At 35.5% G+C, this 140,821-nt stretch overlaps 19 protein-coding genes and 2 long non-coding RNA genes across 25 annotated transcripts; 11 read left to right on the top strand and 10 right to left on the bottom strand.

The window, feature by feature from the left end:
* Nucleotides 1-12,543: 12,543 nt before the first annotated feature.
* LOC105215146 (rRNA 2'-O-methyltransferase fibrillarin-like) lies at nt 12,544-13,135 on the bottom strand. The gene is made up of 2 exons (XM_011188921.3): nt 12,975-13,135; nt 12,544-12,918 (listed from the first exon to the last, which is right to left on the bottom strand). Exons 1-2 carry the CDS (start codon nt 13,027-13,029, stop codon nt 12,725-12,727), a joined length of 249 nt encoding a protein of 82 aa, XP_011187223.1. The 5' UTR covers nt 13,030-13,135; the 3' UTR covers nt 12,544-12,724.
* A 2,533-nt stretch (nt 13,136-15,668) lies between these two features.
* On the bottom strand, nt 15,669-16,210 carry LOC114803510 (serine/arginine-rich splicing factor 1-like). The gene is made up of 2 exons (XM_029042236.2): nt 16,052-16,210; nt 15,669-15,938 (listed from the first exon to the last, which is right to left on the bottom strand). The coding sequence occupies exons 1-2, from the start codon at nt 16,104-16,106 to the stop codon at nt 15,781-15,783; spliced, it is 213 nt and encodes a 70-aa protein (XP_028898069.1). The 5' UTR covers nt 16,107-16,210; the 3' UTR covers nt 15,669-15,780.
* A 1,546-nt stretch (nt 16,211-17,756) lies between these two features.
* Nucleotides 17,757-19,170, top strand: LOC128921974 (uncharacterized). Its single transcript, XM_054231066.1, has 3 exons — nt 17,757-18,122; nt 18,170-18,803; nt 19,148-19,170. The coding sequence occupies exons 1-3, from the start codon at nt 17,757-17,759 to the stop codon at nt 19,168-19,170; spliced, it is 1,023 nt and encodes a 340-aa protein (XP_054087041.1).
* A 5,978-nt stretch (nt 19,171-25,148) lies between these two features.
* On the bottom strand, nt 25,149-25,827 carry LOC114803519 (uncharacterized). Its single transcript, XM_054231650.1, has 2 exons — nt 25,522-25,827; nt 25,149-25,404 (listed from the first exon to the last, which is right to left on the bottom strand). Exons 1-2 carry the CDS (start codon nt 25,655-25,657, stop codon nt 25,247-25,249), a joined length of 294 nt encoding a protein of 97 aa, XP_054087625.1. The 5' UTR covers nt 25,658-25,827; the 3' UTR covers nt 25,149-25,246.
* A 2,277-nt stretch (nt 25,828-28,104) lies between these two features.
* LOC105215144 (uncharacterized) lies at nt 28,105-28,749 on the bottom strand. Its single transcript, XM_011188919.3, has 2 exons — nt 28,590-28,749; nt 28,105-28,499 (listed from the first exon to the last, which is right to left on the bottom strand). Exons 1-2 carry the CDS (start codon nt 28,645-28,647, stop codon nt 28,144-28,146), a joined length of 414 nt encoding a protein of 137 aa, XP_011187221.2. The 5' UTR covers nt 28,648-28,749; the 3' UTR covers nt 28,105-28,143.
* Nucleotides 28,750-35,166: 6,417 nt separating this feature from the next.
* LOC105215143 (glycine-rich selenoprotein-like) lies at nt 35,167-35,625 on the bottom strand. Its single transcript, XM_011188918.3, has 2 exons — nt 35,465-35,625; nt 35,167-35,403 (listed from the first exon to the last, which is right to left on the bottom strand). The coding sequence occupies exons 1-2, from the start codon at nt 35,517-35,519 to the stop codon at nt 35,288-35,290; spliced, it is 171 nt and encodes a 56-aa protein (XP_011187220.1). The 5' UTR covers nt 35,520-35,625; the 3' UTR covers nt 35,167-35,287.
* Nucleotides 35,626-35,948: 323 nt separating this feature from the next.
* On the top strand, nt 35,949-37,556 carry LOC128922250 (uncharacterized). The gene is made up of 3 exons (XR_008471472.1): nt 35,949-36,128; nt 37,091-37,154; nt 37,231-37,556. It is a non-coding gene; the product is annotated as an uncharacterized LOC128922250 (long non-coding RNA).
* A 9,407-nt stretch (nt 37,557-46,963) lies between these two features.
* LOC114804336 (uncharacterized) lies at nt 46,964-47,950 on the bottom strand. The gene is made up of 2 exons (XM_029042224.2): nt 47,613-47,950; nt 46,964-47,554 (listed from the first exon to the last, which is right to left on the bottom strand). The coding sequence occupies exons 1-2, from the start codon at nt 47,665-47,667 to the stop codon at nt 47,427-47,429; spliced, it is 183 nt and encodes a 60-aa protein (XP_028898057.1). The 5' UTR covers nt 47,668-47,950; the 3' UTR covers nt 46,964-47,426.
* A 2,950-nt stretch (nt 47,951-50,900) lies between these two features.
* Pbprp2_3 (general odorant-binding protein 19d) lies at nt 50,901-51,971 on the top strand. The gene is made up of 4 exons (XM_011188917.3): nt 50,901-51,058; nt 51,205-51,483; nt 51,552-51,605; nt 51,668-51,971. The coding sequence occupies exons 1-4, from the start codon at nt 50,996-50,998 to the stop codon at nt 51,824-51,826; spliced, it is 555 nt and encodes a 184-aa protein (XP_011187219.2). The 5' UTR covers nt 50,901-50,995; the 3' UTR covers nt 51,827-51,971.
* Nucleotides 51,972-52,532: 561 nt separating this feature from the next.
* On the top strand, nt 52,533-55,148 carry LOC105215141 (uncharacterized). 3 transcript variants are annotated; one of them, XM_054231904.1, is made up of 6 exons: nt 52,533-53,856; nt 53,928-54,015; nt 54,104-54,192; nt 54,251-54,390; nt 54,462-54,581; nt 54,661-55,148. In XM_054231904.1, exons 1-5 carry the CDS (start codon nt 53,797-53,799, stop codon nt 54,544-54,546), a joined length of 462 nt encoding a protein of 153 aa, XP_054087879.1. In that variant the 5' UTR covers nt 52,533-53,796; the 3' UTR covers nt 54,547-54,581; nt 54,661-55,148. The 3 variants fall into 3 exon arrangements, with proteins under 3 accessions (XP_054087879.1, XP_054087878.1, XP_011187218.1); XM_054231903.1 differs by lacking the exon at nt 54,661-55,148 and having other exon boundaries at nt 52,533-53,012; nt 53,088-53,856; nt 54,462-54,641; XM_011188916.3 differs by lacking the exon at nt 54,661-55,148 and having other exon boundaries at nt 52,533-53,438; nt 53,521-53,856; nt 54,462-54,641.
* Nucleotides 55,149-60,096: 4,948 nt separating this feature from the next.
* Nucleotides 60,097-63,765, bottom strand: Obp19a_1 (general odorant-binding protein 19a). The gene is made up of 4 exons (XM_011188910.3): nt 63,516-63,765; nt 60,926-61,004; nt 60,445-60,536; nt 60,097-60,369 (listed from the first exon to the last, which is right to left on the bottom strand). Exons 1-4 carry the CDS (start codon nt 63,585-63,587, stop codon nt 60,169-60,171), a joined length of 444 nt encoding a protein of 147 aa, XP_011187212.1. The 5' UTR covers nt 63,588-63,765; the 3' UTR covers nt 60,097-60,168.
* Nucleotides 63,766-66,968: 3,203 nt separating this feature from the next.
* On the top strand, nt 66,969-69,041 carry Obp19a_0 (general odorant-binding protein 19a). Its single transcript, XM_011188911.3, has 4 exons — nt 66,969-67,205; nt 68,203-68,281; nt 68,611-68,699; nt 68,774-69,041. Exons 1-4 carry the CDS (start codon nt 67,125-67,127, stop codon nt 68,969-68,971), a joined length of 447 nt encoding a protein of 148 aa, XP_011187213.1. The 5' UTR covers nt 66,969-67,124; the 3' UTR covers nt 68,972-69,041.
* Nucleotides 69,042-69,487: 446 nt separating this feature from the next.
* On the top strand, nt 69,488-71,314 carry LOC105215138 (breast cancer metastasis-suppressor 1-like protein). Its single transcript, XM_011188913.3, has 3 exons — nt 69,488-69,851; nt 69,914-70,158; nt 70,716-71,314. The coding sequence occupies exons 1-3, from the start codon at nt 69,662-69,664 to the stop codon at nt 70,995-70,997; spliced, it is 717 nt and encodes a 238-aa protein (XP_011187215.1). The 5' UTR covers nt 69,488-69,661; the 3' UTR covers nt 70,998-71,314.
* On the bottom strand, nt 71,278-72,073 carry LOC105215139 (probable 39S ribosomal protein L49, mitochondrial). Its single transcript, XM_011188914.3, has 2 exons — nt 71,912-72,073; nt 71,278-71,858 (listed from the first exon to the last, which is right to left on the bottom strand). Exons 1-2 carry the CDS (start codon nt 71,987-71,989, stop codon nt 71,379-71,381), a joined length of 558 nt encoding a protein of 185 aa, XP_011187216.1. The 5' UTR covers nt 71,990-72,073; the 3' UTR covers nt 71,278-71,378.
* A 612-nt stretch (nt 72,074-72,685) lies between these two features.
* LOC105215140 (serine protease persephone) lies at nt 72,686-73,987 on the bottom strand. Its single transcript, XM_011188915.3, has 3 exons — nt 73,734-73,987; nt 73,161-73,607; nt 72,686-73,089 (listed from the first exon to the last, which is right to left on the bottom strand). Exons 1-3 carry the CDS (start codon nt 73,843-73,845, stop codon nt 72,758-72,760), a joined length of 891 nt encoding a protein of 296 aa, XP_011187217.1. The 5' UTR covers nt 73,846-73,987; the 3' UTR covers nt 72,686-72,757.
* A 1,921-nt stretch (nt 73,988-75,908) lies between these two features.
* Nucleotides 75,909-77,195, bottom strand: LOC128919704 (serine protease Hayan-like). The gene is made up of 3 exons (XM_011189005.3): nt 76,937-77,195; nt 76,369-76,815; nt 75,909-76,297 (listed from the first exon to the last, which is right to left on the bottom strand). Exons 1-3 carry the CDS (start codon nt 77,046-77,048, stop codon nt 75,969-75,971), a joined length of 888 nt encoding a protein of 295 aa, XP_011187307.2. The 5' UTR covers nt 77,049-77,195; the 3' UTR covers nt 75,909-75,968.
* A 7,743-nt stretch (nt 77,196-84,938) lies between these two features.
* LOC105215135 (serine protease Hayan) lies at nt 84,939-86,463 on the top strand. Its single transcript, XM_029042232.2, has 4 exons — nt 84,939-85,171; nt 85,302-85,579; nt 85,643-85,808; nt 85,876-86,463. Exons 1-4 carry the CDS (start codon nt 85,069-85,071, stop codon nt 86,208-86,210), a joined length of 882 nt encoding a protein of 293 aa, XP_028898065.2. The 5' UTR covers nt 84,939-85,068; the 3' UTR covers nt 86,211-86,463.
* A 7,265-nt stretch (nt 86,464-93,728) lies between these two features.
* Nucleotides 93,729-94,898, top strand: LOC128921972 (serine protease Hayan-like). Its single transcript, XM_054231056.1, has 4 exons — nt 93,729-94,017; nt 94,142-94,425; nt 94,493-94,652; nt 94,708-94,898. Exons 1-4 carry the CDS (start codon nt 93,915-93,917, stop codon nt 94,896-94,898), a joined length of 738 nt encoding a protein of 245 aa, XP_054087031.1. The 5' UTR covers nt 93,729-93,914.
* Nucleotides 94,899-102,042: 7,144 nt separating this feature from the next.
* LOC128922037 (uncharacterized) lies at nt 102,043-104,190 on the top strand. The gene is made up of 3 exons (XR_008471309.1): nt 102,043-102,342; nt 102,510-102,643; nt 102,709-104,190. It is a non-coding gene; the product is annotated as an uncharacterized LOC128922037 (long non-coding RNA).
* A 19,610-nt stretch (nt 104,191-123,800) lies between these two features.
* Nucleotides 123,801-125,803, top strand: LOC128922046 (uncharacterized). Of its 2 annotated transcripts, XR_008471315.1 has the most exons (3): nt 123,801-123,948; nt 124,026-124,258; nt 125,193-125,803. XR_008471315.1 is itself a non-coding variant. In XM_054231391.1 (2 exons), exons 1-2 carry the CDS (start codon nt 124,229-124,231, stop codon nt 125,685-125,687), a joined length of 525 nt encoding a protein of 174 aa, XP_054087366.1. In that variant the 5' UTR covers nt 124,126-124,228; the 3' UTR covers nt 125,688-125,803. The 2 variants fall into 2 exon arrangements, 1 of the variants encoding a protein (XP_054087366.1); XM_054231391.1 differs by lacking the exon at nt 123,801-123,948 and having other exon boundaries at nt 124,126-124,258.
* A 3,477-nt stretch (nt 125,804-129,280) lies between these two features.
* Adf1_32 (uncharacterized) lies at nt 129,281-134,773 on the top strand. 2 transcript variants are annotated; one of them, XM_054231390.1, is made up of 3 exons: nt 129,281-129,953; nt 133,502-134,164; nt 134,235-134,773. In XM_054231390.1, exons 1-3 carry the CDS (start codon nt 129,800-129,802, stop codon nt 134,249-134,251), a joined length of 834 nt encoding a protein of 277 aa, XP_054087365.1. In that variant the 5' UTR covers nt 129,281-129,799; the 3' UTR covers nt 134,252-134,773. The 2 variants fall into 2 exon arrangements, with proteins under 2 accessions (XP_054087365.1, XP_011187209.1); XM_011188907.3 differs by having other exon boundaries at nt 129,285-129,953; nt 133,502-134,773.
* Nucleotides 134,774-140,821: the final 6,048 nt, after the last annotated feature.

The following is a 140,821-nucleotide window of genomic DNA, read 5'->3' as shown; positions in this document are numbered from 1 at the left end:
CCATCTGCGTCGCGATTTTCTGAACATTTGCTAAACATTGGTAATGGTGAAATTCAATTGTATAGAGATACGCAATATATTCAACTACCAGAAAACTTTTGCAATATGGTGGCTACTAAAGATGAGTTGATGCAAAGTATTTTCCCACAGATAGAATATAATTATACAGACCATACATGGCTACGTGAGCGAGCTATTTTAGCTGCAAAAAATTAAGATGTCGACACGATCAATTTCAAAATACAGCAGCACGATCAATTTCAATTGACACTGTTGTTGATCCAGATGAAGTTGTCAACTATCCTGTAGAATTTTTGAATTCACTGGATTTACCTGGAACTAGATTTAGAAAATCCGTGCTTTTCTCACGGTCAATTATACGTTGTGTACTCGAGCGTAGGAAACCATCGAATTTATTTATTTATACCTCTCAAGGATTAACCAAAAATATTGTACATCCGATGGCATTACGATAATTTCAGTATTTGTAGATAATTAACTCTTAGAATAAATACCCGTTATAAAATAGTTTAAGATCCATCTTTTTCACCAAACGACTTTATTGATTCATCATAACGGTCTAATAATAGTTACAGTTAATTTCCAAAAGTTTACATTGAGACGTGGGACAGGACAACGTCTGTCGGGTCCGCTAGTTATTATATATATTTTTAATTACATTTCTTCCATCATAATATTTATCTTGATTTTGTTGTTATAATACGGAATTATTTGACAACAAGTCCAAAAAACTGGCTTAAAAAAGTAGTAAATGTATTTATTTATTTATTTTAACTAATATCCAACGAGAAACACAACAAAAATTCTATAGTATGAAATGAAAATAGTATAATGAATGTGAAATACAGTTTTTTTTTTTTCAGATAATGCTGTCCTCGGATATAAAAATTTTTGGATTTCGTTATCTGCTATACTATCCTTTTGATAACTGCTCCCACTCCATCGACGTCTTCCTATATTCCAATGAAGAGTATCTTAATTATTTTATAAAATCAACCAGGCTTGATAACATAAATTTGATTTTAAACTGAGAGCAGTTACGTTAAAAAACAATTTTTAAAAGAGGTTTATCAAGAAAATAATATTTCATGCGTTAACTTGTCACTTTTAAAAGCAAACGATTTTCTCCTGACAACCTTGTTAAAATGAGCACTCTTATTTTGATTTGTAAGCCTATAATTTTCGCCAAAATCTATTTGAATAGCTATTTCAGTGGAATTTAAAGTGCGGTTTTTTCTAATTTGTAAATAATTAATGTAAATACGATGTCGCACGTGACCAATTTTAAGTAGTTACCAATACCACAAATCTTCTGATTTTTGAACAAGGTTTTTTTTTTTATTTTAATGGTATAAAAATTTACTGTTTATACCCAAAATTTGGCGAGCTTGCTGCTTATATTTGCGATGCAGTGGGATTAAGTGTGGTTTTTTGATGTCGCACAGGACATTAAAATATAGGATAATAAGAGAGCAAAAATATACAGTTATTTGCAATCACGTGCTTTCTTATTGCATTTTATTTTGCTCTTTGGACATTAAAATATAGGATAATAAGAAAGCAAAAATATACAGTTATTTGCAATCACATGCTTTCTTATTGCATTTTATTTTGCTCTTTGTACCTCTCTATGTTTCTTTAACAATTTTGACGAAAAAACAAATGCAGTAGAAAAATCGAAATGAGAAAAATGGCTCCTATGCGACTTGGCTTTCGTATATGTCGTAATTGGTTATGAATTAATTTAAAATTATATATAAATAATTTAAATATTTTCCTGTGTGTGTGCACATACATATACAGAGAAATCTCTCCAAACGGCTACCTCCCTTGAGTGCTCAATTTTTCATGCACCAAGTTTTAAGTTAAATTTTTAGAACAAATGACCCTCTCTTAGACGGACTCGGTAATTATTTACTATAGCATCGGTAAAAAACTTCCTCTGAGCAGACGCGAACATCTTCTCAACAGACAAAGAGAATTTTTTTTTCATAAGTAATCCAACTACCTCTGGCGAGAACTCCCCACCCTCACGAGATAAGTTTAAAAAGTGTGAGTATAACTTAATTTAACAGTACATAGTAATACGACTTTTGTTTGTTAGCTTTTGGATCAAGAAATTATTGAAAAATTCAGTAAAGTGAAATTTTGCTTCGTAAGGCAGTGAATAATAAAGTTCAATATGTTATTATTCCACAATGATCGAACGATTTGTGGTAATCTAAACAATACTCTTTATATCTATTATTCTTCAGAACATGCTGACATCTTGGACTTCGTAACTCCCACTGCGTAATGTTTCTACTCAAGAGATAGGTTGTGGATTTATCAGATCAGAAGATAGCTTGGAAGCGCCTTAAAATTGTTGCATAAATATATCGCTATCTTTATACCATACTCATATTAGATCATGCAGGTACTTAAAAGCTTACATTTTTTCCGACTACCGAATGGTCATTTCCGAATAATGATTGTATCGTATAATTGGCAAAGCTATTTACTCTAACTATTCTGATAGCATTCGTGTGGCCATGACCATGATAAGAGTTGTGCAAAAAAAAATTCTGTTTACGTAAATATTTGCTTACAAGTATTAAGCGATCTCTTTAAAACAATATGTAACAAATTTTGCATAGTATCGTACGTTTAAAATATAGAGAATATTGTGTTTTCACGAGGACTAAAGTATGATTCTGGGATGAGAAAATACAATTTCAGCGATATTTTCGGCATAGTGTCGACTAGAATTAGTTTTGAATAACAAATGGATATTATCCCAGAAGTTTACTCTATTTATTAGTGTGGAAGAATAGGTTTATGATCTCCCTACTCTCTAAAATATTATAATTGGCTCCAAAAGTGTTAGTTCAGAATATGCGTAAGATTTACAGAATACAGATTATCAAATTATGTTTTTATACTACTGCAACAAAGTTGCTAAGCCTTTCCCCACACCGGCTTTCCTCACAATTTTGAAGTCCATCTGATTAGTTTTCTTTACAATCTCAAAATTAAGCACTAGTGAAGGTATCTGGTCAATACTTCCTCCAGCCCAATATACCTCACATGCTAATTTTCAAATTCATATTCACTACATTTATGAAAACTAGCAGCCATAAGCATATTCTCTTAATTCTCGCGCTTCAGCATATTCTCTTAACATTAATTTTAATGACATACTTTTTTATTTAGTCCGATGAGACGCGGAAATTCTGATAATGATTGTCTAGTTGTGCTTATTTAAATTTCCTCATTACATGCAAAATGAAAATAACTGAATGAATAATTACAAAGCGTTTAAGAAGTAAAACCGCATTTATGTGGTAAACTGAGCTATAAAACATACGTATGTATAATAATTTCATATGTTCCACGAAGCAATTCGTATCTGTAACTGTTAAATCAATTAAATTAAATATAATTAAAAGTTTACTTATTTATGGTTGCGAAATTGCATGCTGCTTAATAGCCAGGAGGTGAAACCCCGACTTCCGAGCAATAAACTCGATATAGTATTGTAAAGAAATAATAAGTTGTCGTCTAAGATTTCAAGTCATGCGTTTAACTGTTCTAGGAAAACAATACTTGTTTGCAATAAAAATTCTAATAGTTGCACACCTGACACTCATAAATATAGTTGGTATATATGTACATATACATATGTATGTATTTATGTCTGCATAATTGCAAGCCTATGATAACTGTATTTATATTGACTAATAAACAATCGTTTAATATTTATGGTAAATATTTATTATTGGTTGCGATCATAAGTAGCATTAAAAGTGATAAGTTTGTTTGTACGAGTAAACAAAAGGCACGAGTCGTACACCAACATGTAAACAAATAGTAACTGTAAATTAGGTATATGGGAGCTAGAAGCAGTTATGAGCCCAATTTAAAAATTTTTGGAATTCAAAATTGTATTATATGAGAAGAAGGCGTGGTTGAGAAGCGATTACGCCCATTTGTAATATCAGGATGTTGAAAGAATATTATGTATGAATTTCATGGAAATCGGGCGAGTAGTTTCTGAAATATGGTTTTTTACCATAGGCAACGTCACTCTCATTTTCCATTTTTTTAATTCTGAGTGCAGTTTCTTTCTACATACATATATATATATACATATATAAGCTTGAGCGAAAAAATTTATACACCATTAAATTAAGAGGAAAATGTAGGTTATATCCATATTTTGAAGTTTTTAGTAGCTATATCCTTTGATTAATTTGATTTGACTATTATATTAAAGAAGCCTTTTTTCGAAATTCGAAACCAAATATTTCGATTTTGCAAAACCCAGTCGAGTGTTGTACAGTTACTTTGCTCTCGTTCCGGTTTAAAAGAATTACTACAGAAGGCGCATTAAAATCAAGGAAAATAATCACAGCACATCGGTTTATAATCCACTTACTTTTCAATTATGTAGATTAATCAAAAAGCATTTATTCAAAAATTTTCGTGAAACAGTCTACGTTTCATAAAAGCTTTTTCATTATTAACTAATAAGTTAATTTATTTCACGAGTTTTTGAAAATTTTAGAATTTTGTATACAATTTGACAGAGTTTAACATTGCCTCTTCTTTGCCTCTTTAATATTTGATCACCCTTGGTTCCATGCGCCAATACTGTCTCTCCTGCTACCAGGAAACGATTTCCGCTGAATTTCAAGAAGATATCTCAGAGATATACCAATATTTGCGAGTTATAGCCACTGCAGACCGCACATTCGGTATCTAGGATCTTGAATAGTGAATATTCGATTTCGACTATTTTTGGATTAGGTGTGTTTTCTGGCCCAACGTTATTTATAATGATAACCGTAACCAACGGGATACCGATCCAAATCGAAATTCGACACGTTATTTGTGAGTGTATAGACAACACAGCGCAAACTTCAGGACAACATTAGTAGAACCGCGCTTGATTGGAATCCTGGAGGAAGCCGAAAACGCGGGAGACCAGCCAACACCTGGAGACGGAAAGTCGAAGCTGAAGCACAAAGAAGCGATTATTCGTGGAAAGAAATTAATTTCCCAGCTTTAAGTAAAACGAATTATAAATAGTTTATTGAGGCTCTTTGTTACGTTTAGAAACTACAGGAATATATATATATATATGGATATATATATAATGGAAGAATCAGATATTTAAAATTTCGTTACATCGCAAGTAGATTTGGTTGTGATTTCGACAATTTTCTAACTCTAACAGCAAGATGGAGTCATATGTAGAAGTTCGCGTAAGTGAGGAAAGTTTCTGACTGTCATTCACTTGGGAGTGGCCAGGAACGATTCTTTTACATGTGGCTCAAGCAGCTCACGACTTCCGGTCTTAGACCAAGTATCCTCTGGGTAGCCAACAGACATCCGTTTGGAGGCGAGCTAAAGTGAGAAGGCGAAACCCGCCTATGCGGTTGTGCGTAGGGTTTGGGACCCACCACATAAAAACAGCCCCCAATGAAAAGAACAAAACAGCCTCGGATGAGAGACCCCAATTTTGATGACGACCACTGCAAACGTTTAAAGGACTACGATTTAAGGGCATGCACCTGGAATGTCCGGACCCTTAATTGGGAAGGTGCCTCTGCCCAGCTGGTTGATGTCCTCGTAAGAGTAAAGGCTGACATAACCGCAATCCAAGATATGTGATGGACGGGACAAGGACGGAAGAAGGTGGGTCCTTGTGACATCTACTACAGCGGCCATATAAAGGAGCGCAAATTCGGTGTGGGATTCGTGGTGGGAGAGAGACTCCGTCGTCGAGTCCTGGCATTCACTCCGGTGGATGAACGTCTAGCCACAATCCGCATCAAAGCGAGGTTCTTCAACATATCGCTGATTTGCGCCCACGCCCCGACGGAAGAGAAGGACGAAGTGATCAAAGATACTTTCTATGAGCGCCTAGAACGTACCTATGAGCGCTGCCCCCGCCACGATGTCAAAATCGTGCTTGGCGATTTCAACGCTAGGGTGGGTAAAGAAGGTGTCTTTGGCACAACAGTCGGAAAATTCAGCCTCCATGACGAAACATCACCAAACGGTCTGAGGCTGATCGACTTCGCCGGGGCCCGAAATATGGTCGTCTGTAGTACTAGATTCCAGCATAAGAAAATCCATCAAGCTACTTGGCTGTCCCCGGATCGAATCACTCGCAACCAGATCGATCATGTTGTGATAGATGGACGACATGTCTCCAGTGTTTCTGATGTGCGTACGCTTCGTGGTCCCAACATCGACTCGGACCACTATCTTGTAGCAGCTAAAATACGCACCCGCCTCTGTGTAGAAAAGCGCACACGTCAACAAACACAAGGAAGGTTCGACATTGAGAAGCTGCAATCACAACCGACAGCCGAACGATTTTCTACTCGACTTGCACTCCTGCTCTCTGAAAGCACTCATCAGCATCTGGGTATAAGGGAGCTGTGGGACGGCATATCAAACTCCTTACGTACAGCTGCAACCGAAACCATTGGTTTTCGGAAAAGCCAAAAAAACAGCTGGTATGATGAGGATTGTCGTCTCGCAGTGGAGAGAAAACAGACTGCCTACCTCGCAATGTTGCGATCGACCGCAACACGAGCGGGATGGGAAAGAGGTGATCTAGTTATTGATGACCAGAGTATACTGAGTTTGTGGAGGGAACACTTCTCCAGTCTGCTGAATGGCAGTGAAAGTACAACAACAGGAGATGGCGAACCCGATTCCCCAATCGACGACGATGGAGCAGATGTTCCATTGCCCGACCGTGAAGAAATTCGAATAGCAATCACCCGCTTGAAGAACAATAAGGCGGTGGGGGCCGATGGATTACCGGCCGAGCTATTCAAATACGGCGGCGAAGAGCTGATAAGGTGCATGCATCAGCTTCTTTGCAGAATATGGTCGGAAGAAAGCATGCCTGACGATTGGAATCTCAGTGTACTCTGCCCAACACACAAAAAGGGAGACCCCACAATTTGCGCCAATTACCGTGGGATAAGCCTCCTCAACATCGCGTATAAGGTTCTATCGAGCGTATTGTGTGAAAGACTAAAGCCCACCGTCAACAAACTGATTGGACCTTATCAGTGTAGCTTTAGACCTGGAAAATCAACAACAGACCAGATATTCACCATGCGCCAAATTTTGATGAAGACCCGTGAAAATAGGATCGACACACACCATCTCTTTGTCGACTTTAAAGCTGCTTTCGACAGCACGAAAAGGAGTTGCCTTTATGCCGCGATGTCTGAATTTGGTATCCCCACAAAACTAATACGGCTGTGTAAGCTGACGTTGAGCAACACCAAAAGCTCCGTCAGGATCGGGAAGGACCTCTCCGAGCCGTTCGATACCAGGCGAGGTTTCAGAGGTTTCACTCACTATCGTGCGACTTCTTTAACCTGATGCTGGAAAAAATTATAAGAGCTGCAGAGCTAAACAGAGAAGGTACAATCTTCTACAAGAGTGTACAGCTCCTGGCGTACGCCGATGATATTGATATCATTGGAAACATCACCCGCGCCATTAGTTCTGCTTTTTCTAGACTGGATAAGGAAGCGAAGCGTATGGGTCTGGTGGTGAACGAGGACAAGACGAAATATCTCCTGTCATCAAACAAACAGTCAGCGCATTCGCGTCTTGGCTCCCGCGTCACTGTTGACAGTCATAACTTTGCAGTTGTAGATAATTTCGTCTACCTGGGAACCAGCATTAACAGCAACAACAATGTCAGCCTGGAAATCCAACGCAGAATCACTCTTGCCAACAGGTGCTACTATGGACTAAGTAGGCAATTGAAAAGTAAAGTCCTCTCTCGACGAACAAAAACCAAACTCTACAAGTCCCTCATCATTCCCGTCCTACTTTATGGTGCAGAAGCGTGGACGATGTCAACATCCGATGAGACGGCACTAGGAGTTTTCGAGAGAAAGGTTTTGCGGAAGATTTTTGGGCCCTTAAGAATTGGCAACGGCGAATACCGCAGACGATGGAACGATGAGCTGTATGTGTTATTCGACGACATAGACATAGTCCAGCGAATAAAAAAACAGCGGCTACGCTGGCTAGGTCATGTTGTTCGAATGGATGAAAGTGCTCCAGCTCTGAAAGTATTCGATGCAGTACCCGCTGGTGGAAGCCGAGGAAGACCCAAAAATGGACAGTGCAACACCCGTTGGCAAGTAAATAAATTTAAAACAAGTAAGGAAAGGCTAAGTTCGGGTGTAACCGAACAATTTATACTCTCGCAATTTGTTTATTTAACTTTATTAATATTAAATAATACACAATTTGACCCACATATTCGTCATATATATTGTATAAAGTCCATTGAAAGTTGGAAACCATAATATTGGATTAGAAGCACCGAGGTCCTCGTGTTCGATATATGGGACCTTAAAAACCTATGGTCCGATTTCGGCGATTTTTAAAATGGGACTGCCACACTATTAACATAGTATTTGTGCAAAGTTCTGCACCGATATCTTCACTAGTGCTTACTTTATATATTGTAAAGTACACGATTCAGATCGACTTCAGAGTTCTGGTATATGGGAAGTAGGCGTGGTTGTGATCCGATTTGGACTATTTTCACAACATATCATTGGGATGTAAGGAAAGTATTACAAACCAAGTTTCATTGAAATCGGTCGAGTAGTTCCTGAGATATGGTTTTTGACCCATAAGTGGGCGACGCCACGCCCATTTTCCATTTTGTAAAAAAATCTGAGTGCAGCTTCGATCTGCCATTTCTTGTGTGAAATTTAGTGCTTCTGACGTTTTTCGTTAATGAGTTAACCAACTTTTAGTAATTTTCAACCTAACTTTTGTATGGGAGGTGGGCGTGGTTATGATCCGATTTCTTTCATTTTTGTATTAGGAAGTGGCTAAAAAAAAACGACTGCAGAAAGTTTGGTTTATATAGCTCTATTGGTTTGCGAGATATGTACAAAAAACCTAGTAGGGGGCGGGGTCACGCCCACTTCCCCAAAAAAATTACATCCAAATATGCCCCTTCATAGTGCGATCCTTCATACCAAATTTTATTTCCATAGCTATATTTATGGCCTAGTTATGGCACTTTATGTGTTTTCGGTTTTCGCCAGTTTGTGGGCGTGGCAGTGGTCCGATTTTGCTCATTTTCGAACCTTCCGCAACCTTCCTATGGTGCCAAGAAATAAGTGTGTCAAGTTTCATCAAGATATCTTAATTTTTACTCAAGTTACAGCTTGCACAGACGGACGAACGGACGGAGGGACAGACAGACATTCGGATTTGAATTCCACTCTTCACCCTGATCACTTTGGTATATATAACCCTATATCTAACTCGTTTAGTTTTGGGTGTTACAAACAACCGTTATGTGAACAAAACTATAATACTCTCTTTAGCAACATTTGTTGCGAGAGTATAAAAATATATGTACGTATATAGCAGCGATTTTTAATAAATACCAGAAACATATTTTAACAGCTGAGATGTTACATTTATTATTACAGCCTTTGAATGAAAATATGTATGTACATATATATGCATATAGTTTTATTAAGCGCTAACAAAGAACACTATTTACATTACGTAATTATCGCATAATTAAATTGTTTTATACAAACTTGCCTCAAAAGAACAGTTGATTAAACGCGATTCCATCGAATGCAAGTAACAACAATGCTCACAAAGATAATATGCGGTTCCAGTATATTGCTGGGGATTCTCTTATTGCAAAACAACGTATTTATGAGTGAAATTGTTTGTATGATTAATTGAACGCTTTGTTAAGACATTTAAATGCTTATAAGATTACAGTTACAAGTTTTACATTTTACTGTTTGTTTACATAAATGACATTCGCACGAAATACAATAACACTCGTGTATTTACCGGTTTAAGGAGAAACTTGAACCGTTGCATCAACATGTTTTCCAGTTCAACACAGTTGCTACTCGTACAAGTAATAAGCGTGGGTTGGTTCATTCACACCTCCCAAGAGAGTTGGTGTTATTATTGTTGTTTAAGTCAAATCAGGAAGGCACTAGTATTGGCAATGGTCGTAATGAAATATTCTTTACAAAGCTCAGTATATTGTGTATTGAGACGCAATTGTTTTTAATGCAAACACATTTTTTTATGTGGAAACATATACGAGAGTGTTTATACAATTTGACGCATATGTACGCATTAAGCGTTTTATTTTTATACAAATGCTAATTGTTGTTTACAAGTGTCTTGCGCGTGGTTTTTGTAGTTCCCCAGTCAGAGGTGTGTTCAGATAAACAAATTAAGACAAAGTTTGATTAACCCACTGGCCGTTTAGCCAATATGCGATGAGTTGGAGCGGAAAACCAGTAACCACTTATGTGTTTAACAGTTCGGAGAATATGATTTCATGACCCACTTACAAAAGATAAATTTACACTTCAGTGGCAATAAAACATATATATTATATTGAACTCAAACAAAAGTTCTCACATATTTCAGTCCAATGATACTTGTTATTACCAAGAACTGAGAGAGTCTTCATCATAGAAATTCCCTAATTTTTTAAATACAAAAACAGAAAAAATCAAATTTAAGGGTAATGTTTATTATTCTTTGGCGTTTATTTTTTGAAGTTTATCTATTTCAAATGTTAGCCGCCGCTACGTCTAAGATAGTCTATCCGTTGAGTACAATTTTCGATGAATTGTTCGAGCATACGACTGATAAAAGGCGAATGACACGCGTGATGTTTAGCTCCAAGGGCTGCATCGAAGCGCGATTATCCGCATAGACTTTAGATTTTACCTATCCCCACAAGTCACCGATGAACAATCGACCGACCCAAAGCGTGAAATAACCTGCTCACTGAAGTGTTCTCTCAATAAATCCATTTAATGCGATGTGTGGGAAGTGGCGCCGTGTTGTTGAAACCAAATGTCGCCGAGATCATGAGCTTAAATTTCAAACATCAAATAATCGGTTATTATGACACCATAACGGTCCTCATTGACGGTTACGTTCTCACCGGCATCATTTTTGAGGAAATATAGACCGGCCCATAACTAGTCCATAAAAAATACAACGTCTGTCCAGCAAGTTCTGTACAAGTTTGCAGAGTCTACCCATGCTAGACAGCAGACCAAATAACACGTTTAATAGCAAAAATAAACTTGTTTTCAGGCATAATCATATAAAGATCATTCCAATTATAATGACACCACAAATTATACAATTCCTCTAGGTCGCAATGGAATCGAAAATGTGAGAAAGTGAAACTTTTAAGTGCTTTGTGCATTTCTATGTAAAATATAATGTAATAATAATGTTATAGAATAAATATGTTATAGTTTGAGTTCTGAAACTATCTTCCCTAGTTCTTTTAGATCTATAGTATTCTATGCACATAAATTATGTGGTTTCACTAGTACTCGTCTTCAAATATATGTATGTACATATACATAGACGCTTTGGCAAAATACTTCCATTAGACTTAACATTCCTCTAGTATCCAGCTTATTTTGGATCATATAATGATTAGGGGTAGTCAAGGGGTATTTTCAAAAACTAATTTTTTCCATTTTTTGCATTTTCGTTTGTCTAATATCTTTAAAATATTCTCTGTAAATTTGAAGTTGATCCGATAATTACTTTTTGAGTGAATCGATCGGGCACTGCAACACGCTACTGTGAAACTTTAAACTTTAAATGCGTTTTTCTCAAAACTATATTTTTTGAATTGGTGACAACTGTAACTCGAAAACCACTCCGTAGATTTTAATGAAATTTATATAGCTTTTAGAATACATAATAATCCGGGACCTGACCCAAGCTTTTCTTTTTTTCAAAAATTTCGATTTTTTAAGACAAAGTTGAGTTTTCCCCAAAAATAAAAAAATCCTGAGGCCATTTTGTTAATCTTCGAACAAAAAACGACTTATGATTGTCACCGTAACAACATTTTTTATTGAAATTTCGTGACTTCAAGTCAGAACATTGAGTAATAATGCTATATTATTACTTTTGTAAAATAACATGATTTAATAGGAAAAAATAATACTGAAAATTCTAGCCCTAACCCCTTAAGTTAAACACATATCTAACATTTTATTAAGATACGGATGTTATCTTACACGAATTTAAATTCAAATCAATCCAGATTATTTCATATTGTAATTTACTCTTTTGGAGAGAACTGCCAACAACTAGGTCTGTCGCTCCGACATATTCTCCACATGAAATATATAAGGTCTCCGGTGGGTTAACTCCATGACGTGGTTCTCGATGTATAATCATCATCCTAAAAAATCCTTATATTTATCAGTTCGTTAGATACATATATTGTCTGGATAAAAAGATATTTCAATTTAGTAAATTTGAATGAAGGATTTAAGAAATCGGGAAAAAAAGCGATATGATGATTAATTTTCAGCAAAATCGTCTTGCTGCCGAAAGAGTTTCAGATTAAAGCTAAGCTAAGTGGAATTCTGGAAGAACAATATCTCCAAAAGTGACGACATTCCGGTGATAAATATTATCAAAAAATAAACACATGTATTCAATATACATTCTTATTTCATTTTAATATTATTAAAGCTTTTGGTTTGGTTAACATTTTTATATACATATGTACAGAGGTTTAAGGATCTTATATTAAAAGTGTCTCTAATTAAGTGTGAATCGGAGGTACAGCAGCACTATATTAGTGTCTTTGGTTTGAGATTTATGAGCGATGAAATTATGGAGGACATGGTGGCATCCAAGATGGACGCACGCAATCTGGACCGCCAGCACCACCTGGGCCGCCAGGACCATTACCCCATCCACCACCGCCACCGCCGCCTCCGCCACCACCGCCGCCACGTTCACAATTGCAGCCACGACCACCACCGCCGCCGCCGCCACCTCCACCGCCTCCCGGCACTGGCACGCCTATAAAATATAAATATTTATAAAGTGTGTTTTAGTCAATTACACGATAATTATACCGTTCACCAACGCCAACACAGCGAATACCACAACTAACAGTAATTGGATCTTCATCTTGCACTTGTTAATATTGGCGTTACACTGGCTGAAGTGATACGTTGTTTTATATAGCACCGACCCTTATATACAATCACTGATGAGCATCGCTTTTCACTATTGAAAACACAAACAATTCGGTCGGGTGGGGAATTTTCGTGGGGTTATTCAATTGCGGTAAACGCTCCGAAGCGATGTAACGCACTACAACAACAAAACACGAACACATGTGTGCCGCTGCTCCAATGACGCTGTTGCACAAGTAGTTGGGGCGGGGCATGCGAAGGAATTGTTGTGATAAGACATATGTATGTGTACAATTATCACCTCACTGCTCTTCGGTTTCCGTGGAAAATCCAAACCGAACAAATCAGTAAACAACTGAAATTCAAAGTACGAAAATTAATATACAGTACGTTGCAATAGTAGGTGTATATTTACGTATGTTTACGCTATAAGTTATACGTCTAAGTCAACTATTTGCGCCGCACAGATCATTGCTGATAAGAAAATTGCATTAAGTGAAACATTTGTTAATTAAATTAATCTCATTTGTGTAAAGCCTATTGACGCGTATTCCTAGAACGCAATTATGCAATAGCTATGCGCATTTATATTTCCAATCATGTATTAATAAAATACGCTAAAATTAGGTCAACGATCTTGTCGTATTTACTTTGAATTTGGAATGAAAACAAAAAGTGAATTTTCAAAGGAAAAATATTTTTATATATAGTATGTATGTACGTGCATATGTGTAAACAAAGCGATTTGATTGTTTACACCGTTTTACAACTGATTCCAGACCCACTGTGTTCCTTTTAAAACAAATTTAAAAGTTGTTGCAGAAACTGTCAACATCGTTTATTGTATTTCTTAAACTGTCAAAATTGTATTTTCTCTTACTTCTACCAGATGGTGTAACTATTACTTTTTACGAACATTTTGGTTCCTTCTTTGACATAATCTCGATCTAATGTAATGATTTCGCTGTAAGTGTCCAACATGTCGATCTGCTTCGATAGTGCAAAATTTTAAAGACCCTTCCTTATTTAGCCTCTTCATTTGAGTAATTCCTATCATATTGCCACTTTTTGAGTATGAGATAAAGAAAATAGTTATTGAGGGCCAAATCTGGCATAATTCCTACAATTTATCAGTCGTATCACAATCTGAATGAACAGAGCATTGTCTCGATGTAAAAAAAAACGTTGGAACCAATGCTTTTTCTCCTGTAAAAATTTGCGAATGATGTAAGTAACTTACCCATTTTCAATTTGAGGTTATCCAACAAAATTTGTGTTATTTCGCATTGTTTTCTTGCAATATTTATATGTATGTATATAAAACTGGTGATTCTTTTTGTTGAGTTCTTTCAAAAACCCTTTGGTACCGTATAATTGGATAGTGCTTGCTTTGAATATTTTGTTATATAATAGGCGTGCTTTATTTGACCACCACAAGCTAATAGCTAAATCATGAACAAATAAAACGCATTTCATATCTTCGCTTAAAAATGAATTGTATTGCAATGCGGGCCCGAACTCTCAGCTGAAATGTAATTTATTTAAAAATAAAAGTTGAATTTATAAATAAAATTTCCTTTTGTTTACCGCTTTTTTATAATATTCTGGTCTTTTAAGGAATCTGCAATCATTATTAGACCCGGGATGGTCAAAATAAATATGAATAAAGTTCGATAGAATTTAAAGTTTTGGTTTGTTTACATTTTTATCTGTCTCGCTATTGGCAACTACTTTTTTTTAGAAAAAAAAAACCAAACTATTGTGAATGAAAAAAAGCGATGAACTGACGATGACTCTAGTTTAATATACAAGCTATGATAGCTTATGACAAGCGAACATAATTATGTTGGCTAAGTCTTCCATACAAAATAAGCTAATAGCTTAATTTGCTGGTCAAATAAAACACGCTCAATAGTATCGAAGTTGTAAAGTTGTTTCAAAAATTATAAATATGATTTTTAATAAATATAATATGATCTAGTTATTTCTTCTCGAACTTTTCTCGTCGTCTGAAAACCACTTTATTTCAAACGATTCAAACGTTTTTATTTGTCTACCTTAAGGAGAAGAAGACAAATTTTTTAATCAAGGTTTTTCAAATATCTTGTGATTTTAGTGAAACGGCTTCCCTTATTATTATATTAGGAGCTGTATTCTGATAGCTAAAGACAATAATAAAGACTTATTGACTTAAAAAATCGCAACAAGTTGTCCTAAATTGCTGTCATGTCCCAACATGGACTCGTTTATGTAGACCGGGACTATTCCTTTTAAATAGGGATTGATCCTAATTGACTTTAGAATTCTGTTTTCTAACTATTTTGGAACAATTTCTTGAAAATTCGTGTAAGGGGTGCTTCTAGCACCAATACATTAATCACAAGTACTGACTTCAGGTAAAGCAGGTTCTTATTCCGAATGTGAAGAATTAATTGATCCTAAAGAATGTTCCCGGGGAAATAAATTTCATTTCATCAAGGAACTTGTTTCCCATAGCGTTTGCCAAACGTAATGGCAATCCTATTTTGTATTCTACTATAAACCATCAGGATGTTACATACCATGTTTAAGATTTTACTTCCTGAATAGATGCTATACCAAAATGTGAAAAATATATAAAAAATTCAAATATTTGTGTTTTTTTGTCAAATTATATTTATTAATGTAATAATTTGTTCCAAATCCTTCCGCCAAACAGTCAATTCAATTAACAATGTGTTAAACTGGTTAATGGTTGGGCAATTTACTTGCCACCACCGCCGCCACCACCACCGCCTCCGCCGAGTTCGAGGTTGAGACCACCACCACCGCCGCCGCCACCGCCTCCACCGAGTTCTTCAAGGGTGAGACCACCACCGCCACCGCCGCCGCCGCCACCACCGGGCAGAGGTTCAGGCATGGCTGTAAAAAGAAGACGTTGTATTAGTAGTTAATTGAAAAGTCGATTATTTGAGTAAATGTGTGTATGTATAAAGTGTTACTTTCTTAAGTATTGACTGAATCCTTTAACTCACCCATAGCCATCGCCACTAAGGCCAGGACAAAAGCAAATAGAGCGAAGAACTTCATGATGCAAATACTGAAGATGCAATGTCTGAAACAAGAGTTAGGGCCGATATTTATACTCAGTATCGTGCAGCAACATCAGTTTCGTATCAAAAGCAGCTGACGCAATAAACTTGAACCGGTGTGTTGCTGCGATAGGAAACGCACAGCGATAACACCAGTCTAGACATACACATGTGAATATGTATGTATGAGTATATGTGTGTATGTAATTTGGCTTTTCACAGAAAGAATTGAAAACAAATGTCATATGTGTGTGTATATACGCATTGATGATTGGAGATGCTTAATCTACTAATTGTTATGATTTTCTCAAGCGAAATGAGTTGACTTTACAAAAACTACAACTACCCGAATAATACATAATTGAAACAATAGTTATGATATCAGACTAAAATTTGTCCAAATAATGCCTTTAAAATGTGGCTTAAAAAGCTAGAAACCGTATTATAACTTGCCTAGGCTTCAGAGAAACTCAGTATCAATTACTTTATTTATACTAGAGTCCGACCGATTAATCGGCCTTACCATCGGCATCGGCCAGTGTAGGTCATAAAATGCAACATCGGCATCGGCATATTGACCGATCTTTAGTGATTCCTTGTACTTCTTTCACATGCCATTTAAATCAACGTTTTTTCCTTTTACTTTTAGATTTCTTCACATATTAAATTATAAATTCTTCTGTTCACCTTCTAAAACACAGTTCATTTTAGTGAAGTCTATACCAAAGATGGTGATGGGGTCATAAGTAGAAGTTCACGCAAGTGAGGAAAGTTCCTGACTGCCATTCAATTGAGAATGGCCAGGAACGATTCTTTTATGTGACTAAAGCAGCTCACGACTTTCGATTTTAGGCCTAGTATCCTCTAGTTAGCCAACAGACATCCGTTTGGAGACGAGCTAAAGCGAATGAAGCCAAGCCCGAACTACATATAAGGGGGTTTCTAAAGCATATCAACAGCAATCATCCACTTAATATTTTGATATCGATTCGATTTAGCAGGCATTGACAGATGGAAATTTGGTCCATGACGTAAATTCCTCATCAAAAATACCGATCGAACTTATACAACGCAATATACAAATTGCTAAAGTCATCTATTGCGAATATAATGAATTTCTTTTTACTAGATCTACTTTTTTCGAATATTGTCCCAAAGTTCCTACTTGCCCTTAAAGGACAGCTATCGCCTTCGGCCAAAAATTAGGAATCAGTCGGGCACTAGTTTATTCCGAAAATATCGGTAATTCTGTATTATATCTGAAAAAAATTATGTACATCTTTATTGACTGTCAATATGTAAGACGAGGGTGCCGCAACTATGGAGGGGTCTGTCCGGTAACGGTCTGTCCCCACCATAGCCGCGAGGTATCTAGCTAAGGTGCGACTCCGTTGTTGAGTGTTTGTTGCTCTTCAATAGCACAGCATTCGGTGACGCAGTCGTATCATGGTAGGGGGTACAACAAAGGGCTGGATCAAGGTGTCAAGCGACCCGTGCCGAGGATCAACCTGGCTGGGGGCCCTTAAATAGCCCAGTCTCGAACGGAGCTTACGGATACCTGGCGCCCTCCGTAATAAGATAGGCTTGCTTGCGTATCGGGGGCTATGCGCAAGTGGACATTTATTCCCCCACACTCGTGGGTCCAATTATGAACACTTTAAATAATAAAAATGAAAAATCAGGGGAGTCCGGTCCTCCCTTAATAAAGCCGGAAGGAGCGGATTGTTCCGAAAAAAGAGCAGCGTTTGCAACGAGCTCTAAGACAGTCAGCACGAAGACAGTGGCTTTGCCTGGTCTGAATGTTAAGGCTGGCACCAGTGCTGGAACTACAGCTAAGCCAGGTTCCAGCAAGGCAACAACAACAGCGGCACCCGGAGCCAAGCCTACCAACCAGAGGCAGAAGGCAAAGGGAGACGCCAAAAGTTTAGTTGCTGGTGCAGTGCCGAAAGAATGGCCTACCCTCAGGGTGGAAGAGCCATCGAAGGCGAAGTATGCAGAGAGGAAACGCGCTGATGTGCGGATGTGGCCCGGAACCGCATTATCATTGGTGTTCTGGATGAGGGAGATCCCGAAGGCAGAATTCCCAGAACCCAATGGAAATGGGTGCAAGCTGCGCTGGCTAACGTGGCCCTGGAAGTGCTACTAAGCAATCCGGGTCCACCGCCGTCATGCACAGATGCCGGTTGGTACCAGGGCCAAATTAAAATAGTAGCATGTGACGACGAACGATCGGTCCAGCTCTATAAAGCCGCCTTAGCGAAAGTGGGAGAGGTATATCCTGGGGCCAAACTAATAGCGGTCGACAGAAAAGATATACCGTCTAGACCAAGGGCACGAGTGTGGATACCGGCTACACCATCTCAGCCGGATCAAATTATGCAGCTGATCAGGGCTTGCAACCCTAACCTACCAACGGGGGGTTGGAAGTTCGTTAAGGCATTCGACGAAGCGACAACCGAATCGGGCGTGGAGACCAAAAGGGCCACAATGCAGATTTTGTTGTTGCTAACGAATGACGCAATCGAACCGCTTAACAGAAGTGGCGGTGAAATCAACTATGGCTTCACTAAGGTCAAGGTGAAGACATATAAAGCAGATGCCGGAGCTATCGACCATCTTACCTCGGATAACGAGATGGGTGAAGTGGAGGAAGATCCTATGGAGTCCTCGAGCGATGTGCCTTGCCTCGAACAAGGTGAGTGTTCCTCAGGGTCTGAACTGGCGGTCAGGCTCTCTAACTTATATACTGAGCAACAGCTTTTAAGCGATTCTCAAGACGATGTAGATGTAACTTTAACTAATGCATCTCCTACAAATTAATCTTCACCACAGCAAAGTAGCGTCAGTAGCCCTAATTAACCGCATGGCAATAGATCAGCCTGACTTTGTCCTCATTAAGGAGCAATGGGTTAATGGAGGGCGGATTTGCGGCCTGAGGATGCCAAACTATAAAATTTACATGTCACTTTGCGAAGGTAAGAACAGGACATGTATATTGGCTAAAAAGAATCTTAATGTTTTTATATTGTACAAATATAGTGACTTGGACACAACGGCAGTAAGCTGGGAGACGAGCAGAGGTAACTAAAGGCTTGTCTCTTGCTACATGCTGTATGATGAGGAGCAGGTACCATCACTGCTGATAAAAAGGCTGGTGCAAGAAAGCGAGGCGTCCAGGAGTGTATTAATACTTGGATGCGACTCCAATGCACACCACTCACTATGGGGCAGCTCAGATATAAACACAAGAGGTGAGCTACTTTTTAGTTATTTATTAAGCACTAAGCTATTGCTGTGTAATAGAGGAAACACGCCAACTTTTATTACCAGAAACCGACAAGAAGTATTAGATATAACACTTGTGTCGGAAGAACTGGTAGACAGAGTAATACGATGGAGGGTTCTAGAAGAACACTCCTTTTCCGATCATCGGTATATTGAATGTGTACTGAGTGACAAAGCAGGTCAAGATAATAAATATAGGAACCATAGGAAAACAAACTGGCTAGTGCATATGCAAGAGCTAAAGAGGTATATCCGTATGACTCCTCCATTCCAACCTAAGAGCAGGGAAGACATAGATTCCTTAGTTGAAAGGTTCACAGAATCTTATCAACAAGCATTAGAAGTGGCATGTCCACTTACTCGCAGTAAGGGAAGAATTAGACCCCAATGGTGGTCCCCCGAGCTCAAGAAATCGCAGAAAGAGTGCAGGAGGCAATTTAACGTAGCGAAACAATCCCAAGTAGAGCAAGACTGGGAACGATACTATAGCCTTCTCAAGTTATACAAAAAGGAAATTAGGAAATCAAAACGTAAATCGTGGAAATCCTTCTGTGAAGAAATCGAGACGACGACAGAAGCGTCTCGGTTAAGAAAAGTAATAGCAAAGGCTACACATAACGTTAGGTACCTACAGAAGCCAGATCAGAGCTGGACGGAATCCAGTGAAGAAACCTTAAAATTGCTGATGGATACTCACTTCCCGAGCTCAGAGAGCTCCACCGCTGAGTATACTCTAGACAGAGTAGTGGACACAGATCCTAATATTGGAGACTTAATATCAATAGACAAAATAAGGTGGGCAATTAACAGCTTCAAGCCTTTTAAATCTCCGGGGCCTGACGGTATATTCCCGGCTCAATTGCAGAAATCGCTCAGTTATGTAACGGGCTGGTTAATAAGCATTCTTGAAGGAACCCTTCGGTTAAATTACATTCCTTCATTGTGGAGAAAAGTGAAGGTAATATACATACCAAAAGCGGGCAAAAGCTCTCACACAAGTCCAAAAGATTTTAGACCAATTAGTCTTTCCTCATTTCTACTAAAAACACTGGAAAGATTAATAGAAATTAACATAAGAAGTAAGCTAGCTCCGGAAAAGTTAGCAGTTTCGCAGCACGCGTACTCCAAAGGAAAATGCACGGAAACCGTCTTAAACTCGGTGGTAACAGAGATTGAAAGGGCTCTAGTGGTAAAGGAATACGCTCTCATAGCCTTCTTAGACATAGAAGGCGCGTTTAACAACATCCAGCCGAAGGCCATTATTAACGCGCTTTAAGATCTGAACGTCTCGGAATCACTCATGAAACTTATTGAACAGATGCTTCTAGGCAGGTTCATAACTTCAACGCTGGGAGTTTCGACGATGTGCAGATCTGTCCAAAGGGGTACACCTCAAGGAGGCGTGTTATCCCCACTTCTATGGATCCTAACAATGAATAGTATGTTGTTAGATCTAGAGAAAGGGGGAGTACATGTGGTGGCCTACGCTGACGATGTGGCGGTATCAATTAGGGGAAAATTCCCACATATACTCTCGGACCTTATGCAAACAAGGCTAAATGAGATAAATCGTTGGGCAAAATCATGTGGATTAAGCCTAAATGCAACCAAAACTGAACTAGTGATGTTTACAAGAAAACACAAGATTTCAGAGTTCACACCACCTTCAATAAACGGCACCTCGCTACCAATAAATGAAAAGGCAAGCTACCTGGGACTTATTTTAGACAGGAAGCTGTTATGGAAACCAAACTTGGAGGCCAGGGTAAAGAAGGCAGCTTTGGCACTATACACTTGCAAAAGAATGGTTGGACCAAAATGGGGATTAACTCCCCGCGTATCACATTGGCTCTACACAGCTGTAGTTAGACCGATAATGACATATGGGATACTGGTCTGGTGGCCAATTTACAAGAAAACACAAGATTCCAGAGTTCACACCACCTTCAATAAACGGCACCTCGCTACCAATAAATGAAAAGGCAAGCTACCTGGGACTTATTTTAGACAGGAAGCTGTTATGGAAACCAAACTTGGAGGCCAGGGTAAAGAAGGCAGCTTCGGCACTATACACTTGCAAAAGAATGGTTGGACCAAAATGGGGATTAACTCCCCGCGTATCACATTGGCTCTACACAGCTGTAGTTAGACCGATAATGACATATGGGATACTGGTCTGGTGGCCAATAATTGACAAGAAGTACGCAGTAAAGCGTATGGTAAGTTTACAAAAAGCTGCATGTATATGTATCAGTGGAGCTCTCAGAACAACGCCGAGCCAGGCATTAGATGCGATTCTGTATTTACTGCCTGTAGATCTATTTTGCAAACAACAGGCAGCGAAATCGGCACTAAGGCTGAGAGAATCGTCGCTACTGCAAAACTGTAATAGGGGGCAAGTTCCCATTTATACCGAATAGTACGGACTTTCGAAATCCTATAGAAATGAATCTAAACTCAGACCTACACATATCCTTCCCCTCTAGAGAGGAGTGGGAAATGGGAAAAGTGGACAAAGATTATGGGATAAGTATCTATACAGACGGTTCAAAACTGGACAAACGAGTAGGAGGCGGGGTATTTTCAGAGAAACTGGATACCAGAATCGCTTTCCGATTACCGGATCACTGCAGTGTTTTCCAAGCAGAGATCTCTGCAATTAAAGAAAGCCTTCTCGTTTTGTCAAAAAGAGTGCTAACAACTAAGCACATATTCATATTTTCGGATAGTCAAGCGGCTTTAAAATCACTAAAGTCGCATAGAATATCATCGAAGATAGTGAAAGAGTATTTGGATTTACTAATAGCAATGACATCATATTTCACGATACACCTGCAATGGGTCCCGGGACATAGTGACATTCCTGGAAACTGTGTAGCAGATGAATTAGCCAGATTGGGCACAACATTGCAGTTAGATGCTAATAAAGAGGGAATTTATATGCCTCTGGCAACGTGCAGTTACATAATAGATAAACATGCTCTTGATATGGCTGAATCACAATGGAAACAATTAACGACTTGTTCCGTAAGTAGACAAACATGGCCTGAATGGAGTAAGAGCCGCACTTGTCGTTTACTGAAATTTAGTAGGAATGACACAAGAACCCTTGTAGGGGTGTTAACGGGACACTGTCTGATTGGTAGACATGCCAGCAGGCTTGGGTTACTTAGTAACGATTATTGCAGAAGCTGCCAGGAAGAAGAAGAAGAAGAAACGATTACACACCTTCTATGTGGATGTAAGGCTCTGTATAGGAAAAGAATTGCGACTATTGGACGCGGTTTTCTCGAGGATGTGGGTGAAGTTGCTCATATCAAATTATGTGAACTTTTTCACTTTATTAAGACCACAGGGTGGTTCAAAGATGACCCTAGAGTGTGAGGGATCTTAGTCCCAGTGGTGTCACAATGGGCCTCCAAAAGGCCTAGGTGCGTCGTTTCGACAACCACATAACCTAACCTAACCTAAGTTCTCAAGATCCTTCAGAACATGTTCATTGTGTAAATACTGAGAGTGTTTTATTATCGAAAAACGTGTACTACTGTATGCATATATGTATGTGCACTGCTATACTGCAAGGTTTTTGTGAGTTCACATTTCGATAAAATGAAACATATTTGGGTCTCAAAATAATCACATTAAATTAAATAACTCAATCATATTTAAAATGTGTCCAAATATCTTAATTAAATAAATAATTGTAAGCAATAGGCTTTAAATTTAATAAATTTATTATATTTATAGATTATATTTATTTAGGAATTCCAAATCATAAATAGCTATGGAAAATATATGTAAATTGTTCATTGGTACCGATAGAACTGCCATTAATTTTGACGAAGTGAAACCTTCTAATAAGGAAGTAACCATGTCAAAAATTGCCATCATTCTTAAAAGTAATATTTGACTATTTGCCAGCTAAAAGTATTATCATAAATTTCATTCAGCATGAAATGATATTTGTTCATTGGCTACAATAGAATTGTCATTAATTTTGACGAAGGTAAAACCTCTTACAATTTTAAGGAGCATAGGAGCTTCAGACCTTGAAGTTAAAATATAGCGGGATTTGAATTAGATAGAATTGAAAGAGATTGTATGATTGTAATTGTTCAAATTCATAAATTATCCGCATCGTGTACTTAAGCTCATTAAAGATCATCATATATATAAAGACACCTTTCTTCCTATATAACACTAATTTAGTTGTTCAGCTATAAATCCACTTTCAATTAATATTATTAAACAAATAAATAAAAAACAAAAAAAGTTTTTTTTTGTTTAGATTTATTAATGTAATAATTTGTTCTAAATCCTTGGGCCAAACAGTCAATTCAATTAACAATGTGTTAAACTATGTGGTTAAAGGCTGGGCAATTTACTGGTCTTGACATATCCTACAAAACGACGCTATACATTATTAGTTTAGATATTGTGTAAACATGGAGTTCACTAACGCCGAAATTCGCGCTATTTTAAAGTTTTTCTTCGTTAAAGGGATTTGCCTTAGAGAAACGTTCCGTGAGATTAATGATGTTTTGGGGGATGGTACTCTATCACTTCGAACTTGGATACACAAAAAAGCTTGATATTTGGGTGCCGCATGATTTGACGCAAAAAAACCTTCTGGACTGAACCAACGCCTGCGATATGCTGCTGAAACGGAACGAACTCGACACATTTTTAAAGTGGATGGTGATTGGCGACGAAAAATACGACACATACGGCAATATCAAGCGAAAACGGTCGTGGTCGAAGGCCGGTGAATCGTCTCAAACAGTGGCCAAGCCGGGAAGGTTTTGCTGTGTGTTTGGTGGGATTGGAAGGGAAGCATCCACCATGAGCTCCTCCCATATGGCGAGAGGCTTAATTCTACCACCAAAGATATTTGCCAACCGAATATTTAATAATAGAATCTTAAATTAATCACATAAAATAAAATAATTGTTTCATATTTACTATGTGTTCGAACATATTAGAAATAATATTGGGAGCTAAAATACTATCCGAATAATGCATTGTTGAAAGGGGTTCTCCTAAATCGTATGGAACCTTTCATTAGTTCGACTGTCGTTAATTTTGAAGAGGAGAAATCTTTTTATAACGAAGTAACCATGTTGATATTCTTTAAGGGTCATACGTATTTAAGGTAGTATCTCTTGATGTTAAAATTTGGCTGTATTCAAATAAGATTGATTTTTCTATAATAAGGACCATATTCCTTAGTACTAATTTCTGACTATTTACTCATTAAAAGTATTATCATAAATTTGTATGGAAATGAAATGAAACGGATAGAACAGTCATTAATTTTGACGAAGTGAACCCCTCATATAACTTGAAGGAGCATATGTATTATAGATTTGAATTTAAAGTATGACGGTATTTGAAGAAGATAGAATCCTTCTAGTATTCTAAAATAGACACCAGTAGCAATTTCCTTTTTGGTTGTTTCGTAAAACTGCTTCTTGGTGAGATTTTTTAAGATGACCAAAGTTGTTGACTGTAATTGTTTAAATTAGTTAAATGTTCGCTGGGTGTATTGAAGTTCAACGAAGATCATCTAGTCTAGTATAAACAGATACAAATATCTATACAATAATAATGTTCCTTCAAAAGTAAAGGTACTATGGAGGATCCTGCTATTACCGAACATGATTAACATAGCTGCTCAGCAATGAATCCACTTTCACTCATTATTGTAAAATAAAAAAATAAACCATAAAAAAGCAAAATCTTTTTTGTTTATCATTTTAGATTTATTAATGTAATAATTTGTTCTAAATCCTTAGGCCAAACAGACAATTCAATTAACAATGTGTTAAATTATGTGGTTAAAGGCTGGGCAATTTACTTGCCACCGCCGCCGCCACCACCACCGCCTCCGCCGAGTTCAAGGTTGAGACCGCCACCACCGCCGCCGCCACCGCCTCCACCGAGTTCTTCAAGGGTAAGACCACCACCGCCACCGCCGCCGCCGCCACCACCGGGCAGAGGTTCTGGCATGGCTGTAAAGAGAAAACATTGTATTTGTTATTAATCGAAAATTCGATTACTTGAGTAAATGTATGTGTGTATATATAAAGTGTTGTTTTGCTAAGGTTTTGCTGAATCCTTTAACTCACCCATAGCCATCGCCACTAAGACCAGGACAAAAGCAAAGAGAGCAAAGAACTTCATGATGCAAATACTGAAACTGCAATGTCTGAAGCAACAGTTAGGGCCGATATTTATACTCGGCAACATGCTGAGCAGTTTCATATCAAAAGCAGCTGACGCAATAAACTTGACCTGGTGTTTTGATGCGCCCGCAAACGCATAGCTGATAGCAGCGCTTAAGCCTTACTCGTATGTATGTACATATGTATATTCTTATGTATGAAGCTTGGTTTTTACACAGTCCAAAGTTGTATAGCAATACTTACACATGCATTGTATTGATTTGATTAAAACTGGCGCTTAAGTAAATATATGTATTTGTATATGTGAGTATTTATATAGAAAGTCTATTTGTTCGTATTTTTATTTGTAAATACCTCTGTATGGGTGTGCACTGCAGACGGTGTTAATTGTCAACACAGACAATATGACTTAAAACGTACAAAATCAAAAAAAAAATACCGGTAATGAAGAATACCGTTCTACGAATAGAAATTAATGCGCAATAAGCGCTTAACTTATTTAGATCGTCGATACAAATATACATACATACCAATATACACACAAATACAACCGATTGCCTACGAAGTGGGCTTATATATAAGCACATACACGTACAAATTTAAATTGAAGAAAAATCTATAATTAATTTAGTTTGGAAATCACCATTTTCCTGCGATTAATTATCAATAGAAACAATGTTTCCGTGAATTCACTAATCTGTACAAGGTCGTCAATGCCAAACGTGTAAAACAACAACTTGTCAACGAGTTGAAAACAAACTCATCAAACTCTTGTCATGCCTTCAGTTGTAAATGACATTTGATTAGTTGCATTTTATTGAGGAAATCTTGACTAGAAATTATCACATTAATAACTAAAAATTGTTTACTGCCTATTAAATGTAAAGAGTTATTTATTCGAACATTAATATGCAAATTATATATAATAACCATAACCATAACCAATACAGGGTGTTCTCAAAATTACTTTGCTTTAATTGATGGAACGATAAAAAATTGTCCATTTTCAATAAGGAGGGAACGGAGTAACTTGTTATGATCCTAAGTTCTCACTTTCAGAAACTAGATGATATAGATCGGCAGCAGACAGAGCCGATATCTAGATTACTGCTGACTGAGACAGAGTAACTTCCACGACAAGTTGAAATTTACAGATGGCTTAAGCACGACCACTGGCGATCAGGTGTCATTCAAACCTTTCTTTCTCAAATAACCAAGGAACCAATTAAAGTTTTCCGCATATGCGATACTAAGTTCTAAATGAAAAGTTCTATCAGCTTTTTGATTTATAATTTGTAACCCAAAACTTTTTCAGTTTTGCTTAACTAAAAGAAATAAGCCAATACCTTCACATAGTCAGTCTATAGACAAAATTAAGAGATTTCTACCATATCTTCTTGAAACTATATATCGATATCGAACCGAATAAGAAATGTCTTAATAATAATTTATTATTAAAAGACAGTAGTATTTATACTATACCCTCAAAATTATTATCTTTGTCCTCAAGTTCTTTCGTAGCCGTTAGGCACCCGATTATCATCAGAAAAATGTAGGATATTGAAGTTTTTGATAATAAAAGAAATTTCACACTGAAATCTCACCAATTTTAAAAAATATATTATATCTCGAAGAAAATAGTTAACTCGGCAAAACAAAGAGCTTACAAATGATGGTGAAAACTGAGAAACAACGATCTCCCTTAAAAGTGCTAGAAAGTAATGAAAAGATCATGGAAATCTTTATAGATATTTTTGACCAGATTTTGTAATGGTAATGCTCGATATATTCGAAAAATACAATTAAACAATTTAAGACCATTTATTTCAGTAGATCTATTAATAAACTCGCTACATATAATTTATTTACATTTTACCCGGGATGAATCCTAAGTATTCTCTTATGCTACAAAACAATACATATCTCTCCAGATTCAAGTGTTCCTGACTGTTCATTGTACGTTTCCTGCTTATTTCACCTGATCCTTCATCGCAATCTGATCGAAATCTCCTGAAAGATTACAAGGTGAAATCATGAAGCGGTAAACTTCCATATTGACTACACGCTTTACTCGATTTAAGATCTAAACAGCTTTGGAAAAAATATCTCGCCTCGAAAACAATCTCCTTAGTTCGAACTCAATTACTTCATTGAAAAATGTAAGGCCCTTCATATGATTATGTTGCATTCCTTTTTGCATTCCCAATGATAAGAGTATGTCATCTTGGTCGAGTGCTATGAAAAAGCCGAGTAATTATAATAATCTTGGTGTCATATTCTTTCTCTTAATCGATATAAATTTTCTTGTTCTTCATAGAATAAAATTAATACAACGGAGAATGGGTATAAAGATATAAATAATTTTAATTTTTTTTATAACTGTCCGATAGTTTTGCGAAACACTAACCATTATATACAGAATCAGAGAGAGTGAGAAGTTAAAGTTATTTTAATGAGACTAATCACCCGATCTGAAATATCATCAATCTACTAATGACTATCGATAATAAATAAATACTAATGCAGTCTTAGAAACAGAACAACTCTTTATTTTCGCAAACAGAATTAATGACCTGGAGCACCAGGAGCACCGGGAGCACCATCGTTACCACCTTTACCACCGTCACCTCCATTGTCATCGCCTCCATGACCACCGTCACCACCATGACCACCGCCTCCATTGCCACCACCGCCATTTCCACCACCGCCGCCATTGCCACCGCCACCATTTCCACCACCGCCACCATTTCCACCACCGCCTCCATTGCCACCACCACCATTACCGCCATTACCTCCGTTATCTCCGCCGCCGCCTCCCCCTCCTCCGCCGCCGCCATTTTTACCAGGCTCACCAGGAGCTCCATCACTATTACGTGAGCCGGCTGAACGCTTCTGCCTAATCGGTCCCTCAGGCTCTCCAGCTACAAATACAAATAAATTTAATTTTGTAAAAATTGTCATAAATAATGAATATTTGAAAAGTCATAAATTTATATATTATAGGGACGCACCGTAACTCTGGACCACCATAATGGTGACCACCAAACAGAAAACGAGTAAAAGCTTCATTGCAACAATTCTCGCTGAATACTGAATTGCGATTGATGAGCTAATGCAATGCTACCGTGTTTTATACACTGGACATCACAAATAAACGCATAAAGAGTAGCAACAACGGATAAGGTATATACGCGTATATACAAGTGACATACATATGTATGTGTGCATAATATATTTAAGTAAATTGGAGTAAAGTCAAACGGAATAATGGTGTGCCTTTAAAGCAAATTATATTTGTACTGTGAAATGTGACAAAAGCAACCAGCGGTTGGGAAATTACTAAACTTTCACTATTATACATATGTATGTGTGTAGGTGGGTTGAGTAATTTTTATTCCTACAGTAGAGTCTGCTCTTATTAGGCCCGCAAGTCAATGCAAGCTTAACTTATTATCCTTTTCGTTACATATTACAGGTTTGTTAGATATATCCTCAATTTTAGCGTTCATACTAAAGAATCGGTATGTCTATAAGAGCTAAATTTCCAAAACAAAAATTTAACTCAGTTACAATTCTAACGAGTTCATTCTGTGATATAGGAGTTACATTATATATATATATCAGTAATTAACGAAAAAAGTATCATATTTCATAAATGTATCACGACCTTCTAAATTTACCCTATTACACCCTTCTAAATTTACTCGCTTATCACAGAAACTAATCATCCCATTTATAATGCTTAAGAAGTAAATCATTCAGGGTTCACCATACCTTGACGTAATGAAAGTCCGAAAACCTTTACTCACGCAGTCAATTTTTTGAATCCACAAACAATTTATCATTCATACATAATTGCTGTGTTGGTAATCTAAGTTCATTTTATGCCTCCATGATTCACTATTTTTTTATCGAAAACATTCCAACATAAACTTTATCCAGTCTCGAAAGCTTTTTTGAAATGGTCACGATTTCATCATTTCAAAATTTTAAACTTTCCTCATAGCCTAACCTTACTCTAAACAAACTTTCTATTTTCTGGTTTATTTAGAGAAAGTTTCTGAAGGTTAGGAAAGGTGTCATGTTTCATACATATAAGAGTTCAGATGTAAGAAATCCATCAGCTATCCAAAGAGCATAGGTTGCTGGGTTTAGAGAACTCTATGTCAGCCTATCATTGAATCATTTTAAAGAAAAACATATTTATTATTCAACAAAGCTGCCACTGAGGTCTATAAATATTTTAGCGATCTTCCAACATTTCGATAATATTTTAATATGATTTTTTTTACAAAATATGTTGCAACCTGCTTTTTAACTCTTATTTTCACAAAATCTCATTAAAACGCGCAATTTGAGTTCTGAGAGTAGGAAAAAGTCGTTGTACTCAGATCTGGAGAATTCGGCACCAAATTTATGTAATTTCAACATTGTCATTAATTTTAACATTTAATTTATGGCACGTTACATTATCTTGCTGAAAGAACAATGTTTTCTTCCTGTCTATATGAGAACAACATCAGTTGTCTGATGAAATCTGTTGTGTTTCCATAGTTAGTCGATCGTTGTATTGAAAGTGAATTTGAAGTAAACCAAATCTGTCTGTCTTATCAGTACTGAAGCAGTATAATATAATTTTAGCAAGTATTGGTAGCGCAAAATATTGGAGTAACATATATGTAAATTTGCCAAAAGAGAAAAGTTAATAACTAAAGAACTTATCTTAATAAGCACAAATTATCAGATAAGACTCAGTTTCTTCGTTTTTTCGAATCCACGCATTGTTAAAATTTATATCCCTTTATAACGAGTTATCGAAAATTTACTGTATATGCATTTTTATTGCTTTTATATATAGATATGTTAGTGTAAATATGTAAGTAAGTAAACATATATTTAAATTCTTACATATCAGTCTTCTATAATATATTTAGATGTTACATGTGCAAATTCATGAGGCATCTGTTGAAATACATATTTACTAGGGTTGCCATTTTGTGTTTTAATAAAATTCTTTTGATTTGAAGTAACAATGTCGCTAATTAAAAAATATCCTTGAAGGATAGATTAAAATGGAAATAGAACAGGGAACTCATAATCGATGCCTCCAGCTATCGTGAAATCAAACCAAAGGGAGGTCAGTCTTGAAATTCAACGTAGAATAACCTCTTTCAAGATGTGCTGCTTTAATTAAAGAACTAAGAGACAAACTCTTCAAATTTACGCTTCATAGGTCTTAAATCCTCTTATTTGCAATGCTTTATAATTTATGATAGAGACAATAGGAAGAGCAAGAAAAGTACAACTAAACATTAGAATACGTTCTCATTTGTTCCAAATTCCTAATAATGCTAATGGAGTTATTTAAAAATTAGATGGCGTATTCTCCACAATCCAAAATATATGGCAACCTTATTCAACCTATAGAACTTAGCAAATGTGCACTAATTAAATAAATAATTTATAAATGACAAATTTTGCAACAACTGGATGAATCACTAATGAGACTTCATCCATATTAATGTCTAATGAATGGCATCTGTTGTCAACAGTTTATAGTCATATAGACAAATGTGGAATATGTACATATTTATTTTTCTTTTTTAGGCTGTGTGCCAATCGGAAATATTTTACTCTATTTTAAATTGAGATGAAATGTTTGCTATGGTATAAAAGTAATTTGTATTTAATGGGCTGTAAAATTAGGGTTATCTACTCCAATTTTGACTTAAAAAAAAAACTCCAAACAAATGTTTATTCTAATATCCAAAGTGTTCTATAAAATCATTTGTATTTCACTTTATGCATAAATTCTGCACATTTTATGAGGATCTTTGATAACTCTCCCACCTCATAAACTGGTTTTTTATGCTTTCTAGGACAATTTTCTTCAACTTGAAAGTAATCGTTCGGAAGTAATGGTAAATATTGAAGGAAATGATATTTTGAAGAATAAACGGCACTGCTATTACATTTAAGGAATCCATAAAATACATATACTTTGCTGCTTAAATTGAGCGCAGAATTGCAATGAAATCTCGGGTTAATAACTTACACGTGCAGCAGTCAGTTTTTTATGATTTGATAAAACATCATCATTTATCATACTCAAGTTTGGGTTTCCGTACTTATTTGTTCATTAACACAGAACATTCTGAAAAATTTCAAATTTAATTTGGTATTATTGCCTCTTGAACAGGGACAACACATTTGCAAACTCATTTCGAGTTGCATACAACGTAAACAAAACAGTTTTAGCTTAATTTTAAATGTAAATAATTTTCATGTAAAAAATTACAAAAGTAAATATTTGCAAGTAAATGTCGATATATATGCACCTAGTACTTAAAAGTTTATGACTGCTTTGGGCAAGTAATGATTACTTGCTTACCACCAATATAATAAATAAATAGCATCTTTATTCAGTAAATATACAGGGTTTTCGCAAAGGACGCAAATAACTTTAAGAAATTAATTTTTAAATAATTTTAATTGAATTTAAGTTTAACCGAAGGAGGCATAGTTGCTATCGATTGACATACTCTAACTAAAGCGTTCTTCTTCTTTATATCACGATTTCTATTTTTCTTCAAAATAGTCCACAGTTTCGACGAGTACTTTTTCATTGTCGGTAAATTTATTTCCAGCGAAAATTTTCTTGATTTTACAGCGGATGTGCCTTAGGTATGTCTGCCGAGAAAGTTCAGGAATAAGTCCCAAACTTTTGGTGAAAACAAGAGGCTTAACCATGCAATAAAATGACTTACGAAAAATAACCTATCGATTACAAAAATTAAATATCGATTTATATTTTTGAAAATAAAAAAAAATTTAGATTCTATAAACCCCGAAGTTGTAAACTAAAAGACCGAACTTCCTTATTGCACCAGCTCCTTTCTACCAAAGGATCATAATAGTATCTTATCAAGGCATTTCAGTAACCAATCTCGCCAATCAAAATGTTAACCCTTAAGATACTCCGCTGAAGCTTTTTTGCAAAGTGAAAGTGCAGTAATGTTACTAAAATTATCACTAATTTGTAATATTTTAACTTATATTTCACTCTAGGTATAAGCAAGCATATGCCAATTAGCAATATTTTCATAACTTCCAAACAAAAATAGCAAGTTCGTCCAACCTTCTTTTAACCTTCTCAAAATGTAAACATAAACAAAAAACAGCTGAAAATGCCGGCTAAAACCGAATTTCATTTTGTTGTGGTTTTATTTATTTTTTTTTATTGTATTGTACCGCTTGATATGAAAACCTGTTCTCCAGCAACTCTCAGAGAATGCAAATAAACTATACATGTGTATAAAACTTTTTATTGCTTCCAGTCACAGCGATAAGACGAATGAACTGGATTTCCTAAATGGTGACAATTGTGTTCTCGTTATTAGCTATATGTATTTGTCGCTAATATTTTATGTCACTGCTGACGAACAACTGTCAATGAAATGAGCTTATGCGATAAGAAAACAACATTAAACACATAAGGAAGGCTTGAGAATGGGCGAAACGAAACATTAGCTGTTGTCACTTTATGAGGATAGCGAATTGAACAAATAACTGATATACCGAACATTAAAGCTTAACTAACTTCATGAGAGTAGTGAATCGGACATACTAAACATCGGAAATATTATTTTAACTTTATGAGAATAGCGAATTGAACAAACAGCTGACAGAATGATACCCAATAAGCTTGTCAATATATCCACATACTATATTTTGTATGTTATTGAATTCACCTCAAGAATCTTGTTATCGCTTTCACGTGAATACATTATTATACGAGTATGTATGAAGCTAGCTCACCAACATAGCGAACTGAGTTGTGGCGAATCGAAGAAACGTCTATTTTAATATTGTAACATTATGCGCAGGTAATAAAACTGCACAGCTTTAATAGGAAATTTAAATTCGTAGAAACGTCGCAGTTTCGTTGTGTTTGTTTACAAATATATGAAATTATTATTATTTATATTAATTAATTATCGGAAATGTAGGTAATGTACTTCTTAATGTAAATAATATATATGCATTGTATTGTTAATAACAAAATATGGAGCTCTATAAACAACTCGAAAATTGATTGAATAAACTTATTGCAGGAAATTTTGGGTTAGATTGTGGATGCATGCCTCAGGAGAGATGTCTTAGACTAATAGAGCTAAGTAATAAGTCCAAAGACAATTTAATCTCAATTTCGGAAGCGATATGCTTTGATTCAACAAACATCTAAATAATATTACAGTTAAGTCTCTTACTTGTACCAGACGAACTACATAAGGTTACAAGACAGGCTATGAGTAGAGTTCTGGTGTAAGGGGTTAGATTTGTTTCAAAATTTGGAAAAAATGTGTGTTATTAAATAGTCCGATATGTTAAAAACAAATATATCAAATCAATCCGGGTAAAGTTCTAAGGAATAAACTCGTACACTTTGGAAGTTCCGCTCATCAGTCCAAGTCGTCGTAAACGTTTATCTGAAAAATCAATTTTTCAAGTCGATGGACACGATAACTCGAGAAGCTATGAAGCGATTTTGTTCAATTTGAACGAACGATTTTTTTATTTATGTATATTACAACTATTTTTTTCGAGCCAAAATATGCAAAAAAGTGAGTTTGTTTTGTTAAAAATCTGCCAAAAATAGAAATTGAAGGTTTTATTTTCTTTCGTTCATTAACTAGGCTCATGTAGTATCGAAATATTTTTGGGTTATCGATTTTAGATCAACCAGTAATGAGTTATGATGTCCACGGCAAGAGCATTTTTTTTGAATACCTCTGAGATATGAGCTACCAACGGCTGAGTTTTTGGAATTTGTAAATAAAAATTTCAAAAAACACTGTTTAAATATACATATGTATATATTTTATCTGCTGAATTGATTAATTGATTAAATTAAAAATACACTTTTTTCTAGTATCTGAATCCCACATAACACCTTAAGCTAGATTAAATTTGGTGTTTCCAGACAACTAGATATACATTGAGATCTGAATACCAACTACTTTTGTTACGTTTTTAACAGAGGCAACTCGTGGACATGGCGTTAGTCTACTCTTATTCTAAATATTAAAATTAAGGAAAAATCAGAGTTATAGAACCTAACTGCCCACTTTCAAATAAGAGCTGGTACCCTTGTGTAATACGGCGTCCACTATTGTATGTAAAAGATACCAATTAAGACTAAAACAAAACATAACACTAACAACTCTAAGTTGAATTCTAAAGTATAGTAATATCTCCGGATATATTAACAATAAATAAATGCCAAAAGTATTCAAGATCGGTGAAAAAAATGGAGTTTGTATTTTGTATAGACAGCGACAATGTTTTGAAAATGATGTACAGCAACAGTATCACATAACGATTTTAAATTACCCTAATCGACTTAATTAGAATTTCATCCTTTGCTTTCTTTAAAACGCGAGAAAAACAAAGAATCGATTAATGATTACCAAAGAGGCCTTCTGCTGTGTAGAATCTGAAACTGTATTGCTAAGCTGCCTTCGAAGTACAATTGTACATTTTAATATGCTCTCTTCTAACAAAGAAATAGTTAAACTGAAAGATCGCTTCTTTTTTTGTGTATACATATATGTATGTAGTATGTATTTATTATGCGTTTTGTTTTATATTATTACAGTAATACAATCGATTTCCCAAAATAATTATAGACAGCTCATCTCAAACCGGCTTATTTACCACCACCACCTCCACCGCCACCGCCGCCGCCTCCTCCACCTCCTCCGCCTCCGCCACCACCACCAGGATATGGCTCAGGAATTGGGCGAGGCTCCGGATTAGGAATGGCTGTAAATAAATTCATTAGTAAATTACTAAGTATGCGAAATGAAATCGACTAAGCACTTACCAAATGCCATAGCCAGCATGGCTAGTGCGAAAACGAAGAGCGCATAGAACTTCATGTTGCAAGCTCAAAATCAGAAATGATCGAAGTGCGATGTAGCTGTCATATTTATACGCGAGTCTCTGCGTCTCGGATGCGACAGCTTATTTGTTATCAATTCGCGAACAAAGGGTTTAGTGTGAACGTATTCATGTCGCCGTATAAGAAATCCCCATGTGGACGAGTGCCATAAAACTGGATTAGGTAATACTTAAATTCATGTGAAATTGTAAGTACAATATATTCAAGTGTGTTATTTATTGTTGGTTTTACCTAAACATATTATAATAATAGGCCGATGTGAATTTCACTTTGTTTTGTACATATGTACTTTAAAATTTCCTTATTTTATATTGCCTTTTACGACTTAATAATTGTCCAATTGAAAATCGATGTTAAACTGATTTCAAAGTAGTCGAATAATGACTTTTACTTTCTATCCAATCACGCTTTAGTGACAATATTAACGCTTATTGCGAAGATTCAACAAAGCTTTTTAAAACTGTGACACAATCGTGACTTCCAAGTTATACATTTAAAACCGTTAAACGTTTGTGGTTTTCTCCGGTAAAGGGGATTTTTCTAGTATCCAGCACTAAACGGTCTATAATTCTCGCAAAAAAGGAAGGTGAGTTAGAATAACAGAAGCTGTCTATCGTGGAAATCCTGTAGTCATCTGTTTGAAACCGAACCGTCTCTCAGGTGCATCAAGATATCATTTCTACAGTACTTCGACGGCAATACGTCGACCAGACTGGGACAACTGCAGAAATGCCTTGAACGACCTTTCCTGACTCCCTCTCAATGAATGGCGTCCTTGCAATCAAATCACGACCCATTGTAGATGAGGAGGATGCTTTGACAGTTCGTTATTCCATAAAGTAGCATATCGAATTTTTGTACTCATTCTTAATATATGAGGAACTACTAAGAATTTCATGAAATATCCGTCGAGCCGTCAATAAAAATTCTCGACATATAATACTCTTTATAGATAGGTGAGATATAATTTTTGGAACGAATATCTTAAATTTTATACTTTCATGGTAAGTGAAGGATTTATAAACCTTACAGATCTCACTAGTTTAAAACATGACGATTAAGCAATCCATGATCATTACAGAAACCTACAATCTTTATAGTGGATAACATGGGGTAAAAAAATACAAAACCTGCTAGGAATATACTCTTAAACGTTCAGTTTTTAGAATGTATGGATAATGAATGACGGCTTTTATATTAAACAGGGAAATACAATTTAGATTAATTTGTATCTTCATTGCTTACTGTCTTCTGTAAATACGGGGATACCTCAAGCTATTATTGGCAGTCAAAGAAATTAAACAATATAAACCATATTACAGATAACTGAAAGATTATTCATTATTCCATTATTTTACAACAGTTCTATAAACAATTTTTTGACAAAAGAGTCTGGAATATGGATGTATGAATATGATATTGAATATTTAACAATATTGATTTTATTAAAATTCATCTCTTTTCATGGATATCATTTAGTTTCCCATTATTAGTTTTTAATATAAATAAAGATAATTAATTCGTTAAGCAATCACTGATCATTTGCAGTTGTTGAACAACATGAAGTTCGTTGTTTCTTTGTCGGTTGTGGTCTTACTCGCATTGGTTTTGGGTAAGTGAACCCCTCCTTGAGTTATTTACGAAAACAGTAAAGAAAACATTTCATTCTTTCTCCTTTGAATTTTTAGGTGGTGGTTGGGGAGGTAACGGAGGACGAGGTGGTCGTGGAAGTGGTAGAGGCGGTGGAGGTGGCGGAGGCAGTGGTGTTGGTGATGGCGGCGATGGTCACTGAAACAAAATAATGTTTGAACGAACAATCATATTACCTCAGAATATGTTGATCATAAAAGTAAAATATTTATTGATTGAAAATTAAATTTTAAATGTTTAATGTAAGGTTAGAAAGAAGATAAATATACATACATACTTAATATTTTTCAGAACTAAAAAATTAGGACTTTTATATTTTATAATAAAGCTTCCAATTTATAATTGTTATTGTGACAGCATAAAATCATACAGTTTTTTCTTTTTTTTTTGCTCTGCTTCCGCCGTTTTCCAATAGATGTCTCTAGGGTCAAGCACTGGTAGATTAAATTGTCTTATATCGATCTTGAACATTTGTGTCAACATTAACCCAACAAAATATTTGTAGAGATCTGTTTGCATCCCAAACTTATTCTCAACTGAAAATGTCACTTTTTGAGCCGAATTCTCGATATTTGCGGGAATTTTTGCTTTTCTTTTTTAATTCCAAGAAAAGTGCTTCTGAATGGTGATTAAGAAATAGAAGACCGACATGATGATGGAAGGGAGAAGATTTTCGAAGATGCTGAATTGGTTGCTAAAGCCAAGTGAAACCATCACAGTAGATCGATACCGAACGCAATTGATGCGTTTCAGCCGAGCACTAAAAGGAAAACGGCCACAGTACTATCTTACCCCACCTGCCGTATTCTCCAGACGTTGCTCCATCTGACTACCACTTGTTCGGATCGATGACACACGGTCCAGCTAACGAGCACTTCAGTTCTTATGAAGAAGTCAAAAATTGGATTGATATAAGGATCGACTCGAAAGATGACGAGTTCTTTCGTCTCGGAATACGCATGTTGCCAGAAAGATGGTCAAAAGTAGTAGCAAGGTATATCCTTGCCTATGGTTGACTCTATGAAGAGTACAGTGAGTGCATTTCGTTTAGCGATCGAAAAACTCTTGATATTTTTCAACGTTACTGTGCAAAAAATTCCTGTCATTCGGCCTACTATGCACATATATTTTGATGCATAAGTGATCATTTCAGTGCGCACCTCGTTCAGCCAAATTTTGTATACAAATTATTTAAAATAAAAAGGTAAGATCTAATTTATTAGGATAAACCTTAAAATTGCTGTTTTTTGTAATGATTGCAATTAATTTACTTATAATTTTCCTGATTTTATGCCGGTTAAAGCCATGCAGAAGTGATCCTATTTAACAAATGATGAGAAGGTCGCATTAAATAATGTGCATATGTTCCAAAACTGAATTGTCAAATTGGCCAAATTAATTTCACATATTGTAACAAAACTTGATGTCCCCATTAAAAGGCGTCAGTGCAGAAAATTTAAACACAATACTAAAACATAATACAAGGCAAAACTCGGAAAGTCACATATGACGTGGACTTCAGAATAGAGGAATGTAATTTTTCGGGATAGTGATTTTTACAAAAAAGGACGCCAGTATAGTAACGTTTTGAGATCAAGAAGGCAATTAAAAAGAGTTGAAAAAATGCCACCACAGCAACTATGTCAAATCACATTTTTGATTAAAATATTAATTTTATTCCTTTGTTTTAGTTTTATAACTTTTTCATCATTCGGCTAAACAAAATGTACCCCTATTTTTGATAATATCACTATTTTATTAAAAAAAAAAACAATTAAATTCTTATATTTTGTATTTGTTTAATAATAAAATAAATATTGTGAAGTTTTTATGTTGCTAGTCATTTTAGTAACAAAAACTAAAAAAACGAGTTCGGCTAAATGCGATGCATGCACTGTATGTCAGTCACTTAGTGAGTTATCGGACAAGACTATCCATTAGCCCCATGTACATATCTAGTAAAATGTTTCCACCTCTTGATTTGAATCTTCCATGCATGTATATTATTCAATGCTGCTAGGTAATGAATTATTCGGAAATTTAAAACAATTCAGCTTTAGCAGCTTGATAACAACACCTCCCAGCAAGAGATAATGATTAAAAGCAATAAGTGTCTATGTTATTGCTGCAAGAGTTCACGCACCTCAAAATGGGGAAATGCCCATCGTAACTTGTATTTATGTACATATGTATATGTGGAACAGTTCAAACACACACTTGCTTATATACAAAAATCTACTAATGAGATAATGTCTTAAAGTATGTACATATTTTTCCACCAATTTAAAATAGTAGTTGTGTGCTATCAATCCGAAATTTATTTTGTGCACCTTGCAGCACAAGACTTTCCGTGGGGTTTACCCATTTTTTCTTGAAGATTATGCCCGCTCCACAAAATTTAAGAGCATTTGCTTGACCTTTTTGAATTGCTGAATTGAATTGAAAGCAGCCGGCTTTTAAACTGGTAAATGCTTGATTAGTGATTTGTATTCTCTCACTCTAGCTCAAACAAAAACATGAACAAAGAATATCAAACACAAAAGAAAAAAGAAACATGTAAGGAAGGACCATGTTCGGGTGTAACCGAACATACATATTATACTCTCGCAATTTATATATTTAATTTTATTAATAAGATTAGAAACACTTAGGTCCTCATGTTCGATATATGGCACCTTGAAAACCTATGGTCCTATTTCGACGATTTTTAGCAACAACAGTTGCTAAGAGAGTATTATAGTTTTGTTTACATAACGGTTGGTTGTAAGTCCTAAAACTAAACGAGTTAGATATAGGGTTTCAGGGTGACGAGTAAAGTTCAAATCCGGATGTCTGTCTGTCCGTCCGTCTGTGCAAGCTGTAATTTGAGTAAAAATTGAGATATCTAAATGAATCTTGGAAGACGTATTTCATAACTTGTAAACTAATAAAGCTATATCAACCAAATATTGGAGAGTCGTTTCTTTTAGGTACTACCTTATACAGTCCAAAAATGGAGGAAGTCGATTTATAACCACGCCCACCACCCATACAAACATTATGTTGAAAAGTTCTAAAAATTCTTTAATTCAGTAGGGAAAACCACCAGAAACCTTACATTTCATTGTAAAGATGGTACAGAAGAACTACACTCAAAATAGTATACACAATTTTAAATGGGCGTGGTTCCGCTCACTTATGTGTCAAAAACCATATATCCGAAATTACTCTACCAATTTCAATGAAATTTGGTTCATAATATCTGTTTGGCTACCCTATGATATGTTGTGAAAATAGTTCAAATCGGTTCACAACCACGTATACTTCCCTTATACCAGAATTTTGAAGTCGATATGATTCGTTTACTTTACAATATATAAAGTAAGCAATAGTGAAGATATTGAAACAGAACTTTCCAAAAATACTGCATTTAAAGAGTGGCATCTCCCTTCTAAAAATCGTCGAAATCCGTCCATAAGTTTTCAAGACCATATATATCGAATATGAGGGTCTCAGTGCTTCTAACAGGTTTCTTACCGAAAATATAGATCAGATCATTTGAAGAAATTTTGAAGAAATTCAGAGGGAATATGTTTCTTCTGTCAATATGTAACCGTGCCAAAAATTAGTGAAATCGGGTCATAACTTCCCCTAGCTCCCATATACCTAATATTAGGTTTTTAAATTTTCAAGGACTTTACACCATAAAAATGTTAGTCAAATTGTTTGTTATACTAATAAAATTAAATAAATAAATTGCGAGAGTATAAAATGTTCGGTGCCCCCGAACTTAGTCCCTCCTTACTTGTTATTTAAAGTTCTGTTCCGATATCTTCACTAGTGCTTACTTTATATATTGCAAAGTAAACGATACAGATCGACTTCAAAGTTATATAGGAAGTTGAAGTGGTTGTGGACCGATTTGCCCTATTTTCACAACAAATTATTGGGATGCAAGAAAACTATTACAAACCGAATTTCATTGAAATTGGTCAAATAGATTCGGAGATATGGTTTTTCAACCATAAGTGGTCGGAACCACGCCCATTTAAAATTGTGTATATCAATTTGAGTGCAGCCCTTCCGTACTTTCTTTAAATGAAATTTAAATTCGCCATTTTGTAGCGAAAATTCACAACAACGATTACTTCCCATATAACTCAATTTTGAATTCTATCTCATTCCTTCACTTTATAATATATGCATGGAAAAATTTTCGAAATCGGACAATAACTTTTCAATGCCCCGAATATGGAATATGAAGAACTCAGTGCCTTAGAGTAATTCTTCACCGAAAATATTGGTAAATGGAAAATGCGATGGGCTAAATACCTTATAAATCGGTTAATATGTGAAATATCTTAGCCAAATTAAGTGAGCATATAATGTTGGATATAATGTATGTTGGTGGTAAAAATAAGTGAAATAGGTTCAGGAATTACCTCAGCCCTAATATACTATATATGATGATTTTAGTTATTCTAATGGACTTTATGCCGAATATATGGGTCAAATTATGTGCTATCTTAATAAAACTATATCAATAAATTGCGAGAGTATAAATGTTAGGTTGCACCCGAGCTTAGCCTTTCCTTACTTGTTGAAAACTAATATCTTACATTTTTTACTTTCTTGGTATTATATAATAAAGCTTAATAATCGTACTAGATTAAAACCTGAATGTACAGGACAATTAAGCAATCCATGATCATTACAGAAAGCAACAATCTTAATAATGGATAAGACGGAGTATAAATATACAAAATCTTCCAATAATAAAAATCTTTATCGAGCAGTTTTTGAAATATACATATGTATGTATGTAGAATTCTCGGTTTTCTGATTTAACAGGAAAATGCAATTTATAGCAGTTTTATATCTCCGGTGCTTACAGTCTTCGGTAAATACGGTGATACCTCAGGCTATTACAAAAGTTCCTGCTTTATTGGCATTCAAAGGAATTATACAATATATACCATACTTTCATTCAGATAACTGAGAGATATTACACATTATTTCATTATATTACAACAGTTATATACATAGATATTTTTTCCACAATAGAGGCTGAAATATAGATACATGAATTCCACATAAGTGTAAGTAACTCATTTCGGACCCGAAATTCTTAAATATTTAAACAATATCGATTTTATTAAAAATCATCTATACAACAACATATTTTTATTGTAGCTTTTGTATGGCATTTATTTTTTTCAGGGATATCATTTAGTTTTGCATTATTAGTCTGTCATATAATTCAAATAATTAATTCGTTAAGCAATCACTGATCATTTGCGACTGTTGAACAACATGAAGGTCGTTGTAATCTCTTTTTCGGTTCTGGTCTTACTCGTTCTGGCTTTCATTAAGTGAACTCCTCGTTGGATTTTTTATAAAAAAAGTAAAGAAAACATTTAATTTCAACTTTTAGGTGGTGGTTGGGGCCGAGGTGGTCATGGTTGTGGTAGGGGTAGAGACGGTGGAGATGACCGAGGCAGTGGTGGTGTTGATGGTGGCGATGGTAACTGAAACCGAATAATGTTTAAACAATCAATCAATATGTTTATAATAACAGTAAAATATTTATTGATTAAAAATATAATTTTATATGTAGACACCTAAAATGGCTGAAACAAAGTATGGTTGGGAAGATATTACATATGCATAATATTCTGAGAACAGAAATTGGAATCTTTTTATATCTAAATACTACATAGTGAAGCTTCTAATTAATTATTGTTGTTGTGGCAACATAAAAATAATACTGAATTTTTGGCGGAATATAAAAGGAGCGTTTCTCACATTCAGTGACATTATTTTGGCATCGTTAAAATACAATTTGAAGTCGCACTACAACCACGTATAGTTCTTATAAGATACCATATTAAGATTTTATAGCTTTTAAATAAATCGCGCTAAAGATATCAGAGTAGAATATGTAGGAAATCTCACGCGAAAATGTTCGAAATCGGACTATAACTTTACAAGCCTCGGATATCAAATAAAAGTACCTCAATGTCTATGGTTGACTTAATGTAGATTATATCGGTTAATGTGTGAGTTATCTTAAAAAAATTGTGTGGAAATTTTTCCTCAAACATTAAATTCGTCCACACCTTCATCTAGCTTCCATATATCTAATAAAATTTTCTACCTCTTGGATCCCCAACAAATTAGAGTCCTCCTTTCTGAAATGTTTTAATATTTCATAATTTCGAAATAGAAGTTATACTTTTGTACGCAAAATCAGCGCCTTATTCGATATATTGTATTATTAAATACTGGACAGTGAATTATTCGGAAATTTAAAACAATTCAGCTTTAACAGCTTGATAACAACACCTTCAAGAGACAATGATTAAAAGCAACAAGTGTCTATGTTATTGCTGCAAGAGTTCACGCACCTCAGAATGGGGAAATGTCCATCGTAACTTGTATATATGTACATGCGTATGTATATGTGTAACATTTATTATACAAACAACTAAGGAAGGGCTAGGTTCGTGTGTAACCGAACATTTTATACTCTCGCAATTTATTTATTTAACATTATTTATATTACATACTACACAATTTGACCCACATATTCTTCATATATATTGTATAAAGTCCATTGAAAGCTGGAAACCATAATATTAGGTTAGAAGCACCGAAGTCCTCGTGTTCGATATATGGGGCCTTAAAAACCTATGGTCCGATTTCGGCGATTTTTATAATGGGGCTGCCACAGTATAAACATAGTATTTGTGCAGAGTTCTGTACCGATATCTTCACTAGTGCTTACTTTATATATTGTAAAGTAAACGATTCGTCTTCCAAGTTCTGGTATATAGGAAGTAGGCGTGGTTGTGAAGCGATTTGGCCTATTTTCACAACATATCATTGGGATGTAAGTAAACTATTACAAACCAAGTTTCATTGAAATCGGTCGAGTAGTTCCAGAGATATGGTTTTTTACCTATAAGTGGGCGACGCCACGCCCATTTTCCATTTTGTAAAAAAATCTGAGTGCAATCTGGCTAAAAAAACCACTGCAGAAAATTTGGTTTATATAGCTCTATTGGTTTCCGAGATATGTACAAAAAACCTGTTTGGGGGCGGGGCCACGCCCACCTCCCCAAAAAAATTACATCCAAATATGCCCCTTCATAGTGCGATCCTTCGTACCAAATTTTATTTCCATAGCTTTATTTATGGCTTAGTTATGGCACTTTATGTGTTTTCGGTTTTCGCCATTTTGTGGGCGTGGCAGTGGTCCGATTTTGCTCATTTTCGAAAGCAACCTTCCTATGGTGCCAAGTTTCATTAAGATATCTTAATTTTTACTCAAGTTACAGCTTGCACAGACGGACGGACGGATAGACAGACATCCGGATTTGAACTTTACTCGTCACCCTGATCACTTTGGTATATATAACCCTATATCTAATTTGTTTAGTTTTAGGACTTACAAACAACCGTTATGTGGATAAAACTATAATACTCTCTTTAGCAACTTTTGTTGCGAGAGTATAAAAATATTCACCGCATATTTCCGCCCCACAGCTTAAGTACATATGTCAACTAAAGAGACAATGTCTTATGGTATGTTCATTCGTATAGGCGATTGGAATTTTTTCTACCCACTTAAAATAGTATTTGTGTGTTATACCCACATTATCAATTCAGGGGTTTTCCGAAATTAATTTGTGCCACTTGCAACACAAGACTTTCCGTGGGGTTTACCAATTTTTTCTTGAAGATTTCCAAATGTGCCCGCTTCACAAATTTTATGAGCATTTGCTTGACCTTTTTGAATTGGTTTCCACCGACTGATAAGCCGGCTGCTTGTTTAAACTGATTGATGATTTGTATTCTCTCACCCTATCTCAAAGAAAAACATAAACAAAGAATAACAAACACAAAAAGAAAGCGGAAAAAACTTGATTTCTTAATATAATGCATTTCATATTCAACACATAATAGACCAATTGACTTTTCTTTCCTTTATGGCCAACGCGACAGACAGAGACAGAAGAAATTTTATACCGGTTTTTTAGTGTTGAGATGATACCGGTGTATAGATTCTTATATTGTACTAAAGTAATGAAATTAAAATGGTTTCAAATCGTAGATAGGTAAATTATCTACTAATGATCACTACTACTGATTTTAAAGCGTACTTTTATAATAATTAGATAAAAAAATAATTTTTAAGACCATACTTTTACATATATCATATATCGTTTTTGTAAAAATATTTATTCATTTTTTAAAATAGACCCAATTCTATATTATTCACTTATGGCAGCGCTTCCAATCGTCGAAACACGTCTCAAACTCGATTTTTGGAATAGCCTTTGACTATTTCAGCGATTTCTCGTATGTTTATAAAACGACGGGCTTTAAGGGTGCTCCATATTTTAGAAAATAAAAAAATGTTACACGTAGTCATGTCTGCCGAATATGGCGGCTGGAGCATCGTTAAAGTAAAAACAAGTAAGGAAGGGTGTAACCGAACCTAATATTAGGTATATGGGAGCTAGTTGAAGTTATGACACGATTTCTCTCGTTTTTGTCACGGAGACATGTAATTAGAAGAAAATTAAAATGTTTTTAGAAAGGCCATGCCGCGGTATAGATGCATTATTTGTGCAAAGTTTGTTTTTTTCCGATATCTTCACTAGCGCTTAACTTATATATTGTAAACTAAACGGTTCAGATTGACTTCACGTTTCTGGTATATAAGAAGTAGGCGTGGTTGTGAACCGATTTGACCTTTTTCACAACATATTGAGAAATCAGGAAGATATTATGAACAGAATTTCATTGAAATTGGTCGAGTAGTTTCGAGTATGGTTTTTGATCCATAAGTAGGCGGAACCACGCCCATTTCAAATTGTGTATACTATTTTGAGTACAGATCTTCTGTACCATCTTTATAATTAAATTTAAGGTTTTAGGAGGTTTTCCTTACTGTATTAAAGCATTTTCAGTAGATTTCCGATTTCTTCCAATTTTGGACTGTATAAGGTAGAATATAAAAGAAAGTTTCCTTGATATAGCTTTAGCAATTTACGAGATATGTGCAAAAACCTTAATAGAATAAAAAAAATACATTCTCATATGCCTCTTAATAGTACGATCCTTTATACCAAATTTCACTTTCATAGTTTAATTTATGGCTGAGATACGGCTGTTTATATGTTTTTTGGATGTGGCAGTGGTCCGATTTCGCCCATCTTATGGTACCAAGAAATACGTGTACCAAGTTTCATCAAGATATCTCAATTTTCACTCAAGTTACAGCTTGCACGGACGGAGGGACAGACAGACATCCGGATTTGAACTTGGTCACCCTGATCAATTTGGTATATATAACCCTATATCTAACTCGTTTAGTTTTAGGACTTACAACCAACCGTTATGTGAACAAAAGTAGAATACTCTCTTTAGCAACTTTGTTGCGAGAGTATAAAATTTCATGGACACGTAGCGACAATCTTTCAATACTTAGTAAAGAAATCTCAGCAACTAGTCCCAATTTATTGTTTCCGAACAGCTAACCGATTTTATAATAATTTATCCTAATCTATCAATTCAGAAATAAACTTTTCATCTTTCAAAAGCAAATAAAAATACTATAATTCATCTGTTTTATCCACAGCGCTTTGAAACGAAACCATTAAAAATCTAGTCCACCAATTAAAGGCTAATAATTTTAAAGGAGGGTTCAGCGATACATATGTCATGAAGAAAATTAATATGTTTACTAATATTTTGCATTGTTCGACGTAAGGTCGAGTTTAAGATTGAAAGGCAGCGTATTAAGAAAGCTTAGCTTTGAAAAGGGATAGCGTTGGGAATGGTTGGTAATTGCATAATATTACAATTGCATAATATTTCTAAAATAAGCGAATCAATATGATATATGCAATTAACAAAAGGGGTTTGAGAAAACTTATAGCTTAAAATATTTTTGATATTTGGAGTTGCCACCAGTCCAAAATATTTAAAAAATGCAATCGGTAAAACAGTTTTAAAGGTTTAGCTAGAAATAATTGCGAAAAGAGTTGCCACCAGCTTGTAAATTTTAAAACAAATGTATGAAATAAATACTTCTAAATTCTATTCTTTTTTAGAATATATGGAAATACTTCTATTGAATTATTGGAATAACTACTGTATTTGTATTTAACTCATTTGCTAATCGCTGTGATTATGTGAAATTTATTAATTGCTTCGAAAAAATTGCACAAGCTATATATGTAATTTACTTTCCGCTACCACCACCTCCGCCACCGCCTTGCCAACCGCCACCACCTCCACCGCCTCCTCCGCCACCTCCGCCTATCCAAGGACCGCAACAACCACCTCTATGGGATTCAGGGCTAGGATGAGCTAAAGACAAGTAATTCAATGATTTTATTGATTCTATAATATTCACATGTATACTCACCAAAAACTAGCGCCACTGTAGCCAACACATAAGTCAGGAATGCTTGGATCTTCATAGTGTTAGTCGCAATGCTGTCCTAACTAATTTGCTGCCGTATTTATACCAAAATATTTTGATTTCAGAACTACTACTTTCGTACACTCGAAAAAAAAGATATTTATGGAAAAAGAAATAAAATTATATTTTTGTATTATAGTTGAACCAGTATTTTCCTATTGATAACGTCTTCCGGCCGGGGAATCCCAGGACTAAATTGTTTTATCCATTGTTAATCTAAAACTAAACGATAAGTTCGTCTCTTATATTATATTTTTTACACTTAATAATTTATTTGGGTTTCAGAAGAGATTTCGCTTAGTGTACTCTAGTAAAAATATTAAGTTACTGAAGTTATTCTGAATTATATTACAATACATACATATGTATATGTAGATTCCCCTGTAGGTTCCTTTCTGCTCCATTGCACTTTCGAAATTCTAATCAATTTAACACCATATGAATTTCTTAATATGCCCTACAGTTAGCAAATTGAAATTCCTCGAGATATATTTATGAATTAAAAATAATTGTTATCGGAGATCATCGGAAAATCAAAATATTAAAACAATTAAAATAAAAAAAAAAACTAAATTGTTGAATTTTTTTGGGTGTCAGTATTATTATTTATTTGCCTGGTATATACTGCGGTTTTCTACTCTAGACAGTGCAGAATACTCTCATATTTTGAATTCAAGAGGTAATAATCTAACTGCTTTGGGGAATTTAAGATTTTTGACCATGTACATATATTCTGCCTTTATTGAGTCAAATTTAATGAAAGTTATAATCAAATCAGAGATTGAGAGTTAGAGTCTTAGAATTAGATCTAATAAAACTAAAACTTGTCACTTTTGTGAAAATTGCAGTCCTATTATTGATTCATCTTATAATACAAATTCTTTGTGGTTGCCTTACGATGTATATCCTTTACACTATCCCAAATATCTTGAGTACCCATTATTTTAATATTTTATTTATTTTATTTTCTTTAGATATTTTCATAAGATTTTCCAGAGTTTAGCTCTTCTATTGGATATGCCAATGCAAAAAGCTATAAAACTTTGTATTCAGAAATGTTCTATTAAAAAGCGAATCGAATCAACGGAACGCTAGTACAACCTTTCGGCTTATAGAATTGATATATTTTTGAAGTTAGTAACAGTATGATGAGGAAAGAAGACAACGGTTTATTCAATTCGGATCAGTCAAAGTTTGGTCATCGAAAAGGCAATTAGGTATGTCATTTGTGGAAAGAAGACGAACTGTAGCCCTTTTCTCGAATACATAATCTGTAGACTTAACAGCTTTTATTTTTTATATACAGATATATTCATATAATCCGTTAAGCAAATAATCGGGAACATATAAACACGTTATATACGTATGTGCATACACCCAAGCGATCTGAATTCATTCTCATCACGATTCATATGTTTCATTATATATTTTATACGTTATCATACGTACTTACATACATATGTATATACAGTGGTATATAGAGATTGCACTCACGGTAAAGCACTGTAAAGCTATGCCTCTGAAGCGACAAACTATAAAAGGCATGGTTTCACGCTCAGCTTGCTATTCAATACTCTGGTATTCACTTGAGCGCCATAACAAAGAAGCTCCCGTTGAGAAAACAAAATGCAGTCGATATTCTACTTTGTAATGCTTTTATTGGCCACGGTTGCTTTGTTGAGTGGTAAGCATATTATTCTACCTTCATATTAGCTTTGAAATTATGAAATTATAATTCTATTTCATCTAGGCTACACGTTAGCGCAAGGAGGTGGCAACCCAGGTGCTCCCGGCGCACCCCCCGGTGGACCAGGCGCACCAGGCAATCCAGGAGGTCGGAGATTTTAACGAAAATGCATATAATTAAATTTTAAATATTATAATATTTTAATAAATAATTTTTAATATATGTTTATACTTTATATAAGACCTTATTTATTTGCGTCGAAAACTGTCGAAAAGGTTGGACCAATGTCAGTATCATTTCCGGATTATTCGGTTTATGGTTTATAATTAAAAGTCAGAAAGTTGCCACATGTTTGCAATATTAAAAAGTCTAAAAATTGAACAGATCTAAGAAGGCTGACTGTAGATATTGAATTGATTAGGTTAAAAAACTATAAATATACATACATAGGTATATACATAGTTTTTTATTTCGTTAAAAAAAATAATTATATGTTTTGATCCAATAAAGCAATTATTGCAAATTGATAACTGTAAAAGCTTAGCTTTGGTCACAACCACATTCTTGGCGATCGATACCAATAGTAATGGTTATAATCATTGCTACGTCTATCAAAGTTGTGAACCATATAAAGTTCTTTTAAAGCTGCGACTCTAACATGTTTCAATATAGTGAGCGCTTTAAGCTCTATTAATTGTGGGATTTAGCGTACTATTTTTCCGATCTCATGGAAGTTTACACTACAAGAAGATATAGATACGTATACATAGCGCCGTGTAGAAAATCGAAAAGTATATAAATCACTCCAACATATGTAGTCTTATGTTTTCTTTCAGTGAAAACCACAAATAACATTATGAACGTGAGGTCTAGATTTTGAACGAAGAATCTACAAAAACAAAAGAAAATATTCAACAGAATAACTTTAATATAACTTTAAAATAAGGGCGACCCGAATAACGAAAACAGCGAGTGACTTTTTAATATATGAGAATAAACCTTGAGAATATAGTGGATGGGACAATAATTCGTAACATAAATCGAGCAATTTGGCCGTGGTGGTTGATGTAGATAATAACTTGTAAATCACAGTAAACGAGAAATTACAACATGAAAGTTGTACTTTTAAATCTCTACTTGATTATGTCAGATTACCTGACTTATACCGTGTGCTTGATCGATTAGCCATTTTTAAAAGTTTATAGATAATGTGGATTGAGTTCAGCTTTCGAAAGTGTACTGGATTTGGAGGACTCAAAGATGCAGAGCCCAAATGGAAGTAGAAGCTCGATGACCCCATTAGGCAGTGTAAGTATGTTGTAGTTGATATATGTAGGTATATAAGTATGTACTCCGGTAATACAGCAAGTTAATAATGGTTCAACTGCAAATATGTACCATATCTATATATAACGTGAACTTGAAGTTCTTAGAGAACCTTCAACCACGAAAACTGCCTACGCTTGCAAAAATCTAAAGTAAATTTAAAGTAAACTTTTATTTACCTAAATGACATACATATGAATGTAGGTATATCTGAATCGGTATAAAAGCAAAGTTTAACTGGCGAGTACCACAGTCGTTATAGATATTTCTACAATTCTACAAGCGTTCTTTGACTAAATAATAAGAAAACAAAATGGCTAACTCAAGTAGTGCACTGTTAATTGCTGGTTTCATTTGCATGATGGTCGTACAAAGTGTAAGCAAATTTCAATTTGGAGGTTTTTATGCGAAAATTTTGAAAACCTACTTTCAACGCATTGGGAGAATACCCTTCCAGCTTCATTAAAACTAGGCAATCTCATAAGAAAGAACTTAATTATTGAAAAATGTTTTCTTTTTCAGCTCGACGCACTTAACGCAGACGTCTACAAGTTATCTGGTAAACGCAAGCCATTGGTAACACGTGAGGATCCTGCAGCATTGGAAGATTACAAGCGCACCAAGCGTCAATTGCCGCAACCACTGCAAGAATTTCAAGATTTCATAACCACTTCGAAGACGGAATGCGCCAAAGAAATGAATATCAATCCAAATGAATTGCAAAAGGCGCTGCTTTACGAAGATCAACCGACACCCAAGGAGAAGTGCATGATGGAGTGCATTTTGAAGCGCATGGAAGTGGTGAGTTTATTTAAGTTGTGCCAATTTCACTTTACTGATTTTTTTGAATTTTGAAATAACGCTTGCAGATGAACCAAGACGACACGCTGTCGACCTCAGCGGTTGGACGTATCGCTGACATCGTGAGTGATAATTATGGTTTCAAGCCGACACACACCTTATATAACTGTTAATTTCCTTACAGATTGGCGACAATAATGCCTTGATCACATCAATTGCTATGGCATCAGCTGAGAATTGCAAAAAGTTCATCACCGCGGAGAATTCCTGTGAGCGTGCCTATCAAATTAACAAATGCATCGCTAATGAAATGAAGATGCGCAAGATTAAGCTTATATATTAAGTTACACTCTGAATGCCTTAAACATAAGGCTAAAAGTAAACCATAATTATAGAATAATTATAGTATATATAAATCGAATTAAATGCAGCCTCAGCAAACATATTATTTGTAGCTAAACTAAATAAAAGTTTCGAAACATCCACAATTTGCTTGCAGCTTTCTTTCATGGTTTTCTCACCTTGAAAAAATCGATTTTCTTTGTCTTATTAAATTCTACAACATTTCTATAATATTTGATTCCTAAAATTCCTAGTCGATCCGAGTTATAGTTTTGGAGATACAGTCTGAAAAAGTTGGGCGCCCATGTTAGCTGGCTGAAAACTTTTAAATTTTAAACGCTCTCAAGTTTGTGTTTTCAAAGTCGGATCTCAAGATTTATCGAGAACTAGTCAACTAATATTTATGTATCTTCGATCTTCCCTTGAACTTGTCTTCTTCTTTACTCCAGAGCCAGTTTTTCTTTTAAGAGATCTGGTGCTATCGATATTTTCTTAAAATGAAGGATGGGGTTGATTACTAATTAACCGAATTTCAATTTCATTTGAAGTAAATTAAATATATCCGGGTTATCCGGATTTCACTGTCCGCTACGGTATATACATATATATTATAATAATACTGTAAAAGAAAAATCATAAAAAACTAAACCTTTGTTATAGAAATTTAATGTCAAAGATGATTTTTTGTATAAATTTTCATTTTATAAAGAATTAGTTGACAAAATATAGCTTTTTGTAGAGATATGACTTAAACGTTATAAAACTGGCCGTCATACAACCGCATTTTGTTACGACCAAAGAATATCTTTCGAAATTCGATTATATTTTTTACCTTTTCTCGAAAAGTACAACGACAGTTTAATAAGTAGTCCGATGACTTCACTATCGCAAGATAACTTTGTAACGTTTGTTATAGTATTCTCGACGAATCAAACTTGTAGTTTTGTTTTGCACGTGGAAACGTGTGGGTCCGCAGATTTTAGAAAAATGAAAGGAGAATAATATTGGTCAGTGACTCGAGGCATGTTATAAGAAAGAAAATTGTGAAGATTTGCATATGTTGACCGTTCGATTAGAGTTTTCGCGTTGGTTTGTAATAAGTTGCGACTATAGCTAAGTTGGACTATAGCGAACCAAATGAACACAATGTTGTATTTGTGGACCGCCGATTGAAGATGAAAAAGATGGTAAGGATCTCAAAAATACATTGGTCATGTACTGCTTAAAATAATGGGCGTGACGAAACTGTGTACACAATGCAGTGCCGCGTTTTCTCAATCTGAACACGAAGAACCATGAATCCACTGATACAGACCAGAGACCAAGGAACAGTCGAAACAGTTAGCATCTGAAGAGTCGAAAAATGTGAAGGTTTACAGAGCATAATCGAAAGGTTATGGCCACTGTTTTCTGAGATTCACAAGGTATAATCTACATCGACTGCCTATAAAAGACGAAATGCTCATGGGGGTCTACTATGAAGAATTATTGAGTCGATTCGATGCGGAATTACAGAACGCCCCTTCAGCAAATTTTCTCAGGTGAAATCGTCGATCAACTCTCTACAAACAATATCACACATAACAATTCGGTTATCTCGGCGAACCCGAATGGTAAAAATTCGACATAACACGAACCAAACTGTTGATTTGCAAGAATTCACCTTCTTTAATTTCGTTTACAAATCATTCCAAGCTGTCACGCTAGTGATGAATGTGTAGCTTACGACTGCAAAAACAAAGTATTTTAATTAATTGGATTTTCAATGAGATCGTTGTCCGATGGATTTTATCAATTAAGCATGTTCAGCATATGTAGAGCGCTAATATCCGGCGCAAACACATTTAATTTGCCTGTTACATGCATATTTCAATCACAAATTTAAATAAATTACATTGCAATGTGCAGTAAAGGCTTCAGTCCAGTCTTATTGAACACGTAGCGGTGCCAAAACTGAAAATAATAATAAAAATGAAAGGGTTTATAGTTTTTGCGGCGATCATTTTAGTAATGGCCACAAAGGAAGTTCTGGTTAGTGAAAAAATATCGAGATTTGGAATTAATTTTTGTTATTGTTATATTTGAAATCTGAAATAAAACAGGCTGAAGAAATGATGACGCTACCAATGGGTCTATTACTCGAGACCATCGAACCGTATGCCAGGGAATGTGAGCCCAAACCTGAAAGAGGTAAGTCTCGCATTAAAAAATAATAATAAAAAATGGAAGTAAACTTTTCAAATTTGTTATTCTTCATTTCATTTTCAATTTTTAAAAGTGCACGCGGAAGAACTCTTCTTGAATAAAGAGGACGCGCATCCCATAACGAAATGTTTGCGACGTTGTCTCATGGACCAATTTGACTTAGTAAGTAGACACTAGAATATATTTCCCGAACATTTAACATTTTGCTGCTAAATTTTAGTTCGTAGAGGATAGCACGGATGTGAAAACGGAGAAGCTTGTAAGCTGGCTGGTGCTGCTGTATACCGACAAAATGGACGAACTCAACGAAATCTCCAATGGTTGTAATGAGAAAAATGTTGAAATGGGCATAACTGATAAGTAAGTTATTTATTTTTTTATATGGGAGATAATTTCTAAAGACTGACGGTTTCATATGTCTCACTAAACAGATGCGAAGTTGCGCACTCATATGCCATGTGCATGCTGAAGGAAATGCAAGAGCGCGAATATGAAATACCCGAAGTGGAGCAATGATGGGCCATAAAAAATTGTGGAATTTTGAAATTTATGTAATGTAGTAAAATTGAATGTAGTTTTCCATAGTTAGAATAAAAGTTTCATTAAAATTTTTTGCTGGTTATCTATCAGGTACATGTATTAAATTACTAATCCTATGCAAGCAATGCTCAAAATATGAATTTGAACTTCATTAGTGGAAGTGTCGAAAGCCGGTAAATCGCTGGCACATGTATACATCGTTTTCCAGATCTCGGAGTTCAACAACGCTCTTATTTTTCATGACTTGGCCTATCCGGAATGTGATACTCGCTGTTGGTTAATGGAGTCGCTGAGTTTAGAGATAAGAAGCTTCTTCTGAAAACACTACCTACTTTCGACGGTACCCGAAAGAATCCAGAATTACACATCGTTAACAAGTACAGTTAACAGCTAGACCAGCTCCTCACATGTATCTTCAGTTTTTGAAAAATCGAAATGAAGGGAGAATATTTGCAGTCACAAGTAGCTTATGAACTCAACCACATCTAACACCGTTATAATAAAATGTTTATCTACAAACTCTAATGGTATTTTAAAGCATAGCATGTCATGTCCATCTAAATACTTTGACTGATTACTCAAAACAGCATACCTATTTTTGAAAATCATTAATAATTTAAAACAATAAATGGTACTTTGATTTCAGCAAAAGTTGCAATTCAAATCTATCAGTATTTACAATTATGTATCAATTTGGACACGGAAAATTCTCAAATGAACTTAAATACATGAGTATGTAAATGATGTGGGCCGAACCTGTATTCAGCAGCTCGTGACGAGTTTCAGCCAAGCAAAATGTATATTTATATAAAATTTTCGCCGGCAAAGCTAGACGCCGAGTAGATATACAGTATACTCTCGAAAAGTAAATCGATTGGTATTTTGGGTAATTTACCTTTTCGAATAATTTACTTTTCCAAATATATACATAAATTATCTGTTTTTATAATATTAAATGCATTTTTAAACTTAAAAAATTCATTTATTTATTTGCTTCAATAAAACATATGGATTTACATGAAAAACATATTTACATTTACATACATACATATGTATTTACTATGAAGAGAAAAAATCTTGAATATTCTTTTGTTTTTTTTTTTTTCTTTTGCAATATATTTTCTGACCATTTTTGTACGACAATTCAGAAAGTCTGACACCTGATTTGCACCGTTTTCATTTTTAAACCAGTGGATCAAGTAGGAGAGTTTATTTACTAAAAAGACGCGATAAACAAGAGAGTAAGTGTTTCTGCAACATCGTAAAAAACGGTGCTTTCTTCGTTTCGAATTTTTTATCACACTCTCGGAAAAGTAAATTAAAAAATTTACTTTTTCGAGGTGCATGTGTAATCTTAAAGATGATTAACTTTTCCGCGATTTTTTACTTTCTGAGAATTTACTTTTCGAGAGTATATAATATGTAGTCTGCAAACAAAGAATTAAAATTTTGAATTATTTTTATTTTTTCATCTTTTAGCTTGACATAATTGAAAATGTGTTGGTTCTTCAATCGTCTGCAAAGTAAGCAGAAACTCGGTCGGTCTGCGCTTAAACGGCATCAAGTTCTGTTTTAGAATGGACCCTCGGTTTGCTCTTATTATCTGGAATAAGCAAATGCGATCTTTTGAAAACCCTACTCCCTCAGCTAACTCAGGAATCTCTAATCGACGGTCTATGTCTGAAAATATATTAGAAAGAAGGGGATGACTTTACCTGTAAGGACTGATCGCCACTGGTTTACTATTCGGCGACTTAATACGTAGTATATGTACCTATAGGGGTATTCAGACCGATCCGGTTAATCTGGTAAACTTGTTTCTGTCGATTTTTATACTCTCGCAACAAAAGTTGCTAAGAGAGTATTATAGTTTTGTTCACATAACGGTTGCTTGTAAGTCATAAAACTAAACGAGTTAGATATAAGGTTATATATATATATATATATATATTTGGCGTAGGAACCGCTTTAAGCGATTATAGCCGAATCCACCAGAGTGCGCCACTCATTCCTCCTTTTTGCTTTTTGGAGCCAACTGGAAACACCAAGTGAAGCCAGGTCACTTTGCACTTGGTCTTTTTACCGGAGTGGAGGTCGTCCTCTTCCGCGGCTTCCACCAGCGGGTACTGCATCGAATACTTTCAGAGCTGGAGCACCTTCATCCATTCGAACAACATGTCCTAGCCAGCGTAGCCGCTGTCTTTTTATTCGCTGAACTATGTCAATGTCGTCGTTTAAATCGTACAGCTCATCGTTCCATCGTCTGCGGTATTCGCCGTTGCCAATGTTTAGAGGACCATAAATCTTGCGCAAAACCTTTCTCTCGAAAACCCCAAGAGTCGTCTCATCGGATATTGTCATCGTCCACGCTTCAGCGCCATACATCAGGACGGGAATAATGAGCGACTTATAGAGTTTGATTTTGGTTCGTCGAGAGAGGACTTTACTTTTCAATTCCCTACTCAGTCCAAAGTAGCACCTGTAGGCAAGAGTGATTCTGCGTTGGATTTCAAGGCTGACATTGTTGGTGTTGTTAATGCTGGTTCCCAGATAAACGAAATTATCTACAACTTCAAAGTTATGACTGTCAACAGTGACGTGGGAGCCAAGACGCGAGTGCGCTGACTGTTTGTTTGATGACAGGAGATATTTCGTCTTATCCTCATTCACCACCAGACCCATACGCTTCGCTTCTTTATCTAATCTGGAAAACGCAGAACAAACGGCGCGGTTGTTGCTTCCGATGATATCAATATCATCGGCATACGCCAGGAGCTGTACACTCTTGTAGAAGATTGTACCCTCTCTACTTAGTTCTGCAGCTCGTATTATTTTTTCCAGCAATAGATTGAAGAAGTCGCACGATAGTGAGTCACCCTGTCTGAAGCCTGGTTTGGTATCGAACGGCTCGGAGAGGTCCTTCCCGATCCTGACGGAGCTTTTGGTGTTGCTCAACGTCAGCTTACATAGCCGTATTAGTTTTGCAGGGATACCAAATTCAGACATCGCGGCATAAAGGCAGCTCCTTTTCGTGCTATCGAAGGCAGCTTTAAAATCGATAAAAAGATGGTGAGTATCGATTATATACATATATCAAAATGATCAGGGTGACGAGACGTGTCATAATCCGAATGTCTGTCTGTCCGTCCGTCCGTCCGTGCAACGGATAACTTGAGTAAAAATTGAGATATCTTGATGAAACTTGGAACACATGTTCCTTGGGACCGTGAGGGGGTTGCTTTCGAATGGCCAAATCGGACCACTGCCACGCCCACAAAATGGCGAAAACCGAAAACATATAAAGTGTCATAACTAAGCTATAAATAAAGTTATAAAATTTGGAATAAAGGATCGAACTAGGAAGGGGCATATTTGGATGTAATTTTTCTGGAGAAGTGGGCGTGGCCCCGCCCCCAAATCGGTTATTTGTATATATCTCGCAAAGCTATATAAACCAAACTTTCTGCAGTTGGTTCTCTTACGTACCCCACCACACACCATGAAATCAGTTGAAATCTGATAATAACGACGCCCACCTCCCATACAAAGGTTAGGTTGAAAATTACTAAAATTGGGTTATCTCACTAACAAAAAACGTCAGAAGAAATTGCAGGAGGATGCTGCACTCAGATATTTTTACAAAATGGGAAATGGACGTGGCATCGCCCACTTATGGGTCACAAACCATATCTCAGGAACTACTCGACCGATTCCAATGAAATTCGGTATATAATATTTCCTTGACACCCTGATGACACGTGTGGAAAATGGATGAAATCGGTTCATAACCACGACAACTTCCCATGTAACTCAATTTTGAACTCCATCTTATTCCTTCACTTTATAATATATACATAAGGAACCAATGAAGATAGCGAATTAAAACTTTACACAAATACTGTATATGATCTGTGGCATTACTTGTGAAAAAATTGTCGAAATCGGACAATAACTTTTTAAGGCCCCGGATAACGAATTTGAAGAACTCAGTGCCTTATGGTAATTTTTCACCGAAAATATCGGTAAATCTCTCAGATATCTTAATTTAATTCAGAGGAAATCTTGTTCTTCTAATAGTGTGTCTCTGTATCAGAAATGGTTAAAATCATAACGTCCAATAGCTCTTATATAGCTAATTATAGGATTTTCAAAAATACGATAGGCTTAATAGCTTATAAATCGGCTAATATATGAATTTTCTTGGCCAAATTAAATGAGCATAGAATCTTAGATATAATGTATGTTGGTAATGAAAATGAGTTTAATCGTCTCAGGAATTACCTCAGCCTATATACCATATACATATCATTATTTTCGTTTTTCTATTGGACTTTATACCGAATATATGGGTCAAATTATGTGTTATCTTGATATAAAAATATAGCAATAAATTGCGAGAGTATAAAATGTTCGGTTGCACCCGAACTTAGCCTTTCCTTACTTGTTTTAATAATATAATTTTTAGGTAACAAAGAACTTCATTCCTTATTCGTATTTCCTGTTGGAAAAACAGCTCTGGTATATATTTATCGATACATTATATTGCATGTACATACATACATGTACTATATTATCAAAACAACTTCATTGACAGTAAAATTATATCGAAATCTTATATGCTTTTCACATACAAACATATGTATATAATTTAGTCATCCAGCGAATTAAAAAAAATCCAACCCAGCCATTTGTTTAAAATCAGAAATGTATTGACTGCAAACGCCTGACAGCACGCCAATATCAAATTAAATATTATATTATTACTAATAATTTGTGCCACCCACTAATTACTATTAAATAGCAATTTGTGGTGTTTTTCATTGATACTCTGTCAATAATTACTGAGACACACGCTATTTGTGAGGCTGTAGCGAAAAATAAATACAAACAGTTACCGATTTTGGTTTTTCAACTAGTTGTCATCGCTTGCCAATAATGGTGTCGCTTGATGCCTCAATAGGCACAAACTCATGACAGACTCTTTAGGAAAATTCACCACAACAAAGTGAAAATTGGCAGAGTTAATTAAGTAATTATAAGAATGCATACTTTTTCATTTCCAACAGTTTTATAAATTTCAATTAAATGTTGTAGATATAGAGCTGAAGTTCTGATTACTTGCTTGAAAATAGTTTTAAAATTTGATACTTTTTAACTCAGAGAAATACAGTTAAACTGAGTATTTTGTTGGTCTTTCAAATTCAAAAAAATAATCTCACCTTATTATATTCTTTATTAATCAAATAAACCAGTTTATTACATTGCCTATTTGATTGTCATGGATTTGACTAAGACTGTCATTAAATTTGACATAATATAAACCGCATTTAAGAAAGTCCAAATGACTGGAAATTTGACATTTGGAAATGACTGAAATTTTCCTACTAGTTCGAAACTGTAGAAAATGGGCGAGTTCTTCAATTATCACTGCCAAAGAAACACTATTTTAATTGCGTATGTAGTTGTTCTAAGCTTTAGTTTCATTCCCAGCGTACTTTGTATCGGAAACTCATCAAGACATGAATCTTTATTGTACCACAATCTTTATTGTACTTGTTAGAGATTTATAATAAATAAGGCATACAATTTCGACACATTTTAAGGAAAGATGAACTTTTTAATTTCACCACGCAAACATTTCAGTATTGTATAAGCCGCTTCACAATTGTCTTTTTTTATGCCAACAGCAGCGTCCTTGCATTTCAGCAGACCTCCGCGATAATCGTCCTTGTAGCTGTCGGGTAAAACTAAATCCACTTGCTTTAGCGACGCATCATACAGGAACTTACCCTTTTTCATCTATGTATGTAGGTGGAAAAAAAAATTAAAAATTATGTGATTAAATTAATTTTAATTAAAGTTTCATAAATTCACCGTTTGCATCATTTCCAAAACACAATTAATATAGCATTTCACGTCTTTGTTATCGTCTGGTATGTTGCCGTCGCGCAATTGATTGGCAAGTTCTGAAAATATAGACAATATGTTATAAATAGAAAATGTAGTATATATCATATATTTGCTATAGTAAAGGAAGACTAGCGGTATCGAAGATAGATATATAGTATAGGTTAGGTTAGTATGCAGATCTCTGCATATGCAAGAGGGTCTCACTTAGACCTGTTACAAGGTTTTCCAACCTCAGTCCGGCAAAAACTGGTTGATGATTCCACCTCGCCTTCCTCCAAACAGCTTTGACAACTAGCATCAGCCAGGATCCATAATCATATATATCATTAAACTTATGAACATGAAGCTCTTAGAAAAGATGTAGCTTTTGCAGAAATGTTCCTTTTCCGCTTCCCATTTATCGATGAACAAGGTATGTATACTAAATTCAAAGAATAATATTTACCAATGCTAATTTTGGGGAATCTCGGCAAGCACACATCTCGCATTAATTTTGCTGTGGCCCACATCTGCTCCTCGGTGACCTGCAAATATAAATGAATATTATATATTATAGATAATAATAATCATAAAACAATAATATTGCGTAACTCGTTTAATATTATGCGCAGCTTTATTTGTTTTTGAATGAGAACAATGTATTAAATTTTTGAAAAAAAAATTGAAACCAAAAATAAGATATCATATTATTCAATCATCCTATTATTCAAACCTCGAAACAACCTCGCTAGGACTACGCTCATTAGACGGGGTTTTATGTAGAGTGATCTCCCAACAAGGCAACATTGTAGAGATAATTTTTAGAACTGTCAAAGTTGCACAATCTTAATATGATAGATCAGAAAGGAGTTATACGCTAAAAAACTTCGGACACCCCGGTTTTAGCTTGACCAGGGTAATTTTTTTGAAGCGCGGCCAAAGGCCGCCAGTACAGAAAAGAGTTCTACACGAAAAAAAAAACTTTGGACACCCCCGGTATTCGCTCGACCAGGGTTATTTTTTTAAAGAGGAAAGGAGTTCTACGCGAAAAAATTCGGATATCCCTGGAAAGACTTTTTATATACATATTTGGTGCAGAAGAAAGCTCTACGACAAAAATAGAGGGAATCGTTTCCATACAGATTTCCAATTGAATTGAATTGAAAAGCTTGAAATCATTCAAACAGTTTAGAAGACCACTTTATCTAGACCGTGAGTATTGATGCAGAAGAAAGTTCTACGACAAAAATAGGGGGAATCGTTTCCATACAGATTTCCAATTGAATTGAATTGAAAAGCTTGAAATCATTCAAACAGTTTAGAAGACCACTTTATCTAGACCGTGAGTATTGATGCAGAAGAAAGTTCTACGACAAAAATAGGGGGAATCGTTTCCATACAGATTTCCAATTGAATTGAATTGAAAAGCTTGAAATCATTCAAACAGATTAGAAGACCACTTTATTTAGACCGTGAGTATTGAAGACCACAAAGCTTTCAAAAAAGGAGAAAATTTATTTATAGCCAGCTAATATAATTTGAATGCAGCTTTTAAAATAGATTCACTCTCAATGCAAACGTTTGGTCTTTTGTTTGGCATAAGGAATATGAGGAGGTTTGGATTTAATATCTTAAAAAATATATGTCGGAATTCGCCGGTAAATTTGTATGTATTGAAGATAGTAACTGTATAAATTCAGTAATTTAAAGTATCTCATTTATATTCCCCATGATACTTTATTTTTTAAATATGCAAACATAATTCCATCCAAATTGGGATGACTTAAATTTTGAACTGCTACAAAATGTTACTGCATGTGTATATGAGGCATGATTCAATTATAAAAGGTTTGGTAAGTAGTGACGGCTATGATTTGACACTGCGTTACAAAAGGTTGTATTTGCGAAGGAAAGAAAAGCGGGAATAATTTATTCGCTTTTTGTGAAAACGTAGTTGGATTATTTTTTAGCAGAAAGACAGGCTGTGGGATTTTCAGCATTTTTCTCATTAATATAATCATGTATTATAATATTCAATCGATTCTGTAATTTTAACATCATTTAACCACATTACCATTTGTACTACCATTGTATCTAATAAAGTATCAGTGGGAGTTACTTTTCAAATTCTCAATTTCGTTTGAAATTAAATAAGGAAATTTTAAATATGCTTTAACAACATAAATAAACCTTAAATTTTTCATTTAGATATATATTTTTATTTTATAAATCTATGTTTTATTATTGTATGGTAACAAAATCAAGTTAGTATTTAAATGTAATAACTATATGACAAACGATAGATGCATTGTGTGACTGCTTTGAAGAAATCTAAGAAAAATCTCAAAATTTATTATCAAGTTATTAAATGTTTATCTAATATTATTATCTTTCAATCAAATATTTAGTATTTTTCTACTAGACTTGGCAGTGTTAATTTAGGGAATGTGTATAGAACCTATGAAATAAATCCCCAGTCTCCTGAAAATTACTTGGTAGAGACATGCATAAATGTATGTCTAAATATTATGGTTCCGCTTCAAGAAGAAAGAATATTGAGATCAGTAAAATGGCATAATTGTGATTGATTACTTTACCGTTTACTGGGAGAATTACAAAAAACACAATGGAAGAACTATTGTTTCAGATATATTCCTAATTTCCTTATAGGATAAGCAATAAAAACAGAATAAATAGTGAAGTACGATGAAAACTTTGTATTTTAAACAGTAGATATGTACGTAAAATTTATGATAACTGGACTTTATTTAACACTTGCAAAGCAAATTTTCGCAATAAAAGTGTCTACACATTCGTTCAACCGTGGCAGACAATTAATCTTCTTATAACTGCATTTCTCAAATTGCTACTTTTTGTTATGAACTCCCTTGACACGAAATCTTGCTCTTCAATCCCTTAATTAATCTCCAATCTTTAGAACTGCGTCATTTTGGCAATCGACTGTTTGGTTTTTCTTCAATCGCTCAATATCCAGATTTAATAAAAAACCCAAAAAACCGATTTAAAAAAATAATATATTTGTTGCTTTAACTTACGCCTGCAGATATCGGTGTAGCGAATAAAAAAGCCAAAACTGAAGTGGTGAGAAAAACTTTGCAAAAATGCATTATGAAATTTGACTAAATTTCTTGAAACGGATTTCTTCTAATTTTGTAGACAAACTTGCGACACGAAACACAAATACGCGAAAAGTGTGACTGAAACTGAAGAAGCTTTGTAACGACTATTTCAATATATACAGCAGAATTTTGGGCAATTTCTCGCACGAATGACAGCCAAAAATAAGAAAATGTAAAAAAATAATATACAGTAGAAAAAATGTGTGTAGTTGAGCAAACATATCTACATAAACATTCGCACGAATTTACATAGAATTGCAAATTAAAATAAGAAAATAATGAGCTAATCAATCAGCTCATTATTAGGTCAGAGATCCCAGCAATAAGCTTACATACATACATATGTATTTGCGATATTGAAAACGAATTGACAATTTCTAAGTTTTGCAAAAAATTAATAACAAATTGTACATATAGATATATAAATACATATTATGCTTTTGCCTTGAGGCAAGAATTCAATCTACATATTATCATTTCAAACAAGCAAAAAAGTTCCTTACAAGTCATAGAATTCTCTATTTTTCATATTCGACCTACATTTAACCATGTAGCTCTAATGCCTGCTTGCAGATTAAAAATATATCTTGTCACAAAAAATTTTGTACCAACAACATGAATTGATTTATTTGATCTGAGAGGTTGATAGCATAATTAACTTTCACTTTTCTAATAAATGTAGCCAATCTTATCATAAACTTTATTTTTCAATTTTCGAAGTTTAAGTTAGTTTACAACGACTACACTACTTGATAGGGCCACCACCTCAGAGGCGACAGACTGTGAAAGATAGCAGAGACAGTGGATATCTAAAACGATCGCGTGAGTTATATGCTGCACAAAAAATTGGACATGAGATAACTTTCAGTACGATAGGAGCCGTGTGACAGCTATTTTGGACGCTGTTTAAGCACAATCCGACGGAATTTTTCCGATTTTTCATAAACTTCGCCGATACATGGATCCACTGCTATACACCAGAAATCCAGAACCAGCTGAAACAGTAGATTTCATCCGGCGAATCTGCCCAGAAGTTGACGAGATCGGTATTGCAGCAAAGAGGTATTGACCCACATGCTTTCACTACTTGGAGTGAGTATACACACTGCCAATACAATAGTCCCACAATAGTAAGGAGATCGCTTAATTCTGCCGCTTGTCCACAGTAATGTTTGACCACACGAATGCTATCAGCGTTGTTATAGGAATCCTAATGTAAGTGACCTAAAACAGAAAATTAAAAATGTTTTTCTACAGACTCTAACTTATCCGAATGGTTTTGATAACAAGGATTCCATACCATATAAGCCCTACCAAAGTTGTAAAATTTTGGTAATAGGCGGATTACTAAATTCTTTAGACCAAGGTTTAACAAAGATAACAACGCCTTTAGCTTTTAAAGCTATTGAATTAATAACATGAACATTAAAATTAAGTATATGCGGGCCAGAGGAAGGGTTGACCTGATTTTTCTCTTTTTATAAGAAATTAATTTCTTTTGAACATCTGAGAGATTTGCCGATATTTTCGTTAAAAAATTAGCTACAAGTACTAATATCTTCATGTTCGAAGCCTTGAAAAGTTATAGTCCAATTACGGAGATTATTAGACGAGGTTACACAAGAAATTCAGTATTTGTGACTTTAAAATTATGGTATATGATATGGAAGTAGTCGTGGTTGTGAACCAACTTCGCCAATTTTCAAACTATAAACCGCAAAAATTATTCAAACATTTCTCTTCAGTTCTATATGTTCCATATGTGTTACCGTTATGTGATTTCCCTTCAGTCGATGTTACTCAAGTAGTGTTGTGCAAAGTTGTATGCATTTTTTGTCGTTGTTTACTAATAAGTAAGGAGGAGGAAATTGTTTGCACTTTTGCATGCACAGCCACACCACAGCTATAATTTAATGTTTGGGACACTTTTCAACACATTTGTACCTCACATTTTTACAAAAATATATATATATATCAATGTATATATATTAAATAAAGATATGCAGTCTGAAAGCCGTCTGAAATGTGGCAGAAATTAGGCCGAATTAGTTCAACTCTTTGGTGAAATCAGAGCTTTACCACGTCCATAAATATCATAGGTGGACGAATCGAAAGCATTTTGTAGATACCTTTTTATATAACTCCCCACTAACATAAATTCCGAGATCCATGCACAATCACGTCTTCTTCAATCAAATTATTTGCTTTAATATCTACTAATGAGTCAAATTCCTGATATACGAGTATGTATGAACTCTCTTCCAAAACTTATTTGAATGATCTACAGAACATATTGATCTCTAATGCCGAAGTGTGTTCAATGCGATCCATTGTAATACTTTGCACAACACCACAAAATTTTAATGGTTTCTAGAACTGTATTGTAGTATGGAAAACCATTTGCTTTCAAACAAAATTAGGAACACTTACAGGTGATACATATATGATTTCTGAAGCATACTACATTATGTACTACATGCCTGTCTCAGGTGGGTCAAAATTTCTCAGAAATATCAATGTTGGTCGGGGGTCAGCCGATTTTTTTGAAACTTAGCATAACTTTAGTGTTAGGTGAGAGGTGTTTGTGGGCCAAAGGGTTTTTAAAAATTTTCAAAAATTTAGAACTTACAGGGTTTTTAATTTTTAAGTCAGAGTTTTTTTAAATTACGATAAACTTAACAGATTTTAATAGATTTGCTTCATATTTACAGGATTTACAGAGGATTCGTAATAGTTTTAAACAAAATTTACAAGCTTTCAATTTTTCAAAAATTTGACCAAAAAAAAATAAAAAAAAAAATTTTAAACTAGATTTACACTGATTTGGCCACGTGCCATATTCATGGCATAATTTTTTTTTAATTCCTTATAATTTTCTGCGTATTTAAAAAAAAAAATTGATGGAGGGTCTTAAACTAACGGAGATATTCAATATTTCGTCCGACGGTGCAATGTGGCGCGCGACAGCAGGCGCATCACGATCGACTTATATACCACACTTGGCTTAAGTATATAGATTATTTTCATTCAAAATCATCTATTAGAATAAATATCTCTTATCTTACCTACGTTCGGAGCTGTTCCAATTGAATGGTAACATTTTCGTAACTTTTCTGGAAAAAATTTTCTACTTTGGGAATTTGGGAGTAATTAAATGCAACGTGTTTCCCCAGTCTTTCATATGGATTATGATGTAACTCTGCACGATTATGCACTTTCCAGCCATAGGGCCCGTTCTCGCAACCATTCGATTGATAGTCACGCAATTAACGCACCCCATTGCTGTCTAAAATGAACTATACATTTATCTGCGTACATAACTGTAAATATATAATATAAATTATATATCTGTAGATATTCGTGTTGTCACCACTATGTACATATATCATGTCTAGTTATAAAAGAAAGTTTTTGATGTAAATATCAAGTATTTGATATACATGTTCTCGATCAGTCGGTCAAAGAAAGTCGCTTTTATTATTTGATAAAAGGATTATCCGTGAAGTTAGTAAAAGTACAATAATTATGTCGAACAAAATAAATCTTTTCGTCCTTGTTGCGGTATTCATTGCGTTGGTTTTACGTTCGGATCAAGTTTTTGGCGGTGTGAGTCTGAATTTATGATTATTCTTGAATAAGTGCATTATATTGCAAATATAAACAAATAAAAACACAAAAGTATTAAAATCCTTTTTAATAAAAATAATAAAAAAAGACTATTGTTGTGTTATAGGTTGCAAAGTAGTTAGAATTGTGATTAAAGCTGAAATCGATATTTTAATTCTCTACAGCATCCACAATTTCGAATTTCAATACAAAGCAGTTCAATATATCCCTTACAACTCCTTCCGAGTCACGAAAGTAACACAAATTATATTCTACCCTCACATATAATAGATTTCCAGACTAGCGGGTTCTAAAAAAATATATTGTAGCTGTAAAGTTCTACTGGAATCATAAGTATTTGCATTTGTTGCAGAACCTGGATATTTTAAAAATATTTCTAGATAGTAATATTTAATCTTTCGCCTCAAGTCGTAGACAGTGACGAATCAAACAATCAACGTATTAACTGAATTAAATTGTTATAATTAGAAAGCATAGTGAGTTGTTATAGGATTAGATTATTCACATACTCTAATAGAAGTTTAAATCTAAGTCTATTAGGTTAGATCAGGTTAATTAAAGGAGTAGAGATCCGCATCTACAAAGAACATATCTAGACAGCACCGATTGTCGTTTGTGACACCAAAATACTCCGGATGGATCGCCAAGACCCTTATGATTCGACAAAGCGTTTGGATTCAGTTATAAAGTTCTTGAGTCAGCTAATGTCGATGCCAGTTACTTCGTTGGGTTCGCCGAAGGTGTGCCTACCGTATTTTATCCTTACCTTGGCGAAGGCTGCACATTGAAGAATGAAATGCTTGGATGATTCCTCTTCGCCTTCCTCCAAGCAGATTTGGCAACTAGCGAAGTCTATTAGTGCTTACATACTTTACTATGTGATGGTTTTTTATCTAATTAAAGCAAATAAATTTTGATTTTTACTGTGTTTCTTCTTTCAAATTTTAATAAATATATATGTGTTATTATGTTCCAGGCTACGGAAGAGCAAATGATAGCTGCTGGAAAGCTGATGCGTGATGTCTGTTTACCAAAATTCAATAAAATAACACCAGGTAATAATATTTCCACCAGAGTGGTGTAATAATTGTATTTCTGTCAAGAATTTGGACAAGTCTGAACTGTTGGTTCAACATTAGTTTTAAATTTCATTTGTAAAATGAGATATTTTATATATACAAGGTTATTGAATATATTATACATATAAAAGGCATTCCTGCGAGCTTAAAAGCACCAGGGTATAGTTATGGATCTCCCTGCAAGGTAACCAACATTTACAATTAGTGTGGTCGTATCACATAGAAATGCTCTTATTTTGTTAATCAAGTCTTATTTATAACTATGTATCTCCCTTTCACATGCGTACACTTTTTATACTTTTCAGAAGTAGCAGATGGCATCAAAGAAGGTAAAGTTCCAGACACGAAGGACGTGAAATGTTATATTAATTGTGTAATGGAAATGATGCAGACGGTAAGAGGAATATTTTCCATTATTATTTTTTGCTTAATAATTTAATACTTACATACTATGTATATCTCCTATAGATGAAGAAAGGGAAGTTTCTTTATGAAAGCTCACTGAAACAAGTTGATTTGCTGATGCCAGACAGTTACAAGGATGAGTATCGCAACGGTCTAGGGAAATGCAAAGATGCAGCAGTTGGAATAAAGAACAATTGTGACGCCTCATATGCCCTACTAATTTGTATGCGCGACAATATAACAAAGTTTGTTTTTCCATAAAGTAATATTGCGAAGCTTTTTACTGTAAGACACCGCAATTCTACACAATTACAAACACATATAAATAAAAGTTATTGTCTGCTTTTGAAATACGAAACGGAATTGAATTTGGATACGGAAGAGGCTGAAGGATCCTTGCATATAAAAATATTTTATGATAGGGATGCCACTTGCATGAAATTTTAATACACTCATATTATTATGAAAAATAATTACTACTAACAGCTACTAAATTTAATTGAAAATATAAACAATTAAATTTGAAAGAAAACTGTAAATTTCTCCTTTTTTTGAACAATTTGCAACAACTTTAAAATTAATATTTTACTGATATTTTTTTTATTGAGTTAGAACTTTATATTGAAATAAAACTAGAAAAATTGTTTTTCTTATATTAAAAAATAAACGCATTTGCAAAATAAAGAATACAAAATTGTAAATGATTGTGGCGACATCTACATGTAACAATGAAGATACATTTCACATTCCACACGCTTTGACATTTGACATAATGCTTTTGACGTTTGGACTGTAGTGCACAACAACATAGCAATCACTGGTATTGCATTTGTAAAAGTGATTGGGGAATATTAAACAAAACTTTACAATAAACGGAGTTGTTTACATAAATAACTGTTAAAGTTTATTGTTATCCCATTAATTATTCGTTAAGTTTTGAGTGCTAACAATATGCCTGCTAAAAACGAGGGGGAGGCGACAGATGCCGAGGATGTTTCTGGGGCCGAGTCCGATCATTCCAACTCCAGCCAAAATCGAGAATCGACGGACGAGGAAGCTAATGAAATGGACTCTGACGATTCATCTGATATGGATTACAATGAAATGGATAAAATCCGAAGTGAATATTGTCAGGATTTAGGTACTTGTATTCTCAGATTGCAATTTCTTTATGCATTATAACGTGTTCTCACAAACTTACAGCCAGCCTCGAAATGCAATTTGAACAATTGCGGGAGCAATACTATCATGAACGCTATAAACAAAATGAACAACAAATTGCCGATGTACGCGAAGGCCGTTCGGAGGAATATTTAATACCCTTGAGAGAATTGGATAAAGCTTACGAAAACCGCGTCGAAGTTGCGGAAAAGCTGCGTCAATTTCGCTTAGAAAACATTGAACATAAATACCAGTCAGAGATACAAGCTGCGCAACAAAACTTTGAGGTAAGCTTTATTAGAACAGTTTGTATTTTAATGATTTAATTATTTGGTCAAGTGAGATCATTGCACACCCGTTTACACAACGAAAACGAATTCGGGGGTTTATATGGACAAAAATTGTTCACCCGACTGTATTCCTCGAAATTATTTCTGCCGCTATTACAACAACAATATTTCGTAAAGGAGTAGTTATTAGACGGATGTAAGAACTTTCAACAGTCTCAAAAGATAGCTACCACTAATTTTAATACAAATAAAGTTAAAATTTCACTAGCAAAAATATAGTATTGGGAAATCAATGAACTCCTCAACAATATGTACGTTTAAAATATGCTACTAAAATTGTATTTTTACAAGTAGTTAATTCGTCTTGCTTGTTGTACGTATAAAATATTATGCCAATTATAACCCATTGGTCTAAAGCCAGTCGTTTAGGAATATTATTAGATACGTATTTGTCGCTTGTTAAATCAGAATGTTTTATCTTTTAAAAATTAAATTTCAAAATTTCTTTAATTAGTTTTATTATTTAAATCTAATGCTTTACTTCTTTATTTCAGAGCGAAAAGCAGTTAACTGTCGATCAGATAGAAGAGCAATTAATAGAGCGAATACGACGATTGGAAGAAGATCGAAACAACGTCGATATATCCTGGTCAGATTGGGCGGTTGATAGGCGCGCCAGTAAAGTGAGAGGGCCTGGGAGAAAAAAAGCTGTTACGGTTACTGGTCCCTACATTGTATACATGTTACGTGATGAAGATATTATGGAAGATTGGACGGCAATACGAAAAGCGCTCAAACGGTCTACGGCGACCTCAGTCTCTACTGTGGCTATATGATAAAAGCCGAATTGCAATTCTGTAGTCCTTAGTTTTCCTTTAGTTTTTAAAACTTATCAAATGGAATGAAATTTACCAATTTATGTATAGTGCAGCCAGTTCTGTTTATTTTAAATTCTCTCAGGACGTATAGATATAATCTTTACATAATCGGTTTTTGTTTAAGTTATATTTCGCCATTTCAGTTAACTCGATTTAACGTTTCGTTAATAAGCTAAACTAACTATATCTTAACTATGTACTAGCGCAATTCCCCCCAAAAAAAGAAAAAACAAAGACATAAAAAATAAAAATCGTATAGTTGTACTTTTATAGAATATGATTGAAATTTAGTTATTTTTTCACAAACTCGTGGTACAATTAAGTAACAAAATGCACATCTTAAAAACCTTTCTCCTTAAGGTGTTCCCGTATAACATCAACATAATCGCCATGGAAGTGAATTTGTCCACTCATCTCATTTACGCGACTGGCGCATAACTTGCCATTTCTAGCTTTTTCTACTACAATGCGTAAATCCCGCTCCAGCTCCCAAATATCACCCTGAATGCGTCGAATCACCGTAATACGACGCTGCCCACGGAACGTTGTATGTAAATACACGGGGACCATGTGATTTTTCGTGCGTGCTACAAAATATTTCAGATTTGGTAATGCAGCTGCGGTCTGTGGCTTCCAACCCGATGGATACTCTGCCTTTTTTACGGGTTTTGGTATCGTTTTTTGCGGCAGCAAACGTTCAACATATTTCCATTCAGGTGCATCGCGCACAATCTCTACTTCGGGATATTTCTCGAGGGATTCCACTTGTGGGGAAGATAGATAGCTAGAATGTCGCACAATAGCAGCAGTCGGCAAGCGCTTGAATGAAATATATCAGTATGCATGTCTTTAATATTTATAAAGCAAATTACCTGCAGTCTGCTGGAATTGTTTAGAAGATTGGGCGCACTTCGGCACAATTGTAACAGAAATCTTCGAGTTGATGCCATAATTACTTTTCTACCAACGTTTCCCCAAATTCACTTTCAATCAGCTGGTTTTGTAGGTAATATAGTGCTCATAATACATAATTGGGAATACAGCTGTTTAAGTCGGTAACGTAGGCTGTTAAATGTGAAATATACTAGTACTCGGTAGATGGCGCGCACCACACAGCAAAAACGTCCAATTTAATTTGGACTTACATTCAGATGTCACTATACTACACATTCCAAAAAATGTCTCCTGAAAGATGTCGCTATAGCGGATTAAAAAAGAAAAAGTGTTAATAAAGCTTCACATATGGAAAATATAGATGTCACTGACACTTGCATCGATTTTAGTACTATTCAGTTTATCTCCATCATCTATCCGGCCGGAATAAAGCAAAATTACAGATCAAAAGAACTCTTTTGGATTGAAAATCAAATTAAGCTTCTTTACTAGTGCATCTCTTCAAGAAAAAGTATGCCTACGAAGATCAAAACTTGCTTGCAAAATTATTTGTATCTCCTTCTCTTAAGAAATGTTGCTGTGTTGACAAGCGGAGTGAGGACAGCTTGGCGTGATATAAAAGGTGTATGTCCGGAGTATGATAAATTGGAACCTCACATAATTCATTAATATAAATGTTTAATGAAAACTCTAGCAAATTGAAACAAATAACTTTATAAATAACAATAGCATATATCTCCAAACAAATAGTGTTAGAGTGAAGTAGAAGAAAATAATTTTCTTTATCAATCATCAAAGCACACATTGTATAGGTTCATTTATATTTATTTGGACGGCCAGACTATATTCTCGATGAAATCTAAATACTCAGATATTCTAGTGAGCACGTCGGGCACATGGGAACGACAGCGTATACCAAAGGAATCTATACCGACGAGTCGATATTTATTTAAGCCCACATCTTCAACCAAAACCATAGGTCCAGTGGCAACAGCACACTCATCTCTCAATTGATTAACTTTGTGTGCACACAATTGTGTTGTCCGAATACCATCTGCAAAAAGTCTGTTTGCAAATTTACTGTAAGCATCTCGACACAATGGGATCGGAAGTATACGCATATGTATTGCACCAACAATATTTTGACCATTGACACCTAGAAAGACGAAATATTAATAAAAATCACGGACTTCTCAGTAATATTAACATTTGAATCAACTTTCATACCCCAACGCGTCGAATACAACTCAGTATTGTTTAAAGGAATTGCAGCAGCGGTAAATAAGCAAACGGGATACACTAACGAGGAATAATTAACGTCATTCTCCAATTCCACCAAACCGATATCGTTGTACGCAGATGTTAATGTATAGTTAGGATGCACATGAAGGGCTTTGATTTTCAGCTCCACCATGCCGTTACTTTGAGCCGGATCATCAAGGTTTGTAACACCTAGACGCACTACTGACGGTTTACCGTTTTTTATACAGTGAGCCGCAGTTATCACAAAACGTTTATCTATTAAAGCTCCACTACATAGGAATACGACAGTGTCATTTTCCTTTTGATGACCAATAAGTGCCATGTAGGGAAATTCTCCGGGCGCAGCAGCACTACCTTCGGGTGTGTACGGTATCATATTATGCTGTAGTTCATTGTCCAATACTGCACAGGCTGGAAAATTGCAATAATTTCTACATATAAGTATCGTAAGTATGTGTATGCAACTGTACATGGTAATAAGTATAATAGAAAAATGTAAGTTCTTGCAGAGTAGCAATATCTTTGGGTATAACTTACCTCTAACCGCTGGCCGTTGAGTAGCTTGTGCAATCGTCCTTTGATTACAAATCGCAAGAATGAAAAGTGGAATAAAAAGTATTTCCAACGGTTTAAAGGCCATTGTTTTCATTAAGACAACCGTTATAGTGGAAGAAAATATATTTTTGTTTAAAAAATTAAAATTTAATTTTTTCAAAATAGTTAAACTGCAAATATTAAAAATGTCTAACTTCTTTAAATTTATACTCGTAAGTTGACTCTCTTAAGATACTGCATCGATTGAACTGATTTTGAACCGCAGCCTCCTATTTATAGGAACAGTTATATATTGTATTTATACACGTGAAGGTATATTTCGATTTTATTATATTTCTGCTGATGATAAGCATATAACAATAAATATGCCAACAAATTAATTATAACTATAAGCATGTCAAGTATGAAGAAAGTAATTCAACTTCAAATATATGTACACATGTATGTATTTGTATTGCTATATTACGCATATTACTTACAAATATGTACATGCATATGTATATAGCATTAAAATATTAATAAGCGCACGTATATATGTATATAGAATAAGATGTTCAGATACAGCCAAACCAAAGAATGTATAATAATTTAATTAAATTAAATATTTTTGATATTGTTAAAATTAATAAAAATGTATATGTAAAAAATTAAAAAAAAAATTGGAGTACAAATTCTCATAAATTCGTTTTTTTTTATTGTGATCGCAATAGCAATAAAAAATCACAGTGATTTAAAAGTAGCAATCACTGAAATTACAGTGATTCAAAAATAGCAATATCGCTCATCACTAAAGTAAACAGTGTTCATTGTAATTATAAAATTATTGATTTGACTGAAACATGGCTTAAACCACACAGTGTATTGTATAAAAACAAGATTTCATATTACGATAGGCTATTTGCCACAGTATCCTAGAATACGCTTATAACCACCCTGAGTTTACATTTTTGACAGAGGTTCGACGACGAAAAGCTGCAATCCCCACAGACAGCCAAGAAATTTTCCACCCGGCTTGCACTCCTGCTCTCTAACAGCACTCGTCGACATGGGTTTAGCTAGAAAATTTTATGAAAGATTTACAGAAGGTTTCAAAACCGGTGCATTATTATGTAGGGACCGAGGAGGAAATCTGGTAACGGATGTCATGTGTGGAGGGAACACTTCTCCCACCTGCTTAATGGCAGTGGACAAACCCGATTTCTCAAACGATGATGATGGAACAGATGTTCCATTGCCCCACCATGAAGATATTCGAATAGCAATTAGGCCGAACTTTTCAAATACGGCGGCGAAGAACTGAAAAGGTGAATGTATCAGCTTCTTTGCAGGAAATGGTCGTATGAAAGCATGCACGGCAATTGGAATCTCAATGTGATCTGCTCAATCCATAAAAAGGGAGACCCCACAATCTGCGCCAATTACCGTGAGATAAGCCTCCTAAATATCGCATATAAGGTCCTGTCGAGGGTATTGTGTGAAAGACTAAAGCCCACCGTCAACGAACTGATTGGACCTTATTAGTGTGGCCTTAGACCTGTATGCGCCAAATCTTGGAAAAGAGCCGAGACGTCGAATATAATTTCGTATACTTAGGAACCAGCATTAACAATGTCAGCCTCGAAATCCAACGCAAAATCACTCTTGGCAACAGGTGCTACTATGGACTGAGTTTGCAATTGAAGGGTAAAGTCCTCTCTCGACGAATCGAAATCAAACTCTACAAGGCGCTTATTATCCTCGTTCTGATATATGGTACAGAAGCGTGGACGATGACAACATCCTATGAGACGACTCTTCGAGTTTTCGAGAGAAAGGTCTTGCGAAAGATTTATGGTTCTATGAACAATGGAAATTGCGAATATCGCAAACGCTGGAACGATGAGCTGTATGACATAGACATAGTTCAGCGAATAAAAAGACAGCGGCTACGCTGACTAGGTCATGTTCGAATGGACGAAAGCGCTCCGTCTTTGAAAGATTTCGATGCAGTACCCGCTAGTGGAAGTAGAGGAAAAGGAAGACCTTCTGCGGGGATTACTCTATATACATATATATATATATAAACTGAATAGGTGCATGGGAGGCATGTAGAAATCGGAATGTTATAAATTAAAGTAATATAAAAGTTTAATGAAAATTCCAGCAAACTCCAAAAAATAGTGGAAGGAAACAATTTTCTTTATTAAATATTAAAACATATATAGATACATATATTCATTACGATGTCCAGACTATATTCTCAATGAAATCTAAGTACTCAGATACTCTAGTAAGCACGTCCGGCACATGTGAACGACAGCGTGGACCAAAGGAATCTATACCGACGAGTCGATATTTATTTAAACCTTCATCTTCCACTAAAACCATTGGTCCAGTGGCAATAGCACACTCATCTCGCGATTGATCAATATCGTGTGCACACAATTGTGTTGTTCGTATACCATCTGCAATAAGTCTGTTTGCAAATTTACTGTAAGCATCTCGACACAATGGGATCGGAAGTATACGCATATGTACAGCACCAACAATGCGTTGACCATTGACACCTGGAAAGATTAAATATTATTAAAAATCATGAACTTCAAAGTAATGTTAACATTTATATCAGCTTCCATACCCCAACGCGTCGAATACAACTCAGTATTGTTTAAAGGAATTGCAGCAGCGGTAAATAAGCAAACGGGATACACTAACGAGGAATAATTAACGTCACTTTCCAATTCCACCAAACCGATATCGTTGTACGCAGAAGTTAATGTATAGCTAGGATGTACATGGATGGCTTTGATTTTCCGCTCCACGATGCCGCTGCTTTGTGCCAGATCATCAAGGTTTGTAACACCTAGACGTACTACTGACGGTTTACCGTTTTTTATACAGTGAGCCGCGGTTAGTACGAAACGTTTGTCAATCAAAGCGCCACTACATGGAAATACGACAGTTTCATTTTCCTTTTGATGACCAATAAGTGCCATGTAGGGATATTTTCCGAGCGCAGCAGCACTACCTTCGGGAGTGTGCGGTATCAAATTATGCTGTAGTCCATTGTCCAATGCCGCACAGGCTAGAAAATTCCAATAATTTTTACATATATGTAAGTATGTGTATGCAACTGTACATGGTATTAAGTATAATAGAAAAATGTAAATTATTGCAGAGTACCAATATCTTTGGGTATAACTTACCTCTAACCGCCGGCCGTTGAAGAACTTGCGCATTCGTTATTTGATTAAAAATCGCAAGAATGCAAAGTAGAATAAAAAGTATTTCCAACGGTTTAAAGGCCATAGTTTTCATTAAGACAACCGTTATAGTGGAAGAAAATATTTTTTAGTTTAAAATGTTGAATATCAAAGTCAAAATAGTTAAACCGCAAGTATTTAAAATGTCTAACTTCTTTATGTTGATGCTCGTAAGTTGTCTCTCTTAAGATACTGCATCGATTAAACTGATTTTAAACCGCAGCGTCCTATTTATACAGTATATATTGTATTTATACACGTGAAAGTAGATTTTTATTTTATTATATTTCTGCTGATGATAAGCGTATAACAATAAATATGCCAACAAATTAATTATAACAATAAGCATGTCAAGTATGAAGAAAGTAGTTCAACTTCAAATATATGTAAATATATATGTATGTAAATTGATACGCATATTCCACACAAATATGTATGTATGTATATAGCATTAAAATATTGCGTAACGTATGTATATACATATATAGATACATCTAAAGTATAAGATTTTCAGATGCAGCCAAACATTTCTTACGACACAAAAGAGAAGCATAATAAGTAACATCCAAATTTTTTCTTCCGCATAAGATATTGCTAATCTTAATATTTCCGCTTAATTTTATTATTTTTGAAAACGAGATTGTACATAGTGAATTCCAAATTTTTAGATATGACCGACTAAACTGTTCTATTTGCCGTCCATTCTTCAATTCCATCTGAAGAAGTTGATGTTCCCTATACGGGCTTAATTGAATTTAAGTGCATCCGAAATTTCATTTATGGGAGTGATAACTACAATTGAACTTACCTAACTCGAATCACTATAATCCAAAAAAAAAAGAAATTAGAGAGACTTCCAGTTATAGAAGGTAATTTGTATGAAATTTAAATACATCTATTGCCAATTCAAGAGTTCGAGTTATAGAAGATCGTGTTTTGGAAGTTCAACTGTATTTAACGTTTTCTTACATATCTCCTCAATCGGAGTCATGAGTATAAATGCAGCATGTCTCAAAAATAATTGGTGTTTTTTCAATAGCAAAACAATCTGATTGCTTGAATGTTCTGTGTGATTTCAATTTTCTCTGTGTTTAAATCGTGCCTGTTTGCTTTCGTTTATGCTATAAAGAGTTCTAGAAAAACTATTTGAATTAGGTCTTACCCAAATTAATTTAATTCCAAACAAATTCGGCAAGTCCTTCAATATTTCTGTTATCCGATGTGATCCGTAAGTTTTGCCAGAGTACTCTTATGAACCTCCAACTACCGTTAAAACTTTTCTAAAAATGTTCCATATCAGCAAATGTCTAAAAATTCGTAAATATAATTATGCTACAGATAAGATTCTCTTATGTTTCCTTAAAAATTATGCCAAATATGGCAGCTAAATAGCTTTAACAAAACTATTTAATTTGTCTCTGATATAAGACAAATTTCCATCAATATTGAAAACGTTGTTAATAATTCCTACATATGAGTTGATTTAGGTCATCCATCAAAAATTAGGGGAAATAACAAAAATGTTCGTATTACCCAAACCTGTCGAAGCGTCTCTAATGATGTTATATACACCGATTTTAGCCGTAGGGAAATGCTTGGCATAATATTCCTGGTAAAACTTCTGAACGAATCGGTTTGTAGTATGTTGCACAGAGTATTATAGTTTTGTTCACATAACGGTTGTTTGTGTCACCAAGAAATAAAAGAGTTAGATATGGGTTTATATATATATAAATGATCAGGATGACGAGTGGATTTGAAATCCGGATGTCTGTCCGTCCGTCTGTCCGTGCAAGCGACAACTTGAGTAAAAATTAAGATATCGTAATGAAACTTGGAACACATATTCCTTGGCACCCTGAGGAGGTTGCTTCCGAAAATGGGCAAAATCGGTCCACTGTCGCCCCCACAAAATGGCGGAAACTGAAAACCTATACAGTGTCATAACTAAGCCATAAATAAAGTTATTAAAATAAAATTTGGAACACAGGATCGCATTAGGGAGGGGCACATTTGGATGTAATTTTTTTTAAGAAGTGTGCGTGGCCCCGCCCTCAAATAGGTTTTTTGTATTTATCTCGCAAATCAATAAAGCAATATAAACCAAACTTTCTGCAGTCGTTTCTTTTAGCCACTTCTTAATGCAGTCCAAAAATGAAAGAAATCGGATAATAACCATGCCCCCCTCCCATACAAAGGTTAGGTTGAAAATTACTAAAATTGGGTTAACTCGCTAAGGAAAAACGTCAGAAACACTAAATTTCACATAAGTAATAGCAGATAGAAGCTGTACTCAGATTTTTTTTACAAAATGGAAAATGGGCGTGGCATCGCCCACTTATGGGTCAAAAACCATATCACAGGAACTACTCGACCGATTTCAATGAAACTTGGTTTGTAATAGTTTCCCAATGACATGTTGTGAAAATAGGCCAAATCGGTTCACAACCACGCCTACTTCCTATATACCAGAACTTTGAAGACGATCTGAATCGTTTACTTTACAATATAAGCACTAGTGAAGATATCGGTGCAGAACTTTGCTCAAATACTCGGACCATAGGTTTTCGAGGCCCCATATATCGAACATGAGGTCCTCGGTGCTTCTAACCTATTATTACGGTTTCCAACTTTCAATGGACTTTATACAATATATATGACGAATATGTGGGACAAATTGTATTTTAAATAATATTAATAAAGTTAAATAAATTGCGAGAGTATAAAATGTTCGGTTACACCCGAACTTAGCCCTTCCTTACTTGTTTGTATTAATTTTAATGTCCTTGCTCGCTCTTGGCGTTTAGGTCCTTATTTTTAAAAGCTCTGCTCTGATTGTAAAACGCAAGCTTTAAGGAAATAGGAAAAAACACACGCAGTCTGGCGAACACGAAGACTCCGTTATTACATTTCCCGTTATTTTTTTAACACATCACTTACTTGGCATATACTCTTATCATAATCAAAATTCGATGGAAATCTAGTTGATAGGTACATACATAAGTACATATCTGTGACAATAAATTATAAAATCTTAAGTCAAGTTAAGTCAAAATCGAGTTAAGGTTATATTCTGGTTCATCTCCTTGCAATGCACATTTTAATCCAATCCGTTTTCAAATTATTTGTTTTTACAAAAAGTTATCAAACATATAAAGAGCTATAACTAAGCCATAAATTAAGCTATTGAAGTAAAATTTGGTATGAAGGATCGCACTATGAAGGGGCATATGTGGATGTAACACATCTGTTATGATCTAGACAACCCAAGCAAGACGTTGGGAAAATACTACTACTTTAAACACTACTAAACAGTTGGAAGTTTTGTTGGGTGGAAAACTATTTGGACGCTAATTTAGATAACCGAATGAAAAACTTAAAACTCTACTAACTTAGGTTATAGCTAACTTAGTCATTATAGAAACCTACTCATAAAGTCAACAATAAAAGTATAGGATTGGATTGCTGCCGTACACTTTGTATTTCTTATAATATATGTATTACTAATCATATAAATCCCGAAGCAATGCGTCACATATTTCAAGAATGGCTGAAATATGGAGAAAATGCAAAATTATTCTATGCGATACAATGGCCTACAGGCATTCACTTGAAGCTCTCAATAGGTCGCTGAGAAAAATCAAAAATAATACTAGGATTTTCGGTGGAGCTCTACTGTCGCTATCAGGTGATTTCAGAGAAGTATTACACGACATTTCACGTGTGACATATGTGAATGGAATAAACGCATATTTGAAATAATTGAAAGATAGGGCTGGGCATTCACAGAGAAAGTGGAAACCCGTTTCCATATTCCCTTCTAATTTGCAGGAACAACACATATCGTCGTAGTACGGATCCATTTTCAGCCCATGTTTTCCAATTGGCCAATGTCCTGCTATGGCAGCTCTAAGTCTATATATGCTTTTTAGGCCAAATCTGCTTTGTTCTTTTGCATTTGATTATCGATTTCCATCTTTTCTGAGCAATATGTTCATATATGTTGGCAGTTAATGCAGAGAATCCATGCAAAGGATAACTTGAAATGGGCGTGGCGTCGCCTACTTATGGGTCAAAAACCTTACCTCAGGAAATACTCGAACGATTTCAATGAAATTCGGTATATCATATTTTATTGACACATGTCTACATCCCGGAATAAAACTTTACACAAACACCGTATTTCTGCTGTGGCATCACTTGTGGAAAAATTGAAAATCGATATCGGTCTGTAACTTTTCAATGCCCTGGATATCAAACATGAATAACTCAGTGCCTAAGGGTATTTTTTACCAAAATAATCAACAAATCTCACAAAAATATTTTAATGTAATTCAAAACTTTGTAATTTTTCTTCTATTAGTGTGTCTCAGTACCAAAAATGATTTAAATCGGGTCATAATTTCCCTAGCTTCCATATACCTAATTATAAGTTTTTCACAAAAATGGTTGGCTTTTTCTACATATGTATATCGGTTAATATGTGAGATATCTTAGCAAAATGAAGTGAGCGTAAAGTCTTGGATATAGTACTGGTATACCTTGGTGGTGAAAATGAGTGAATAGGAATTACCTAAGCCCTCATATACTATTTATGATTATTTTCGTTATTCTATTAATCTTTATGACGAATAAATGGGTCAAATTGTTTGTTATTAATAAAATTTCATCAATAAATTGCGAGAGAATAAAATGTTCTGTTGCACCAAAATCAAAGATAAAGACTCTCTTTTTATGGGAAGTGAGAGCGCAATCACTGACTGAATCAGTAGGTTTTGACGTTTAGCGATTGGGAAGACTGGAATGGCCCGATTGCAATATTGTTAAAGAAATATTACAGCAGAGACATTTATAACCGCTGTGCAAGATCACAAATGCAAATTTAAACAAAATAAATATTAATGAAAAGGGGTTGAAGAAATTTTTTGTGAATTGCAGCATCGACAAACTAATTTTTCATGGACAATTATAAGAAAAATGTGGTAATTGTCAATTGACACGTATTAATTAACCTTTTTTATTAATGAAAGTTCGAAAACCGGCTGTCTTGACATTCCATTATATCTCTACATTAAATTTAAATAGGTACGTTTTGAATTAAACATTCGGTATAAAGCAATTTTTAACCGTAATAAATGTTGAGTTTTTAATTTAAATGTCCAAAAATTAATATTTAGTCTGATCTAGCAACAATGCAAATTGTTATAAAAAATGAATATTTTGAGGCGCTCTCACGCTGGAATAAATTGGACATCCCTTTATCCCTGCCCAAACTTTGCCTTTTCTTACTTGTTGAAATCTAGAACTCGTTTTGTGTTAAAATAAATATTACATTTGATCTATCAGACTCACACTTTAGCAAGAAAAAACTATTCTATCTTCGCTTAAGGGGTTATATACAATTAGAATTTTCAAAAAATCGATTTTTTTTATTTCGTTTTACATTATCTAGTTTTTGAACAAGGGATTTTTACTTTTCTTTACTACAACGAGCCAAAACGCAAAAAATTGCGTATGTCAAAATTCAAATTTTAATATTTTTTTTTTCTTTTTCCTTCGTTCAATAACGATCGAGATATTTTTGGTTTAATGACTTCTGAAAAAATTAGTTGTACAGGTTGAAATGTCAAAGGAGATGAGGTACTAACGGCTGAGTTTTCGGAATTTTTATACTCTCATAACGGTTGTTTGTATGTCATAAAACTAAAGGAGTTAGATATAGGGTTATATATATCAAAATTATCAGGGTGACGAGACAAGTCAAAATCCAAATGTCTGTCTGTCCGTCCGCCCGTCCGTGCAGCGGATAACTTGAGTAAAAATTGAGATATCTTGACAAAACTTGGTACACATGTTCCTTGGGACCGTGAGAGGGGCTTTCGAAAATGGGCAAAATCGGATCAATTACTAAAAGTGCGTTAACTCACTAACGAAAAACGTCAGAAACACCAAATTTCACATAAGAAATGGCAGTAGGAAGCTGCACTCAGATTTTTTTTACAAAATGGAAAATGGCATGGCATCGCCCACTTATGTGTCAATAACCATATCTCAGGATCTACTCGACAGATTTCAATGAAATTTGGTATATGATATTTTCTTGACACATGTGGAAAATGGATGAAATCGGTTCACAACCACGACAACTTCCCATATAACTCAATTTTGAATTCCATGTTATTCCTTCACTTTATAATATATACATAAGGAACCAATGAAGATAGCGAAATAAAACTTCACACAAATACTGTATAGATCTGTGGCATCACTTGTGAAAAAATTGTCGAAATCAGGCTATAACTTTTCAATGCCCCGGATATCGAATATGAAGAACTCAGTGCCTTAGGGTAATTTTTCATCGAAAATATCGGTAAATCTCTCAGATATCTTAATTGAATTCAGAGGAACTCTTTTTCTTATAAGAGTATGTCTTTGTACCAGAAATGGTTAAAATCGGGTCAAAATTTCACCTACACATAGCTCTCATATACCTAATTATAGGATTTTCAAAAATACGATGGGCTTAATAGCTTATAAATCGGTTAATATGTGAAATATCTTAGGCAAATTAAATGATCATATAATCTTAGATACAATGTATGTTATTGAAATCGGTTCATGAACTACCTCAGCCTATATACTATGTATGTTGATTTTCGTTTTTCTATTGGACTTTATGCCGAATATATGGGTCAAATTGTGTGTTATCTTAATAAAAATATAGCAATATTGCGAGAGTATAAAATGTTCGGTTGCACCTTAGCCTTTCCTTACTTGTTAAATAAAAATTTCACAAAATACTGTTTAAATACGTACATATCTTTGACATGCTGAATTGTTGAAATGAAATATATGATTGTACAGTACTTTTCGCTTAATTGCACATCAAAATTCAATTAACCGGTGAATCAATTAACAGATACTCGCTTAATTGAACAATTTGTTCAATTTCAAGAATCCCGTTCAAAAGAACAGTTTGTTCAATCGAATGTAATTATAAATTCAATCGGAGTAAAATTTCAAGAGAAGAAATTTTAGATCCGCATGTCACGTGACATGAGTTGAAAGTAAAACTTTAAACGGATTTATCTCAAAACTCAAATTTTGATGTTAATGGACACGATTTGTCGAAAAGTTATAAAGCAATTCTATTCAAATTTCCACTCATCTTTATTACAACTATTTTTTCGAATCAGTATATGGCGAAAATTTTACCAAAAAATTTAATTTTTTCAAAACCGACCAAAAATTAATATTTTCTTTTTTCCTTCGTCATTAACAAGAGTTATCAATGCACTATCGAAATATTTTTGGTTTGTTGATTTGGATGAACCAATAATGAGTTATGTTGTCCACGGTAAGAACCTAGTTTTGGACATGCCATGGGAGATGAGGTACAAACAGCTGAGCTTTCGGTATTTGTAAATAAAAATTTCACAAAATACTGTTTAAATATGTATCTTTAATATGTTGCATATATGTATTTAAAAAAAATTACGAAAATACTCATATTTTCAACCACTGAAACCCACCTAACATCTTAAAGGTAAATGCATATGTATGTGCACTTAACGTTTTTCAAATATTTGAATATTTTTTTACCATTTATGAAAAAAATGCAATAACAATTATTTTTGATGACATATGTATATTTAGAACCAACCCGGGTTCAATTATCCGGAGAAATTTACGTGTGCTTTCATATGCTATATGTTTTTGCGAGATCACACCGTTCAATTAAAAGGGGAAACCAATTATCCATAGGGTCAAATTCTACATTTCCCGTTATTTTTTGAACACATCAAGTTCTTGAAATAACAATTATGATTAAATCATTAGTAATATTATTGTTATACCCCTATCATAAACAAAATTCGATGGAAATCTAGTTGATAGGTACATATGTACATATGCACACGAATCTTGCTATAAATAGGAGGCTGCGGTTTAAAGTCGGTTCAATCGATTCAGTGTGCTAAGTGAGACGTGAGATAAGCTTATGTATGTAAATAAACGCAAAATTTTTGATACAAAAAACAGTTTTTTCCGCGATTACGGTTGTCATAACAAAAAATATGAAATTTAATTCATTAGGAATATTTTTTATTCCACTTTGCATTTTTGCGATTTGTAATCAAAAGACGAATGTACAAGCGACTCAACGGCCGGCGGTTAGAGGTATGTAGGTTATACCGAAAGTGTTTGGATTTCCAAGTTTCTATTACAATTAGTACCATGTACGGTTACATATATATGCTTACAAAAAATACTTACATATGTATATGCATAAATTATTGAAATTTTCTAGCCTGTGCGGCATTGGACAATGGACTACAGCATAATTTGATACAGCGCACACCCGAAGGTAGTGCTGCTGCACCCGGAAAGTATCCCTACATGGCACTCATTGGTCAAAAGGAAATTGACACTGTCGTATTTCTTTGTAGTGGCGCCTTGATAGATAAACGTTTCGTGCTAGCCGCAGCTCACTGTCTAGTAAGACTTAAATCGGCGATAGTGCGTCTAGGTATTACACATCTTGATGATCTGGCACAAAATAACAGCATGGTGGAGAAAAAAATCCAAGTAAATTCATATACATACATAAGTATACTTATTATACATTTTAAATATTTACTCAAATTCAAGGCAGTTCATGTGCATCCTGAGTTTTCATTATTTTCTGCATACAACGATATCGGTTTGGTGGAATTGGAGAGTGACATTAATTATTCGTCGTTGGTGTATCCCGTTTGCTTATTTACCGGTGCTGAAATTCCTTTAAACAATACTAAGTTGTATGCCACGCGTTGGGGTATGAAAGTTGATTCAAATGTTAATAGTAGTGTGAAGTCCATGAATTCTAATAATAAATCTTTTAGGTGGCAATGGTGAGCGCATTGTGGGTGTAGTGCCCATGCGAATTCTTCCCCCCTCATTGTGTCGAGATGCTTATAGTGATTTTAAAGACCGTCGAATCGCAGATGGTATTCAGGCAACACATTTATGTGCACATACTGTTAATCAATCTGTGGACACTTGTGGTAATACTGCTAATGGCCCTATGGTTTTAGTGGAAGATGAAGGTTTAAATAAATATCGACTCGTTGGTATAGATTCCTTTGGTCTACACTGTGGTTCCCATAAGCCGGATGTGTTTACTAGAGTATCTGAGTACTTAGATTTCATTGAGGGTATAGTCTGGCCGTCCAAATGAATACGTTTATGTTTTGATACTCGTAATTAACCCTTTCATGAGCACTTTCGTTATTTAAATTTTTTTCACCGTCTGTTTTTTTCAATTTGGTAGACTTATGTATTGTGCAAGCATACAGTTACATTTTTTGTTATAAGCTGTGCACGTATTCATTCAGTAGACGTTCTCCGCTGAGTGGAATTGTCAAAATAGGTTTCGCGAAAAAAGTTATAATAAAGTGGTTATACAAAAAGTGTTCAAAAACATAAAATAATTGTTTTATTTAAAAAAAAAAACTGAACTATATAAATAAGTAAAGATAAGAGAGTTATTTAAACAAAATTGATTATGAGAAAAGCGTTTGGTTTATTTATTACATTTTAATTTGTGCCTATAAGCAACATCCTATAACTAATAAACCAGGATACGTAGGACTTTGAAATTTTTATCACTTCATATTTGAGTTAAGACTAATATATATCTCTCCTAAAAAAATTTTTAGCTCCGCCCATTTTAATTCGGTCATGAGAGGGTTAATAAACAAACGAAAACATGCAATTTTTAATTGTTTTATAAATGGGAAGCGACTGGTGGTGCATTAATGGGGTTAAAAGAAGTTTCTTCTAATAATGTGTGACGGTACGTTTCAATTCGTACAATCTTACACCACCCCCTAATCCTAATCTCTAGTACTCCTTTCGCTACTGACTAATTTTGTAATTGTTTATATTGTTATTAAATGCACCGCAACCGCGCCGTTTGTTCTGCGTTTTCCAGACTAGATAAAGAACCGAAGCGTATGGGTCTGGTGGTGAATGAGGACAAGACGAAATATCTCCTGTCATCAAACAAACAGTCAGCGCACTCGCGTCTTGGCTCCCACGTCACTGTTGACAGTCATAACTTTGAAGTTGTAGATAATTTCGTTTATCTGGGAACCAACATTAACAACACCAACAATGTCAGCCTTGAAATCCAACGCAGAATCACTCTTGCCAACAGGTGCTACTTTGGACTGAGTAGGCAATTGAAAAGTAAAGTCCTCTCTCGACGAACCAAAATCAAACTCTATAAGTCGCTCATTATTCCCGTCCTGATGTATGGCGCTGAAGCGTGGACGATGACAACATCCGATGAGACGACTCTTGGGGTTTTCGAGAGAAAGGTTTTGCGCAAGATTTATGGTCCTCTAAACATTGGCAACGGCGAATACCGCAGACGATGGAACGATGAGCTGTACGATTTATACGACGACATTGACATAGTTCAGCGAATAAAAAGACAGCGGCTACGCTGGCTAGGGCATGTTGTACGGATGGAAGAAAACACTCCAGCTCTGAAAGTATTCGATGCTGGAGGAAGCCGCGGAAGAGGACGACCTCCACTCCGGTGGAAAGACCAAGTGCAAAGTGACCTGGCTTCACTTGGTGTTTCCAGTTGGCGCCAAAAAGCAAAAAGGAGGAATGAGTGGCGCGTTCTGGTGGATTCGGCTATAATCGCTTAAAGCGGTTCCTACGCCAAATATATATATATATATAAGCAACAGAAAATACTGATAGTGGATTTCATTGGATTTTTTTTAAGTATCATTAGGAATTGTAATCGATTCTTATGTGTTCTCTTAAGTGGTATCTAATTCTCACATATTCAATTTATTTTTACAATTCATTATTTGTTTAGATATTCCATTATGTGTAGGGATGCAAACATCGTAAAATGAATCATCGATGGTTCGATGTATCGATGTTTCTTCAAAACCCATCGAAATCAAAAACAGCGGCCATTAAAACATCGAAACATCGATGTATTTTTGAACTTTTTTAACTTATCTTAAATTTAGTGTGAAAAACTAAGGGATACAGAAGCAGAAGCATAAATAAATGAAATGTAGTACGCCTTAGTACGCGAGGTTCTTCAACATATCGCTGATTTGCGCCCACGCCCCGACGGAAGAGAAGGACGAAGTGATCAAAGATACCTTCTATGAGCGCCTAGAACGTACCTATGAGCGCTGCCCCCGCCACGATGTCAAAATCGTGCTTGGCGATTTCAACGCTGGGGTGGGTAAAGAAGGTGTCTTTGGCACAACAGTCGGAAAATTCAGCCTCCATGACGAAACATCACCAAACGGTCTGAGGCTGATCGACTTCGCCGGGGCCCGAAATATGGTCGTCTGTAGTACTAGATTCCAGCATAAGAAAATCCATCAAGCTACTTGGCTGTCCCCGGATCGAATCACTCGCAACCAGATCGATCATGTTGTGATAGATGGACGACATGTCTCCAGTGTTTCTGATGTGCGTACGCTTCGTGGTCCGTATATCGACTCGGACCACTATCTTGTAGCAGCTAAAATACGCACACGCCTCTGTGTAGAAAAGCGCACACGTCAACAAACACAAGGAAGGTTCGACATCGAGAAGCTGCAATCACAACCGACAGCCGAACGATTTTCTACTCGACTTGCACTCCTGCTCTCTGAGAGCACTCATCAGCATCTCGGTATAAGGGAGCTGTGGGACGGCATATCAAACTCCTTACGTACAGCTGCAACCGAAACCATTGGTTTTCGGAAAAGTCAAAAAAACAGCTGGTATGATGAGGATTGTCGTCTCGCAGTGGAGAGAAAACAGACTGCCTACCTCGCAATGTTGCGATCGACCGCAACACGAGCGGGATGGGAAAGATACCAAGTCTCTCATCATTCCCGTCCTACTTTACGGTGCAGAAGCGTGGACGATGTCAACATCCGATGAGACGGCACTAGGAGTTTTCGAGAGAAAGGTTTTGCGGAAGATTTATGGTCCCTTAAGAATTGGCAACGGCGAATACCGCAGACGATGGAACGATGAGCTGTATGTGTTATTCGACGACATAGACATAGTCCAGCGAATAAAAAAACAGCAGCTACGCTGGCTAGGACATGTTGTTCGAATGGATGAAGGTGCTCCAGCTCTGAAAGTATTCGATGCAGTACCCGCTGGTGGAAGCAGAGGAAGAGGGAGACCTCCACTCCGATGGAAGGACCAGGTGGAGAGGGACCTGGCTTCGCTTGGAATAACCAATTGGCGCCAAACTGCCAGAAGGAGAGATGCGTGGCGCGCTGTTTTGGACTCGGCTATAACCACGTAAGCGGTGTCTACGCCAGTCAAGAAGAAGAAGTACGCCTTAAGTTGATACTAGAGCTCTTGGTATTCGACTAATCGACTAACCGAATTAACCGAATAGGGCATTATTCGAATAATAATATTCGGTTTGCACAATTCGGATAATCGTCAGTCATCGACTATTCAAATGCTCCCAGCGGAGCAACTATTCGAATAGTCGCAGCAGAACAACTATTCGAATAACCGTAGTAGAACGATTATTCGAATAGTCGTAACATTGCGACTAATCGAATAGTACTAACCGGTTAATATTCGTACGAACGGTTACAAACCGGATATTCGAATAATCGGTTTTCAGGTTAATCGAATAATTTTAAGAGCCCTAGTTGATACATTTTTGCCCGGTTTCACAGTCAGTGCTTAGGTTGTGCTTAAGATAAAACAGAAATATTGCGTTTGCAGTTCATACTTAAGTTCTGCTTAAGTACTGAAAATGGGAGACTAAGCAGTGCTTAAGTAACAGCTGATTTTTGTTTTGAATATTGACTTATTTGTCAAAAAAATAAAATAAAAATTATTTGCTGAAAAAATTTTTGGAATTTCTTGCATTCAATGACGGTTATATGCTTTCCTGCGAGTTGCAAGTGCAGGGCGAGTGCCCCCACTCGCTTGCGGTGAAATTCGGTGTCCTTTCCATTCCGGTGTCCATCCATTCCCCAGACTCTAAATTTATTCATCGCAAAGTAATTTTTCATCAACAATAATTTCAATTTGTCAGATGGTATTTGTAAACAAATGTTTTTCATTGTGCTGCCATATATCATAATAGAATTTTATAGAAAATAAGCATCGACTGTGAAACGCAAATGACTACTCAGTCAACAACAATGCTTAGCTAAGATTTTATTTGGGCACAACTTAAGTACGAACTGTGAAACCGGGCATTTATTTCACTTAGCATTATATGTCTGTTAAAGTTTTTTCTCAATAAATAACAGAATTTCAAAACAACGATATGGAAAATTTGTTCACTGTCATTTCTTTTCGATTTTACTTCTGCGTGATAGTTGCCCTGGGTTTAGAAAACAGTCGTTTACTCTCCACTGAAGAGGCTACAATGTGTAAATATTAATAAGCCTATTTATACAACTCCGGAAACACAGTATTCATGTCAACCCAAACTCTATTGGCTTCTGATTGGTAGGAGTAACAGCCGAGATACACTTTCTCTTCAACCTTCCGTCCCTGAAATTGTAGATAAATTTGACAGCTTACATTTCACCTTTTGGTGTACCAAATGTTTATTCTGGTTCCAAACATCAAACGAGTATTCTGTTTCACACTCATCCGAATATTCCGTTGTATCTGCGCGATTAATTTTCTATGAAACAAAAAAAATTATTTCCTTTAGCCCTAGCATCTTCAAAATCAAGTAATTTGAATCTCTGATCAAACGCCGTAGCCTACGCCAGAATTATGTAAATTGTATAAATAAGTCATAAAAGTAACCGCAGGTCCAAGCGCACATTTCCTTAACGAATTCTCCGTATTTTACAAAAATCTAATTCCAATGTAATAAAGCGTATCCAAATAGAGGGTTTTGGGTTAATACCCGAAAAAGTGTGAAGGTGTAAAGTAAAATTTTTATATAAAACATCGACATACAACATCGTTGAAAGTGACATCGATGCATCGATGTTTTTAGATTCGAGACATCGATGTTTCAAAAACATCGATACATCGTTTGCATCCCTAATTATGTGACATAAATATATATCAGATGAGACGACACTAGGAGTTTTCGAGAGGAAAATTTTGCGCAAGATTTATGGTCCTCAGAACATTGGCAACGGCGAATACCGCAGACGATGGAACGATGAGCTGTACGAGTTATACGACGACATTGACATAGTTCAGCGAATAAAAAGACAGCTGCTACGCTGGCTAGGTCATGTTGTCCGAATGGACGAAAACACTCCAGCCCTGAAAGTGTTCGATGCAGTACCCGCCGGAGGAAGCCGAGGTTTAAGGGGAAGGCCTCCACTCCGTTGGAGGGACCAGGTGGAGAGCGACCTGGTTACACTTGGGATCTCCAACTGGCGCCGAACTGCGAAGGAGAGAGACAGGTGGCGCACTATCGTCGATTCGGCTATAACCGGCTAAACGGTTGCAACGCCAATCACATACAAATATATACGAAATAAACTATGTAATTGTGAATAATGTATAAAACAAGTCAAGAAATATCCAATAAACAGCATATTATTCTCTGATTGAAAAAATCCGCTATCTACTAGAAGTTGCCTAATAGCAATGAATGCAAAATAATATTTATATGGCATCTTTTTTTCTGTAGGAACTCAATCCGTAGATACTGCGCTCAATCCGTCAAGTGTATGCGGCTGTGTAATGAATTAGGGAGCTATCACTACAAGAAGAGCTTTACTAAATTGTGTTGGACATACTTATCGGTATCATAAGACCGATTCCAGTGCAGTGTTTAAATGCCATCAACGACTATTGGTTCAGGTTCTACTTCCATGTTATCGATAGCATTGCTGTCACCGTTCAGCAAGCGCACGGCGATTTCCCTCCATATCCTTGGTATACTCTGGGCATCTCTCACCATATTGCATAGTGGTTCCGCCCATAGGCCCAAAATGTATACAGATGTCCACTAAATTGTCCAAATTTCCTATTTGCAAACCGGGTTTTCCTAAAAATCGAACGATACTTTCTAAAAATAGAGTTAAATGCATGAACACCTGTATTTTTAAAGGAATTTAGAAATTTTTTTAAAAATTTCGCAGCACAACGAACTTCAATTTGTTCTGGTAATTGTTCAGGATTACAGATCAATCAAGATTATTTTTAATGGATTTTGAAGTTAAAGGTTTTTATTTTAACTTGTGACATTAATTAAGACTAACGTGATTTGTGTTTTTAGTGAAATAAGTGTTTTATATCACCTATTTTTTGTACCTTTTTTGTGCGTCTTCAATTTGTTTACATCAAGTTTTAATTGTGTTCCCCCGCGATCCCCCTTTAAGTATATTTTATTTAGTATTTAGCAGAGTCTTAAGGTAATAAAAGTGTTAAAGCAATCGTCAAATTATTAATGCCCTTTGAATTAACAATTTTTAAGTTCAAACTCATCATAATTGGGCTAAGAAAGCTTGGAAAGAAGGATAAATCGTCATTATTTCAATCTGTGTACGGTTTACTAGAGAAGACATTATAACTTTTTGTTCTAATTAAAATGGCTGTTGAATGGCAGTGAAAAAATGCACTGCATTAAATTGGTTGATAATTTGTTTTTTCCTATATGATTTTATTCTTATAGGTTGAATGAGGGGTTGGATGGGTGGGAACTATAACGACAAATCATGTTCAGCTTGTTTATCGCTTTCTTACATTTTTTACAAAGCCTTACTGAAAGTTTTGACGCTCCAACTGTGACCATAAGAAGTATTTTTGTGCATCACTGTTCTATAGGAGATATAGGACTTAGTGGTCCGATGGCCAATATCATAGCGATATCTCAACGGGAAGTATTTATGACCGCGTCTTCATACAAGCCGAACCACTGTGCTCACGCTCACGTATTTCTGCCTCTCTCCTCTTCCGTTTGCAAGTGCGTCTCTCTTCCCTCCGCTTCTCACGACATCGCTTCTTAACTGCTCCTGTCGGTGCGTTACGCATGGTGGCTCTGTAAGCCGCGTTCTTTTCTAGAGTGGCGGCACTGCACTCGTCATCGTACCAGTTATTTCAACGCTGACAGTGATGTGCAATAACCTCTTCAGCGGCGGTACGCATGGAGTGGCCAATATGATTCTACAGCGCGCATACATATATCAACGGGTTGAGGCAGGAGTGAAAGTCAAGTTGCGAAAGCCTTGTCTGTCTGTTGTGATTGCAGCTTTTTGTTGGTTTTTCTCAAATTGTAAAATGATGGAAACTAATTTGAAAAGTAGCTTTTGAGAAACGTTTGAGAAAATATTGTCTTACAAATTGCATAAATATTGATCTTCAAATTGAAAATTAATATTTGCTTCAACGTTTGAGAATTTAAATATCAATGTTTGTTGGATTTTTATTATTACACTATACGACGAAATAGACTTTTCTGGGAGCTACCCGTCCAAGTGTTGTACAGTGTTATGAATAAATCATTGGTTTGTTTTTTGTTAAAAAATGCAATGGAATTTAATTCGCCTTAAATTCACTAGTTGATTTATTTATTTGATTATCATAATTAATTTAAAGCTATTTATTCTCGTATATATAAGTTCAAATATGTACATATAAAGTATACATATGTATATATATACATATGTATGTACATATGTATGTGATTTGCATATGAAGTTCTTTCCTTTTAATTAAGATTCTTATAGTTCTGATTAAAACATTGCTATTATTTTGTTAAGAGTATATCACAAACAAAATTAAATGGAAGTGATATGTATGCACACGAATGTTCCTATAAATAGGAGACTGTGGTTTAAAGTCGGTTCAATCGATGCAGTGTGCTAAGTGAGACTTGAGAATTTATACTCGATTTTTTTTTAAACAAAAATCTATTTTTTCTACTATATCGGTTGGCAGAACAACAAATATGAACTTTAAGTCATTAGGAATATTTTTTATTCCACTCTGCATTTTTGCAATTCGTAATCAAAGCACGAATGCACAAGCGATTCAACGGCCGTCGGTTAGAGGTAAGTTATACCCAAAGATACCAATGTATGCAAGAATACATGAGTATTTAGTACCATGTACAGTTATATATAAATACTTACATACAATACTTACATATATGTATAAATTATTGCAATTTTCTAGCCTGTGCGGCTTTGGACAATGGACTACAGCATAATTTGATACAGCGCACACCCGAAGGTAGTGCTGCTGCACCCGGAAAATATCCTTACATGGCACTTATTGGTTATCAAACCGAAGACAAAACTGTCGTATTTCCATGTGCTTTGATAGATAAACGTTTCGTGCTAACCTCGGCTCAATGTATAAAAAGCCGTAGTAACGGTAAACTAGCAGTAGTCCGTCTAGGTATTACACGCCTTGATGATCTGGCACAAAATAACAGGATGGTGGAGAAAAATATCAAAGTAAATTCATATACATACATAAGTATACTTATTATACATTTTAAATATTTACTTATATTCAAGGCAGTTCCATAATCATCCTGAGTTTTCATTATTTTCTTATTACAACGATATCGGTTTGGTGGAATTGGATAGTGACGTTAATTATTCGCCGTGGGTGTATCCCGTTTGCTTATTTACCGCTGCAATTCCTTTAAATAACACTGAGTTGTATACCACGCGTTGGGGTATGGTTTATACAATGTGAAGTCCATGAATTTTAATAATACCTCATCTTTCTAGGTGTCAATGGTCAACGCATAGTGGCTGCCGCACGTATGCGCATTCTTCCGATTCCATTGTGTCGAGATGCTTATAGTGATTTTATAGACCGTCGAATCGCAGATGGTATACGGAAAACACAGTTATGTGCACACAATGTTATTGAACAGTGGCACAATTGTAGTAATACTGCTAATGGACCTATGGTTTAAGTGGAAGATGAAGGTTTAAATAAATATCGACTCGTTGGTATAGATTCCTTTGGTCGAGGCTGTCGTTACCATATGCCGGACGTGTTTACTAGAGTATCTGAGTATTTCAATTTCATTGAGAGTATAGTCTGGCCGTCCAAATGAATACATTTATGTTTTGATACTTATCTATACTACTATTATAAAGAGGAAAGTTTTATATGTATGGTTGTAATGAATAAACTCAAAAACTACTGTGCCGATTTCAAAAACTATTTCACCATTTGAAAGCTACATTCACCCCGTGTAACAAAGGCTATATTTATTGCTAGAATCTCAACTTAGTCGAGTAACGAATGCTCGCACCTGCTTGCTGAACAAAATTTCAAAACCTGCCAAGTACGCACTTGAGAGTCGAATATGGAGCGTGTGCAGCGGCTTGAAGAACAAAATATTAGAAATGTACAAGCTCGAGAGAGAAAGACAACGGACACAAAGAACTAGAGGTCGTAATCAAGTTTTAGCTCATTGCAAATAAAATATAATTTCATGTTCGAATTTTCCTCATTTTACTTTTTATACTCTCGCAAACAAAGTTGCTAAAGAGAGTATAATAATTTTGTTCACATAACGGTTGTTTGAAGATAATAAAAGTGTTAGATATGGGGTTATATTTTAAAAATCGTATTTTTGAAAAACCTATTATTAGGAATATGGGATCTAGTACAAGTTATGACCCGATTTTAACCATTTTTGGTACAGAGACAAACTATTATAAGAAAAAGATTCTCTCTGAATTACATTAAAATATCTGAGAGATTTACCTATATTTTCGGTGAAAAATTACCCTTATTCACTGAGATCTTCAAGTTCGATATCCGGGACCTTGAAAAGTTATAGTCCGATTTCGACAATACAGTATTTGTGTAAAGTGTTATTCCCCTATCTTCATTGGTTCCTAAGGTATATGTATATTATAAAGTGAACGAATCAGATGGAAAAAATTTAGTTATATGGGAAGTAGGCGTGTTTGTGAACCGATTTCGCCCATTTTTCAGCCGTGTTATAAGGGTATCAAGAAACTATTATATACCGAATTTCATTGAAATCGCTCGAGAAGTTCTTAAGGTATGGTTTTTGACTCATAAGTGGGCGATGCTACGCCCATTTTGTAAAAAATCTGAGTGCAGCTCTTTTCTGCCATTTCTTATGTAAAATTTAGTGTTTCTGAAGTTTTTCGTTAGTGAGTTAACTCACTTTTAGTAATTTTCAACCAAACCCTTGTATGGAAGGTGGGCTTGGTTATTATCCGATAGCAAAAAATCTATTTGGGGCGGGGGCGGGGCCACTTCCCCAAACAAATTACACCCAAATATGCACCTCCCTAATGTGATCCTCTGTATCACATTTTACTTTCATAACTTTATTTATGGCTTAGTTAGGACGCTTTATAGGTTTTCGTTTGCCAAGGAATATGTGTTTCAAGTTTCATTAAGATATCTCAATTTTTACTCAAGTTATCACTTGCACGGACAGACGGACGGACAGACATCCGGATTTCAACTCAACTCGTCATTCTGATCATTTATATATGTATATGTATATAAACCCATATCTAACTCTTTTATTTCTTGGTGACACAAACAGACACAACAAAGAAAGAATATAAAGAAATACATTAATTTATTTAAAAATATTCACTCACTGGCCCCGCCCCCAAATAGGTCTTTTGTATATATCTCGCAAACCAAAAACGCTATATAAACCAAACTTTCTGCAGTCGGTTCCCTTACGTATCTCATCATACACCATGAAAATAGTTCAAATCGGATAATAACCACCTCTCATACAAAGGTTAGGTTGAAAATCACTAACGAAAAACGTCAGAAACCCTAAATTTTACAAAATAAATAGCAGAAAAGAGCTGCACTCAGATTTTTTACCACTTATGGGTCAAAAACCATACCTCAGGAACTACTCGACAGATTTCAATGAAATTCGGTGTATAATATTTTTTTGACACCCTTATGACACGTGTGGAAAATTGATGTAATCAGTTCACAACAACGACAACTTCCCATATAACTCAATTTTGAATTCCATCTTATTCCTTCACTTTATATATATATACATAAGGAACCAATAAAGATAGCGAAATAAAACTTTGAACAAATACACTAGCAGCCCATAGAGTTATAGAAATCGGACTATAACTTTTCAATGCCCCAGATATCGAATATGAAGAACTCCGTGCCTTATGGTAGTTTTTCACCGAATATGTCGGTAAATCTCTCAGATATCTTAATTTAATTCAAGGAAATATTTTTCTTCTAATAGTGTTTATCTGGCAGATCGTGGATAGCCGGACGACCTGTATGCATGGGCATGTTGAGTAATACAAAAATCCAGGCGCGACTGCTCCAAAATGGACGGCTCCCTGGTCAGCGTCTGTTCATCATTTTAGGTGCGGCTGTTACAACGTGGCGCACCCTCGAAAACTTAACAACGACTTCTCCGTTGCTAGGATGGACAGGGTGATGTGAGCTTGCTCTGCCGAGGTGTCAGCTGCGCTGTTTAACAGTAACAGAAATACGTTCTGGTCAAGAAGTGTGCTTTGGGCGTAGGATTAGTAGCCTGCGTTGCCCCGGGCGCCGGTCCGTGCGTAGTTTCCGGGACTGGTAAAGCGAAGGACAGGCCTCAGGGAACTGGGGTAGGAGCATAGACACCGAAGGGATACCCGTTCCTGTCTATTTCGGCCCGCCCCCTGTACATGATGCGCTGGTAAAACAAACTAGAAGGAAATGGAAACTTATTTAAGAAACAACAATAGCAGCATCTATGCCTCAATAATGGGTAGTGGAACTGAAACCACAAATTATTGTACTAACAAGGAGCCAGAGATATGCTCCTCCCAGACGAGCCCCAAGACTTGGTAGATCGCCCACAAAAGTTCTCAGCGTGGATAAGCCAATGAGAGCAAGATAGTCGCCCCCAGCGTTGCAAGATAGCACACCACAGGCTAACTTAGTGGAAACATGTGTAGACAACATGAAGCAACTGGAAGAGGATATCAAGAAGCTGACGTCCACCGCAGCGAACCATCAACAACAATCTCAAGGATCTCCTAAGCAATATAGGAAAGCTATATAATAGAGCGCAAGAAGAATACAATAAGTTGAAAGAAAGGAGGCACATTCTGAACATGCCCCCGATCACGGATATAACACCGAAAATATCCCGTGACGAATAGCGAGTCAAACGAAGAACGCCACTGAAGAAAAACAAGACCATGATAAAACAATCACCGTTAGTAAAGGAATACTAAAGGAAAAATTTGACTGGACCGAGGTCAAAAAGAAAAAGAAGAAGGCATACAAGCATCCACCACGCCCTGATGCTATAGTTATATCACGAACAGGAGACCTGTCCTATAGCTACATCCTAAGGGCAGTGAAAAAAAGATGCTCTTCAAAAGCTGGGTGAAAATGTAACCCGAATTAGAAAGACGGCCAAAGGCGAAATGCTGCTGGAACTAAAAGAAGCTCAAATGAAAGACTCAGGCGAATACACGAAGGAGATATGTAAAGTTCTTGGGAACCAGACAAAAATCAAAGCATTTACCCATGAAATAACAGTGGAATTTAAGGATCTTGACGAGATAGCATCTGAAGAAGATATTAGTAACGCAATTCGTACCCAGGTAAAGGAACTTGGCGACTTTGACAATACTGCTGCTATTAAAAGCATCAAAACTGCATACGCGGGCACGCAAACGGCCGTCCTAAGCCTCTCTGCTCTCCAGGCAAGATCACTTTTAGAGGCAAGGTTCTATAGGTGCTTGGAATATGGGCATTTGGCGAGAACTTGCAGCAACCCTGATGACAGAAGCCAGTCCTGTCTTAAATGTGGGGAAAAAGGAAACTTTGCGAAGACATGCGATAAGAAACCATCCTGTGACGCGTGTAAAAAGAATGGAAGGGGGAGTACAGACCACCAAATTGGTAGTAAAAAGTGCCCTCTGTACCAAGCAGCGTGCAAATGGGCCAAAATATGATAGTCTTGCAACTCAACCTCAACCACTGCGAAGCAGCGCAAGATTTACTTACCCAAACGGTGTTTCAGCACAAAGTGGGCGTATCAATTATCAGCGAACAATACAAAAACATAGGTACCGCAAATTGGATCTCTGATCAAACGAACAAAGCTGCCGTGTGGACCTGTGGGGAAAAAACACTCCAAAATAAGCCGCTAACAGACCAAACCTACGACACGCGTGCTACAATCTGTGGCATAAACTTGTATAGCTGTTACGTAACGCCGAGTGTGAATCCTGGACAACCTGGTGCAGGCATTATTCCTCATATATCGGTTAATATGTGAGTTATCTTAGCAAAATTAAGTGGGCATATAGTCTTGTATGTATATAGTGTAGCTTGTGGGGGAAAATTAGTGAAATCGGTTTAGAAATTACATCAGCCCTCATATACCATATATGATGATTTTCGTTATTCTATTGGACTTTATGCCGAGTATATGAGTAAAATTGTGTATTGTCTTAATAAAATTATATCAATAAATTACGAGAGTATTAAATGTTCGGTCGCACCCGAACTTAGCCTTTCCTTACTTGTTTTCTTTTGAGATTAGAAATATCAATTTTTCTGAATTATTTGAGAAAATGTTTGAAAAGTACCTTAATACACTTAAGCGGAATGAATTTAAGTGCCACATAAGCGGAGATTACTGTAGTTCGAATAATTCACTTTTTTATACTCTGCTCATTTTTAAACTGTTCAATAGCTCGAACATGCGCTTTAGCAGATCGAACTGCCTGCTTGGAGTCATTTTGAAAATGAAATATCAAAATATCAAAAGTCCACACAAAGAACTTCCCAACTCCAATAGCAATCGATTTGACAATTAGTATGCTTTAAACTTTTGCCTGTGGCGTGAGCGGCGAGCATATGACATTTTTCGAAGAACTTACATTTTACATTTTTCGCAACAAAGTTACTAAGAGAGTATAATAATTTTGTTCACCTAACCGTTGTTTGTAACATCTATACCAAAGTGATAAAGGTGACGAGTAGATTTGAAATCCGGATGTCTGTCTGTCCGTCTCTGCAAGCGATAACTTGAGTAAAAATTGAGATATCTTGATGAAACTTGGTACACAAATTCCTTGGCACCATAAGAAGGTTGCTTTCGAAAATGGACGTAATCGCCTACAAAATGGCAATAACCGAAAACATATAAAGAGCTATAACTTATCCATAAATTAAGCAATTGAAGTAAAATTTGTTATGAAGGGGCATATGTGGATGTAATTTTTTTGGGGAAGTGGGCGTGTCTCCGCCCCCTAGTAAGTTTTTTGTACATATCTCGTAAACTACTAAAGCTATCTCAAGGAAACTTTCTAGAGTCATTTCTTTTAGGTACTACCTTATGATTATAACCACGTCTACCTCCCATACAAAAGTTATGTTGAAAACTACTAAAAATGCTTTAATTCAGTAAGGAAGCCTTAAATTTCATTATAAAGATGGTATTGTATGATGGTTTCATAAGGATGGTACAGAAGAGCTGCACTCAAAATGATACACAAAATTTTAAATGGGTGTGGTTCCGCCCACTTATAGGTCAAAAACCATATCTCCGAAATTTATCGACCAATTTCAATTAAATTCGGTTCATAATATCTTCCTAGCTTCCCAATGTAGTGTTGTGAAAATACTCCAATTCGGTTCACAACCACGCCTACTTCCCATTTACCAGAACTTTGAAGTCGAATCGTTTACTTTACAATATATAAAGAAAGTACTAGTGAAGATATCGGAACAGAACTTTTCAAAAATACTGCATTTAAAGAGTGACATCGCAATTCTAAAAATCGTCGAAATCGGTCCATAAGTTTTCAATACCCTACATATCGAATATGGGGACCTCAGCAGAGAACGGCATTTGCTGAATGAAAAACATTCGTACGCGCTCAACAGCCGAATAATCACACTGTTCGGATCAGCCGATCAAACTTGCCTGAGCTCACATTTTCGTTGTTGATTTTAAATTCACTCGTCTGTGTGCGATTTTTTGTTCCACTCCGAGTTTGTTCGGCTCGTGTTCAATATAATGATTTCGGGCGCTTGCTCATTCGGTTCAACAATCATTGTTTTGAACAAGAACAACACTCAACTCGCAAAAATCAACTCGTATGATTTTACTCATGCGCGCAGCATGCGGCACTTTTTCTGCACAGATGAAATGTGAGAAGAAGAACAAGACAAGCTACAACAACAAACTGCATAGAAATTGTTACGGTACATGCAGTCGTAACGCTCACATCGTGCCGTCTTGTCGCCAATCGTTTACTCATAATCGATCAACTCAAATTGAACAGAATGATGCTTTCGTCAACATATGTTCATTTTATTGAACGCTGACTTTTGTTCAGTGAGTTGAATTGAGTGAGAAATTTTGAACCGAGGACTCAAAATCTTCGGAATGATGTGTACGGCAAAATGAGTTGATTTTTACTCATCACTCTGTTTTTTTCAGTGAGTTGAAGTGAATGAAGAATTTCGCGTATGAGTAAATCAAGAAAATAGTGATTTTTGCAGTTCTCTGGACCTCAGTGCTTCTAACAAAATTTGTACCGAAACTATAGGTAAGTCTCTCGATATTTTGAAGAAATTCAGAGGGAATATTTTTTTTTTAATAATATGTCTCCGTGTCAAAAATGAGTACAATCGGGTTATAACATCCCTATCTCGCATATAACTAATATTAGGGTTTCCAACTTTCAATGGACTATATACGATATATATGCCAAATATGTGGGTCAAATTGTTTGTTATAATAATAAAATTAAATAAATAAATTGCGAGAGTATAAAATGTTCGGTGACACCAGAAGTGGATCTTAACTTAAAAACGTGGTGAGTAAGGCTTATTATTTAGAATGTATAAAGCGCTACAGAGCTCGTATCTGGCAATAATATACATCTTGATCTAGGCCTTGACAGAACCTACAAAATAACGCTATGCATGATTAGTTTAGATATTGCGTTCAACAGTTGAATCATGTTCGCGAATAACGTTGTAAGCGAAAATTTTTTCAAAACCGGTTTTTTTGCAGATTACTGTTATAATGGCTCTCTTTTATCAATCCAAATCAAAATTAGGCATATTATTGCACTTGTTCGTATTCAAATCGCATTTTAATACAAGCACTCAGTGGAATAACGTTTCAAGTGACTTATTTATTGTGTGTACAATGGCAAAAAGTAAGTGTCCTCGTGTGCTTGATAAGTGTGTTAGAGGCTCCAAAAGGAAAATAAATTTAGAAAATTGGAAAGATTTCAATAATTAAAAGCTAAGAAATAGTGGGCAATCTTATATTAATAGAAAAAAACAAGTTATACCAGCAAAAAATGTCCCAAAGCAAGTTTAGTGGAAAAACGTTTTAAGTACATAATTTTTATTTCATATACATTTTGAACTATAACTATGGTTTTTGATTGCCATTGTAATTTCCATTGTGCAAAACTTGATATTGAACAAATGAAGAACCTTTTTGATAACTTTTATAGCAAAAATTATAACGAGCAATGTTTATTTCTATCCTCACTTCTAGAATTGAGCGAGCCTAAAAGAAGAAGAGTTGAAGAGAGGAGTTCTATACGAAATACAACAGTATTTTATTTTTTGGTGCTTTCAAACGGAAAAAGAGAGAGAGTGTGCAAAAAAAGGTTTTGTCACACATTTGAGGTAAATATTTTCTTGTTGTTGTTTTTTGTTGATTTTTACTTTACTCTTAATTTTAAAATATGAAGGTAACGCAGCGCAGAGTTCAAATTTTGGTTGAAAAAGTAAAATATGGGAAAACATTGATGATCAGCGAGGAAAACATGAAAATCGTCCCCACAAAATCATAGAACAGGAAAAACTGAGCGTTGATGAACACATAGTAAGCTTTCCCAGCCAAGAAAGTCACTATGGTCGTTCAACATCTCGAAAAAATTGTCTTAACCCCAATTTAAATATTAAAACAATGTACGAGTTATACAAAGTTAAATATCCGGATAGCCAAATTTCATACAACACATATAAGCACATTTTTCATACAGAACACAAACTACGATTTGGTTTCCCAAGAAGTGATACTTGCAAAGTTTGTACAAGTAAAAGACAATGTTTCATTATTTTATTCAGAAATTGAAGTCTAATCATCTCTTATTTTGGGCCATAACATTTAAAATCTCTTCCTCCGTCACATCTATATCTCTATGGATATTCAAGAGAGCCATTCCGTTCAGGCGTGCTTCTCCAGTTTTATTTCTTAAATATTTTTTAAGCCTGCGAAGTGAGGAAAACGAGCGTTCACTTGAAGCGACAGATATAGGGATTGTTGCTCCAATCTTTAAAAAACGATGCACTGTTTTGAAAATGTTTGCATCGCAACAATTCAACGCGTCTAAAAAAGTTTTGGATCTCTTTGTTTGATTTAACCAGTTCCTGAAACTATATTCAAAATTTTAGTTAGAAAATTTAATCTGAAGAAAAGATTTTTAACCTTTTCCACATTCTAAATTCAGCAACGAAATCATCGGGACCTCAGCGTTTTTTTATTTAAAATTATCACGTACTTGAATCTAATCTACGTAATAATTAAAAAAAAAAGCAAAAACCAAAAACACAAACAAAAAAAATTAAAAATTTGAAAAATACAAAAAAATTAAAAAAAAAATATTAAAAAATAAAAAAAAACAAAAAGAGATTAAATGTCTGCTATGTTCACGTCGTTAATCCTGGGTTACGCTAAATTCTGATAATAATAGTGCATAAATCAATGATTTTTCATCATGTTCTGAGTTGGTTTTTTATTTGTAGCTTATACAAATATTGCTGTCTCAAAATTCCCTTTGGGGGGTAAAAAAGTGATGAAATAAGGAACATTTTAAGATATTTTCGAAAAAATCGAAGGGGGCATAAGTTGTTAAAAATTCCAAAAAAAAAATTTTTCATTTTTTGCTATGAAATATTAATTTTAAAAAATTTTACGATATACAGTTTCAAAGTGTGAGAAATTCTGTACAAAAAAGTCACATGTTGTTTTAAAATCTGTTCATTAGTTTTAAAGTTATGGCGGTTCGAAAATTTTTTTTATAAAAAACTTTGGCCCCTTATAATATGGCAACCCCGCGTTACACAGACCTAAAACCATATGTTTTATTTTAGGTTTTACACGTACTATAAGATATATCATTGCCAAAGAAAATAAAGAACTTTTTTTTTCAAGTGGCTTTTTTTCCAGAGAATGCCCCAAATAGCATAATTTTTTTTAATTTAAATTTATTTCACAACAGTTTGCTCATGGAACGAAAACTGAAAGTCATAATAAATGAGTTTTTATTTTTCCTGTATTATGATTTTCCTGTATAATAACTCTAAAAAAAATAATAGAAACCTTATTGGTGACTTTTCAGTTCAGAACTAATTTTCAAAAGAAGTCCATTTGCGACTCACAATTCTCCTTACATCTAAAAAATTCCAGTTCAGCAGCCACAGAGTTATAAGGCAAAGTCCAGTTTACATTTTTCTGGGTTTTTTAATTGGCCTACATTCCCACAACTTTTTAATACTATCCATATACAATCTAACTGGTATATTCTGTGCACTTTACAAATTCAACAAATTCCTAATTTGTAAAAAAATTAAATTTATCAAGCATTTCGTATTCTGTGTCTAAAATAAAAAGCTCTTTTCTTTATAAGTTGTTAAGAAGTAAAATGCTCTTGACAAATAAAATATCTCGCTGTGGATAGTTGTGAAAGAGAATTTGTTGCAATGGAGATATTTTACTTTTGTCGTTAGTTTTATACAAAGAGGAAAAATATGAACATGTGGATGGCTCGCGTTATTGATATAAAAAAATGAGGATAATGAGGGTAACATTGACGAAATTGTTTTCTATATATTGCATGCGATTACAGCTTAGCAAATTTTTGCCAACAAAGAACAAAGTTTAGATTTCGTAGTCCCCAAGGAACTTTTCTGAAGCTAAACATAACAACCAACTAAATCAAAATTGCATTCAAAACAGTTTTAAATATATTATAAAGGACATATGTATATGTATTATATTATGAAGTATTCTACGGCTTTGCGGGGGAGCAAAAGACTATGGAGGATCTGGTATGGAAAAGTGAATATATAGGCTCTGCCATTTGATTATCAATCAACTTTATTTACGCGCGGCACTCCCTGTTTGGTTAGGTATAACCCTGTGTAAGGTAAACCGCATAATTGCATCCCTGCAACACAAAAGAACGAGCGCACCAACAACCCAGGAAGAGTCGTCGGAGAAAAGAGAGTGTCGCGTCAGCATCGTTCGAGACTGGTCTATTTTTATTTTTCATTTTATTTTAACTTTAAAAAACGAGTAATATATTTAAGCAATTGAAATATCTAATAATAAACAATATTGTATGGAATATAATCTTTTAATAATAAATAAATCGAATCCTGACAAACTCTAAAAGATCTAGCATCTTTTAGTTCAGAAGTGAGATGCTTCTCATAGCCTCACATGTGTGTGTTATTGTTGTGATCGGTTTGAGCAGTCGCACATGCGAGTGGTCGTGCGTTTGAACATAGCAGAGCAAGTGTGGCAAGAACGTCATGTTGGTGACGGTTTGCGTTTGAAATCAAACAGAATTGTTGTTGCGATTAGCCTATCGAGCGTACGAATGGACGAGCGATTAGCGAAGCATAGAAACGAAACCGGCGGTTTGCATTTAAAAACGTAGACATAATTGTTTTGTAATTTGCCTGTTGCGCGTACGAATGGACGAGCAGTTGGCGAGGCATAAAAGCAAGAAAAACGAAGGTTTGCATTTGCGCATGTACAAACGGACAAGCGTTCGGTGAAACGAGAGAGAGAAATAAATAAAAAAAAACAAGTGACGGTTTGTGTTTGAATTACATTCTCGCGTACGAATGGACGAGAGTTTGCGAAACGGATACATACAGAAAGTGTAAAAACAAAAGAAGACAAACAGTGACAATTGTGTGTTGTATTGTCTAATTGTGAAAAGTAAAATCCAATAAGAATATTTGTTAATAAAAAAAAAAAAAAAACGCAAAATGAAAGTAAAAGTAGCATCTTTGAAAGTTGACGAACTGAAGGAGCAACTACGTAATAATAATTTACTAACATCGGGTTCAAAAGCGGAATTGATAATGCGATTAAATGATTTCTTAGGTAGTGATGAAATCGAAATCGAAACAGAATCTAATTTACAAAGCCAGGTAAATGATTTGCGTGAAATGATGCAGAATATGATGACGACTATGCAAAGTTTTGCTGGTCAAATGCAGCAAAGAAATAATGATACAGTGCGAGAAAATGTAAATGAAGAACGTTTAGTTACTACACCACAGAATTCAATACGAACAGAGGGACGAAGTGCCAGTGTAAAGGAAATTGCAGAGACAATTCCTGAGTTTGACCCAACTACTGATAACTCACTAACAGTGACACAATTTGTAAATAGAGTGGACAGTTCCATAAGTGCTTACGACTGGGACGAAAAGTGTTTACTCTTAGCCGTGTATGGAAAATTAAAAGGTGTTGCGCGTATGTGGTTAGACGCAGCACCAGCATTTTATTCCAATTGGCCTGATTTGGCGAAAGCATTAAAAAGCGAATTCGGTTGTGAATTGAATGAAGCGCAAGTACATTATAAAATGGCAAGTACTACACGTATGCAAAACGAAAAGATTTTAGAGTATTGTTTTAGAATGAGCGGACTAGGCCGACGGTATGGCCTGAGTGAAAGTTCAATTATAAAATACATTCGCGACGGATTGAAACACCGTGAATTGCAGACTGCAATAGCTGCATTGAAGTTTAATTCGTTAAAAGATATGCGCGAAACAATTGAAAGTTACCTTCAAAACTTAACTGTGACAAAGCAACTTAAAAATGAATATACGAGTGATCGAAGTAAAGACAGTGCAAAAGACATGCGCCGGAATACAATCGAAACAAAAGGCATAACGTGTTATAATTGTAAAGAATGTGGACATATCGCGCGGAATTGTCCAAAACCGAGGCAACCGCGTAAATGTAAAGATTGTAATAAATTCCACGGAAGTAACGAACCAGAAAATTGTGGTAAAAAAGCAGTAGCTGTGAAGAAAACACACATACATCAACCATCTAAGTTTTTCGAAAAACCAATCAGCGTAAACGGTAAGGCGTTAGTAGCTTTCGTAGATACTGGTAGTGAATGTAGTATGATACGACGATCAGCTGTAACAAATTTAAATACCAAGAAGTATCCATGCGCTGTAGAAATAATAGGCATTTGCGGTGGAAAACGTACTTCAACTGAGAGTATCAACGTGAACATGGCTGTTGATGATGTAGTTTTAATCGTCAATTTGTTTATTGTTGATGATGATATATTAACAATGGACGTGCTTTTGGGGCAAGATATTTTTAAAAACGCAGATGTTGTTGCAGAAATAAAGAACGACGACTTCGTATTTTCTACGCAGGTTACAAAGGTAGAACTTAAGCATCGAGAAACTGATTTCAGCGAAATTATTAGCAGTATTGACGATATAAATGTAAAAGCCGACTTGCAAGTGTTGTTAGCTGATAACACAGACGTTTTTGCGGAAAATCTTACTGATATTGGCTTGACTAACGCGACGGAAATGAAAATCGAATTGACAACGAATGTACCAATAGCTCAAAAACCGTACAGGGTGCCGGAGCCGAAGAAGCATTTAGTTACCGAAATGATTAGAGAACTTTTGGCATGCGATATAATTGCCACATCTAAATCCGAATACGCAAGTCCAATTATTTTAGTAAAAAAGAAAACTGGGGGTGAACGCCTTTGCGTCGACTAGGCGACTTAATCAGCATACGATAAAAGAAGTTTATCCAACACCAAATATTGAAGAAAGGCTTAGCGAAGCCATGCGATACAAATATTTTTCAGTACTAGATTTAAACAGCGGGTACTATCAGGTACCAATAGAAGAAGGGTGTCGCAAGTATACAGCGTTTATAACAACTGAAGGTTTGTTTGAGTTTAAGAGAATGCCGTTTGGCCTCAGAAACGCGCCTGCGGTATTCCAGCGGCTAATGCAAAATATCAAAGATAGAACTCGACCTGGTGACATGATCCACTATATGGACGACATATTAGTAGGTAGCAGTAACGTCACCGAGATGTATGAAAAACTTAAACGTGTTTTTAAGGCATTGCGCGAACTTAATTTAACATTAAATATTAAAAAATGCGAGTTTATGAAGCAGACGATCGAGTTTTTAGGGCACAAACTTCATTCAGGTGGCATAAGTCCAGGTACTGTGAAAACAATTGCCGTAAATTGTTTTACAACTCCAAAATCTATAACAGATGTAAGACGTTTTCTTGGTCTTAGCGGGTATTTTCGACGCTTTGTACCAGGCTACTCGATTATAAGTGAGCCGTTACGTTTGTTGCTGCGTAGAGGTCAACAATTTCAATGGGCAGAAAAACAAGAAGAAGCATTTTTAGCATTGAAAACAGCGTTAACATCGAAGCCATTGATGACAGGATATCGTGTCGAGGCAGATCATCAGATTCATACTGATGCTAGCTCTGTTGGTATTGCGGGTGTACTTTTACAACGAGAAGGCGGCGACTGGAAACCAGTTGCATATTACAGCAGATCTACGACAGACAGCGAGCGAAACTTTCATAGCTATGAGCTGGAAGTACTGGCGGTGGTGAGCAGCCTAGAGCGTTTTAGGTATTATGTGCAAGGGAAAGAGATCGTAGTTGTGACTGACTGTAGCGCGGTTACTACAGCAATGCACAAACGTGAGTTGATACCACGAATTGCACGTTGGTGGCTACGTATTCAAGACTTTCTTGTAAAATTGGAACACCGACCAGGTAGAAGAATGGAGCATGTCGATTTTCTCAGCAGAATGCCATATGAAAAAGGTGAAGAAATCGATACAGCGTCTCTGAAGATTGCGAAAACAACTTTAGACGTAGGTGACTGGATATACAGTATGCAGCATCAAGACAAAGATATTCGAGATATTGTAGAAAAACTCGCCAGCGGTGATAAAATTACTAATGATGAATACAAAATCGAAAACGGAAGACTTTATCGAAAGCAGAAAAGTAACAAGCTATGGGTAGTACCAAAATCAATGCGATACAAAATTGTACAGAGCGTGCACGAGAAAGTTAAGCATCTTAGTACAGAAAAGACTTTAGAAGAATTAAATAAATATTTTTGGTTTCCTAGAATGCGTAATTTTGTAAAGACATTTTTGAAATCGTGCATTGAATGCGCATATAATAAACAGCGGGGTGGCAAAATAGAAGGAGCGTATCATTATGACGAGATAGAACCTGTACCATTCAAGACGGTACATATCGATCATCTAGGACCTTTTCCTCGTACCAAGAAGCAGAACGAACACGTAATAGTCCTCGTTGATTCATTCACGAAATTTACAGTATTACGAGCTGTTAGAAGCACAGCGACACGACATGTATTGACATTACTTAACGAAGTAAGCAGCTATTTCGGAGTGCCAACACGAATAGTAACCGATCGTGGAACAGCGTTTACTTCTCAGGATTTTAGACAATATTGCAACGATAATGATATTAAACAGATTTTGAATGCTGTTCGAACTCCGCGCGCAAACGGACATGCAGAGCGTACCAACCGAACTCTACTGGGTATGTTACTTCCGTCGACGGAAGACGACAAAACCTGGGATGATCAACTTAGAGGTATACAGTGGGCACTAAACACTACAAAGAACAAAACAACTCAGCGAACTCCACAAGAACTTTTATTCAATTACAAGCCTCGAGATATTCTTCAGAATAAATTAATATTAGCTTTACATGAAGATGATGTTACGAGTAATGACGAGATGAACGAAATTCAAACTGAAGCAGTAAGTCGTATTAATCAGCAGCGAGAAAAAGCTAAACAGCGTTTTAACGAAAAACATCGGAAACCTACACAATATAACGTTGGTGATTTGGTTCTCGCCGAGAATGAGCCTGTTAGTACTGGTGGTTCTCGCAAATTGGAGCCACTATACAAAGGTCCGTTCATGGTAACCAAGGTGATTGGCCACGACAGGTATCTCGTTGAAGATATACCAGGGTCGAAACGAAAACAACGACATTATACATCAATCTATGCATCTGATAAGTTGAAGCCATGGTGTAATTTGCCGAATTTCGATGGGTTTGATAATGATGTCGGAGTCGAGGTCGACTCCTGTAATCAGGATTGGCCGACTGTAAGGTAAACCGCATAATTGCATCCCTGCAACACAAAAGAACGAGCGCACCAACAACCCAGGAAGAGTCGTCGGAGAAAAGAGAGTGTCGCGTCAGCATCGTTCGAGACTGGTCTATTTTTATTTTTCATTTTATTTTAACTTTAAAAAACGAGTAATATATTTAAGCAATTGAAATATCTAATAATAAACAATATTGTATGGAATATAATCTTTTAATAATAAATAAATCGAATCCTGACAAACTCTAAAAGATCTAGCATCTTTTACCTGTCATCTATGTAGAGTAAATGGAATTGTGAAACCAAACCAAATACTTTGCATCAGGTCTGAAAGGCTTCAGTCGATATCTCGACATCAGAATCGGATAGATAGCTGATAACTCTTTGGTCAATCATAAACCAAACTTATCAACGAAGCCACACTGAAGAAGGCTCGGTTAAAATAACTGCCTTTTGCATGAAAAATAGTGCCAACTTCGGAGCATGAAATATTTGCGCACCCTAAAAAAGTCTAGACCAAAAGCAATGGATTTATTGTGAAATTGAAGTTAAATTATTAACTATTTTGCAACAAATATTGAAATGTATTTGAAAACTTTCGTTAAAAAATAATTCAATTCAATTCGAATATAATTGGACAGAATCAGTTGTTTCTGTTTACATTATTTTGTTTCCTACACGAGTGGGGAAAAGCTATGCATTAGCTCTATGCATTTTAACACCCCCCTGTGTTCGCCCTTGCATTACAACAAAATTCAGTATTCTGGAAACTGATCAAATTAGAAAATTGATTATATGGTCCGATAGATTCGTTGGACAAAATAACAACTGGACTATGATTGCTTTGTGCCACAGCCTTCTGACCAAATACTTTTCTGAAGTGAATCAAAAATTTCTTACTTCAGGGCACAGCTTTCTGCCATGCGACCGGGATTTTGCACTTATCGAAAAAAAAGAAAAAAAAAAACAGCTCAACTTTATACACCAGCAGGTGTGTGTCATAGGATTCATTTTGCAAGGCCTTCGAATCGTTTCCAGTTCCATAAAATGACTCCATATGAATTTAAAAACTTCGAAATGCTAGTCAAAAATTTATATAGAAATCCTTTGTGCAAAATAACTACTGCAAAGTGGATACAAATTTCTAGAGACGATCCAAACACACTTAGAATGCGTAAGCAGTATAATATAGAAGAAACATGGACTTTTGACTAATTTGCGCAAAAAAAAAAAAACCAGAAATTATGCGAATTATACTTTGCCAATGCTCAGGAATGATCCAATAAAAGTAAGTGATGAAAAGAAGAAGGACCTTCTGGCAATGGCGTCGAATTTACCAGAAAACTTTACACAGTTTTATAAACAGTTGCCATGAAAGATAAACCAATATATATATTGATACTCTATACTATTTACTACATATCCGTTGTGAATTACATTTTGCGGAAATATCGTTTAAATTTATTTGAAATAAAAGATTTTTCGTTTTGTTTATAACCTTCTTTGTTTGTTTGTATTACTGAAATACATTTTTTTTGGTTTTGAAACCTTTACTTTCCAAATACGTTGACGGAAAAACGTTTCAAACGCTATCCTACTATATGTTATGCATAGTGGAATAACGTATTAACATCCATTTAATTTTGGATATAAAACGTTTTTCCATTTAAAGAGTTTAATTTCGTTTTTTTTTATTAGTTTAACTATTTTATTATTTTTTTATTTCAATTTATTCATTCTAAATAGACAGATTACTATTGAAAAAATAAAAAAAAAATCCAAAATTGATAAAACTTTAAGCTTTAAACGTTTATTTCATTTCCTGAATATTTCTAAATCTGTCGCTTACGACGTTATTCGCGAACATGCTTTAGTTATAGATGTGTAAACATGGAGTTCACTAACGCCGTGATTCGCGCTATTTTAAAGTTCTCCTTCGTTAATGCAAATCCGCTAGAGAAACGTTCCGTGAGATTAATGGTGTTTTGGGGGATGGTAACGTATCACTTCGAACTGCGGAGGAATGGTTTCGACGATTCAGAGCGGGTGAAAACGACACCATGGATAAGCCAGACGGCGGAAGACTTTTGACAACGAATACCGATCAAATCATGGAAAGCATCGAGTTAGGCCGGCATGTGGCCTCTCGTCACATCGCCCAGGAGATGGAAGTTAGTCACCAAACCATTTTAAACCATCTGCAGAAGGCTAGATACACAAAAAAGGTTGATGTTTGGGTGCCGCATTTCTGGACCGAATCAACGTCTGCGATATACTGCTGAAACGGAACGAACTCGACCAATTTTTGAAGCGGATGGTGACTGGCGACGAAAAATGGATCACATACGACAATATCAAGCGAAAACGGTCGTAGTCAAAGCCCGGTGAAACGTCCCAAACAGTGGCCAAACAGTGGAATCATCCACTATGAGCTGCTCCCATATGGCCAGACGCTTAATTCTACCATCTACTGCGAACAACTGGTCCGCTTGAAGCAGGCGATCGACCAGAAGCGTCCAGAATTGGCCAACAGGAAGGGTGTACTGCTCCACTAAGACAACGCCTGACCACACACTTCGTTGCTGACTCGTCAGAAGCTACGGGAGCTCGGATGGGAGGTTTTATCGCATCCACCATATAGTCCGGACATAGAAAAATAGCTGTCCGTGTTCTTCGCAAATAAGGAGAGGGGGCTTCTAAGAAGAGGGTATTATGAAGTTGCCGTCTATATGGAAACAGATTATTGAACGAAACGGCGCATATTTGAACTTAATCCGGTCACTGTAACACTTTTTATAATGCATTGAATAAAGAGCAAAAAATGGGAAGATATTTGACAACCTAATATTTTATTGGATATAATTTATTATGTAATGGAACTGATCCAACTGTGTTGAAATACTCTTTGTATTTATTACGTACAAATTTCGTAGCATTTGTTGCATTTGCCCCTTGAAGCGGTCTTAATTTTGAAAGTTCACAAGTACTTTGCTGAAATACGTTTTGAGTTTGTGCTGTGGTAACATTTTCTACATCGATGCTGTCATATATTGCTGTAGATTTTTCCGTGTTAAGGAATTGTGTAGATAACAATAGGCCAAACCATTTTCGATACTTTTGGGGGATTCAAATGTATTCTATTTGCAAGAATGTGAAATCGGCTGCTCAAAATTCCGAACGCGTTTTCAACGATGCCTCTAGTTCTCGATAATCTGTAATAGAAAATAATTTCCTCTAGGTTTAATTGAGTACGACTTTATTAAATTCTCCATAAGTGGAAATTCATCATCTCCAATAAAAACAAATGGAAATTCTTCCTCACTCATGGGAACTATTGTCGCTTGAGGAATATACAATTCATTGTTATCAAACTTATCTTTTGATTTGCTTTGAGCGAATATTCCAGCATCAGATGATCTTCCGTTGGCACCACCTTCAACTGCTAAGAACTCACATTTCGCATTAACGATTGCCATCATAACAATATAGTAGGATTTTCTTAAATTGTAATAATATGAGCCCGGTCCAGATGGTTTTATAATTTCGACATGCTTGCCGTCTATTGCTCCAATGCAATGAAGTTCCAGCAATAGATTTCCACTCATTTTGGTTTTTTGGAGTCTGAAAGAAAAGTTTAACTAATTTTAGTTTCCTTTTATTTTTAAATGGATTCTGAAAGTACACGAAAACGAAAGAGAACGGATCACAATCAAGAATTCAAGGAAAGTACGTATTTGCTGAATCTTGGGCAATTTTTATACTCTCGCAACAAAGTTGCTAAGAGAGTATAATAGTTTTGTTCACATAACGGTTGTTTGTAACACCTAAAACTAAAAAAGTTAGATATAGAGTCATATATACCAAAGAGATCAGGGTGACGAGTAGATTTGAAATGCGGATGTCTGTCCATCTGTCCGTCTGCCCACTGCCACGCCCACAAAATATAAATAAAGTTATAAAAGTAAAATTTGGTACAAGAATCGCACTAGGAAGGGGCATATTTAGATGTAATTTTTTTGGGGAAGGGCCAGGCCCACGCCCACAAATACGTTTTTATACTCTCGCAACAAATGTTGCTAAAGAGAGTATTATAGTTTTGTTCACATAACGGTTGTTTGTAACACCCAAAACGAGTTAAATATAGGGTTATATATACCAAAGTGATCAGGGTGAAGAGTGGAGTTCAAATCCGAATGTCTGTCTGTCCGTCCGTCCGTCCGTCCGTCTGTGCAAGCTGTAACTTGAGTAAAAATTAAGATATCTTGATGAAACTTGGCACACTTATTTCTTGGCACCATAGGAAGGTTGCTTTCGAAAATGAGCAAAATCGGACCACTGCCACGCCCACAAAATGGTGAAAACCGAAAACACATAAAGTGCCATAACTAAGCCATAAATAAAGCTATGGAAATAAAATTTGGTATGAAGGGTCGCACTATGAAGGGGCATATTTAGATGTAATTTTTTTGGGGAAGTGGGCGTGACCCCGCGTCCTACTAAGTTTTTTGTACATATCTCGCAAACCAATAGAGCTATATAAACCAAACTTTCTGCATTCGTTTTTCTTAGCCAGTTCCTAATACAGTCCAAAAATGAAATAAATCGGATCATAACCACGCCCACCTCACATACAAACGTTAGGTTGAAAATTGCTAAAAGTAGGTTAACTCACTAACGAAAAACTTCAGAAACACTAACTTTCACATAAGAAATGGCAGATGAAAGCTACACTCAGATTTTTCCACAAAATGGAAAATGGGCGTGGCGTCGCCCACTTATGGGTCAAAAACCATATCTCAGGAACTACTCGACCGATTTCAATGAAACTTGGTTTGTAATAGTTTCCTTACATCTCAATGATATGTTGTGAAAATAGGCCAAATCGCTTCACAACCACGCCTACTTTCTATATACCAGAACTTTGAAGACAATCTGAATCGTTTACTTTATAATATATAAAGTAAGTACTAGTGAAGATATCGGTGCAGAACTTTGCACAAATACTATGTTAATAGTGTGGCAGCCCCATTCTAAAAATCGCCGAAATCGGACCAAAGGTTTTTAAGGCCCCATATACCGAACACGAGGACCTCGGTGCTTCTAACCTAATATTATGGTTTCCAACTTTCAATGGACTTTATACAATATATATGACGAATATGTGGGTCAAATTGTGTATTATATATATAATATAAATAAAGTTAAATAAATAAATTGCGAGAGTATAAAATGTTCGGTTACACCCGAACTTAGCCCTTCCTTACTTGTTTGTTTTTATTTTTCAAAAATTCAATTTACCTGAAAATACAACGCATTTTAATGAAATCAAGTAAAAATGGAAAAAAAATATAGAATATAATAATAGTGCAATATTTATATATTAGATTTTAATAAAAAAATCATGTTGCACACTACTCCAATGCCAATTCTGCAAGGATCAAAAGCGCACCATCTGCCAATGAAAAACTAACGATCTGCAATAAATAGTTGGCGTAACGGGCGCTAGCGTTTTTACTTGTTTATATATATCTTGCAATAAAACTATGCAAACTAAAGTATCTGCAGTCGTTTCCCTTACGTACCCCAACATACACCACGAAAATATTATGTTGAAAATTACTAAAATTTATCCCACTAACGAATAACATCAAAAACCCTAAACCCTAGTACCCATTGGTACTCTGCAAGATTTTTTTTTTTCTAGACAAGCCTGTCGAATTTCCATGTAGTGGCGCTTTGATAGATAAACGTTTCGTGCTAACCTCGGCTCAATGTGTAAACAACCGTAATATCGTTAAATAGTAGTCCATGTAGGTATTACACGCCATGATGATCTGGCACAAAATAGCACAATGGTGGTGAAAAGAATCAAAGTAAAACAAGTAAGGACAGACTAAGTTCGGGTGCAACAGAACATTTTATACTCTCGCAATTTATTGATATAGTTTTATTAATATAACACACAATTTCCAATAAAATAACGAAAATCATCATATATAGTGTATAGTCCGATTTGGAAATTATTTTCACAAGTAAAGCCACAGAAGCCACAGATGATATGCAGTATTTGTGTAAAGTTTTATTCCGCTATCTTCATTGGTTCCTTATGTATACATTATAAAGTGAAGTAATCAGATGGAATTCAAAATTGAGTTATATGGAGTGGTTGTAAATCGATTTCGCCTATCTTCCATCCGTGTTATGAGAGTGTCAAGAAAGTATTATGTAGAAAAATTGAAATCGGTCGAGTAGTTCCTGAGATATGGTTTTTGACCCATAAATGGGCCCATTTCCCATTTTGTAAAAAAAAAATCTGAGTTCAACTTCCGTCTGTCATTTCTTCTGTAAAATGTAGTGTTTTTGACGTTTTTCGTTGGTAAGTTAACGCACTTTTAGTAATTTTCAACCTAAGCTTTGTATGGGAGGTGGGCGTGTGTAATGGGGTACGTAAGAGAAATGACTGCAGAAAGCACGGCCACATTTAAAAAAAATTACATCCAGATATGTCCCTTCCTAGTTCGATCCTTTGTACCAATTTCACTTTTCTAGCTTTATTTATGGCTTAGTTATGACTCTTTATATGTTTTCGGTTTTCGCACATTTTCAATACCAACCTCCTTACGGTTCCAAGGAACACGTGTACCAAGTTCCGTCAAGATAATTTAATTTTTACTCAAGTTATCCGTTGCATGGACAGACGGACGGACGGACAGACAGACATCCGGATTTTAACTCGTCTGACCTTATCCTGACGATTTTGATATATATAACCCTATATCTAACTCGTTTAGTTTTATGACTTACAAATAACCGTTATGTGAACAAAACTATAATACTCCCTTAGCAACTTTTGTTGCGAGAGTATAAATATACTTATGGATGATTATATATATGTACATATTTAGAAACATTTTAAATATTTACTCTAAATCAAAGTCATTCATGTCCATCCTGAGTATTCACCAATTGTTGTATACAACGATATCGGTTTGGTGGAATTGGACAGTGGCGTTCCCGTTTGCTTATTTATCGCTGCAAGTCCATGAATTTTAATAATATCTCATCTTTCTAGGTGTCAATAGTCAACTCATAGTGGCTGCCGCACGTATGCGCATTCGTCCGATCCCATTGTGTCGAGATGCTTATAGTGATTTTATAGACCGTCGAATCGCAGATGGTATTCGGACAACACAATTATGTGCACACAATGTTATTGAACAGGGGCACAATTGCAGTACAACTGCCAATATACCTATGGATTTAGTGGAAGATGAAGGTTTAAATCAGTGGTCGGCAAACTTATACAATCAAACAATTTATTTTGTGAGAGTGTATGCGTGTTGAGAGCTACTCAACTGACCAAGAGTTCTGTGCTACTGGTGAAATTAGGACCAATACTGGTTTCCTAACAATCATTTGTATAGTGTACGTTAGCTTAACACATACAATCAATTGTTTTTACTGCGTAGAAATGTGTATGAAAACATTATAAAGCAGTAAACTTTATGTAAATTACATTTTTTGCAAAACAAAAATCGATAGTACTACTTCGAGTTAAACATACAATTATTAATTATAAATTATTAACTGACTTGCAAAAATAATAAAAAAAAATTAATAATCTAAATAGAAATATAATAATATATATAAAAGCATTGTCTTTTGTGTTCACACATGCGTGCGTACAATCCACCATGCCAAAGATGACATGATACGAAACTCTCTCATTTTCCCTCAAACCGAATTCCCTGATCTCTCATTTTCAGTTGGTAGCAATGCGAGTTGAAGGAATTTTTGACAGCTTATGTCAGAAAAGGCGGGATGCCAGAAATAATCCCGCTAAAACTATTGAGAAAATCAGTGCGAAAGTTCACTTGACGTTGAAAAAAGCTTTTATACAATTATTTAAAAAGTCAAACGTCGGTATTACTGAAACGCTACTATATAATATTACAAAAGAAACGGTAGTGAAATATATTATTTAGTTTGTTTATAGTGTATAATAAAGTGTACGTATATTTTCAGCAAAAATGCCTAAAGTTAGGAAGTGTGTGGTTGGATGCGAGGGCGGACAGCATTATTTCAACTTTCCCTGTAAGGAAAAGGATGAAGACAGGTTGGTCCAATTTGAAAATAATTAGTAGTTTTGATTTAAAATTTAATTAAGTAATATTCGAATATTAATATAATTAAATAATATATATTTCAAATTTAAATTGTAATGAAATAATATAGTAGTATAATATAAAAAAGTATTTTTCTAGCATTGAAATAGTAATTTCTTATAATATGTTATATACTAATTGAATTAATATTAATATTTAAAAAATAAATATTTAGTTTTACATGTAGTATGTAGGAAACGTTTAATAGTGTTCGGATTGTAAAAATGTAATTTCAGTTTTAGATGCTAATTATTGTATTTTGAATAGAAATAATATTTTTACTTAATTAAAAAAGTTTAGATGAAAAAGTAGATAATAGCTAAATTTTTTAAAAATATATATAAGATTATATTTGTAAGGTGTAGGGCTTTTTTCTTTTTTACTTTTTAAATTAGATATTTAATTTGGCTGAACCGGTTGGGTGTTAGGCAAAGCAAAAATAAATATCTGTATGCCTGTGATCGGCACTTCTCCTACGAAATGAAAAATAACAAAAAGCTTCGGATAAATGCTGTTCCGGACTCGCATTTACCAAACACTTCAGAATCCAGAAATTTTATTTGCAATTCAATTATTGAATTGGGTTCGGAAGATTTCCTTCCTAGAAGTAGCGGTTCGGAATCCCTTGGGGATTCGAACAATTTATTAACACCAATAATAGAAGAAGCCCAGGAAGAAGTAGGTAATTTTACAGAAATAGGAGTGCAGACAAATTTAAGCTTGGTATCAGGAGTTATAACATATTTAAAATATCAGTTAGAAGATTTGTCTAGGAAATATAAGCTATTAGATGAAGAATTTAAAAAAAGAGTTGAGGGTTTTGATGCGATAGGCCACTTTTGCAATAATTTTCCTCCACAAATAGGCGCCATAGTGCGCAATAGTACGAAAAACATTAATAGAAATCCCAAAGGTCGTAGATACGACAGCTATTTTAAAACACTGGCTTTAGGTGTATACTTCCTTTCACCTCTAGCTTATAGACACCTTAAGCCAATCCTTAGGTTTCCGGATGAGAGAACTCTTGACGAGTTTGTTTCGGAATGGCCTCGTGATCCAGGATGTAACAGCAGTAGTATTAGGTGTTTAGAGTTAAGAAGTCGGGGCTTTAGTGAGGACCAAAAATTCGTGTCGATTTTGTGTGACGAAATGGCACTTAAGAGTCATATGCAATACCTGCCCAAGTATGATAAAATTGTAGGAGTAGAGGATTATGGTGACGAAAATCGCACTAGTAGAATAGGAAATAGTGCAATGACTCTGATGGTCCAAGGTATTGGTGGAACGCCTTGGTCTCATCCCTTATCTTATTTTATTGTCCATGGTTCATGTAAAGGGGATGTTGCCAAAAAATATATTTTTGAGGCCATTACCCAGTTACAAAGAATAGGCCTTAACCCTTGCCGTTTTGTTTGTGATCAGGGATCTAATTTTCTTAATTTAGCTAGGGTATTAGGAGTTTCAATAGAGCATCCATACTTTGAGGTAAATGGCAAAGAGGTATTTTTTTTTAATGACTGCCCCCACCTTTTGAAAAATACGAGAAATTGTCTCGAAAATTCTAAAAATAAATTATCTTTTAAATCTCTTCCGATAAGTTGGTCCGATATAGTGCACTTTTATAATAAAGACTCCCAAAATCCAATTCGTTGTGCACCGAAACTTTCAGATGCTCATATTTCCCCTAATAATTTTCAAAAAATGAGTGTCAAACTTGCAGGGCAAGTTTTCAGTGACACAGTCGCTTCCGGAATGTTATCCGTTTATAGTTCCGGTCGTTTAACATGCCCTTCCCCTAGTTTTTGTAATACGGCAGAATATATTTTATTTATTAACAGGTTATTTGATATATTTAATAGTAGTAATTTTGAAGCTATTTTGCCCAGTAAGAAAGTTTTTTCGGCAACACCCGAGCAAATTCAGTTTTTAGATGAGGCTGTTAAACTTTTAAAGACGGTTAGGGTTAGCGATGACACCGGGGCTGACATTACTTCCTCCTTCAATTACCTTAAGGGTTGGATCCTTAATATAAATAGTTTGAAACGGTTGTGGCGATTCTTGTCACTCTCAGGCTTCCAACATCTACAAACGAGACGGCTTTGTCAAGACAATTTAGAAAATTATTTTGGACAGATAAGGAGAGGCGGTGGTCGATGTGTGAGGATAACACCTTACATGTTTTGTAATTTGTTCAGGAAGTCATGGGGATTGCGTTATGCTAATATAGTGACCAACGGAAACTGTGAACCGTTAACCCATTACGAAAGCTTTTCTCCTACTATTTCTAATAATTTAATAGAAAGTGTGTGTAATGACCGTTTAGTGCAGGACTTGTCGTGGCAAGAGTTCCAAGGACTTCCACGACCTGAACATTCGTTCAACCGCATAGGGTTAGAAAGTTATTCAGAAGTAGATGATGTTGAGGTTGATTTTTTGAAAGAAAATGCATTTGCATATTTTAGCGGCTATTTATATTTAAAAATATTTAAGACACACACTTGTACACAACCCTTACCATACTTAGGAGATGAAATTTCTCCCGAATACCTCTTCACACAAGAAAGGCAAACAGACAGGTGCAATTTGATTAAGCCGCCTCAGGCATTTTTGAATTATTTAAAAGAAATAGAGGTAATTTGTATAAGAGAATTCGATAGCACTTGTCACAGGATAGGTGTAGGGCAATTATTATTTGATAAAATGAAACATGTCAGCCCCTACACATGTTGTAATAATAGCGACAGTAACACTATACTAGCATTATATATTAGAATTAGAATATTTTTTACACTAAAATTTTTCAACAGGGACCTTAGCACGCCTCATTTTAAAAACAAAATTTTATGTGTTTCACATATGTAGATTTTGTTTGTGATCTTTAAATATATTTTCGAGACCCTTTTTTTTGGTTCCTAGTTTTTCTTCGGCTTCTGTGTAAATATTCTTTTTTTATATAACTGGATTCTGACAAATTTCAGGCCTTTTTGCGATTGTTTATTTATTTGTAAATATGTATTTTTATGTAAATAATAGTATTTAAGATTTTTTGTAATGTTGTAAAATTGAATTTTGTTTACGTTTACATTATATTATTGAGAAATATTTGTATATAATACATTTCTCATAAAATTGTGATATTTTACAATGAATTGGTTTGCTTTATTTTTTTGTATTTTATAATGAATTGTTATTTATTTTTTATATTTTATAATGAAATGTATTTATTTTATATCATTTTTTTTTTGTGATATTTTATTATGAATCGTTTTGTTTTTGTTTTATATATTATATAATTGCCTTATTTATTGATTTTTAATATGTATATATGTATATAGTTATATGGGTGATATAGGCCTACTGGGGAACCGAACACCCAAAAATAACATCGGTAACGCGCTAATTGCATACCTCTGTGGTAGTGTGGAAACTGCAAAACACCCAAAATTTATTTCCAAAATACCCAATCTGATTTCTTCGGTAGTGGCATCACTGCCAAATGTTATAAAAAATTTGGATTTTGACAGAGCTCTCACAAAACAAAGAGTTTCGTATCATGTCATCTTTGACCATGCGTCCTGCTCGCTGTGCTGTCAGCAAGCAACTGACCTTACATCGCGTCTATGGTGTAATGTGCTGAACACATAGAAGACGACAAACGACGAGCGACATCTGTCAAATATTAAAATACACGCGTTCTTATGGGCACAGATTTTTTGACAACAGCACGACTACGCGACAACAGGCTTGTAGTTGTCGTTGTCGCCAAATTAGAAATGTTTCTAATTTTGCCGACGACAATGGCCGCTGTAGAGCTGCCACTAACATGTGAAATGTAAAATTATTCAAAGTTCTCACAAGTATGACGTTATTTTGCCAGCAGAAACGTAAAATAGCTTTGATATATCATTTATAATAAGAATCGATTATTTAAAATAAATAAATCGACCACTTTTACATTTTTTGCGTAAATAATTTCACTTTAAACTAAATATGTAAATTTTATTGAAGTGAAAGATGTTAGTACGGCAACAATGAAATTGCTGTTTGATATGTCGCTGCCGTCTTCAAAATGTACAAGACGCTGCCTTCAAAGCGACATTTGTGATTAGCCGTCGCTACGTCGTGTCGTGTCGTCGTCTTTGTGTTCAGCACGTAAAAATGGTTGCAAGTACGTGTGTTTCACACGTACACTCAATGTGCGCTCAGTGAGCGCTCCGAGGGCAATGGGTTGTTAAATATGGGCTATTAAATAAATCAAATTATATCTAAGAATAAAAAATAAGAATTGTATTTACTTCAATGTTTCAAGGATGTTGGGTTTGGCAAATGAAATCCTGAAAAATTGCACAGTCTATACCACAAATTTGCAACAGAATTCGGCAAATGCGGATGCAAATTCACAAAAAAATGCAAATTAGAAGTAAGTAGCTTATTTAGAGAACCGAAATAAAAACTTAAGTCTTCGCCAACTTATTTATTTTATAGCTTCGTGTCTTCGACAACATACCTCCAGAAGTGATCAAAGTAGATCCACTAATGAGTGCCTCTCTGATTCTGCTCCTCGTTAAACATTTCTGGCTGTTCAAGGCTCACTGAAGAGTTAAGAGAATAATACTTCATTAAAATTCGAAAACAATGGTGAACTTACAATGTGCAATAATTGGAGGAGAATAACCCTATTAAGCTGTCACAATAAAGTTATCGCTGATATTATAAGAGTTGGCTATCTGTGGAATTAGACAAAGAGTTTAGAAATGAACGGACCGGCTTCCGTCCCAGAAGGTCGTGTGTTGACCATGAAAAGACGCTTCGAATAATCGTAGAACTGTCGGGGGGTGACGCTCCCCACTATATGTATGTCGCTTTCATAGACTTTGAGAAAGCGTTCGACAAGCCATGCCACCGTGCGGTATGGTGAGCTCTAATATGTAAAGAGAGTTCTGGATATCCTCATTACACTTATAAAGGGATTGTACGATAGCCAACTTGGTAACAGTATTCCTGTAAAAAGAGGCGTGTGACAAAGGTGTTTTTTGTCTCCTCAAAAGCAGGCCTTAAAATAAATCTCAAAAAAGCCAAAATTATGTGTTTGAACACTGACAAAAAAATCCACTGCATATACTTGGAGAATATGTAGAAGATGTTGAATAATTCCGCTGAGGATATAAGTAATCCCATAGGAAAAGCAAAAGAAACATTTGGAATGGTCAAAACATATGGAAAACTCAACAGTTATCCATACGAAGAAAAATCCGTTTGTTTGACTTGAACATAAAACCCGTTATACAGTAAAGCGCCAAACATTCCCGTTATGTCATGTTTCTGCGAACTTTTCTGTCGTGTATGGTGGTGTTTGCCAGTTCGCGCAAATGTTCGCCAAAAATCAAAATATTTTAATTTTTGGCAAACATTTGCGCGAACTGTTCGTGCGTGTATGGCGAAATAGCTCATATTCGTAGTAATTTCTGAACAGAACAGACGTGCGCGGAAAAGTCAAATGGACAGTAAAAAATTTCTGAGTGAATTTATTGAAATGTACAAATCTTTGTCATCATTGTGGTAAGTGAAAAGCAAAGATTATTGTAATAGAATTAAAAAGAATAATGATTATGCGGTTTTAATCGAAAAATTAAAAGAAGTGGATCCTGATGCCACAAAGGATACAGTTATAAAAAAAATAATTAGTTTGCGGGCGCAATACCGGCGTGAATCGAAAAAAAAGAGAGATAGTTTGAAGTCTGGTGCTGGTGCTGAAGATGAATATGTTCCTACTCTTTGGTGCCATGATTTGCTATGCTTTTTGAAAGATCAAGAAGAACCTTTGGCAGGCGTTACCACAATGCAGGATGAAAATACAAACACATTTGAGGTAAGAAAAAAAGTCAAAATATTATTGTCTTTTTTTTTGTGAACACAAACATTCATTTTGTTTTTATTTCGTAAATTATTCACTTTCTAATATTTAATATATTGTTCTGCCACGGAACTGTTCCCACTACATTAAAATAATTACAATATTTTTCTCGAATAGTTTTTGCTAAATTGGATGCATTCTTTGCACTTGAAGCTTGAAGAGCTGTAAGTCCATGGTCATTATGCCAATCGGCGTATTCTATCGCTCCAGGATCTGTTTCTTCAACATCGAATCCACCTTCAAAATACGTCTCCTCATTTTGCCTGCGTAAAAAGTTATGCAAGTAGCAACAGGTTAACACAATTTTCGTGACTTTTTCTGATGATAAATTAATAGTTTGTAGGAGTATTCTAATTCTTGATGCTAAAATGCCAAAACAGTTTTCAACAATTCTTCTCGCCCGAGAAAGCCTGTAGTTAAAAATTATTTCTTCTTCCTTGAGTGTGTTGTGGCTAAATGGCTTCATGATATTTTCTAACAGGGGAAAAGCATCGTCAGCTACGAATACAAATGGTAGTTTTTCTTCGCAGTTTGGAAGCGGCTGAGGGTCTGGAATTTTCAATGTTTTATTTTTTAGAGATGAAAAAAATTTTGTTTCGCTAAAAAGGCCGGCATCAGACGCTCTTTCATTTGTGCCAACATCCACCATCAAAAATTCGTAATTAACATTAACCACTGCCATTAAAATGATGGAAAATTTTTTTTTATAATTATAATAAAAAGATCCAGATCCAGGTGGATTTATTATATTGACGTGTTGTCCATCAATTGCGCCTATACAATTTGGGAAGTTCCAGCGTGCATCAAAATTTTTCGCTTCTACCTTCCAATCTTTTTCTGTTTGTGGAAGCTGAAAAGTAATGAAAAACTTATAAATCTTTCTTTTTAGGAATTCACTGTTCGACCAAGCAAAAGAAAAGTTTCTGAAGAAGATAAACTTATTAAAATTGCATGCGAGAGACTTGCCAACAGCCGCGAACCCACAGAAGGTGACTCCTTGGCTCAATCGTGGGCTTCGCAGTATAGTGAAATGGAGGCCTCCCAGAAAACGATTGCGCGAAAAATCATATCAGATGTTTTATTTCAAGGTTGCTTGGGAGCATTGGAATTTGGACACGCGATTCAAATCCAAAATGTGTTTAACCCAAGTCAAATATTAACACCAAATGTCATTCCGCAATACCCAATGCGCACGTCTACGCAACTTAACTACGCGGTGCCCCAACACATGCATAATTATACAATAAGAGTTCCGACTCCTTTAAGTAGCGGCTCGTCCATAAACAGTAGTAGAATGTCACCTCAAGTCACACAAAACGCCATTAATTCGAGCTCGGTAGAAAACTTACAAAATTTCTTTGCATCGTTTGAAGAGAACGAATAATTTATTTTTATTTTTACTTCAAAAACCAATAATTTTCAGACACACATATGTACACATGAAACTTTTCTTGTTTGGTCGAAAATAAATAATTTAATAAATAAATAATTACCTTAATAAAATCTTTCAATTGACTTATTATGGCATCACAAGTCTCTGTAACTATTTTCCCAATCATTTGGGGCGCAATTGCGCAATTTTAAGTCTTCAAAGCTATTGCCACTAGCTAGAAAGCGCAAAGTTAAAGCAAGGCGGTGATGAGGGGGAATCGCTTCTCTCATTATTGTATCCCGTTTCGTTATGAGTGGCAAAATTTTTTGTAAAAGTTGGTCAAATGTTGCCTTGTTCATACGAACGTACTTTTTAAAATCATTTTGTGACGTGAATTCCAGTTCTTTAATAAGCTCACTTTGTCCAAGAACTGCTCGTTTTTTAAACCATTCTTTGAACCAAATTTTTTTTTTGCGATCTTCTCTCTTTTTTCTACGCTTAATTGCCACAGCGAGCAATATTGCAGCAGCACAATTGTTGTCCGTATTCATCGCTGTCTGAAAGAGAACTAATGTTCGGCCAAAAGTTCGTATGGTGTATGGCCAAAGCTGCGAACAAGATTGCGGAATGTTCGCGGAAATGTTCGTGTCGTGTATTTAGCGCTTAAGGCTGTAAGATTTGAAATATCACTACCAGGGATTCGCAACGACTACAATAATACGTTTTTGTCTTCGTTATACTATAATGGAGTCGAACGTACCAACGGCGCCGTTTATCTGTTAGCAGCCACTTCGGTCCTTGGTTGGGAACTGTGGAATGTACGTAGCCTACGTAGCCCCGGGTTAGCACCGGTCCGTCCGTGTTTTCCGGACAAAGCGAAGATAACTGGGTCTCAGGGAATTGGGAAACGAAATTTGAAGATCTGCATCAGATGTTCAAGGACTTTTGGAATGATGGTTGGTTGGTTGATACCTTTATCTCCAACTTCATCGGTTAGTATCTAACCACTTAGAGAATTAATTATTTAAAAATTAGCGGTTTCACAATCGAAAGATGTGCCTAAATTGGTTTGACGGATTTTAGAAATATTGCTAAATCCGTGTAATTGTTACCAATAGTACCAAACCAAAAAGTTTCTCAATTGAAAAAAACGAGAGAAGAAAATGCTTTAAATGTTAGTGTTCCTCTGACCTCAACCGATATGTCATTTGTTAGAAACAATTTTCTGATACAAAACCTGAAACTTTTATTTGTTTCCGCATGAGTTGAAAAAATCAAGAGATCTTTATGAGTGCCACTGAGCTTTAGAAGAAAAAGTTTACTTTGCCAGCGCACTTGGGCCAGCTGAGTGCTAGCGTACTAGAGTAATGTGAACATGTGGGTAGAAACTTTTCTAACGATTTCATCAAACGGTGAATGAAAACACGTGCAATGGGACAGCACCAAAATACATACACGCATGTATGTATGTTTGCTGTTGAGTTCAGTTTGTACGCCACTTTTTCACTTTTACCAGCGAAAGCTCAAATGAGTACTCACAAAAAAAACAACAGACACAAAGAACGGAGAAAATGCGAAATACAAAGTCAACACAAAATGTAACAAAATCGACAGTACGTACATATGTATGTATGTTCTAACAAAAAAAAAAAACAATAATAATTTCCAATGCATATTCGTCACACGACACCGAAGCTTGCGCTGGCATTTCAGCCATATACGTACATACATATGCATGTGTATGCAGGTAAATGTGCCGAAGTGCATTCGGCACAACTCGTAAGGTACTTACAATGCAAAGCGTAGACTTTACTAAAAATAAGTGCAAAAAACGCAGCAAAATGCAATATCATTGCAAAAGTTCTAACGGCTACGCGACGCAGATGTAAATGTTTTTAGACGTCCATTGCATGAAGATCTGCAGTTAGTGCTGCTATGGGCCAATGCGATCACTGTCAAGTAAGTGAATGCAATTAGCACGATTGCTACTAAAACATACGTGGGCTACTTTACTTGGTGTTTAGCTCTCGCCAACAATTGAAACCGACCGACGTGTTGTCGTGAGTTCAATTTTCTGCCCATTTCACAAGTTTCGTACAACCCTCCACCATCCCAACCAACAGTTGCGAACTTTTTCCCTTAGCCATTGTGCTTTTGGGTTCATAAATGCTTACAGTAAATGCAACGCGCAGTTAGTTGTTTGCCGATGACGTCATATTTAGCATTTTGCATTCTCTCAAGCTTTTGCGACGTCGGTGGCATCAAAGGGGTGCACACAATATACTCGCAACTTTTGCTGCGCAGCGCAAGTGTTTGCTTGCACGTAGAAACACCTACATAACTCTAACTGCATTTACGACGCCGACGGTGACTTTGGCAGTGCACAGTGGGTCGGTGTGAGGTAAATATACGGTCAATATTATAGCATAAAGCATGGATGGTCCCAGAACAGATGGAATATGTTGAAATGGCTTAAAGCAATTTAATTATGTACTTTTAATAACTAAAATCATTATGTATAGTATATGAAAGCTGGAGTAATTCCTGAACCGTTTTCACTCTTTGTCGAAACTAGGCTAAACTGTACCCAATATAATCCATTCTCTTATTTACCTTAAGATATCTCAATTAAAAGTTACAGTATAAAGCACACCGGAGATAATTACCAATATTTTCGTTAAAAAAATTTAGAATTATATGTGCAAAATAGGGGACCTTGAAAAGTTCTTGCCCGATTTCAACAATTTTTAATATTTTCCACAAAATTTCCAGTTTTTGCGTTTATCTTTAGTAAATTAGGAAGAGTAAAAAGTACGTATTTTTTTCAATTCATTTAATCCATAAATCGAAATCAGTTTCCATTAATTTTTAATCATCGTCAATGTTTTGCAAAAAAATTTTAAAATTCTGTCTCGACAGTAAAAATTTAAATTTTCTAGTATGCCCTGTTCGAAAAGTTTGATTTATGGAAGGAAATTTGTATGGAATTTGACTTCTATTGCCTATTCAAGAGTTCTAGTTATGGAGAACTTCATGTTATGGAAGTTCAACTGTATTTTGTTCAAGATAAGTATTACAATAATATCAAGAAATACGTGAAAAGTTTCCTTGACTTTTTTACATTAAAAGATTGAGCTTTATGTTGATATTACCAGATTCATCATTCACATTGTTATTGAGCGCAGATACTAACCAGGAATACTCCCAAGAATATATGCTTAATGGGCTAGAACGCGCCAAGATAAAGGTTTTCGGCATAGTACCTGGAAGCTACTATGTATAGACAATTTTTTCTTAGGCAATACAATTTTTATAAAAGTTAAATCAAATTCATTACTAAAACGAGTCAATAAATCTATTAACTGTAAACATATGCACACGCTGTCTGTTTGCATAAATTATGTCCTTCAGATCAACGACAATGAAGTACATACATATTTACAATGAACATTCTCATATATTCAACAAAACGTACACACTGTGGCACTATTTTGGCTTACGGCGCGTTCTTCGTGCTGACTGAATGGTGCCGCTGTTGTCGTTGCATTTGCGTTTGCTGTTGCCATTTGAGATTGCAGTAGTAGTCGTCGTTGTTGGGGCGCCGCTGTCGCCAATGCAGCTTTTTCAGTTTTCGCTTAACGCTCGTTCAGTCAAGTTGATTTTACTGCACCGTCGTACACTATTTAATTCTTCGCGTCGCATACAACTACAAACAAACGCTGCAAAAACACATACACACACACACGTGCATACAATTATTATCTGTGCCGCACCGCACCGCGCCACACTTTGCACCATCAATGCAAACGAGGGCAGCCGCCGTCATTGTCGTCGTTGTCGTCTGAGTGGCTTCAATTGGTGAACTATATATTGTGGTGTTACGACGATAACAGGTGCGACACAGGGCGCGCGCGTATACGTTGCGCCAACGAGCGGTCAGTGTACAGTGTTCGGCAGACGTTGTCATCATCAACAACAACATCGTCATCATCATCATCATAAACATCGTCAACAACACCATCAATATCAACATCAACATCAGGCGTCGTCAACACACTCGTCGTCGTCGTCCGTCGTTTGTACGCCAGCGACGCGCATCCAGTGTTGCGACGTCTGCTGTCAGCATGGCGCGCAAGGATGATCCCGTCCTCAATGTGCGCTTTGTACAATTGGTGGAAAACCATCCGTGCCTTTGGAACTCAACGCTGCCAGCGTACAGCAAGAAGGACGAAACCCAAAAGGCCTGGCAGGAGGTGGCCAATGAGACAAAAGATAATGGTATGTAGGCAATGATTGTGTCTGCTGGCTGGCTGGCGCCGTCGCAGCTGCTCCCATTTCGTCTTTATTGCTAATAACCATAATTGTTGTAGTTAGTGTGTGTATGTGCGCTTGCTAGCATTGTGGTTTCTATTTATTTTTGTTGTACATACATAATACATATCTACATATTGTTATTATAATAATTTGCGTTGCATTTTGTTGCTATTGTTGTGTATGCATTTTCTCGCTTGTGATTGTTGTTGTTATTCTTGTTGTCTCATTGGCGTGTTCATGCGGTCGAGCTTTTTCGCATTTGCTATGTAGTAATAGTGAGCCAGCTAGCTAGCTAGCTAACAGCTCACAACAGCCGCAGAGCAGAGCGCAGCGTAGATTTGCGTGCCGTTCGTTCTTCAAAGTTTTCGCTTTCGCATTCGCGATGCATGCGCTACACACTACAATGCACTGCACTGCACTTCCACTCGCCGCTCGTCATTCGTGTCGCGACCAACCGCCCCTCACCCCAACCCAACCGCAACACCATTTGACGTACGCAACTTGATGATTGTCGCGCGCTGTTGTAGACAATACAGGCACGCACGAACACACACACAGAGGCGCGCGCATGCATGACGTTGGTCAGTTGGCAATGGCAGCGCCCTCAATACGCTCAGTTACGTTACCCAAAGCTGCGCCCCCAACTTCTTACAAAGTTGTTATTGTGATTTTTTTTTTCTGATTCGCTTTTCGCAAGCTTGTGTGGCTGTGTGCATGTGTGGGGCGTCACACCATGTCGCTTCGTCAGTCGCCAGTCAATCGGTTTGTTTACTTGTTGCCGTATTTTGCTGCATTTGCATGTGCGACATGGTGCGCACAAAGGTGAGACGCGACGCGAAGCAAGGTGCTGCTCCCAATGTTGGCACGCCAGCTGCAATTGCTGCAGAAGCTTTGCATGCCTCGGTCGTGTCGTAAATGGCATTCGCTGTGCTCGGAGCTTTTGTCATGCAATATACATATATAGTACTCATGTGAGTGTGTGTCTGTAATGAGTACAATCGTCTATTGCCACAATCTACTCTACTACGCTCTATCGTTGATGCTCTTGCGCTCTCTGTTTGCCGTTTGCGCTCGTATTGCGTTGTTTCGTTATTTGCTTTTAGCATTTGTGCACGAGCATTTAATTTGTTTTTAATTTATTGCGATTTTCTGTTGCGGTTACAAGCACTTCTAGGTGTTTATTTGCATTGCAGAAAACGCGTTTGCCGTTACTCAATAGAACAGCAGCTCTCAACTACGCAAAGTTTTTGAGATTTTGAAGTTTACTGCAAATTTCGAAGAAAATGTGTAGTAGATGATATTAAAATACATATTTACATACCCGCATATGTGTGCGCATTCTTTGAATCACCGTTCCGATAATAGGTTTTTTGTATGCTTCCTGTGCTTTTTATCGCAACTTTCATAGCTGATCTCAGCGCGAAAGTGCTAACGATCGGGATTTTTATCAGCTGTGCAATTCTAGTTGTATATACATATGGGCATACTGGTACACTTTAAAGTCGGGGTAGTAAAAAGCTTCGTATACGATACAACTTATTCTTATTGCATACACTTTTCTCGCTTTATATGTAGGTATGTAGGTTATGTAGGTTTTTACGCTCGCAACAACTTGTGTGAATAATGTTAAGAATCTCTCTACACTTCCGGATGACTGTAAATTTATAAATGGAAATAATTGTACCTATATAATGCTGCATACTCGCATAATGCTTCACACTAATCAAGTTTAAGAGAGCTAAATTTAAAACCTAAACTTAATGTGTTAAAATAACTGCACAAGTACTGTAGCCATCATGCTACTTCATGAATCAACTGCATCTGTCCCACTGTGATTTCAACCACTGAATTTGGTAATAAGTGGTAATGAGATCAAACCCATAGCTTTTCTTGCACTAACTTTTTGAATTTTGGCGTTAAAGTTTTTCATTGCTTTTTGTGCTTTCGAAGCTACTTATTCCGATATGCTTTTAGTAGACATCCATTCCAAGTATTCTGTGTCTGTTCTGCGATAGGGCTGAACATACACAGAGAGAATTGAAAATTCTTTCCTTACTCCCTTCAAGTTCACAGCCGCGGCAAGTGTTATTGTTACCCATTTTTATCACATGTTCTCCAAATGCCAATGAAAGTCTGAAAATACTAGTCCTTTTTTGTCTTATCCTATTTTGGCCATATCTGTTTAGTTATTTTAAGAATTGGTTGAATTTTTCCATATATTCTCAGCTAATTGTTTAAATTGTGAGTTGAGCTCTCTCCTGATCGTTCTTAGCGGGTATGGTATTAACTCCGCCTCGGATTCCTCTAGAAAGGCTTCTGCCATTGCTCGTTTGCTTTTTCGTTACCGAAAATGTTCCTTTGGCCGAGAATCAAGATCAAGTTTGTCTTCCAGTGGCTCAATGTCTTCTTGCAGTTATAGACTATACTGAAATTAGTCATTGGCAACGACAAGGCCAGCCACCTGGCTATTTGTGTTTATTGTTATGTTTCCTCTCGTAGTTAATCAATAGAGCTTTATGTACAGGCCTTCTCTATTCCCGGTACTTCCGCTTGGAATAATCTAGTTGAGTTCGGTAGACGGATAGAGATAAATGTTTAGATCTTCATAGCTTAATGAAGATGTTTTTTACAGAAATATTGACTCTTCGGATAACGATATTTTAGTCTGTCTTACTCCCTTTGGGCACGATTTAACCAATAAAAGCTTTTGGGACAAAATAACCATTTATTTTTGATAATATGTATATATTACAACCTGTAAAGAGACCTCTAAAATCCACTACATTTGCTGTTTCCTAAGGAATTTACAACTTTTAGATATAATTCCTGTAGCTGAAGACATATGTACCTATTTCCTTCAAAATTACTCTTAGTATTACCTCGGTTACCTTTTTATGGGCGCTACATTTCAATCGAGCATTTTTTTGAGGTCTGGCTTGGCTTTTTTGGTGAATAAAGTTCTTAAAGTTTTTTCTTCAAACCTTTTTTTCTGGTCTTCTGATCCACACTTCGCAACCCGAAATATTTATTTATTTAATATATGTATATATGTTGGAACATATTTCTTGCCAACTTTGTAGTGTCCGCTATCTCGATCAATCAAAAAATCCGCACTTCATCAGTGAGAAGTAAATGCTTTATAGACGAACGTTTTTTGGACAACTGTGAATTTAACGTACTAATAAGCCGCATTGTAGACCAAATTCGACGGAGTTTAGAATTTATTCGAGGAATTCAAGCGCTAAAGAAGGTATTGTATGAGAGGTTATTACTTGTATTTCTTTGGAAGCGCTACTCTGTACTGTAAATCATAAAAGTATACTTTAAGGAATGTTTCATAGGTATAGCACCTTCTTTTGTAATTTTTGAGATTCATATCCCGAACTTATGGGGAGCGAAGTCGTATTCGAGACTTATTTACCCTTTAATTCTTCTTCGTTGTGTATTTCATTTGACTAGTTTTTGACTGCTTGAGTAAATATGTAATTGTTCTTTTAATCTTACCTTTGCAGTGCGCAATTGTCGAGAGAGATGGCGTACCATCCGAAGCAGTTTCCTGCGTTCGTTGAAGTTATCACGCACCAGTACTGGTCGAGGCAAACGCAAATATTACCTCTCCAAATATCTGCAATTCTTAATACCCTACACAAAAACGCGTCTAAAGAACGTCAATGCGACACCGAGCATAATTGCGCAACGCAAAATGACACCGCAGCCGCCGATGACGCGCATCAATCACATACCATTGCCCATAGTCAGTAGTGATGACACCAAAGATTCCAACGGCACCGAAGTCGCTATAGCCGAGGAGGATGTTGTAGTGTCGCTACACGAGGGCACAGTAACAGCGACGCAACAACAGCAACAGCAACAACAACAACGCATACAAGTGCAGCCACCAATGACAGCACCGTGCGCCATACCAGTACCAGTCGTCATGCCGGCACCGACCGCCATCAAAACGGAGCAGGGCGCCACAACGCCGGAACATGGACGATGTACAGCGACGGCAGTCAACACTTTGAGTGCGTGTGCCATTGGCGTTGGTGGTGGCGTCAACAGTGGCAGCGGTAATGCGGCAAACAGTAGCGCTTTCGCTGCAGCAACGGATACGCAAGCGACGCCGCGTAGCACATCCGCCGTCGATCTGACGGAGTTTGCCGAGTGGATTAAAAGTAAAAATGAACATCATCGCCAATGTTTAATGCCCTCCTCACCTGATGCTGATCAATCATTTCTCAACAGCTTGCATCCATTTCTGAAGGAAATGTCCGGGAAACAGAACCGCCGCTTCCGGCAGAAGGTGGTAGCGCTGATCGATGCCATTCTGGATAATGCCGACTGAGGCGCCGACACACACACACATACACACATGTGATGCGTAACGTATAGCAGCAAATACGATGGTGATGAAGATGTTGGTTGATGTGGTTACCGTGGTAGTGCTGGATGTGCGGAACCAAGAGAAAGTGAACGGAAACAAGATGGCAGCAGTGATAGCAAACAGTGTGGTCCGATGTGGGAGTGAGCTGTGTATGCTTTATTTCTGATATCATGGACTACAACTACAACTAAAGTAAACCTAACGCACATGAACACACTTTTACCTAGCGCTTGAACGCACACAACCTACATATATACAGTTAGACACTAATACATACATTATACTATACCTGCATGCACACACCAAATATGTGTACTGTGAATATCTGTTGATTTTTATTAGAGAAAAATATTTTTTTGTTTCCAGTGGAATTGAAATAAATGCTTTATTTTTTGTACAATTTGCCTTTTGATACTAAACACGGAAGAATATGTTAAATTGGTCAGAGAGAGTTCAGCAATTTTTTGAACTCTCCTACATAATACCGTCTGTTTTTGGCGAAAACAATTGAACAGTTACACAAAATCGATTAAATGAAAAAAATAAATAAAGAAAAAATAATGTACATACTTACAGATTTATTCAAAGAAAGATTTTCAATTTAAAAATCGTTGGATGAAAATGAATAAAATTCCAATCTCGCTCGAAGAGCAACAAGGTTGCGTTTCTACTGCAAATGATGTTTCATAGTCGAAATGAACGTTCAAACTGTCAAAGTAATTCCTTCTTCCTGTATATAATAAATATGAACCAGAATATCAGTATGTATCAATGAATGAAACATGTCTGCATCATTTTACTCACAAGTCGAACTCACAGTCAGTCAAGCATATGCGATGAACCGAAACTAAAGTGTGGAATGATGCGCCAGCCACCTGAAAAGATTGTTGTCTTCACAAACCAATGAAAACGATGACATTATTACATTAATAGAGCTTAAAATGGCTTCCGTCTCAACGCAGTATTCTCGGGATCTGACCCCCTTTAAATAAGTATTTATATGTATGTATATACATTCTTTAATCTAACATTTGCCTCTTGTTACTTTTCTGTAGCATAGTTATAGGCGCTATGTGTTATACTTTAGTTTCCTACGAGATCAAGAAAGGATATTGATATAAGAGCACCCTTGGTTGAGTAATACAAGACTCATTTTATCGCGTTTCTAAAACGGGGGGGAGGGGGGGAGGTGCGGATTTGTATTGGTTAAATTAAAGAAATAGTAAAATGAGCATCCAATGACGAGTTAAGTAAGTGCAAATGCAGTTGAACTTCCTTATAGTGTTTACATATGAAAATAATCTCGTTCTAAGCTCGGTCGATAATCTAACCGTTTACGTATAGCCAAATGAGATTATCAATTGTCAAATGTGTTGCATTTGTTGTTGTATTACACATATTACATTTTTGTTTACATTTTCATTTGACATTTCTCCTCTTCTTCGCAAAATTATCGATAAAACTAGGAAAAACACCGAAAATCTGGTTGTATAAAACGAGATATTCTATAATCTCGGATTATCCAGAGAGGAATTTTGTATGGGAAATCTCGTTTCTTAATTACAGATTATCGAGTTAAGCTCGTAAATGGAGATAATCTCGTTCTCCTCTCTGGATAATCTGGATAATATGTAAACATAGTATTAACTCGAATAACCATAATCCACAAAAATATTTCGAGTTGGAGACAATTCGAGTTATGGAAGATAATTTGTATGAAATTTGACTTCTATTGCCAATTCAAGAGTTCGAGTTATGGAGAACTTCGAATTATAGAAGTTCGAGTTTTGAAAGTTCAACTGTATATCCAGTGGCGGATTAAGTATTTTGCCGCCCTAGGCCCTGTCTGATTAGGCGCCCGTTTTAAAGGATGAAATTTTATTTCTTTGAGTCCGTTCATATTATTAATATATAATATTTATTTCATAAAAGTATATTTGTTAAACAATACAAATAAATATTAACAACATAAATAACAGTCAGTTTTCTTAAACTATAATGTATAACTTGATTTTTAAATATCTTCTTTCTGGCTTTCGTCTGAGCAAAATCATCAATTATGTCGTTGTAATCAATTTCTTGAACTAGTTGGGCTTCAATTGACAGTAGTGCTAGAGCATTGAGTCTCTCTTGGCCCATACTTGCGCGTAAATACGTTTTGACTCTTCTCAAGGTGGAAAAAGAACTTTCTCCTGAACATGCTTTGGCTTTCTTTTCATAATCAGAAAATTGTTTATCTCTCATATCTTTGAGAAATAATGCCAAAGAACTATATATTCTTATCAGCTTGAGAATCCTGAAGCTTCTTACTCGCAGCATTAAAGCGATCCAAAATTGCATTCCAAACAATGACTAGAATTGCTGTTTCTAGATGTTGTAATTTTTGCTGCAGTCCCTTAGCTTCAGCTCGCGTAGTAGGTTTTTCATCTTTGTTTTCACCAATAAAGTTTAGTGCAACAATTATTCTAGGCCACTCTTTTAAGTCTTAAACTTGTATGCTGTCTTAAAATTTCCCAACAAAGTCAACTGCTTCGGTAACAGATTCAGCTGCACAAGTTCCCACTAAATTTAAAGAGCTAATGGATTAGTTGTTTTGATTCGTGTTTGCACTCCTGAATATAAACCTGACATGTTGCTTGCATTATCCAACCATCGCGAAAGACAACATTTACTGAAGATGGAGCCATAATCCGGAAAAGCAAGGCCTACCCGTTTAAGTCTTCCATACAAATAATGCAGGAAATCATATGGATTAAATATATCGCGGAAGACTGTTGGAAGACGTGGGTCCAATTATTCGCATTAACGGAAAAATGGATCGGTATCAATATTTAGACATATTAAGGAACGAAATGGAACCATTTGCTTTAATACAGGATAACGACCATAAGCATACGGCGAAGGTCACAAAGGATTGGCTTATGAAAGAAAATATAAATGTTTTGGATTGGCCAGCGCAAAGCCCTGACCTTAATCCCATAGAAAACCTATGGAACGACGTTAAAATTAAAATTGCGGCTGAAAATTTCTCAAATTTTGAACATTTGTGGGAAGGTATTAAGGAAGCTTGGTACTCCATCCCAAAGGAGAGGTGTGAGAAGCTTGTAGAAAGTATGGTACGCAGATGTAATACCGTAATGCAAAATCGGGGATATAGTACCAAGTATTAGAAACGTGAATATATTATGGAACCAAATCGTTGATTAAATTTCATTAATTTCACATAATTTTTGCAGGTTTGGTAAATTGTGCTATTTGAATGTCCAAGGCATTTTAGAGGGAGCTCAAGTTTTTCAATTAATATTAATTATTCGTGAATTGCTAATTGTTATTTTTTACTTAAATGGGTAAATTAATAAACAAATAATGATATTTTTAGCCCTTTTTAGCCTTTTAAAGAACTATGTCAATTGTATAAGCTCTTATTGCTTCTATTGACTATGTGTGCTATTTGCGTGACCACGTCTGTATATATTGACATAAATATATTCTTGAATTTTAATAACATTTTACAATAATTACGAATTATTTCTTTAAGCTATAAAAGTTCGTTAATTTTCGTCAATATAATTCACAATATTGCGAAAATGAAACACCAATGCTATTAAATTTTTATTTTCTTCAAATTGTTTCTATTTATCAAAATTGGCTATAAAATGAATATATTCATTTATTTGATTCTATAGAAATAATTTTTAAGAATAAAAATATTTTTATTTACAAACAAAAAGATGAATTTTAAATAAATACTTATATCAATTCATATATGTATGAAACACCGGAATCATTGAAAATAAAATAAGAAAACATTGTGCAATTTTAGAAGCGGCTTACTTGTAAGATTAACTTTACTAAAGATACAACAAGTCAACATAGCTTTGAAAATTCGTCAGAAAAAGCTTATCAATATTCAATTATTTCTGTTATAAAACATTTTTTATCATTATTGCACTCACGTATAAAAAATGTAATCAGAAAATGAATTACATTCTATTTCATAGAAATATATTTGTAAATTTATATACAAAAATCAGGATAAATCCTTAAAATGTATTGTCGTTAAATTTAAAATTTTGACATTCTGAAAAATTTGGCGCCCCTCAAATTGTGCCGGAATTGTGGAAATGTACATATGAATTCGATGCAATTATCAGCATATTTTGTTTGACCAGCACCCCTATACATATTTTTTACCATTTTTGGGACAACATTCTCACCTAGATATCCGTTCGTTATTGTTCCGTATTTATGTTGCTTCTTTTCTTATACAATTTATTCGGTATCACATACAAACCAGATTTTTATATAATTTGTTTGGTTTAATGTCAGATGAAATGTTTTCGACCTCGATATGGAAACAATTGTTACTCCACAGTTATCCCAAGTTTTTCATGATCTCGTGTTGTTGTTATAAAATCAAATGTACTTCAGAACCTATCAATTATATCAGTTAGCTGTCATCGTCTCTCTGTAGATAGGGTTTAAATTGATGCCCCATAACTCAGGAGTAGACTGACCGGGTGACCGTTACCACAGTATGTTCAAGAGGCCTATCAGTGGCCGACATATGATAAGCAAAATATATACTTCAACCATCCGAAAAAATGGTTCCTCTCATTTACCTTTTGTTTATTTGGAAAACTACAATGGAATATTCTTAAAAAACGACACAGATGTCCACATTTTAAATTCTGCGGATGTATTAATATTTGGCATACGCTCATAAATCCTATAAATACATAATTAATTCTGCACAGACCTGATCAGAGATAAAGAGATGTCCAACCAGGGATAAAGGGATGTCCAACTTATTCCAGTGTGAGAGCGCCTCAAAATTTGCGTTTTTTATAACATTTTGCATTATTACCAGATCAGACAAAATACAAATTTTTGGGCATTTAAATTAAAATACCCAACATTTATTACGGCTAATAATTATTTTACACTTAACGATTAATATAAATAATAACTATTTAAATCTCGGTTAGTGATATTATGGTATATTTTTTCAAATACCTTAAAATTTCGCGATTCCTTTTATATTTATTGTTTTAAGTTCTAATAAGTGATCTTGCACGGCGGTTATAAATGTCTCCGTCGCATTATTTTTTGGCAACATTTCAATATGGCCGTCCCTCTTTTCCAATTGCGAAACGTCAAAACCTCCTCATCTCGACAAACTGTCAAAGTTTAGGTGGTTTTGACGTTTGATATTGCGCTCTCAATTCCAGTGAGATGAGAGTTGTACATCTCTTTATCTCTGTGTCCAACTCTATTTTCATTGGAAGTGAGAGCGCACGGACAAACGTCAAAACCTACCAATCTTTGACAGTTGACTGGAATCAGTAGGTTTTGACGTTTCGCAATTGGGAAACTGGAACGGCCATATTGAAATGTTGCTAAAAAAATTATACGACAGAGACATTTTTAACCGCCGTGCAAGATTACTTATAAGAGCTTAAAACAATAAATATAAATGTAAACGCGAAATTTAAAAGAGGGTAAAGAAATTGTTTATGATATGCAGCATAGGGAAATTAATTTTTCATGGAAAATTGTAAAAAAATTATCAATTGTCAGTTGACAAGTGATAATTTTCCTTATTTATTAGTGAAAGTTCGAAAACAAGCAATTTTAACGTACCTTAATATCGCTAAAAGAAATTTAAATATGTAATTTTTATATTAAAAATACAGTATAAAATTTTTTTTAACCGTAATAAATGTTGGGTATTTTAATTTAAAGGCCCAAAAATTTGTATTTTGTCTGGTCCGGCAATAATTCAAATTGTTATAAAAAACGCTTATTTTGAGGCGCTCTCACGCTGGAATAAGTTGGACATCCCTTTATCCCTGGACCTGATTATGGCGTTCGACCAGCAATAGTTGTAAACCCGGATTAATACGAAACTGCACTCAAAAACGGTCAATTTTTTGCTGATTGTGCACGGAGAATGTTGCTCCTGGAAACATTTGTCTCTAACATGACAAAATGTATATACTTATATGTATAATCGGACAACATCTATTTTTCATCCTCCTAAATGTTAAGGGTGGTCCACTCCTAAATTTTTTTAACTTTCCGCGAAGAAATTTTCTAAAATCGGGAAGTTATTGGTTGTTGAAGTTCAAACCGATCTGGCTAATTTTAGTCGTGAAATATTCGTGGAAGGCCAGAAAAAGATTAGAAAGTGAGTAAATATGGAAAAATTGCGAGGAAGATATCAATTAGAGAATTTTATTCGAGTTGACAAGAAAAATATAAAAAGAGAAAACAAAAAAATAATATTTTGAAGGTTGTCATTGTTGCTTTGTTACAATATTTTTGTTATTGTTCAATTGTATAAGGTTGTGTCGATAGCCCAAAACAATTTGTAAAAAATAAGGAAAGGCTAAGTTCACGTCCAACCGAACATTTTACACTCTCGCAATTTATTGATGTAATTTTA

Source organism: Zeugodacus cucurbitae, chromosome 5 (genome assembly GCF_028554725.1).
Source record: "Zeugodacus cucurbitae isolate PBARC_wt_2022May chromosome 5, idZeuCucr1.2, whole genome shotgun sequence".
NCBI lineage: Eukaryota > Metazoa > Arthropoda > Insecta > Diptera > Tephritidae > Zeugodacus > Zeugodacus cucurbitae.
This window is presented reverse-complemented; position numbering and strand designations above follow the sequence as displayed.

Excerpts from the sequence above, each read along its gene's own strand:
- LOC128919704 (XM_011189005.3), bottom strand. The coding sequence starts at position 77,048 with ATGAAAACTATGGCCTTTAAACCGTTGGAAATACTTTTTATTCTACTT. Across the intron at positions 76,816-76,936 it reads TCAACGGCCGGCGGTTAGAG|CCTGTGCGGCATTGGACAAT; the intron begins GTAAGTTATACC and ends GGAATTTTCTAG. Across the intron at positions 76,298-76,368 it reads GTTGTATTCGACGCGTTGGG|GTGTCAATGGTCAACGCATT; the intron begins GTATGGAAGCTG and ends TAATCTTTCCAG.
- LOC105215140 (XM_011188915.3), bottom strand. The coding sequence starts at position 73,845 with ATGAAAACAATGGCCTTTAAACCGTTGGAAATACTTTTTATTCCACTT. Across the intron at positions 73,608-73,733 it reads TCAACGGCCAGCGGTTAGAG|CCTGTGCAGTATTGGACAAT; the intron begins GTAAGTTATACC and ends GCAATTTTCCAG. Across the intron at positions 73,090-73,160 it reads GTTGTATTCGACGCGTTGGG|GTGTCAATGGTCAAAATATT; the intron begins GTATGAAAGTTG and ends TCGTCTTTCTAG.
- LOC105215135 (XM_029042232.2), top strand. The coding sequence starts at position 85,069 with ATGAAATTTAATTCATTAGGAATATTTTTTATTCCACTTTGCATTTTT. Across the intron at positions 85,172-85,301 it reads TCAACGGCCGGCGGTTAGAG|CCTGTGCGGCATTGGACAAT; the intron begins GTATGTAGGTTA and ends GAAATTTTCTAG. Across the intron at positions 85,809-85,875 it reads GTTGTATGCCACGCGTTGGG|GTGGCAATGGTGAGCGCATT; the intron begins GTATGAAAGTTG and ends TAAATCTTTTAG.
- Adf1_32 (XM_011188907.3), top strand. The coding sequence starts at position 129,800 with ATGGCGCGCAAGGATGATCCCGTCCTCAATGTGCGCTTTGTACAATTG. Across the intron at positions 129,954-133,501 it reads CAATGAGACAAAAGATAATG|TGCGCAATTGTCGAGAGAGA; the intron begins GTATGTAGGCAA and ends TTACCTTTGCAG.
- Obp19a_1 (XM_011188910.3), bottom strand. The coding sequence starts at position 63,587 with ATGCATTTTTGCAAAGTTTTTCTCACCACTTCAGTTTTGGCTTTTTTA. Across the intron at positions 60,537-60,925 it reads ATTCCCCAAAATTAGCATTG|AACTTGCCAATCAATTGCGC; the intron begins GTAAATATTATT and ends CTATATTTTCAG. Across the intron at positions 60,370-60,444 it reads TTTTGGAAATGATGCAAACG|ATGAAAAAGGGTAAGTTCCT; the intron begins GTGAATTTATGA and ends CTACATACATAG.
- LOC114803519 (XM_054231650.1), bottom strand. The coding sequence starts at position 25,657 with ATGAAACTGCTCAGCATGTTGCCGAGTATAAATATCGGCCCTAACTGT. Across the intron at positions 25,405-25,521 it reads CTTAGTGGCGATGGCTATGG|CCATGCCAGAACCTCTGCCC; the intron begins GTGAGTTAAAGG and ends TTCTCTTTACAG.
- LOC114804336 (XM_029042224.2), bottom strand. The coding sequence starts at position 47,667 with ATGAAGATCCAAGCATTCCTGACTTATGTGTTGGCTACAGTGGCGCTA. Across the intron at positions 47,555-47,612 it reads TACAGTGGCGCTAGTTTTTG|CTCATCCTAGCCCTGAATCC; the intron begins GTGAGTATACAT and ends ACTTGTCTTTAG.
- LOC105215141 (XM_054231904.1), top strand. The coding sequence starts at position 53,797 with ATGAAAGGGTTTATAGTTTTTGCGGCGATCATTTTAGTAATGGCCACA. Across the intron at positions 54,016-54,103 it reads TGAGCCCAAACCTGAAAGAG|TGCACGCGGAAGAACTCTTC; the intron begins GTAAGTCTCGCA and ends AATTTTTAAAAG. Across the intron at positions 54,391-54,461 it reads GAAATGGGCATAACTGATAA|ATGCGAAGTTGCGCACTCAT; the intron begins GTAAGTTATTTA and ends CTCACTAAACAG.
- Pbprp2_3 (XM_011188917.3), top strand. The coding sequence starts at position 50,996 with ATGGCTAACTCAAGTAGTGCACTGTTAATTGCTGGTTTCATTTGCATG. Across the intron at positions 51,059-51,204 it reads GCATGATGGTCGTACAAAGT|CTCGACGCACTTAACGCAGA; the intron begins GTAAGCAAATTT and ends TTTCTTTTTCAG. Across the intron at positions 51,606-51,667 it reads TTGGACGTATCGCTGACATC|ATTGGCGACAATAATGCCTT; the intron begins GTGAGTGATAAT and ends ATTTCCTTACAG.
- LOC105215139 (XM_011188914.3), bottom strand. The coding sequence starts at position 71,989 with ATGGCATCAACTCGAAGATTTCTGTTACAATTGTGCCGAAGTGCGCCC. Across the intron at positions 71,859-71,911 it reads ACAATTCCAGCAGACTGCAG|CGCTTGCCGACTGCTGCTAT; the intron begins GTAATTTGCTTT and ends ATTTCATTCAAG.
- LOC105215143 (XM_011188918.3), bottom strand. The coding sequence starts at position 35,519 with ATGAAGTTCTATGCGCTCTTCGTTTTCGCACTAGCCATGCTGGCTATG. Across the intron at positions 35,404-35,464 it reads CATGCTGGCTATGGCATTTG|CCATTCCTAATCCGGAGCCT; the intron begins GTAAGTGCTTAG and ends ATTTATTTACAG.
- LOC105215138 (XM_011188913.3), top strand. The coding sequence starts at position 69,662 with ATGCCTGCTAAAAACGAGGGGGAGGCGACAGATGCCGAGGATGTTTCT. Across the intron at positions 69,852-69,913 it reads TGAATATTGTCAGGATTTAG|CCAGCCTCGAAATGCAATTT; the intron begins GTACTTGTATTC and ends ACAAACTTACAG. Across the intron at positions 70,159-70,715 it reads CTGCGCAACAAAACTTTGAG|AGCGAAAAGCAGTTAACTGT; the intron begins GTAAGCTTTATT and ends TCTTTATTTCAG.
- LOC114803510 (XM_029042236.2), bottom strand. The coding sequence starts at position 16,106 with ATGAAGTTCTTCGCTCTATTTGCTTTTGTCCTGGCCTTAGTGGCGATG. Across the intron at positions 15,939-16,051 it reads CTTAGTGGCGATGGCTATGG|CCATGCCTGAACCTCTGCCC; the intron begins GTGAGTTAAAGG and ends TTCTTTTTACAG.
- LOC128921974 (XM_054231066.1), top strand. The coding sequence starts at position 17,757 with ATGAACACTTTAAATAATAAAAATGAAAAATCAGGGGAGTCCGGTCCT. Across the intron at positions 18,123-18,169 it reads CAGAGAGGAAACGCGCTGAT|GGAGATCCCGAAGGCAGAAT; the intron begins GTGCGGATGTGG and ends GTTCTGGATGAG. Across the intron at positions 18,804-19,147 it reads TGTGCCTTGCCTCGAACAAG|TGACTTGGACACAACGGCAG; the intron begins GTGAGTGTTCCT and ends GTACAAATATAG.
- Obp19a_0 (XM_011188911.3), top strand. The coding sequence starts at position 67,125 with ATGTCGAACAAAATAAATCTTTTCGTCCTTGTTGCGGTATTCATTGCG. Across the intron at positions 68,282-68,610 it reads ATTCAATAAAATAACACCAG|AAGTAGCAGATGGCATCAAA; the intron begins GTAATAATATTT and ends TATACTTTTCAG. Across the intron at positions 68,700-68,773 it reads TAATGGAAATGATGCAGACG|ATGAAGAAAGGGAAGTTTCT; the intron begins GTAAGAGGAATA and ends TATCTCCTATAG.
- LOC128922046 (XM_054231391.1), top strand. The coding sequence starts at position 124,229 with ATGCAGGATGAAAATACAAACACATTTGAG. Across the intron at positions 124,259-125,192 it reads AAAATACAAACACATTTGAG|GAATTCACTGTTCGACCAAG; the intron begins GTAAGAAAAAAA and ends CTTTCTTTTTAG.
- LOC128921972 (XM_054231056.1), top strand. The coding sequence starts at position 93,915 with ATGAACTTTAAGTCATTAGGAATATTTTTTATTCCACTCTGCATTTTT. Across the intron at positions 94,018-94,141 it reads TCAACGGCCGTCGGTTAGAG|CCTGTGCGGCTTTGGACAAT; the intron begins GTAAGTTATACC and ends GCAATTTTCTAG. Across the intron at positions 94,426-94,492 it reads TGGTGGAGAAAAATATCAAA|TTCCATAATCATCCTGAGTT; the intron begins GTAAATTCATAT and ends TATTCAAGGCAG.
- LOC105215144 (XM_011188919.3), bottom strand. The coding sequence starts at position 28,647 with ATGAAGCTTTTACTCGTTTTCTGTTTGGTGGTCACCATTATGGTGGTC. Across the intron at positions 28,500-28,589 it reads TATGGTGGTCCAGAGTTACG|CTGGAGAGCCTGAGGGACCG; the intron begins GTGCGTCCCTAT and ends TTGTATTTGTAG.
- LOC105215146 (XM_011188921.3), bottom strand. The coding sequence starts at position 13,029 with ATGAAGATCCAATTACTGTTAGTTGTGGTATTCGCTGTGTTGGCGTTG. Across the intron at positions 12,919-12,974 it reads TGTGTTGGCGTTGGTGAACG|GCGTGCCAGTGCCGGGAGGC; the intron begins GTATAATTATCG and ends TATATTTTATAG.